Genomic DNA, 144,179 nt, shown 5'->3' on the forward strand with positions numbered 1-144,179 from the left:
GCTCCAGATGATCAAGTGCTGGGATCTCCCATCCTTAGTGTTATGGGGAGTAACAGAATCTCCCACTGTCCATCCTGTCATACAGAGGACCGCCAGTACTCAGGCACTCAGGAATGCTGGTGCTTCTCTCACTGATGCATCCTTTATTGCTTTGGCATACTCAACATACTCAACTGGTGTGTCTTCCAATCCTACACAACAGATTCATTTAACCATGTGCTCTTCTCAGAGCCTGTTGGTCCATTCTTGCTTAGTCTCCCATAGCAGTTCTGCCATCTCTAACTCACTTAATGTGAACTATCTCCTTTTCCAAGTTTCTAAGAGTCATCCAGAAGCATATTAAATCATTTCCAAAGGCCTGTGCCCAGCTGTTAATTCCTGAGGCATGGAATATTTGCACACCAAACAGAAAATTCTCCCATATCCAGGATTATATTCTTGTTCATTATGGTTCAGTTCCTTACATATACATTCATAAGCATACTCTCCAATTTTTTTCTTTTTTGTCCTTTATTGTCTTTTTATGTTTCAGCTTTAGTTGACATACATTATTTTATTAGTTTCAGGTGTACACCCCAGTGATAAGACACTACATAACTTACTATGTGATCATCCAGATAAATCTTGCATCCATCTGACACCATACATAGTTATTATAATATTACTGACTATGTCCCTATTCTGGAACAACCAATTTGTACTTCCTAATCGCTTCATCTTTTTCACCCATTCCCCTAACCCAGTGGTTCTCAACCTTCCTAATGCCACAACCCTTTAATACAGTTCCTCATGTTGTGGTGACCCCCAATTTCATTGTTACAAATTGAACATAATTAAAGCATAGTGATTAATCACAAAAACAATATGTAATTATATATGTGTTTTCCGATGGTCTTAGGCGACCCCTGTGAAAGGGTTGTTCGACCCCCAAAGGAGTCGCGACCCACAGGTTGAGAACCACTGCCCTAACCTCTCTCCCATCTGGAAACCATCAAAATGTTCTTTGTATCTATGAGTCTGTTTCTGTTCTGCTTGTTCATTTGTTTTTTAATTTTTTAATTATTTCTAAAAAAAATGTTTTTATTGATTTGAGAGAGAGAGAAAGGGAGAGGGAGATAGAAACATCAATGTAAGAGAAACACTGATTGGTTGCCTTCTGCACACCTCCTACTGGGGATTGAGCCCACAACCCTGGCATGTGCCCTGACCTCTTGGTGCATGAGATGACAGTCAACCAACTAATCCCCTCAGGCAAGTCTTGTTTTGTTTTAGATTCAATTGCTGATAGATATGTATTTATTGCTATTTTGTTGTTCCTATTTTTCAATCTTTTTTGTTTTCCTCGTCTTCTTCTTAAATAAGACACTTTCACATTTTGTATAATACTGGTTTTGTGGTGATGAACTCCTGTAGCTTTTTCCTGTTGAGGAAGCTCTTTATTCTCCAATTCTTTTTGGCATACATTATACATATTATGTTAGCTGGATCTGACAGTTCCTTTGGTTAAAAAAAAAATCCTTTTTTGTCTTTACATACTGAGCTCTTCCCCATTTGCATCATGTTCAGATTTGACAAAATTATTTATCTGATGGCAAGAAGAGTAGTTCAGGGAAAATACTGAAGCAGTCAAGATTGTCCTTAAGGCACTTACCATATTTGTGTCTTCAAACACTGGGGACCTTTGGTCTCTAACAAGGAAGAGTAAACTAATTCCACAAGCCAAGAGGGCTCAGGGGAATCTTAGAGTTGGTATATTTCAACTGCTTCTACCTACATATATCCATCTTTAGTTTCTTGGACCCACATCTTCCCTATCAAGACCCTGACTTTGGCTACTGATATTATTAATTATTTATATTTTTTATGATTAAATGCTAACATTTGCAAAGTCCTTGAGATGTTTGATATTCCCACTAGACAAATCATGTATAAAACATATTCTAACTCCATATCTCTTTTTTATTTTTCATTTTTTAATTATAGTTGGCATACAATATTATATTAGTTTTAGATGTGCAACATAGTGATTACACCTCATAGAAGACTATTACCCATCTGACACCATAAACAATACAGTATTATTGACAGTATATCCTCTATGCTGTACTTTACATTTCCATGGTTATTACTATAACTGTCAACTTGTACTTCTTAATCCCTTGTACCTTTTTCACTTTTCCCTTTATTCAGTGACAATCCATTTTTTTCTCTGTATCTATGAGTTTGTTTCCGTTTTCCTTGCTCATTTATTTTGTTTTTTAGATCCCACATGTAAGTGAAACATATGACATTTGCCTTTGTCTGACTTATCAACAAAATGAAAGGACAACCTACCAAATAGGACAAGATATTAATCAATGATGCATCCAATAAGGGGTATAAAGAACTCATATAACTTAACACTAAAAAAATCTGATTAAAAAGTGGGTGGTGGACCTGAATAGACATTTCTCCCAAGAAGACATACAGATGGCCAACAGACATATAAAAAGATGCTCAACATCACTAATCATTAAGGAAATGAAACTCCATATCTCTTATTCCCATTTATTATAACAGAAATTAATGAGCACCGATTATTAATTAATGAGCATCTCACTAAACACTCCTTTCTTGCTTATTTTGTGTTAATCAGTGTGTCACAGGGTGACTACAGTGACTCATCTCATGTCCCAGTGTAAAAGACATCTAGCCAGGAAGCATTGTCCTTCCTGACTCTCCCTACTTCCATACCTATAATGAAGGTCTAATTACAAAGTTCTTTGTCCAAATACTAGTAGACTAACAATTATAATGGTTAGTTTAGTATCAAGTAGCCTATTTGTTTTAGATAATAGAAGTAATCATCCTATATAATAAAAGGCTAATGTGCAAATTGACCAAGCAGAGGAAGGACCGGTCGCTATGATGTGCACTGACCACCAGGGGGAAGCTTCTGTGTTGAGCATCTGCCCCCTGGTGGTCAGTGCGCTCCCACAGGGAAGTACCACTCAGCCAGAAAACTGGCTCATGGCTGGCGAGTGTAGCAGTGGTGACGGGAGCCTCTCCCACCTCCATGACAGTTGGACATCCCCCGAGGGTTCCCGGACTGTGAGAGGGTACAAGCTGGGCTGAGGGGCCTCCCCTCCCCCGAGTGCACAAATTTCGTGCACCAGGCCTCTAGTGGAGTAATAAATGGACTATAATTTTGGACAAGAAAACTACAAGGGTATATCATGATAGTGGGAAGATACTGACATGAGCTTAAAGAAAATATCACAAGGGTAGGTGAATGACTGCTGCTTCCTCCTAGAGATCTCCATAAGCTATTTAAACCATGTTTTCAACTCAAATCCTTAGATAATGAGCAGTTGGTGGAAAGTCTGGGAGTGTGGTAGAACAAGGATAAGAGAATATCTACCATGTCCTTTGATGTACTCTGCTCAGTGCTTTATTTGCCTTACCTCATTTCATCCTTAAAACATCCCATGAGTTATATAATGTTTACCCTCATGTACAGATGAGAATACTAAGGCAAACTGAACTTAACTGCATATTGTCACACAAGTAGCAGAGTTCTAAATTAATCTCAAGCCCGACTAACTGCAAAGTCAGCATCCTTAACAACTAGTTTTTGAAGAAGCAGGAACTCTATTTACTATCAGTCATGTATCTGCCAACTTGAATAGGTTTCTGTCCTTTCCTAGTCTCAATTTCTTATCTGTATAATGAAGACATTTACTTCATGATCTCTAATACATTTTTATCTTACAATATTCCATATATTCAATCAATCATATACTTAATGAGGTTGCATCAAGTGTCCAGACATTTTAAAGTATGCCACCTGATTATCTGGATATTTTACATTCAAATTATTATTATTTTTTTCATAGATTCCTCCAGGAAACAAAAATAGTTATCATCTCTGTGTTTTGCTCCTTTCTTTAGATAACTTATAATCCCAATATTACAGACACATACACACATAAGTTTTTCACCAACAGCTGGGTCACATCCTCCTTACTCTTATATTTTCTTTGTTTTCAAGACAGAGTATACTTATTGAAAACCCTCCATATTTATGTCATTGACTGTTTTTCGTGTTTTCCTTTTAGGCTGTTAGTAATGACACAATGAATAAAGGGTCTGGAATATTTTTCTCTGATGGTTAAAATCTATTACTTGGACCATAAATTTGATGTCAGAAAAACAAAAGATTTTTTTATGATCTCACATTTTTATATCCCAAAAGCTATAAATGTTTCCCACAAAAGTATTAAAGCACTTTGCTATTCTGTTCTTTGTGTTTCCACATACTCTACATGTCAGGAATGATTATTCTCACCATGATTCTCCTTTGTCTATAGATTTAATCCACTTTTCTAATTATTCAATATGTTTTCCCATAAACCATGACAGTAATATGAGTATGCATAGATTTAATGGATTTAATGCTTATATAACACCTCCAATTTGAAATAGAATTATTTACTTTCTTGAAATAATAATGATAGAAAAAAATATATACTGAATTAATCTACATGTTGAATTATTATTTGGTGTCCCATAGGTCACAGACTGGCTCCCACAGAAATCAGTCTGCCGGGTGGTTTATAAGGTTGTTACTGGGTATTTGTTACCCTACTAATCCTTTTCTTGCCCTTCCCCCTACTCTGTTCTAGATTACAGGGAACAACATTTTCCTGGAGCTAGCTTCTCCTGCCAACTGGCTTCTGGGCAGGTTTGGGCAAAGGTGAAAATGAGAAGGTGAGAGTAACAGAGAAACCAAAGTATTTCTTTCTCTTTTAGAGTCTGAAATGACATCTTTGGCAGTGGCTGCATCTCCTCATCTCATGTGGAAGAGCCTCTCCCACTGGGATTCAGCCTCTGATAGCCAAGGTTCTAGTTCCCCTTCTAGATCTGGTGTAACTATGTCTTCCCTCTGTCCCTTCTATGGGCTACTTATGCTTCCAGTTGTCGTTAATCTCTGGTTTGCTTCATTTGATTCACTAGCAGCTCCTCTATCACCCATGTAATCAATTCCATGAATTTTTATTCCCTCTGTTTGAAACACCTATAATAGATTCTGTTGTTTTGGACTGGGCTCATAGGTTAACCCACTCTGACTCATTTCACATTCATTCACCAAGAGGGCAAACTTGTGTAAGGCACTGTAAGAATAAAAGCATACCCATGAATAAGATACACATTTTCTCCTATCCTTTATGAAAATTATAGTCCAGTGGAAAAGACAGGTATTATATAATAAATTATGGTTATAATATATTTTAAATGTAAATTATCTGATATTATGGAATTAAAAAAAAACAAGAGAAAGAAAAACACAATAAAAAAGTAAAAAAAAAAGATCTTCCTAAGAATGTGTCCTTTCGAATGGAATATAAAATGTGAGAAGGTGGGCCAAGTACTTAAAAATGAGAAATATGTAAGAAAGAGAACTTATTTAGAAAATACATTTTACTAAAATTAATATTTCAGTTTACAAATGATCTATAGAATCTTCAACAGTGTTTTCCCTGAGTGGATTGAGCTTTGTGACTGGACAACAGGGAAGGAAAGATTTTTTTCTAGTCTGTATATTCTCTAATTTTTGAGCAGTATGCTAACTGCATGTACTGCATGTTAAAAAGCTTCATTTAAAATTACCTATAAATACCTGAAATTTTTCTAAGACAGAATGAGGTATTTTTTCTAATATAAGTAAATATCCAGAGAGGTGGATAATAGCTGAGTATGGTTTTATAGATCCTCTGGCTAGTAGAGTGTTTGTTCCCAATTAGGATGAAGGTGACACAAAATATTTCAAATATTTAAGCAAAAAATTTGTGTGTTAGATAACCCATGACCTCAGATGCTTAAATAGTAAAGGATCATAGATATATTGGCTGTGTAATCCTGTGATGACATGAAATGGTAAAATTCCTATGCAGTGAGGATACTCAGAAAAGCATGCAATTTAAATTTATGAATTGTTATTTCTGAAAATTTCCATTTCATATTTTTAGATTACAGTTGACATCTAGTAACCAAAACCACAGAAAGCAAAAGTGCAGATAAGGGGAAACTATTATTTTTATTTACATTAACCATTATTTTTATGTACATTATTTACAGTACCCTCACCAAAGCCACTCAGGGATAATTGCTGATGAAAGAGATTCTATAAGATGCCAGCCTCAAATACTGTGTGCCTAGAGTTAAGGCATAGAGTATGTTTTACCCTAAGGTCTCCTTATCCTTATGAAAGAATTATAATTGCAGCCATAATTAGTAAATTTGCTCATTATTCTCAATTAAATTAGACATTATAGCTAGACATCAGAAATTATAACACACACCAATGAGTAAGTCATTCATATAATTTGCTGTATACTTAATAAACAATCAAATGTGCCAAATAAAGCAAACAAACAAAACCCTCTTAGGAACTCCATGTCCGCTCAAGCTGCTCACTAGCTTTACTTTTGATGGCTTTTTCTCTGTTAGTTCTGAACTTTATTTTGACACTAAGTAGCTTCTCTGCCCCTGATAAGAGAAAGTCAAGAAAAGGTCAGATAGATTCTGATAAACACTGATCTACCTAATCATGCCCCCCACCGCCCCCCAACACTCGATATGCAGCAAGTCTTCTAATTCATCTCCATCTGCTTCCTAGCACTCTTAGGGTCATGATGGCCAAGGTTCCAAAAACCATATCTCTTTTATTTTCTTTCAGTAAATGACAGTGTATCCTCTTTTTGTCAATGAGGATGAGGTCATTCAACATGGTGTCACCCATCATTCTTAGTTTCCATTTCTCCAATACTAAATTTTTAGCAATGCTAACCTCTCTCAATACAGATAGAGAAATTCAGTTACTCTTTTCAAAGATTAATACTTTCACCTTCTTCACAACCAGTGCTCTTACATTTATCAAATGCTCTTGCTTCACTGTGCTAAACTTTTCTTTCAATATTTATTTTCCTACCCATTTGCTGCCCTGTCTTTATCTGTAAGTGTACTATTGTTCTCACTTTATACAAAGAGCTATTTCTTAATTCCACCTGTGTATGTGTGTCTGCGTGTCTCTGTTTTTGTCGCTCACACACAATATATACACATTCAAAGGAACATTTACACAAATGCTAGACAAACATGGATCAGGGAGTGACTGGCTCAAGAGCTAAGGAAATTTTTTTTTTTTTGTAAATCTTTTTTTTTTAAAATATATTTTATTGATTTTTTACAGAGAGGAAGGGAGAGAGATAGAGAGTCAGAAACATAGATGAGAGAGAAACATCGACCAGCCGCCTCCTGCACATCCCCCATCGGGGATGTGCCCGCAACCCAGGTACATGCCCTTGACCGGAATCGAACCTGGGACCCTTCAGTCCGCAGGCCGACGCTCTATCCACTGGGCCAAACCGGTTTCAGCAGGAAATTTTTTTTTTTTAAAAAAACTGAGGTTCAAGATAGGTGCTAAAAAATATGAGTTTTTTCTAGATCAGTGGTTCTCTAACTTCTTGATCTCATGATCCCTTTATGCTCTGAATGGTAAGTGAGGATCCTAAAGAGCTTTTGTTTATATAGGTTATGGCTATTGATATATTTGTATTATAATCTAAATCAGAAATTAATAAAACATTTTATATTAATCCACAAATAACAAAAAACCATTGTATATTAAGATAAAATATATTTTTACAAAAAGAGCCAGATTTTAAAAATCAGAGTATCGTTGGTTTACAATTTTGCAAATCTCTTTAATGTCTGACTTAAAACCTTACTAGCTTCTCAAATCTGTTCTGCATTAAATCTGTTGCAAAATGTGTTTATAGAAGTATGTAAAGAAAGTCCTGCCTCATACAGATATATAATTGAACAAGTGAAGATGATTTCAATAGCCTTCTCACATAACTGAGAATATTGTATTTTGATATTACACTCAAACTTAACAAGTGGTAAACTTATACAGATTAGTTATAATGCATACTCTGAAACCATATCAGTGAACTATTCTTACCCTGTTTCATTAAAATCAACTGGAATGTGTTGCACTTTGACATTTTACTTATGAGTCATTGTGCAGTGATCATTTGGAAAATATGCATTCATAGAATTATGCAGATCTTTAAACTTTTGACACTTTAATTATACAATTTTTAAAAAACCTCACTAATATCACCACCAATATCGTCAGAAAAGTCTTAAAGCACTGAAAATTAGTCAGGTTCCCAGTGGCAAGTAAAATTTTCCAAAGTTTCGATCTTTCTATCAACTCTCAAATTTTATCACTGCTAACATATACATACTCTCAATTATTTTACTTGAAATGATAAGCATATTTTGTTCATTTTCCAAAGAATGTCCACCAAACACAATTCTGAACCATCAAAATGTTCAGTCATTCTTTCAAACAAAATGGCATTCATTGATAAACGTGCCTAGTTCAGCTCACAACTCAATTACACAATGCTTTTGGGAGCCATTGTATTTGAGTTCAATATGAGATTTTTATGTGTATTTCCCTTTCTCAACATAGAATATTTAAAAGTCAAGTAAGCAAGAATCATAATTTAATAAAATTAATAAAATTAATAATTAAAATGACTTAAAGAATTTATTGACTTTTGAAAGAGAAGAGGAGGAGGAGGAGGAGGAGGAGGAGGAGGAGGAGGAGGAGGAGGAGAGAGATTTGTTGTTCCACTTATTTAGGCATTCATTGGTTAATTCTTGTATGTGCCCCTGACCAGGGATCGAACCTGCAACCTTGGTTTATCAGGATGATGCTCCAACCAACTGAGACATATGCCCAGAGTTTTAACATAATAATTTTAGTGCTTCATCAAAGCTATTCTTAAATAAAAGTATCTCTCTTTTTAAATTGCAAGTGTCTGGCAGTGAAAAATATAGTGATTACTTGCATAGTTTGGTGCCAATGCTTTAATTGATGCTAAGTTTATCCTGCCATTACTTTTGTAAAATTAGTGGAAATGTCAGCAGAGTAGAAAAAGGCAAGTGTATTCTGAAAATAGTTTTGATCTCCTGGAGCGCCAGGAAGGGTCCCATGGACCAAACTTTGGGAATTATTGCTATAGATATAGGAGCTTAAAAGACACTCTGGCAGGAGCAATATCATGTATAAAGACTACAACAACACATATTTATCAATAGTGTTATCCAGTTAATAAGAGCTTATAATTATCTACAGCATATCTACTCTTCGCTTCCTAAATGACTTACTCTTTTAGTTTCTACACAATTTTATCCCTGGAGGAGTAAGGTAGAGAGATAGACACCTGGAAGAAAAAGTGAAGGACGGTGTAAGGTTTATTTGTATCCTATGGTCCAGTTTGGTGGTAGCATCAGCAATATACTACCTCACCCTTAATGGTTTCATCCCATTGTTCTTCCAAATCTGTGGAATTGCAATGTCCAATGTGATAGACATTCGCCTAATGTGGTTATTTAAATTAAGCTTAACTCAAATTAAATTAAATATCATTAAAAATTCAGTTTCTCATATTCAGTTCCTCAAACTATTCATATTTCCAGTGCTCAGTATGACATGTGCCCAGTGGCTATTATATGAATTAATGCAGATATAGAGCATTTCCATTACTGCAGAAAGTTCTATTAAACAGGGCTGGGTGGAATATCATTTCCTTTTTGTCCTCACTACAATTTACTGCACTTACCTTACTCCAGTTCCCATCATAGGAGTAATTTTTGTTTCACCTGCTTTATTCATAGTTCTTTGCACTGTTTCTATCTGTCCTTCTGTTTAACATAAACCCCCATGAGAACATCATACCCTATACACTAGACGCAATCCCTTCATGTCCTATGTTTCCAGTGCCCTTCACCTCCAGGCCACGCCTTACACAATCCAGAGCTGCTCCATCTCAGAAATCTTAAACTTCACTGTCTCATTCTCAGACCACATATCCCTATTCTCTAGCTCACTTTCCCTTCTTTCCATCTTACCTACTATTTGAACTCATTAAAAGCAGAGTGTAGCCATGGATCTATGATCAAGTAACAGTTTTGTATCAACATAGAAAGACTCTTTAGCCCTAGACTCTTGAATATTGTCACTGGAGTGAAAGCTCGGGAATGTACGTAGAATGGCACCCACTAATAGCATTATCCAAGCCAGTGTCACCATCTTTTTCAGTGCCTATGTTTTGTTCCTTTTGCCTATGCTCTCTATGAATTTCTGTTTTAACCTTTTTAAGCTGCATATGCATCATGAGTTTTGAAACATAGCCTTGGGGTTACTCAAACCTGTTGACCCTGGGACTCCGCATTTAAAAAAAAATCTATCATTTGTCTTCTATCAGTGGCCTATATTGGAATCAAAGAAACTTCCCTCATATCCTTGCGATCTTCTCTTACTGATATTTAATTGGTCACTAAGCTCTGCCCTTTCTACCTTCCAAGTGTCTTTTATATCAATTCTTTCCTTTTCCAAATCTCCCAAAATAAATCTGCTGGTGGCATTAGGAAAGGGAATTGTTCGATTAGAATTGGAAGTTGAGCCTGGGAGAGGTGAGACTCCAAAAAGGTAACTTGGGTTTTTAATGAACTTCTGGGCTACTTCTAGAAAAGGGAGAGATGGGGTCTCAGGTCAGTCATTGTCAGCAATTGACGAGGCAACAAGATCAATTTCTCAAAAATTGGAGGCAAGTTTGGAACCTATATCCCAGAGCTTCTTGAAGCTATGCAGAGAGAATAAAATAAGCTCTTTTAGGCTGTGAAAAGAGTGTTTTTCAGGAAGCTATTGCAATGAAAGTCAATGCATGGTGGCAGCCAGCTGTGAATGATGGTGATGGCTTTGTGGGACACAACAGGTGTTTCAGAAGGAGCCGCAGCCTTGCAATGAAACCCCCTAGTTTCTGCCTTTAATGCAATTGTTTTGCCAACTTTCTCTGCACAAATTGCCAGCACAGAACTTCCTGCTCGAGGCAAGGGAAGACAGTGTATGCAGTAGCATCCCTTCCCCATCACCCAAGCCACTGATTTACAGGGAATTAGTGGTTGGAACAGCAGGCTGTGCAGTCTTTCAGCAGCACCTGGCTCTCCGAGATGTGTTGGGGCAATTAGGAATAAGACATGCTGTGGGAGACATCCAAGAAATCATGTTTGCCCCTTAGATTCTCTACCATCCTTATTGAGACAGAAGGAAAAGGTGATGCAGTTTAGGTATTAGAGCTGTTATAGCACTAACCTCATCTTAACACTAATCCTGTGCAAGTGGCCTGTGGATATAAACTTTATATAGCTATTTCTGTAGTTGTTCAATTTTTTCTACTATAATACAAACTCCTCGAGGAGGGGGCATTAGTATATTATCTATACTAATAATAGCCTAGGTGGCATCATGCCCTCACGTCGTCACAAGATGGCCACACGCACAGTGAAGGTGGGGTCCGGCGGCCACTCTGCGTGGTGAGGCCTGGGGGTCCTGTGGCTCTGCGCAGCATGGAGTGGGCCGGTCCTGACATCTCACTGCCTTACAAAGAGGAGGCGGGTCGTGGCAGGGGAGGGCAGTTGTGGATGATCAGGCCGGCAGGGGAGGGCAGTTGGGGGCAATCAGGCCAGCAGGGGAGGGGAGTTAGGAGTCAATCAGGCTGGCAGAGGAGCGGTTAGGGGCAATCCAGCAGGCAGGCAGGTAAGCAGTTAGGACCCAGAAGTTCCAGATTGGGAGAGGGATGTCCGACTGCCGGTTTAGGCCCTACCCACAGGGATATGGCCTAAAACGGCAGTTGGACATCCCCCGAGGTGTCCCAGATTGGAGAGGGTGCAGGCTGGGCTGAGGGACACCGCTGCCCCATGCACAAATTTCATGCACTGGGCCTCTAGTGTCTTAATAATAATGGCATGCCCTCTGGTGGTTACTTAATAGAATCTCTGTGCTTATGATTTAGGGTGAAGAGTCAGGGAAATATTCTGTCTTCTGAGAGAATACTAATGCATAGAAACCAATTTGGTAATTAGTTCTCTTAAGTAATTTATGTTACATTTTATATTTCCTCACTTTCCTTTTTAAAGTTATTATCAAGATTACAGATTCTGACATCTACAATATCTTTAAGTCCAGTAGTCATTTATAAGATTTATAAGATCTTCAGTCTAATCTTTCTCCCCCACTCTCCATGAATTCCCATTCATACCTATAGCACATCTTTACATCATAGAAGTACAGAATTAGAAGTGACAGAAAGAGTCTATCAGCCTGTCCCCACCACTTGTAGGCAGCCTTGAACTTACAAGAATAGAAGCAATGTCTAAAGGTCAGTACATTTAAGCATTGCTATGGAAGTTTAGCCTCTGTCACAGCAGAAATGTATATGTTCATACTTTGCAGGTCCAAAAGTGGGAATCAGCAGTTGATAAAGGATTTTTGCTCTGCTTCTGAGGACAAAAGGCATTTAAATGCCATAGTTTGTAAATTTTAGACAAGCTTGACATTTTAATGGACAAAGTAAAATACTTGGAATCTGCATATCTCTGGTACTCCTCATCACTTTGTAGGCAGTTCACCTGCTTTGTTTTTCTTTATTGTGCTTAGCACTTCCTGACAGGGTTTTATATATTTATTTGTTTATTGTCTATTTCCTCCATTAGACTATAAACTCTAATGGAGGCATCTCCTTTGATTTTCTCAGAATACAGAACATATAATCACTTTTGATTAATGGCCATAATAATTCCTCTTTATAAAAATGTGTTTCATATGAAAAATATGATGTTAAACATTTTATATGCATACATTATTTAATAGTAACAAAAACCTGGTCTCATAATTTTAATTTTAAAGGAAATGTGAGTGAATCTAAGACAAGTTGAATTGCGGTATAAAATCAAAACTGGTCAGAGAGTCACTTCTGATATAATAGCCTGAGGACCTACTCCTCAGTGAAACTGGTAAAAATTATTTAAACCAACCAACCAAACCATTTAGCCCTGGCCAGGAGGAGCTCAGTTGTTTAGAATGTCTCCTAATATGACAATGTTGCATGGTCAATTCTCGGTCAGGGCACATACAAGAATCAACCAATGAATGCATCAGTAAGTGGATCAACAATTTTTCTATTTCCCTTTCTGTCTCTCAAAATCAATTAAAAAATAACTATTTAAGTCTCTAGAAATGGTTCTAAAAGCATACACCAAAAGAAGAAACTTTTCTTAAAGAAAATATACTAAAACATAATATATTAAATATATGTAAAAACAGTGAGGTATTTAAATGAATAAGACCCACTCCTTTCCTCCTCCCTCCTTGCTCCAGGAGAAGAGAGTAAAACCCCACTCTAGCTGGACTCAGCCAAGAACAGGGCTCTTCTTCCTGCAGTTCCCAGTCAGAGGGCTGCGTTCTCAGGAGAGGAGGCCATCAGCACTGATCTTCCTATCACCAGCCAGGCTAACATGCAGGCAGGTGTATCCAATAGGTGGGCTCCATTCTGCCCAACCCACTGAAGACTCTTCCTTCATCACAGTTGAAAGCCCCCCTTTTATTCTCTTGCTAAAACAACTTTTTTTTCCTAGATGTTAGTTCTCATGAATTGATTTTGAATTCTTAACCATTCTTTCTTATTTTCAGTGCTTTGGTATATATATATATATATATATATATATATATATATATATATATATATATCTCCTACTTTCTAGGATATTTCTTTGATTTTATTTTCTAACTCTTCTATTGATATTTTTCTATTGTATACTAAATTTCCAGAATTTCTAGAATTACCTTCTGGTTTGCTGATTTTAATTTTTCCCTAGAATCTTGTTTTAGTTCTATAAATAAACGTCATGTATGATGCTATGTAGAGGGGGTTACATTTTTCAATTTTTTGATATTTTATTTTGTATACTACATTGTCTCCATATCCCTCATGTTTTCTTTTTTACTTCTAATATCCATCTTGGTCTCTGTCTTTTATATAGGAAGCTTCCTTCAAATAGCTGCCAACTTGTATGTCTCACATATTTAAGACCGAAGCAGTAAAACGGACTGATTACTCTGAGCACATCTGCAGTTTGTTGGCTGGTGCCTTTTCACTCAAAGTGTAGCTCATGAACCAGCACAAATGCAGAAGCGCTGGTGCAAAATCTCAGGCCACTCTCCAGAACCAATGAATCAACTCTGCATTCAGTACGATATCAAGCTCTTCACATGCACATGCAAGTTTGTGAAGCACTGCTTTAGTTGACTTCAGTATAATGATCATAAAATTAGCCAGACTTTTCATTACACTCATCTCATTTATGAATATCTGCAGGAATATTTTCCCATAGAGTCAGACCCTTTAGTTTTCTCTTGAAAATAATCCTTTTATTTTGGGTAGAGTGGCAGTGCATATGATTGCTGAAGGTAAGAATAGTAATGAACTCTATTGGTTTACAGAACTCTGTTTTTGACCAACCCCTCTGTTTTTAGCTCCACTGAATCCCTGAATTTAGTAGGTTGGAAACCTCTAGGTTTTGAGCTTTTGGTAGGTTCTTCAGGGTAAACTGCCTTACTTGACTCTGGCATATCTCTCAGAGGACACTGGTTTTAACTTCCTCTGTTTGGCTAAGTCAATTATGATTCTCCTCTCTGTAGTCTCTGCTCCAGTTCTTTCTCTTTTCATGTGATAAAGCCATTGGAAAACTCACTTACTGTCATTTCGATGAGAATTTGAAGAGAGAGCACATTAACACCAGGGGCTGAGCAGTGGGGAAGTGGTGTGTTGCAGTAGAAAGGCTCTGAATAAGAGAGAAGGTTGCTTGGGGGTTCCAGAGAGCATGGCTGGCTGGGATATCAGAGAGGAGAAAGAACACTGAAAAAGAGGCTGCTAACAATGACCACTTTGCTATTTTGCTTTGGTATGGTCCTAATGCAGGGTGTCAATTCTCCTGTTAAGCAGAATCGTGGTGAGCTCAGTGAGAGGAGATTGGGTTAATGCAGGTCATCTAGCCCCATTGCTTCCACTGCTCAAAGCAGGAGACCTTCTCAGTGTCACTCTGTATCCTAAATTGAACTTTGGCCCTTGTATATTCTAAGGAGGTGGCTGGGTCCTTCTTTATTCACAAAACCTGAGGCAGCCACATCAGACTCATAGTTATTCAAGGAGAACTGTTAGTGCCAGAAGGTTCCAGGAAGGAAAAGTATTATACTATCTTTAGATAAGCAAAATATGGCAAGCGGAATTTAGAACAGCAATTTCCTAAATATGTTCCTTGCAACATTACCCCAATAGATGCTTCTTGAAAAAAAAAAGTTCTGGATCAATTCCATTGAAGGCCTTAAGCATTAAAAAAAATAAGTTTATACCCACAATGCATACTAAAATAAGCACAATACTGTGGAATAAATGCAACAAGTCCAACAAAATTCTGTATTTCTCTGGTATTAATTTCCTTGATGCTTTAAACAAATATTAAATATTGATATAATTTTTTTCTTCCCAAATGTGGTAGTGTCCCAAACACGTATTTTATCTTCCTAATGGTTTGTTTATTCTGACACTGGTTCTATAGTTAAGTAATTTTGGGAAGTGATGCATTTTCTCTAGAAGATCCATAACACATGTGAGCATATTAAAGTCTGACAGTTCATTGGAGAGAAATATGTGCAACTTTAACACAGTGTTTCAACATCTCACCTGACCATAAAAACCATTTCTGACAGGATGCCCATTAGTATTCTGTTGAACTAGTGGTCTGCAGAAGGCATTTGGAGACCACTGTGGGGAAGAATAAAGTTGGACAGGGCAGGCATCTGGTCCACAAAATCCCCATCGTGTCCAACATTCTGCACAAATAGACAACATGGCACCAAAGATTAATCTTTCAAGGCGTCTGTTCTTTTAACATGGAACATAAATCCCAACCATCTAAATATACTTCTTGCTTTTTGCAGATAAAATATTTTCCGTACCTAACTGTAGTGTAACATTATTGGTGCTATTTTAATTGTCACTTGATATCATCTCAGAAGCAGCTGGCTATGTTGTGACTGTGATAAAAATGACAGAAGTTGTGTACGTATATGAGTAATTTAATTTGTAATTCTCTGAAGTTTTGATTTGTGTTTAAAATAAGACCCATGTGCTTCAATAAATGATAAATTACACAGGAGATGTGAGATTCTAACAATCTGGTATTGACTGAAGAGAAAGTAAATTTAAATTATGTGTAAATTGAAAGGTAAAAAAGTCAGAAATTTTTCCTTTGTTTAGTAATAGTCCATGTAGCACTGCCTTTGTAAATTATTAGTTTTAGATTTTGCCCACCATAACCCATTGTACATACTCGATGCACTGATAAGTGTATCTCTGATACACACAATAAATATTCAATACCATTTTGGAGGATGGACTTGGCTGCCTTGTGCCATAATTATTTGTATTAACAGGAAATTCAGAAGTGGCAGAACAGAATAAATCAGCTGAAAATATATTTTGAGATCTTTCTCTGGTATAATTTATGGATTTGTGCTGACTCATCACTCTGGTTCCATTTCTATTTGTTACTGGTAGTATGAATTAAAAGAAAGCTAAATGAGATCCAGGATGCAATCTATAACCATCAATAAAAACATAGCTAACTTGCCTAAGTGAGGTTATAATATTATTAATTAGTATAATGCTTTGCACAAATGAATTAATGAACTACAATATATGGTTTCACAGTGCACATGATAGAGATTTTACTATTTCTTATGCTGTCTTTAGCATTAGAGCTAAATGGACATTAGGAAATCTAAATTCACTATGTGTCTTATAATCAATGAAAAGCTGATTAGTGATTCTAAACACAGTGCTAATATGAATAATAGTTTACTGTTAAGTGTTTACTATTTACAATAACCTGAGGTAAACTTATATTTTTAAAAAAGACTGACTTGGTTTTTTACAGCAGTTTTTGAATCACAGCAAAATTGAGCAAATGGTACAGAAATTTTCCATATACTCCCTGCTCCCACACATCATAGTGTCTCCATTATTAACATGCCCACCAGAGTACAATTGATGAATCTACATTGACACACCATATTCACCAAGAGTCCATAGTTTAAATTATGCTTCATTCTTATTTTTGTATATCCTTTAGTATTGAAAAAAAATGTACAAAGACATGTATCTACTACTATAGGATCATACATAGTTATTTCACTACCTTCTTCACAACCCTTAGATACACTGATCTTTTTATTGTTTGAATAAAATTTATTTTAATTAAATATATCAGGGTGGCATTGTTTAATAACATTATATAAGTTTCAAGTGTACAAATCTATACTTCATCATCCATATATTGCATTGTGTGCTCACCACCCTAAGTTTAATCTCCCTTCATCACCATATATTTGACCCCCACCCTCTTCTGATCTCCCTTCCTCCTCTCTGGTAACCACCACACTGTTGTCTGGTGTGCAGTGCCAGCACAGCCAAGGGTTCAGTGAGCCTGAGGGGGGAGGGGGGAGGCAGAGAAGGATGTAGAAATGACAAAGAAAATAAGCTGGGTCTAGGTAGATCTTCCTGTGCCTGGCTGAGGCCACAGAGAGAGATCCAGACAATAAGCTGAGCCGTTATTTTACAGCCACAGGCAAACAAGGTAGTGGTCACTATAGTTACAATGTTCTTGTGAGTTTCCCTTGTTTTGGCAGCACTTGCTGCATCTCCCACAGCCCATTAGCTTCCCAGATAAGACCTAGGGAGCTCACAAGGTCAAGCCTAATTATGCTAAGGGGGCTGTGCCCTCTAAGCTGGGACTTGTTCATAGCTTTGCCAACAGATTAGTCCAAGACGTAACCCTATAGCCACTCCCTACATTTTGGGTCTATGAGTTTGTTTGTTTTATTTGTTCATTTGTTGTTTTCAGTTTTATATGTCACATATGAGTGAAATCTTATGGTTCTTGACTTTTTCTGTCTGACTTATTTTGCTTAGCATGACACTCTCAAGATCCATCCATGTTGTTGCAAATGGAAGTATTTCATCCTCTCTTATGGTTGAGTAGTATACTATTGTATATATGTACCACATCTTTACCCAATCATCTATCAAAGGATACATAGGTTGTTTCCATGTTTTGACTACTGTGAACAATTCTGCAATGAAGACAGGGCTACATATATCTTTACAAATAAATGTTTTCAAAATTTTCAGGTAGATACTCAGAAGAAAGATTACTGGGTTATATGTAGCTCTATTCTTAATTTTAAAAATTTTGCCTTTTCCAGAATATCATACAGTTGGAAATGTACAGCAGGTAGCCTTTCAGATTGGTTCCTTTCATTTAGTGATATACATTTAATTTTCTTCCATGTGTTTTCATGGCTTTATAGCTCATTTCTTTTTAATGCTGAATAATATCCCATTGTCTAGATGGACCACTATTTATCCATTCACCTACTGAAGGACAAAACTTCAAAGCAACCAAGTTTGGCAATCTGTACTAATAAAAGGGTAATATGCTAATTAGACTGGGTTGATCAGACATCTTCCGGATGTCTGACTTCCTTCCGGACAAAGCCACAGTGGCGGGGTCCGAGGCAGAGGCGGTCAGGGGCGATCAGCCGTCAGGGGAGCAAGCACTTAGGGGCAATCAGGCTGGCAGGGGAACAAGCAGTTAGGGGCGTGATCAGGCCGGTGCAGGGGAGCAAGCAGTTAGGGGGGAGGGCAGTTGGGAGTAATCAGGCTGGCAAGGGAGGGCAGTTGGGGGCGATCAGGCCAGCACAGGAGCAGTTAGGTGGTGATCAGGCCAGAAGGGGAGCGGTTAGGGGTGACCAGGCAGGCAGGCAGAGGCATTTAGGGGCAATGAGGCAGGCAGGCTGGTGAGCGGTTAGGAGCCAGCAGTCCTGGATTGTGAGAGGGATGTCCAACTGCCAGTCGGACATCCCCCATGGTGTCCTGGATTGGAGAGGGCAGGCTGGGCTGAGGGACCCCCCCTCCCTGCACAAATTTCATGCACTGGGCCTCTAGTTATTAATAAAGCTGCTGTAAATATTCAGGTTTTTAAATAGAAATCAACTTTCAACTCCTTTGAGCAAATACCAAGGAGCACAATTTCTGGATACTATGATAAGAGTATATTTAATTTTGTAAAAGAGTGCCAAACTGTCTTACAAAGTGGCTGTAACATTTTGCATTCCCCCAGCAATGAATGAGAGTCCTATCGCTCCATAGCCTCACAGCGTTTGATGCTATTACTCGTCTGTTTGGCCTCGGGAGATGGGTGTAGTGGTATCTCACTGCTGTTTTAATTTTATCTGGTGACATACGATGTGGAGCATCTTTTCGTGTGCTTATTTGTCATCTTTATATCTTCTTTGATAAGGTGTCTATTAATGTTGAGGCCCACTTTAGTAAGGTTGTAGGCGAACTCTATATGCCCAGAGTTTTAGGAATAAAAACTACCCAAACAATGCTATTGCTATATGATTCACCTTCTATTTTGGAAAAGAGAAAAGGCCTTTCCTTATTTTTTATTAATTTTACAAAAGAACAAAACACAACTCATGTCTTAAAATATTGCCTAGAAAATTTCTTCCTTTAAGCACACACTACTCAGCCCTCTGAGGCTGGTGGAATTAAGAAAGTTCATTAGGATGGTCTAAAAATAGAAAAATATTTTGTCTAAATCAACATTTCTTTTACTCAGGTCTAGCATAAATAAATAGGATCCCTATATTGGGATAGGTAGGAAATAAATCAGAACTTTTCTATAAAGAATATTAAAAGTTATAAAACAGATTTCATTAAACCTATTAAGTATTAATTAAACCAGTGACATTTTTAAAATAAAAAGCATAAAGTTTTATCCCTTATCACAGAGAAAAATATTGACTGAATATAACATACAGAAAAAATTCAGGACTTATATTATGTAATCTATTTCACTGAAAGTATTTTTCTGGAAATGATTTACACATTAAAATAGTATTCATGCTTTTAAAAATATTAATTTTTATACACACTAGACATCTAAGATAATGTATGATACAGACTATACACTATAAATATTTGTCAATAACATTTTTCAGAAAAGCATAATTTTCCTTTATTTTAAATATACTATCTTACTAAAGGTGATTATTATTATACCAGAGGCCTAATGCATGAAATTTGCATAAGGGGCGCGGCCCTCACAGCCCTGGCAGCTTGCCTCAGCCTCGGTGGCTTCCTCGGCCCTTGCAGTCCCGGCTTTGTCCAGAAGGTCATCCAGAAGGATGTCCGGTCTAATTAGCATATTATGGTTTTATTATTATAGATTCTCAATCCAAATCTCCACTGAAATGCCACACCTAGTAAGCCAGTCATCCCCTGAGGTCAGTGATAAACCCCGTGACAACCCCCGACATAGACTCTTGCCCATCCCCACCCCCAAGAAACTACTCTCTGCTTTGCTCTTACTTCACTTGTTAGAGAAGCTGAACCCTTCACCTGGGAAAAGCCTTGTGTGCTTTACTGGGTGAATAATAAATTTTATTTCCCATCCATTGGTACCTATATGTCATTTGTCCTTGCATCTATTATAAATTCCTGAAGGGGGGGAAGAATTTATAGAAAGAGATGCTACTTGTCCACATAAAACATTTCTCATACATTTATTTATGTCAATAAATCTCATCCTTGTCATTCATACTTCTCATTCAAAATGTTTAAAATATGCCTGATTTTCACTGTGCCCAATGTGGATATTTATGTAATATGTAATTATATAGCTTATATATTTTTATATATTCATAATATATAATTAAATATGCAAATATATAACTAATGTCTCCATCTATATTAATGTTCTCTTTCTTGATGTGAAAAAACAGCAAAGATTATCTTCTTTGTCTATGATTAGCATATTTAAATAGTTATTTAAATAAGCCTTTTAAAATTTGCTGATAAAATAAATTTAATTAAAATAGAAATAAAGAGCATGTATTTCTCTACAGTGTAAATATTAATATTGTGTGTCACATTTGATTGTCCAATATTATATCTTGGTAATATAATATTTATTTTTGTTCAGTTTGTTTTACATCATGTACACACATATGCTTTATGATCTAATCTCTTATTTAGGTTACTCTTTTCAAGCTACTTTCCCTTCCTTTGGTCTCCTGATGTGCTAATAATTTTGATGGGCATAGTTGTGTGGATTAGAAAACCCATTCTTTAAGTTCACAACAAAGTTTTTTAAATCTTCTCTCTTACTACTATGAGTTACTGTGACTTACTATTTCCTGTAAAAAAAAATTATACTTTTAGTGCTAGAATTTATGTCAGTCACAAATTACTGCAAACATATTGAATAGAGGAGAAAACACTTGGATTCTTTGTCAAAAACATCTAAAAGACCAACAACAGGGTTGTATAGCCAAATGAACAATGTAAGAATACAATAGAGAAAGGCATAAGAACACTGAGCTCATTTAAAGAGATGGGAGTAAAAAAAATTATGTGATGAATGTACCCATTATTTAGTCTATCTTCATTTAAGGCTCACAAATTAATTTTTCCTTTTATAGCAATGTGTGTGTGTGTGTGTGTGTGTGTGTGTGTGTTGTTTTTTTGTGGTTTTTTGTTTTGTTTTTATTTTTACATATACAGAATCCTAACAAGGGTTTTGCATAAATGCAATGCTCAACTCAAATGATGATCAAACAATGACAATGGCATGAATAAAAGTGATCCAGAGCCACAAGGCAAGAGTTAAAAGTGGTGTCAATGCCCTGTTTTGCAGTCCTTACCACTCTTGAATCTTATTTAACACCTTTAACATTTTTGTCTAGCAATTTCCTTTTTATCTGACCTTAGGGAAACTCTTTCCAAAATAAATCCAATAACCATAAGAATAATTATTTAAGAAGCCTAAATGCTATTTTGTTTGATTTTCAGCACACTTATCATAAATTTTAAAAATGCAAATAAAAGTTAGCTGCAGGCAAGTGAAACAGAATTTTAACATATGAAAATATACACTTCATTGAATTTACATGGGTTTAAAAATTTTACAATTTCTAAATTAGCCAAAATAAGTAGTCTAAACTTGTAAGGGAAAAACTTTTATAATGACTATTGAATCATGATTTTAGTAGATGTGCTAAATTAGTAAATTCTTTAGAAAAGAGTAGAGTTTCAATGCATTTACTAGACAAAAATGACAATTTTATATAATCACTAACTTTGGGGATAAAGTAGAGAGAAAATGTATTAATGATAGACAAGAATGAGTCTTATAAATGTTGAGGATGACTTGTGCATTTTAGTGTTTTCTATCCTACTGCGGTGGCCTAAGAGAAGAGTATAGCACTCTCTGATGACTTCCTCACTTCAGTGCTTCCCTTTCTCTGTAAAAGGGTCTCAAACTGAGTCAATCCGAGAAGTTACTCAAGGAATTTGAAAACTAGTAATGTAAACATAAAGGCATTTGTTGGAGAAGCATTACTTTGGCGGACACTTCCTAAAGAGAAAACCGTTCTGTTGGGGTCCTCTCTCAATCTTTCCATTAATCTCACTTTTCCAGTAATTCCTTTGATTCCTATTTTCTACCCCAGTTATTTTTCAAATAAATTGTTTCCTTGTTATTTTTCTTAATTTGTGCAGAGTTGGTTTCTGTTTCCTGTCATTAAAATGGAACCTTCGGTTATACAAATATTGGCACCAGAGAATAAACTGTAGGCAGCAGATCTTCAAGGATATGTAAAATATTTAGAATTAAATGCCAGGCCAAGGAAGATTAACATCTATTGAGCTCTTTCCTTATTTTAGAATGGTAAGTAGCCTGTGGCACATGGGGTCTAAACAAGTTAATTGGGTTATCTCCTATGACCCACTGACCATGTGTTCACTTAGGTTGAAACTCTGAAGAATTAGACAAGATAATATTGTAGAAAATTTAAAGCAAATGTAACAAATCCAGAGAAAGAGAATATACATTTCTTTTTTGTAGCATTATATAATCTAAAATAGAAGATTCAAAATAAGATTTAAAATTCTAGAGTGAAGTCATAGGATAAAATTCAAAATTCTGAGGGTTTCTAAAATAGTTCTGCATCTAGAAATAGAAGCTGTGGTACTACATCTTCTATCCTTGTGTCCTGGAAGTGTGATGGCAGAACTTTGAGTAGTGCATTTTTTTAATATACTTTAACCAGAAGAAGGGATGGACTGGCCAGTGTTTAACAGTGTAGTCAAATGGTCTGGGTTAATGGCAATGTGATAGGAGAAAGAGTATGTGAATAAACCTTTCTGGATGGTCCCTGAACTTGAGTGTACCTCCGTGGATGCTCACCAAAATAGTCCCTCAAAAAGAAAGTTCTAACAAGTGAAAGAGGTAAGATGGCATGCTTTGTGGCTATCACTTATCCTTCTTTGCCATCCATGACACTGCTTGTTCACTTATCCTGAAAAAGTTGGCATCAGACAGGGAAGTAGACTATGCACGGGAACAATGACACACACAGACTTCCTTCCACAAGGTCAACCTACCATCACTACTGATTCTATCATTCCTGCTGGAACCCTGTTTGGAGGCTTGAATGTACATATTTTTAGAAATTCAAACTGGCCTTGAGACTCTTTTACAGTATATGCATCAAGGTAGGCTGCACGGTACCTAGTGGCAGATTGAGTCTATTAGATGCCTTCCATCACTAAGTGAGCAGTAAATTTTTCCTTGACTGTTTAGATACTTATTCTGAATTTACCTCTGACAGGCACTAATTTTGTGGACTTACCAAATTACCTATATACCATAATAACAGTCTGCATAGTAGTACATGTGCATAACAAGTGTACCTAATGGGGAAATAAGTAAATGGGTATGTTTGAGATTCAGTGGTATTTTCATGCATTCCAATATCGTGAGAATTCTTTATTGAAGTCTCAGCAGTGGATTTATGTTGAAGATGAATATTTATGAATTTGGGTGTTAATTTTCAGGGTGTTGTATATGTTTTCTATTCTGGGCTATGGTAGACTAAATGTTTAATTATTCAAAGAAGGAATATTTTTTTACCAAGTGTCTTGTATATTGTAATGAGTTACTCAATACCCATTCCAAACCACTTTTCATGTGCACAAGATAGAATAATAAAAACTCCCTTTTTTAGAGTCCCTTGCAACTAAGGCTCAGTAGGTAATTACTGTTCTGCCAATCAGAAACACACACACACACCCCTTTAACTCAGGATTTGGTCTTGCATACTTTGCTGTTAGTATTGTGGCAGCATCAGACTGCTCTTGAAATCAACAGCTTTTGCTATGGCTTGTTGATATGATAGCAGCCTGATAGGACAGAATCAGAAACATCTTTGGAGAGCCTCATTCTTCATTCCTCAAACAAGAGTTGTGGTTTCAACTCTGCCAATATTTGTAAAAGTTGTCTGTTTTCCTTTTAAATATGCCTTTCTACTAAAACTAACCCAAATATTGGAATGCATGAAAATACCAGTGAATCTCAAACACACACTCCCTTTAACTTACTTATTTCCACATTAGCTTCCTTTGTCTTCAACCAAAAAACAGGAATGATAGTAATTCAAAACTAAAATTGCCATTTGACCATTTTGGACCATTAATGTCATTATGGGAACAGGCAGAAAATAAAGTTACATTGTCTGGATTAATACTGCTGGAATATCAAAGAGAAATAGGTTTGGTAGTAAATATTTTTAGGAAAACTACTACAACTCTGACCAGGTAGAACTGTAATTTGCTTATATACCTCAAAAATAAAAGTGTAAGCTACTCTATTTGGCAAAGTGTCCAAAATTTCTGGCTAAAGAGTTAAGAGGAAAGGAAATAGATAGCGGTATAATAATAGAACAGGGACCAGCTATCGCATTGGTGAACAAGTGATGGTTGCATAAATGAGAGCTGCATTTTTTTTTTATATTTCCTTCCTTGATAGATGATGATTTTATCTTTATGCTATTACTGTGTTGGTTTTTCTCAAACATGTATGCGTGTGCTAAACATGCTAATTAGGTTTTTACTTATAGGATTAGACTTCTGCATTATTAAACTAGTTAAACAGAAAAGTCTACAACGCCAAGTGATAAGAAGCAGTTGTTACTAATTACACATTAATCTATACATTTCTAACAATGAGGAAGTTGGGCTTGGGATAAGGGAAGAGACCAGGAAGATGGAGGTGTTTCAATTTCTATCCATCTCTTTTTCAAGGTCACTATTAGCTAGTAGAAAGTTCTGGTTGTGAGGAAGATTATACTGGCTTCTACCACATCTTTAATAAATGAATGAAATCTTCTTTAATTTAAAGAGAATAAACTACCCTATTTCCTCTACCCAGGTAAATCCTCTTGAACTTTGACAACTTCTTACCAGGAAGGAGCAAGAATAAATAAATTCCATACCAATACCATTCCTGAGTATTCCCTTTACTAGATGCTATTCTTTATTTTCTCCTGCCAGTTACACTCACCAGGGACAATAAAATGCTATGTATTTTGTATTTTATTGTCTCAGTTCACTTTTTAACTCATATTATTACATAGTAACATCAAAATGAGAGAAAATGAAAGAATGGAGGCTAACATTAAAAACTGGAAAACTGGATCTTATAAAAATTATCTTATTCCCTACTGTACTTTAAAATATACCATTTATTATCTATAATCAGCTGGCCTTACTGGTGAATTACTAACTTTTAAGAACAAAATAACAGTGATAATATGCAAACTTTTATGCAGATATTTTGAGAAAGAAAATTATAGCTCAAAATTCATCATGAAGAATAATGCAAAACTCCTTAACAAAATATTAGCAATTTTAACTCAGTAACATATAAAATTTATAATATATCACAAGCAAATGTAGCTTACCTCAAGAATTAATGACTAGGTTAATCTTTAAAATTAATCAATTTTATTCACTCCTTTCAAGAATGAAATCAGAAAAATTATATATTTATAATCAACTCCCATTTATAATTGATGAAAGAAACTCTCAACATATTAGCAACAGGGAGAACTTCCTAAATCTGATCAAATGTGCCTATGGAAAATTTACAATTATCAACATAGTTACTGGTCAGTACCATGAGGCAAGAAAAATAAATAAAAGGAGTAATAATTGAAGAGGGAGAAATAAAATTACCTTTATGCAAAGACAATATGATTATATATATTGAAAACCCAAGAAACTGCCAAAATCTACTAAAACTAAGAAGTAACTACAGGAGAAACCAAGATGGCGGCATAGGTAAACATCTGAAATTGCTGCCTCGCACAAACACTTCAAAAATACAACTAAAAGACAAAACAGACATCATCCAGAACCACAGGAAGGCTGGCTGAGTGGAAATTCTACAACTAGAAGGAAAGAGAAAAGCACACTGAGACTCAGAGGAGGTGCGGAAGTAAAGTGCAGAGGTACGGAGGCTCGAGCATGCATGGAAAGGGGCTAGCAGTGGAGGATGCCGGTGTCTTTTGCAATCAGGAGGGAGGCACAAGCTCCCGACGGCCCTGACTCCAGTTATGGGTGAGCCTCTGGGGACCCAGACTCATACGGGGAGAAACTGGACTGTGTGGCAGCGGGTGGAACTCGAGGGCGGCTTTCTCTCAGAGGTGCTTGCAGTGATTACCAGGACACTGAGACCCGGGGCCCCTTAGGGCAGGACTGAGGATCAGCCATAGCTGTTTGCTCCGCCCTTTTGATTCCCTGAGACCCTGCCTCACCCAAGCTGCGCAGAGGCTTTTGCATATGAATGCCCTGGCCCTTTGAGATCTAAAATTACCTAACAAACAGCAGCTGGGTCAGAAAGACCCAGAACATCCAAAAGAAGGCCCAAGGCCCTACAGCAGCTTGCATTGCTTCACAGCTGGGCCTCATCTGGGCTCTTCCAAAACCCAAACAAGGAAGAGGAACCTGCAGATTTCTCTGTAGCTCCTGCTGGGTAGCCTCAGGAAGAGACTAAATTAGCACCTCCTTAGAGATCCAAGAGCCTGTGTACCCAGTGGTCAGATTAGGACCATCCAGATTACAACTCCTCAGATCCATAAGGGACACACTCAGGGGGCAGACTCAGTGAGCACCAAAGCCCCACTGAAGCAAGTCTTGCCCCATAAGGGTGTCTTCAGCACAGAAGTTTTCCCACTGTAGACACAGCTGATTCTCACAGCCAATTGGCCTGGAGGTCAATTCCTCCCAGTGATACCTACAACAATCAAGGCTTAACTACAACAAGACTGTCCACATAGCCCACAAAGGAATGCAGCAAGAGTGTCTACCCCAGGTAATTGGGGAGACTGAGCCACTGGGCCCTATAGGACACCTAGCACAGAAAGACACTCTATCAACACAGGGAAGCATAAAAAATGCGGAGACAAAGAAACAGATCACAAATGACAGAAATGGAGGAAAGCAAACTACTGGATATAGAGTTCAAAACCACGGTTATAGGGTTTTTCAAGAATTTTCTAGAAACGGCCAATAAATTTAGTGAGACCCTTGAGGATATGAAAAAGGACCAACTCGAAATTAAGCATACACTGACTGAAACAAAGAATAATATACAGAGATCCAATAGCAGACAAGAGGATCCCAAGAATCAATCAAAGATTTGAAATATGAAGAAGTAAAAAACACCCAACTGGAAAAGCAAAAAGAAAAAAGAATCCAAAAATATCAAGATAGTGTAAGGAGCCTTTGGGACAACTTCAAGCGTACCAACATTCAAATTATAGTGGTGCCAGAAGAAGAGAGAGAACAAGATATTGAAAACCTATTTGAAGAAATAATGACAGAAAACTTCCCCTATCGGGTGAAAGAAATAGACTTACAAGTCTAGGAAGCACAGAGAACCCCAAACAAAAGGAATCCAAAGAGGACCACACCAAGACACATCATAATTAAAATGCCAAGGGCAAAAGACAAAGAGAAAATCTTAAAAGCAGCAAGAGAAAAAAAGTCAGTTACCTACAAGGGAATACCCATATGACTGTCAGCTGATTTCTCAACAGAAACTATGCAGGCCAGAAGGGAGTGGCAAGAAATATTCAAAGTGATGAATATCAACAACCTACAACCAAGATTACTTTACCCAGCAAAGATATCATTCAGAATTGAAGGTCAGATAAAGAGCTTCACTGATAAGAAAAAGCTAAAGGAGTTCATCATTACCAAACCAGTATTATATGAAATGCTGAAAGATATTCTTTAAGAAGAGGTAGAAGAAAAGGTAAAGATAAAAATTATGAACAACAAATACATATCTATCAACAAGTGAATCTGAAAATCAAGTGAATAAAAAATCCGATGAACAGAGTAAACTGGTGAATATAATAGAATCAGGGACATAGAAAGGGAGTAGACTGACAATTCTCGGGGGGGAAATGGGTGTGGAGGGTGTGGGAAGAGTCTGGACAAAAATCGTACACCTATGGATGAGGACAGTGGCGGGGGGGGGGGGGGGAGTAAGGGCAGAGGGTGTGGTGGGAACTGGGTGGAGGGGAGTTATGGAGGGAAAATAGAGGAACAACTGTAATAATCTGAACAATAAAGATTTATTGTTTTAAAAAAGAAGTAACTACAAGTTACTGAATCCAAAGTTAATAATAAAAAATGTAATTGTATTTTTATAAATAAACCAGGAAAAATTGGAAAGGGAAATATAAGAAACATTTACAACAGCATCAAAAGTAAAATACTTATGAAGTAGTTTAAATTAATTAAATAACACTAAATAAGTGAATGTGATCTTATCCATGGATTGAAAGGCAAGAACATGCTAAGATCTCAATGATCCTCAAATTAGTATGGATTTAATATACTCTTAATCAAAATTTTAAAACGTTCTATTTTCAAGAAACTGACAAACTTGAGTGAAAAAATAGGGTCTTGAATAAACAAAATATTCTTGAAGTAAAATGAGGTCAGAAGAGTTACACAATCATATTTTAAGAATTATGAAAAATCCACAATAATCAAGATGGTGTGGTAATAGTGTAAAGATACACCGATAGCCTGGCCAGCATGGCTCAATGCTTGAGTGTCAGTCTATGAACCAGGAAGTCATGGTTCAATTCCTGGTCAGGACACATACCAGGGTTGCGGGCTCCATCCCCACTGGGAGGAGTACAAGAGGCAGCTGGTCAATGATTCTTTCCCTCCCTTTCCCTTCCTCTCTGAAATCAATATATATATATATATATATATTTGGTCTATCTATCTATATATATATGTATATATATTTATAGATAGACCAATAGATCAATAGAGCAGAAGAGAAAATCATAAAATAGCCCTAAACATATATAAAAACAATTCAATACAGAAAGAACTCTTCAACAAATGGTGCTGGACTTACAGATAAAAATATATCAATTACTTACGAAAGCTGTTATTTAAAATTAAATCTTAATTCAGTTCTGGTAATTTTACTTTAAACTAAAATAGGGGTTAGCAAAACCTCAGGAAACATTTACTCATCTACTTTTTAAAAAATATAATGGCCAAATATCACTTGATCCCTAGCCATGTGCTGGATTGCTCTCAGCATGGATTATCTGATATCTGTCTGCATATTTATTCATTTAATTTAACTATGTTTATTTTTAATACATTATAAATTTATTATAAAAAATAATATATCATGTGTGAGGCCTTGAGTGAGTACTGAGTATGCAGTGGTGAACAAAACAAAATGACATTGTCCTGAAAGGTTTTTAGTATGTAATGTTTAAATGTGGAAGGCATACATCAGTCAAATAAAAACACAAGTAGATGATCACTGACTTTTATAATTGCGAAACAATTTGTATCATTTTTAAGATATTCACTTTGGAATGAAGCTCCTCCCAATAAGTCAATATAACTCCTTCCATCAACTTATTCCTTACATGCAGTCTATCTTTGCTAGGAAAGAACACATAATAGTGTTTGGAAAATATAATGGATTAGGGCATGATAACAGTCTTTTCCAAAAACATCCGGAAGTCACAGTTGGACTGAGACCTGAAGATGGGCAGAAATTAGTCAAGACCTGACTAGAGGAGAGTGCTTTGGGTTTTAGGAACAAGTGAAAATATCCTGATGTGGCCAAGAGCTTTGCATGTGTGAGGAACTACCAGACGTGTTGGGAAAAGTAGACAGCTTGTCTGATGGGGCATCATAAGTGAGAGAAGGCACTGGCCGTATCATGCAGAGCCCTGGGGCCAAGTTACAGAATTTGGAGTTTATACCACGTGCAACACTAGGTGTTTGAAGACTTTTAAGGGAGAGTGGTGCCACTTGATCTACTTTACATAAAAGAAATTACTCTGTCCCTCTGAACAAAAGATTGAACAAAGAATAATCCACAGATTTTACATTCCAGGTGCTCAGGAAACAGAGTTGTCACGTGCAGTTAAATGCTGTGGGCAGATGAGTATTCTGGCCCCTTAGAAGATCATCCTACTTCTCAAATGCACACAGGCATAGGTTGTCTGTGTACTGCTTCATTTCTTCATTTTAAAAGTTCCTATAAATTTTACTTAAACATTTAGGTAACTGATTTATCTTGACACTTGGCTCTATAGCTTAAGATAGGGAAAAACTCATTTTGACTTGAAACATTTGAACTCAGATGCAAATCACTTCGACTACAGAGTCACTTCAGCGTAACTCCTGTTGAGCATTTGACTGAGAGTGGTACAGCGCCGTCAGGGGCCTGTCAAGGGCTGGCTTGTTGCAAATACACACTGTTAGGTGGCTGAAATGAAGTTTCAGAGGGGGGTATGTAAAACTGTCTATTTCTATTGTTGAAGCTTGTCTTCCAAGACAACAGTGTTAGTATTTATAGAGTTGATGCCTAGTTACTATTTCTGAGAGTAATTAGAAGGTAGGCTAGAAAAGAAGCCTATTTAACACCTTTTTAAGGCTGGAATTTAATTTATCCTATTACTGTTCCTAATCATTTAAGGCACTTCATGATACAGACTTTGAAGAAGTGATAAAAACCTATAATGTATTATAAGTTAATGTCTCCACTGTATTATAAACTAATTCAGTTTAATTGTAAAAATAAACTTTTCAAGGATGAAAAGGTTGTATACACACTACAAAAAGGCATGCATTGTTTACTAACTTTATTTCTTAATGATAAACAGTGTATTGCAAGAGCACATTATTGTATAGTTTTCCTAAAACCGATATTCCCACTCAGCCACATTTTAGATAGCAGGACTTAATCATGCAATTTGAGAAGACGATCAAAAAGCTGTAAAAGGCTAACATACTAATAGATTTACCTTGGGGGTTCTAATTCAAAAGTCTGCAGCCTTAAACTTAAATTATCTCACCTCTGATTTCATCCATAATTTTTTGAGTATATAATGTAACTTCTTTAGATTCTAATATACTTCTGCTTTGGCGGTGAGCGTAATATTTTAGAATTATAAGACTTATGTTCTCACTTCCTTGCATAAGTTGCAAGGAAGTTGGTATCTAACACCTTCAGGAGAGTATCTAGATTCTTAATGTGGGAACAACAAGGACACACATTCTGGTTCCTGCCTCAGATTTCTTTCTTTTTTCTTTTTTGCCATGTAGGAAGAGTTCCAGATTGTAAACTGCCTGACTGAATATACTGCTGTGGCCTGTCTAAAAACAATTTTATTTTGCCCTCCTGACTTCCTTCCAACCTAATCTGACACAAAATGTAGCACACTCTACTTTAACTGACTCATTGTTGGTCTTTCCTATTAGGCTGTAAGCTGCATAAACCCCATTCAAACAGAATCCTTAACACATACCACTCAATTCATATTTGTTGAATGGATAAATTAAAGGATGAATAAAGTACAGATTTATTCAGTTATCCTCTATATTTTAGCATTAGATGTTTTAGTTAAATGAAAATATAATATGAATTAGTAATGATGTGGCTCTCTAATGAGTGGGTAATATTTAAGATAAGGATTGTATCAATAGCCTGGTTGGTGTGGCTCAGTGGTTGAGCATTGACCCCTGAACCAGGAGGTTATGGTTCAGTTCCCAGTCAGGACACATGCCCAGGTTGCAGGCTCTACCCTTAGTGGGGGTGTGCAGGAGGCAGCTGATCAATGATGTTTTTCTCTCATTGATGTTTCCATCTTTCTATCCCTCTCCCTTTCTCTCTCTCTAAAAGTCAATAAAAATATATATGTAAAAAAAGAATGTGTCGCCAAAACCGGTTTGGCTCAGTGGATAGAGCGTCGGCCTGCGGACCGAAACGTCCCGGGTTCGATTCCGGTCAAGGGCATGTACCTGGGTTGCGGGCACATCCCCAGTGGGGGGCGTGCAGGAGGCAGCTGATCGATGTTTCTCTCTCATCGATGTTTCTAACTCTCTATCTCTCTCCCTTCCTCTCTGTAAAAAATCAACAAAACATATTTTAAAAAAAGAATGTGTCAATAGAAGAACATACAGCAACCAAATTTAGGAAATAATATCCATTCTGATCTGTGGAGTCATATAAAAACTTATATTTATTAACTCCAGGTTGAAATAGCATAACTAACAAGGAATGTGAAGAAAGTGATAGTAAAACACCAAATTAGTCCTCAGTAAATTCCTTTGTATAAACATCTAAAAATTTTTATCATATATAAGTAAACGACATTTAAATGACAGTTCTGCAGATTTTCTTCCTTTTCTTATACTACTTATTTCTTTTTATTATTTTCCTGAATTAATTAGAACCTATGGAATATTTTTGAGGAGGCATTGGTGAATATCCTTATCTTATTTCTGATTTCAAAGGGAATTACTCTAGCATTTCACCAAATTATTTCATGAAGATTTTCAGAAGCTAGCATATATGCAGTTAACAAAATTCCCTTCTATTGCTGGTTTGGCTCTCTATTGTAAATGTGTGGTAATTGTGTGTGTGTGTGTGTGTGTGTGTGTGTGTGTGTGTGTGTGTGGTGAATTTTTATTGAAAAGATTTCTAATCTGTTAAGCTGATCAGATGGTTTGGTTTTTTTCTTATGATCACTTTATGTTGAACAATCCTTACATCTCTATGAAACCATACTAGTTATAAAATATTTTTTACTTTTTATACGTACATTGGTGGATTCAGTTTGCAGGTATTTTTCTTTTCTTTCTTTTTTGTTTAGTTTCATAAGTAAGACCAACATATAATATCCCTTTGTTTTCTGAATTTGTATGGAATTTGTATCAATAATATATTAGCTTTATAAAATTAGTTGAGGAATGCATTGGTTTTCTATTGCTGCTATAATATTTTAATTTAATGGCTGAAAACATACAAACTTATTACCTTATAGTGTTATAGGTTAAAAGTCTGACATGAGTCTTACGAGGCTATTATGAAGTTGCCAGCACGACTGCATTCTTTTGGAGGCTCTGGGAGAGAATTTATTTCCTTGCGTTTTTCAGAATCTAGAGGGCATACTCATTTGTTGGCTCATAGACCCTTTCCCATCTTCAAAGCCAGCAATGCAGCAGCTTTTTGAAGCTTAATTCCATTGTCATATCTCTTTGACACTCTTTTTCTGCCTTTCCCTCCCACTTTTAAGGACCTTTGTAATCACATTGGGTCACCCTACAAAATCCAGAGTATTCAGGTCCTTGATACATCTGCAAAGACCCACTTGCTGTGGATTCACCAGTACTGAGGATTAAGATGCAAACAAGTTTGGGAGATGGCTATTGTGCTAACCACAAGGTATTCCTGCTTTTGCTTCTGTGTGTGTGTGTGTGTGTGTGTGTGTGTGTAAAAAGCTGTAAGGGTTTCAATGATAATTCCTTGTATGTTTAATAAAATCTATGTGAAATATCAAGTGGATCTTTTGGCTTTGGTGTGAAAAAGATTTTAAAATAATGAGTCAATTTCTTCAATTGTAACAAGAATATTCATATTTCTAATTCTTCTTGAGTAAATTTTGATAAATTCAAGGATATATGAAGTTAATCTATACTTACAAAGAGTATTGCATAAACATAATGTTTCTCAAGTGTTGTCTTACTCCCTTTTGAAAATGTATACTTTTTTTCAAATTAATCCTTTTTTTTTTAATGTGAGCTTTATTCACACTTGGTAATTTTTTTCTACTTTATTAGCTTTTTCAAAAAACTGTTTATAGGATTTTTGAAGACATTTATTTTAATCTCATTGTTATTTTCTTCTCTTTTTCTTAGAATTATGTTATTGCTCTGATTTGTCTTTTGAAATTCTTCAGTTATATGTTTAGCACATTAATTTAAAGCATTTACAACATATTCCAGATAACAAAATTCACTCTAAGTACTACTTTAGCTACATCTTCAAATGTGACATATGGAAATTTCTTTAACATTCAATTAAAAGTAGTTTCTTTTTACATTAACTTTTCTTCTCTAAGTGAAATAAGCCAGTCAGAGAAAGATAAATATCGCAAGATCTCACTCATCTGTGGAATATAATGAATGACATAAACTGATGAACAAAAACAGATCCAGAGACAGAGAACCATCGATCGAACCCTCAAACCTCAGAGGGAAGGTAGGGGAGGGTGGAGGGTAAGGGGGAGAGATCAACCAAAGGACTTGTATGTAATGGACACAGACACCAGGGGGGTAAGGGCATGAGTTGGGGGGGGGGAGTAATGGGGAAATAAGGACACATATGTAATACCTTAATCAATACAGAAAAAATAATATAAAAATCCAATTCAATAAATAAAAAAATGATTAGCTACTTAAAGTGTGCTTCTAAAATTCAAACATTTGATATTTTTAAAAGATTTTAAAATTGATTTTAGAGAAAGAGGAGGAGTGAGAGAGAAAAACACCGATGTGAGAGAGAAACATCAATTGGTTGACTCTCGCAAACGTCTTGACCAGGGACCAAACCTGGAACCTGTGTGTGCCATGACTGGGAATAGAACTAGCAACATTTCGGTGCATGTGGCAATACTCAACCAACTGAGTTAAACCATCCAGGGCTAAATATATGATTTTTAATCAATATTTTTATTATTGAATTCAGTGTAATTACAATGTGATCAGACATGAATTATGATACTAAAATTTAAAAGGTGACTGTAATCTTAAAACTAGAAAATGGTTAATTAGGTAAAATATAATGTGTAGATTTGAACACACATGTCAAATCTATATATGTGATGAATGTAAACACAAGTTTTACATTATTTGCATTTGTTATACAGAAACAGAAACATACACTTTTATTATTCATAACTTCTATTATTTCACATACTGTTATATCTGCTAGATAATTCCCTTTGATCGTGGATTTTTAAATTTCCAATTGTAGCTGTGTGTGTTTATGTGCATGTGTGAGGTGACATGATTTTTATCTGTTGTTCTATTAATGTGGTAAATCATGTTTGTTTTTGCATATGTCAAACCATCCTTGCATGCCAGGAATAAATCCCACTTGATTGTGGTGCATGAGCATTTCAATGTGTTGTTGAATTTGGTATACTAATAATTTGTTGAAAATGTTGGCATCCAATTCATCAGGGATTTTGGTCAATAGTCTTCTTTTCTTGTAATGTTCTTATTTGTTTTTTACATCAGGGTAATAATAGCCTCCTAAAATGAGCTTGGAAGTATCCCCTCTCAATTTTTTTGGAACATTTTGAGAAGGATTCACATTAATTTTTCTTTAAATGTTCACTAGAAATCATCAGTGAATCCTATTGTCCCTGGGACTTTCTTTGTTGGGAGTTTTAGTTTACAATATCCTTCCTCATTCTTGTTTTTTTGTTTTGTTTTGTTTTTTCAGATTTCCTATTTCTTCATTATTAAGTCTTGGTAAATAGTATGTTTCTAGGAATTTATTATTTGTTTCTAGAATATGTGATTTGTTGTCAAATAATTGTTCATAGTAGTTTCTTACAATCCTATATATTTGTGGTCAGTTATTAATATATCTTCTTTCATTTCTAACTTTATTTCAGTCTTCTATTTAAATTTACTCCGGTGACCTATGAACTTCATAAACTTGATATCCAAATCTCTCCCCATATTTGAAAAAATTTCAGGTATTATTTATTTAAATAAATGTTCTGGCCCCCACCCCCTTCCTTCCTTCTCCTTCTGGAACTCCCAATAATTTATAAATTGGCCCTTTTAATGGAAACCAATAGATTATGTAAGCCTTCTTCACTGTTTTTTACCTTTATTTCCTTGTTATCCTCTGACTTGATTATTTCAAAGTTTCTATATGTAACCTCACAGAGTCTTATTTCTGCTTGAAGTATTCTGCTGTTGATGCTTGCTATTTCACTTTTCATTTATTTAATTATACTTTTTAGCTTTAAATTTCTATTTGGTTCTTTTAAAATTATAGTCTACATTCAATTTATTTTGTATTAGTTTCATGTACAGCATAGAGATTAGACAATCCTATAGTTTACAAAACGGTCCCTCAATATTCCAAGTAACCCCTGGCACCATACATAGTTATTATACTATTATTGACTATATTACCTTAATTGTTTTTGTGTTTTTTTTTTTAGGTTTCTATCTGTTAAACTTTTCATTTTGTTCATGTATTGTTTCCCCAACTCCATTTTAATTGTCTATGTGTTTTTTTTTGTACCTCATTGAGTTTTCTTCAAAAACTATTTTAAGAGTGCTTTATCTGGTGAACCACAGATTGTATTCAGTTACCAAAAGATTATTGTGATCCTTTGGTTGTGTCATTTTATCTTGATTTTTAAAAAATTATTTATATTCCTTGAAGTTTTGTGTTGCTGTCTTCACATTTGGAGTAACAATCATCTCCTCTAGTCTTCACTAACTGCGTTGTGGAGAGAAATACCTTCTTTCTGTCCTGCTAGAGATTTTGATGCTATAGATTTTTAGAGATTCTATAGGTATATTTGCCTCATGCCTCTTGCTCCCTCTTGTGGCTGAATTATTAATCTTGTATGTATGTCTTCTCTGAATGCTGCAAAGCATCAGGCCAACCATTGATAGCCTCTTGTTTTCTCAAACATGGTGCTAAAGCTTATGTTTGTTGTCCCTCCCTGGTCCACAGACTTGACTGACCTTCTGTTCATGTTCACTAGCCATTTGCCACAGCCCACACTTGTTACTGTAGGGATCACACCTAAGGAGCTTGCCGTAGCATGGGGCTGTGTGTGTGGGTGAGGCATGCAGAGTGCTGGGGTGACCATGGCCAATTGGAGGAGCTGTGGGTGAGGTGTTCACAGAGGCTCATAGGCAGGCTTCTGGATGGAATCTGTGAAGCAATTGGAAGTTGCATACCTTTAATGTCCTCCAGGAGTTCTATCTACCACTCTCCCTGCCTCTTCTCAACCCTCACTCATGTAGCTTGTGATTCAGTGCTCTGGATAGTTTGAGAGATTAGCCACTTTGGCAGTGTCTCACACAGCTGGGGAAGCCAGGTGCTCACTCACACACTTTCCCTCTTCCTCTGTTAGAGAAATCACAGGCCAAGGAACATCTTCCTTGGCCCTAAGCTGTGATGCAGGCAACATAAAACGGTTGCTTTTAAACCCATTCCAATGAATCCAAATGTGTATTTTCTTGCTCCAAAAACATGATGGAACTTCTTCTCTGAGGTCTGGACTCTATTTCCTTCACATGTATTGTATTTACAGATATGTATGAATTGATTTCTCTATTCTTATTTTGTGCTTTTTTGGTCCTTTTTTCTCTCTATCATTTGTTTTTCCTTATTTTACTTTTCTTTAAATTGACTTTTTAACATTCCATTTCCCCCTTTTATGTTTTGGAAGTTACATATATTTAAATTATTTTAGTGGTTGCCATTCTACTTTTACCATACATACATAATAATTCAATGGTTAATCAAAATACTTTTCTATCCTAAATAACTAGGATCTTAGAACACATCATCTACTTTCACCCTTCTCTCTTTGGCTTATATATCAATATTATATATGTTATTAATAGTATTTTTAACTTTATGAATTAAATAATAATATTGATGATTCATATATGCCTAGACATTCACCACTTTCTTTTTTATTTAATTTATTGGGGTGACATTGACTAATAAAATTATATAGGAATTATATAGGTTTCAGCTGTATATTTCTATAATACTAGTGCATCATCTGTATATTGTATTCTGTGTTCACCACCCCAAATCAAGTCTCCTTCCATCATCACTTATCTTTGCTCATTATTGCTTATTGATCTCAGACTTTACTTATTGAATATTTTTTCTCATTTGTTAAGTACACCATTTGCATTTTAAGCAATAAGGTCTGTGGTTGATAACCTATCTCAGTTCCTACTTGCCTGAAACTTCTAAATTGTAGCACTTATCTGCAGGAAACAAAGTGCTCTTAGTTGCCCTTACAGCCATACTCTACGGTATAAACAGCTGTGTCATTTGACCATTTTGGTTAAGCACACTGAATGGTATTTGAAATGTCTTTGAATGATAGGCAAACTGCACTATACACATCACAGTAGAATCCTTTTCATCTCTCAGTTTACTCATGGATCATGGTTGACACTAACTACTTTGTCATGGAACAACACCAGGTGTCCATTCAACCGCACCTGCCCATCAGGAACTGGGTGTCTTCTGATCCAGCAAGCCATAATTCTGACATGTCCAGAATCATTCCATATAATCTGAAGTGATTGATGGGGTATTGCCATGAATGAAGAAGTTCTGAAGCAAGTGGTTAACATTCTCAGTGAGCTCACTCCTGTTGTATTGCCCACCCTATCTCAGATCACAACGTTAGCCTCATATGGAGTTTCCTAGTTTAGTGTGAAGGAAAAAAAGTTTAGCTTGCAAATGGCTTTATATGGCATGACTGCACTTGCTAGATGTGGACTACTGGGATGTTACAGCCCCACTTGGGCTTGGCCCAGAACTTCAATGAAGTAGAGAAAACTTTCTTGCAGCTGAAAATATTTTTTTTCCTGGAAGAAAATATATTTTAAAGTATAACTGATACTTAAATGTAATAGAATAAGCTAAAGAAAGGTTTGTCAAGATGGTCAGAGACATGGAAGGGGTAAGAATGGAAAATGGACAACTGGTAAAAAATTGGAAAGTTTTCCCCTTGGAATGAGTCCAAAGACTAGGAGTAATTTTGTCCTACATGAGTACTCATTCAGTTGCTGAAGGTGCACTGAATAATTAATTTGACAAAATAAATTACTATATGGATATCAGCCAGCCTTTTCCCCATCTACTCCCAGAATCTATTTAATGAATTCATTAACATTGTGGCTATGGTAGAAGAAATGGAGGTAATGAATAGATGCAAAACCACAGGCTGGCAATCATCAAAGCTGACCAATTTTGCCTGATTTAATTATAGCAATGATGAATAACCCCAAGCCTTCTATATGGTTATACAATTTAGTATCAAATCTCCTGATGGTGGATAAAGTACATCCTAATAGAGGGGAATTTGTTCTTATCTATATAATAAAAGCCTAAGCAACTGTTACAGCGGAATGACCAGAACGACCGGTCGCTATGATATGCACTGACCACCAGGGGGCAGCTGCTCAATGCAGGAGCTGCCCCCTGGTGGTCAGTGCGCTCTGCTAGAAGCCGGGCTCACAGCTGGCAAGTGCAGTGGCAATGGTGGGAGCCTCTCCCGCCTCCGTGGCAATGCTAAGGAGCAGTGAGCAGGCGGGCGGTAAGGAGCGAGGGGTCCTGGACTGCGAGAGGGATGTCTGACTGCCAGCAGGCAGACATCCCCCAAGGGGTCCCAGACTGTGAGAGGGCGCAGGCTGGGCTGAGGGAACCCCCCAAGTGCACAAATTTCATGCACCTGGCATCTAGTTTGTAATAAACTTGTAATTTGTATATAGTTTTATTTTCCCTGGCTACCACAGTCCTACAAGTAACAATATCTGTATTCTTATGAAATACTTTATTTTTTCACAATGTTATCTTATCTAATACTAGGGGCCCGTTGCACGAAATTCGTGCACTGGGTGTGTGTGGGGAGGGGAGTGTCCCTCAGCCCAGCCTGCCCCCTCTCACATACTGGGAGCCCTCAGGCATTGACCCCCATCACCCTCCAATCGCAGGATCGGCCCCTTGCCCAGGCCTGACGCCTCCGCCAGAGGTGTCAGGCTTGGACAGGGGACCCCCATCTCCCCCTGATCACTGGCTCTGGCCCCCGCCCAGGCCTGAGGCCTCTGGCCCAGGAATCATGCCTGGGCAGGGGACCCCCATCTCCCTCTGATTGCTTGCTCCACCCCCCACCCAAGCCTGACGCCTCTGACCCAGGCTTCAGGCCTGGGCAAGGGGACCATCATATCCCTCCAATCCCCGGCTCCGCCCCCCACCCAGGCCTGATGCCTCGGCCAGAGGAGTTGACCCTCATCACCCTCCGATCACCAATCACCGGATCGGCCCCTTGCCCAGGCCTGAGGCCCCTGGCAGAGGTGTCAGGCCTGGGCAGGGGACCCCCAGCTCCCCGCGGTTGCAGGCTCCGCCCCTGCCCAGGCCTAACACCTCTGGCCTAGGCGTCCGGCCCGGGCAGCAGGGACCCGCAGCTGCAGCGGCCCCGCGATCGTGGGCTTCGCTTTAGGCCAAGGCAAGGGACCCCTAGCTCCCGGGTCTGCCAGCTTCGACCGTGCCCAGCTCCCATTGCTGGCTCCACCCCTACTTCCTGCTCTCACTGGCCAGGGCGGCAAAGGTGCCTGATTCTCCGATCATGGCTGGGGGGCAGGGCAAAGGTGGCCCCAGGGCCGCCTTTGCCCTGCCCCCCAGCTCTTAGCTCCCCCCTGGGTTTCTGATCACTGTCAGTGGCAGGGGGCTTCTTCCTGCTTTCCCTTTTGCCTCCCTGCATTGTGCCTACATATGCAAATTTACCGCCATCTTGTTGGCAGTTAACTGCCAATCATAGTTGGCAGTTAATTTGCATATAGCCCTGATTAGCCAATGAAAAGGGTATCGTCGTATGCCAATTACCATTTTTCTCTTTTATTAGATAGGATATCTTCTGATCAAGACACTCATAGTCTCAAGAAGTAAGTCTATGGTGCTTGCGTCCATAGGATTTCTTTATCATGTAGGAACCACCTGAATTATAGAACAGCAGAAAAAATACTGAAGACAAAGTACCTGCTCCTGCTGGGAGACACCCCTTAAAACATTTTGGAAACATTGAATCAGATATAGTCTGAATGGATTGACTTCCTTCTTTCCCAAAACCAGAATATGTGGGTCCAGAAACCTTAAGGCATCAAAATAAGACCGGCCCCTCTCACTATCACAACAAAAAACCACTTACAATTTTGATTACCCTGTTATACATTTCTTTCCGCTCAAACTTGTTATATTGCATTCTGTTTCATGTAAATAAGAATCCTCATAGATTCAGGGGTTCATGCTACCTATACAAAGTATACTAATTCAAGTTTTTTTTGGAATCTGTCAATGGAATTCTATAAAATATAAATAAAATAATGTATGCAAACTGCTTTATAGTTGATGTGACTTATTGGTCAAATAAAAAATATGTTATTAGAAACTGTTAGTGTAAATTTGGGCACTATATACATAACTCAACATGATCTTCTTGAACTAATTATTTCCTTCTTTGTCTTAGTTTACTTACAGAGTTGGAAGAATTTTAATTCAGATCATGTTTGTGAAGGGACTGGATTGTGAATTTCTTAAGTGCAAAGACTGTAGCTTCTTTCCATATTTGGACATACCCAGCATCTACTGTGAACTCTGTCTGACACATTGTGCCAGTAAATGGTTGTCCAATTAAATTGTAAAATTTATGTACCATGTACATGTTAATTTTTCATATTAACAAATTCAATATTTCAAAATACCTTAATAGTATTTCGTTATTTAATTATAAGAATCTAGATCTACAGAAATTGTTGCTTGTTTACAGGCAACAAAATACCAACAGTTCTGAGTGAAAGACATAATAAACTTGGAAGCTGTATATCCAGGGCTATGTGTCAGCTTGCACTTAAGATGAGTAAATCTGTGACATCACCAATAAATTCTGCACAAGCAACAAGGTAGGATTTGGACAAGAGAGAAAAAATTGAGATAAGTGAGTGACGGCTGCCTGGCTGGTGTGGCTCAGTGGTTGAGTGTCGATCCAAGGAACAGGAAGGCACGGTCTGATCCCTGGTGAGAGCACATGCCCAGGTTGTGGACTCAGTCTCTAGTAGGGGACATTCAGGAGGCAGGGGATCAATGATTCTCTCTCATCACTGGTGTTTCTATCTCTTTCCCTCTCCCTTCCTCGCTGAAATCAATAGAAATATATTTAAAAAAATAAATGAGTGATGGCTGAAGAAAGAATTCATGAAATGATTGAAATGTCAAATGGTATATTTGTTAAGATTTTCCATGTGAAATTTAGCATAAACTTTTCCTTCTCTTTCTGTGATCTGACTCAAATATTTTGGTAAAATCTACATAGCTCCCTAATAATTTGGCAGTGGATTTCATTTAGAGGGCCATGATAAAAAGTCAAATCCTATTTCAAGGCTGGGAAAACATAAGCTATTTAAGGAATGATACTGACATACAGGTTATACATCCCAACTGTTTTTATGTGGCCTCCAGAAAAGCTGCTGAATGAATGGATGCAGATTTCTAATTAATACAACAATTGGGAGAGTTTGCATTTTATATCCACTGACATGTAGCAAACCTTATTGTATTTATTTGTTTTAAAATATCTTAAATGTATAACATTGTTTTTACTATTAATCTACTTATTCATTCAATCATTTTAAGCATCTTTACTGAGATAATTTACATACTATAAAATTCACCTGTTTAAATAGTACAGTTCAATGTTTTGTAGTGTATTTATGAGTTTTGCAACAAACTAACTTTAGAACACTTTTGTCTCCTCTAAGAGAAACCTTCCATTCATTATCTTCCCACAACACCCCTATTCCTCTAATCTAATTCCTGTGTTTATAGATTTGCCTATTTTGGACATTTCATCCTATCTAATAAAAGAGAAACATGGTAATTAGCGTACGACCACTACCCTTCCCATTGGCTAATCAGAGCAATATGCAAATTAACTGCCAGCCAAGATGGCAGCAGGCAGCCAGGCAGCTTGAAACTAACATGAGGCTTGCTTGCTTCAGTGACGGAGGACTCCAACGTTCCCTGCCTGCCCCTGCAAGCCTCTGAGCTGCAACTCTAAGCAACTATGTAACAAATATAGAAGCTAAACAAAACCCCAGAAACCTGCTTTAGGCTGCCAGGCTTCAGCCAGCAGGATCGCAACATTGTAAGCAAAGGCCAGAAACCTACTTTCAGCAGTGGAGGCCCAGGAGCTGGAGCCAAGCCTCAAAGATAAAGCTGGCCCAGAATAAAAAAAAAAAAAAAAAGAAGAAGAAGAAGAAGAAAAGGAGCGGTTGGGAGCTTCAGTCACCTCCAGCCTGAAAACAGCCCTCAGCCCCTCACCCAGACTGGCCAGGCACCTCAGTGGGGACCCCCACCCTGAAGGGTGTGTGACCAGCTACAAACAGCATCATCCCCTCACCCAGGATAGCCAGGCACCCCAGTGGGGACCCCCACCCTGAAGGGTGTGTGACCAGCTGCAAACAGCCATCAGCCCCTCACCCAGGCTGGCCAGGCACCCCAGTGGGGACCCTCACCCTGATCCAGGACACCCTTCAGGGCAAACCAGCCAGCACCCACCCATGCACCAGGCCTCTACCCTATATAGTAAAAGGGTCATATGCCTCCCAGCACCGGGATCAGCGGAGCCACGAGACCTCCCGGCACCAGGATCAGCGTGACAGGGGGCAGCACCCAAACCCCTTGATCGGCCTGCGGCTCTGTGTGTGACAGGGGGCGGGGCCACAACCTCCCTATCCACCCTGCTCTGTTCATGACAGGGGAAGGCGCCCCAACCCCCTGATCAGCCCTGCTCTGTGCCTGATAGGGGGGAGCTCCCCAACCCCCTGATCACGCTGCGGCTCTGTGTGTTACAGGGTGTGGCGCCCCAACCCCCTGATCGGCCCTGCTCTGTGTGTGACAGGGTGCGGCACCCCAACCCCTCCCCCCCACAGGCCCTGCTCTGTGTGTGATGGGGTAGATCCATAACCTCCCCATCGGCCCTGCCCTGAGTGTGAGAGTGGTGGTGCCCCAACCCCCTGGTCTGCCCTGCTCTGTGGGTGACAGGGGGCAGTGCCCCAACCCCGATTTGCCCTGCTCTGTGCGTGACAGGGGGTGGTGCCGCAATCTCCCCATCCACCCTGCCTTAAGTGTGACAGGGGACAGTGCCCCAACACCCCAATCGGCCCTACCCTGAGGGTGGCATCGCAACCTCCCAATTGCCCTGCTCTGTGCATGACAGGGGACGGAGCCCCAACTCCCCAATCGGCCCTGCTCTGCGCCCGACCAGGGGCTGCACCTAGGGATTGGGCCTGCCCTCTGCCACCCGGGAGCAGGCCTAAGTCAGCAGGTCGTTATCTCCCGAGGGGTCCCAGACTGCAAGAGGGCACAGGCCGGGCTGAGGGGCCCCCCTCCCCCCCGAGTGCACAAATTTTTGTGCACCGGGCCTCTAGTATAAAAATAATCAGACAATATATAGTTATTTGTCATTGGCTTCATTCACTTAGCAAAATATTTTGAAGGCTTATCCAGGGGCAGCACATATCAGCACTCCGTATCTTTTTATTTACAAATGACATTCCGTTGTACGGATGTGCAACATGTTAACTATATTTCAGTTGATAGACATTTGGGTGGTTCCCACTTTTAACTATTATGAATAATGCTTTTATGAATCCCTTCAAGTTTTTGTGTGGGTAAATGTTTTCACTCTCTTGATTGAAACTCTTGAGTCATATGATTACTCTGTATTTACATTTTTGAGGAATTGCCTTATTTTTTTTTTTTTTTTACCAAAGTAGCTGCATCATTTTATATTACTACCAGCAATGTTAGCTGATTCCAATTTCTCCACATTCTCAATAACACTTGTATTCTCTGTCTTTTTTTAATTACAGCTATGGTTGTGGGAGTGAAATGGCATCTCATTGTGGTTTTGATATGCATTTCACTAATGACTAATGCTGTTAAGAATTTTTTCATATGCTTTTTTGGCCATTTGCATATTTTCTTTGTAAAATTCTATTCAATAATTTTTCATTTGGTTATTCATATTTTTATTATTGAGTTGTAAGAGTTATTTATACATTATTGGCATAAATCTTTTATCAGATAAGTAATTTAGAAATGTTTTCTACCTTTCTGTAGGTAATATTTGTACTCTGTTGATAGTAGCCTTTTAAGTACAAAACGTTTTTTATTTTGAACTAATTCAATTTATCTTTTTTTCTTATATTTTTAGTGTCATATCTAAGAAACTATTGCCTAACCCAAAGTTAATAAGATTTACCCTATATTTTCTTTTAAGGATTTTATAGTTTTGACTCTTTTATTTAAGTCTATGGTCCAATTTGAGTTAATTTTTGCATATGGTGTGAGGTAGGGATTCAAATTTTTTTCTTTTGGAATGGGTATCCAGTTGTCTTAGCACCATCTACTAAAAATACTATTATTACTCTTTTAATTATCTTGGTACCCTTGTCATTGACCATAAGTATAAGGGATTATGTCTGGACCCTCACTTCTATTTCACTGATATATTTATGCTTATGTTAATACTACACTCTCTTGATTACTGTAACAGTGTAGTACATTTTAAAATAAGAATGGGTGAGTTTTCCAACTTTGTTCTTTCTCAAGGTTGTTTTGGCTCTTCTGGATCCCTTGCATTTTTATATAAATTTTAATTTTAGACTGTCAATTACTGCAAAGAAAACAACCTAGGATTTTGATAGGCATTATCTTTCTTTGATCTTTAGATCAATTTAGGAAGTATTGCCAATCTTAACAATATTAAGTTTTCTGATCCATGACATGGGATATCTTCCCATTCATTTAGATTCCCTTTAATTTCTTTTAACAACATTTCGTAGTTATCAGTGTACAGTTTTGAATTCTATTTGCTACATTTGTATCTAAGTATTTTGTTCTTTTTTAAATGGTATTTTAAATGGAATCATTTTCTTAAATTTATTATTTGAATATATATTACTAGTACATTACACATATAAATATTATTGCTATTATAAATACTAGTAGCCTGGTGCACAAAATTCATGCACATTAAAAGGGAATGAATTAGTGGAGATATTATAATATTGCTATTTGCCCTTTCTCTATAATAGAAGTGTGAGAGATGAAAGGAAATTAGTAAAATGTATATGAAAATAATATATAAATTTATTAATAAATAAACAGTAACAAAAGTATATAACAACAGATGCATGATATAAAAACAATAAAAACATGATATGAAAACAACAAAAACATGATATGAAAACAACAGTGATGCAAAAAATGACTGATAAAGTGATTAAACTTATTATAATATCTCCCTGTATACCACATTAAGAGTGAAAACACTTTCAGAGTGCTTGACTAATTTCCCTTGTGATGAAGTATTTAGAACTTTAACTGTTATGTCACATGCTCTTCAAACACAAGAGAAAGCAACATATAACTGACCATGTGTGAAAATGGGTTCAGGTAGGAATATGCCTACTCTGTCTAGAGTTTGTCTTTGTGATTTATTAATAGTCATCATAAATGCTGGCATCATGGGAAACCATCATCGAATCAATTTAAATGGGAGGCCAGTGTCAGATGGGGACAAATTAATTCTTGGAATCAGAACAACCTCTCCCTCTGCAGATCACGTTAATACTTCAGCTTCGATAATGTTAGGTCGTAATCTTTTGATAATAAATCTGGTACCATTACAAAGACCCCATTTACTATTGAGATTTCTCAATAGCATGATGATTGCACCCACTTTCAATTTTAATTTATGACACGGCATTACCGAAGGAGTAATACTATTAAGAAATTCGATGGGAAAATTTTCCTTTTCAGCATCAACTGTGGAATCAATGGAATCATCACTCAAATATGTGTGAAAATCTCCATCGAGTATATCCAAAATTTCTTCATTTAATTTTTGAACATGCTCATTTTTTGGACAAAGAATTGCATGTTTAGATATATTTTTAATATTATCTATAGATATAGTATTTCCAAAGGTAGCTTCAATAATAGATCCATTACAAATCATTTCACAGGGGATTTCAATAATATCCATTCCTAAATGAAAACTGCTATCAAGTTTGCCATCTCCAAGTTTTACTAATCATCCACTATAAGCAGAATCCTCTGATCTCATATTTGTTGTAAGAGACAACTTTCTGAAACATCCCCAAACATTGCAGTACTTTACACTCGTTTGTACTATGGCCGATCCCATAGCATGTGGTACAATACTGAGACATTGTCGAAAATCCCCTCCAAGAAGAACTTTCCCACCAAATACAACATTCAGACTCATAATTTCTCTTAGTAATCTGTCTATGGAGTTTATAGCATGACTGGATGCCGTGGTGCATTCATCAATAATGAAAAGTTGGGCCTTTTTAACAGTTTTAGCAACTTCACTCTTTATATTGAGTCTAGAAATTGAAGTTTCATTTAATGGAATTGGTAATTTATATTGGGAATGAAAGGTGCTTCCACCGAGAAGTAAATTTGCAGCAATTCCCGTAGTTGCTGTGGGTAAAACAGTACCATCACGACCTCTAATATAATGTATTAAAACTTTATACAGATATGCAGGTAAATAGGATTCCTAGCTGGCAGGCCCCTGACAGCAAGCTGGCCACCTGTCAATTCCGTGAGGAATGGGGCTCCCTCCTCCCTCCTGTCAGGGTCCGGGGTGCAGGTGAATGGGGTTCCTGGCTGGCTGGCCACTGACAGCAAGCTATCCAACAGCAGATTCTGTGAGGAATGGGGCTGTCTCCTCCCTACTGTCAGGGTCTGGTTTGAAGGCCAGCCATGCCCCCTATTGGGCCAGACCCAGAGTTCTACCATGCTATGGTCTCTGCCTCAGCAACCCAGGACTGACTGCTGCTGGGCGTTCCTGGCGCTCCGAGGGTGGGTTCTTCCCTCAGGCCTTGTGGGAAATAGCTCGGGGAGGGGGCAGCCCTTGGCAAGGACTCAGTACTTTCAGCTCAGAGGGCGGGTTCCTGCCTGAAACTTTGCCCTCCAGGAAATAGCTGGGGGAGGGCGCAGCCGTTTCCAAGACGACCCCTGCAGGTCTGTCTTCCTTCTGGTTGGTCAAGCTTCCGGATGTGATGTTATACCCAGGGTTTTTATATAAGTAGATTATTTGGATATTCATTAGAAAAATATGTACAGAAATAGATATTTTAATTGATCTTTTATCCTGAAATCCTATTAAACTCATTTATTAGTTCTAATCCTTTTTAAATGCATTACTTAGCATGTCCATATACAATTTCACTACATGAAAATAGTTATAATTTTACTTCATCCTTTCCAACCTGGATGCTTATTGTTTATTTCTCTCTTTTTAAAAAAATTTTAAATGAGAGTGGCAAGGGTCGGTAGTCTTGACTTGCTCTTGATTTTAAATGAAAACATTGTTTTTCACCACTTTGTGACTGTTTTATGTAGATGCTTTTTATCACACTGAAGAAATTATCTTCCACTCTTAGTTTGTTGAGAATTTCCATCATGAAAGAGAATTAGATTTTACCAAGTGCTTTTTCTAAATCATTTGCAGTAACCATTGGTTTTTTGTACCTCATTATATAAATATTGTATATTACATTGTTGATTTTTAGCTGTTAAACCCACTTTGCATTCCTGCAATAAATCCCACTTAGTCAGAACATGGAATCAATTTTATGCATTGCTGGATTCTCTTTGTTAGTAATTTTTTTAAGTCATTCAATTTATATTCTGCTAGATGTAAAGGATGAACTTGTGATCAAAATAATACATAATACCTTCCTTCATGAGCGCTTAATAAGTTGGAAAAAGAGATTTTATTCAAGTAGTCACACAAATTATTACGAGTTTCTAATTAAAACAAACATTATAATGGGAAGGAGCATGGCTCTGTGTGAGACTATAACAATGGAAAAGACCTAAAAGAAATATGGTGTGATTTGTTCTCTAATATGAAGGATATTTTGTTACTAATTAGAAAATTGTGGAGCAGGGAAGCATTCTAGAAAGAAAGAAGAAACATATTTAAGAAACATATTTGAGAAACTAAGAAAAAAAGAGATGCCACAAAAATAGTAATGTTTAGAGAGGTCTGGGGAAAGACTTGAGATCTAGACAAAATCTACATTAACCAGGTCCTTCTAGGCCCATTTTGTTCCAAGAGCAAATCAGAAGCCATTGAAAAATTTTAAGCTATTGCAATGACATTATCAGACATCCTATTTTAGAAGATACTTCAGGCTGCCTTGTGGGAAATGGCCTAAAGGAGGACTTAATGATTGTCAGGAAATTATTCAGGAAACCAATGGAAGTAGTCTAGGTGAAGGATGCTGCCTGATATCTTGGCATAGTCTGATGGCAAAGGAGCTCCAGATTAAAGGAACTGTGAAATAAAGATGCAATCATACCTCTGACTTTTAAAAAATGACTACAAATTATTAAATGGTATAATTCAAATTCTTCAAATTTTATTCTTTATGCTATTGCGAAATTCATAATTTGCACAAAATACTTGCCACCCACATTATTCAGATTTTAGAGCATTGTGTCATTTGGAGAGAACATAAATGATAAACAAGAACTTTATATAGCAACATTTAAAAGTTCATATAAATAATTTTATAGCCCCAAAACAACTAAACCACACTTAAATCTCAAATGTTCAAACTATGTGACAAGGTGAATGCAGAATAAGAAATATCTTTCACCTTTATTTGGTGAAAAATTACATATTTTCTAAAGTACATATATGCTATTTTTCCAGAAATTTTATACTTCTGCTTTTATAATATTAGGTTTTACTTTTTTAATATTTAAAAATTGGTTAATATTTTGGAAGCAAATTTCTTAGTCTTATTGTTCTTTCATTTTTTTGTATAGCATGTATATCAAATTCAAATAAGCAAGAAATTTACAGGGGTGTGTAAAAGTAGGTTAGTAATAATAATAAACAATACAATAATAAATAAGTAAATAAATAAAACAAGAATAAACTGTTTCACATACTACAACTGTAAGCCTACTTTTGTCCACCCCTGTGTTTTCTTGTCACAAATTCTGGTTTTTAATATTCTCATTGTAATGATAAAAACTAATTTGCACAAAAGAGCAATGGAAAATTCATTTAAAAAACACATTTGGTTGCACATATGTTTGGAATAAAATTGTTGTTTTAAATGGCTTAATTACAACAGTTTATCATACTTACTGGGAACTGGTGTAATGCCATTATTTTAACTACTAAGTTCTGGCACAAATCTCAAGAGTGGGAGAGACACTCTTCTGAAGCTTTGTTCTTCCATGTCTTTCAGAAGAGTTCTACCTGTCTCATTATCTTGAAGGTACTTGCCACTATAACACTGAGGTATTCAGAAAGATATACTAGAACTTAGAGATAACATTTCTCAGTTGAGAAAAATAACATCTATTCAATGTTTGGTATTGAAGTATGGTGGCAATCATCTCAGGTAGAAACTGTAGTTTAACTTTAACCCTGCTGTTTGGCTTCTGTACTTATTTGCTTTGTTTAACAATAGAAAAGTTATTTTGATTTTCTGAATTATATAAATCATCCCAATCGATTGAATACCTATTGATTGTAATGTGAACACCTCATTGGTTGTGGTCATACTGGTTATGGAAGCACATTCTTCTGTACCTGGGAACCAGGACAGCACAATTATCCTAAATTGCCTCAGTGGCCACAGATAATGCGTTCCGGTTGACACAGTGGTCCCAAGAGCAGGACAGCACAATTACTCTAAATTGCCTCAATGGCTCTAGATAATGTGTTCCTGTTAACTCAGTGGTCTCAAGACCGGATGGCTCCAGATAATGTGTTTCCGTTGATTCAGTGATCCGGAGACCCAAAACTATAATTAACATGCTTAAGTCTGCTTCTGTAAACTGCTTTTTTTGCGAACTAGGTTCCTCATTCCAAACCTTGGGATGTAATCGATACCTTTGTGATCTTTGCCTATATAAATCTCGTGGTGGGCCTGGGGAGGGCACTGCGAGATTTGGAGTGCATGGCCCCCTCGTAGTCCCAGATTGCAATAAATGTGACTCTTTAATTTGACTTCTTGAGGCATCCTTCTGTGATTTGTGGGGTACATTACAACAGTACCTGCAGTCCCTTTTGATCTTTGAACGGGTGAAATTAGCCTGAAGAGAATTTGATTTCTAAGAATGCATTTCTTATTCAAAGCTAAATTAATGAATTAAATGCTCATAGATGGCCAGAAGAGTAGGCACTTTGCGCAATATGAAAAGAAACACACAGATTAGTTCTAAGCTGGAGTACATTTTTCATCGTTCCTAGAGAGATTTAACAAGGGCACTTGATCTGCACCAAGAAACTATTTACACACTACCCTTCTACCTGTGTTATTCTCCACACACTAAATATTCTGAGCAATGCACAAGGGTTCCTTTTTCTCTGCATCCTCGCCAGCACTTGCCCTTTGTTGATTTGTTGATGATAGCCATTCTGGCAGATGTGAGATGGTCCGCACTGTCATTTTGATTTGCATCTCTCAGATGCTTAGTGACTTTGAGCATGTTTCCATATGTCTCTTGGCCTTCCTTATGTCCTCTTTCAAAAAGTATCTATTTAGATTTGTTGCCCATTTTTTTTATTGGGTTGTTTATCTTCCTTTTGTTAAGTTGTATGAGTTCCCTGTAAATGTTGGAGTTTAAACCCTTATCGGTGATAACATTTGCAAATATGTTCTCCCATGCAGTGGGCTTTCTTCTTGTTTTGTTGATGGTTTCTTTTGCTGTACAGAAGCTTTTTACTTTGATGTAGTCTCATTTGTTTATTTTCTCTTTAGTTTCCATTGCCCTAGGAGCTGTATCAGTGAAGATACTGCTTCTGCATATGTCTGAGATTTTGCTGCCTGTGGATTCCTCTATTTTTATGGTTTCCCATCTTATGTTTAAGTCCTTTATCCATTTTGAGTTTATTTTTGTGTATGGTGTAAGTTGGTGGTTTAGTTTCATTTTTTGTAAGTATCTGTCCAATTTTCTCAACACCATTTATTGAAGAGACTGTCTTGACTCCATTGTATGTTCTTACCTCCTTTGTCAAATATTAATTGAGCATAGTGGTTTGGGTTGATTTCTGGGTTCTCTATTCTATTCCATTGGTCTATATGTCTGTTCTTATGCCAGTACCAGGCAGTTGTGCAAACAGTGGCTTTGTAATACAGCTTGATCTCTGGTATTGAGATCCCACTACTTTGTTCTTCTTTGAACCCTCGTGCACTGCTGGTGGGAATGCAGACTGGTGCAGCCACTGTGGAGAACAGTATTGAGTTTCCTCAAAAACTAAAAATGGAACTCCCATTTGACCCAGGGATCCCACATCTGAGAATATATCCCAAGAAACTAGGAACACCAATCAGAAAGGATATACGCACCCCTATGTTCATAGCAGCACAATTTACCATAGCTAAGATTTGGGAACAGCCTAAGTACCCATCAGCAGATGAGTGGATTAAAAAACTGGTACATCTACACAATGGAATACTACGCTGCGATAAAAAAAGAAGGAATTCTTACCATTTGCAACAGCATGGATAAAAATGGAGAGCATTATGCTAAGTGAAATACGCCAGTCAGAGAAAGATAAATATCACATGATCTCACTCATTTGTGGAATATAATGAACAACATAAAATGATGAACAAAAATAGATCCAGAGACAGAGAAGCATCAATCAGATCATCAAACCTCAGAGGGGAAGGTAGGGGAGGGTGGGGGTAAGGGGTAGAGATCAACCAAAGGACTTGTATGCATGCATATAAGCCTAACCAATGGACACAGACACCAGAGGGGTGAGGTCATAAGTGGGGGTGGAAGGGTGGGGGGGGGCGATGGGAGAATAAGGACACATATGTAATACCTTAATCAACAAAGAAAAAATAAGAATAAATAAATATTATGAGCAAACTAGACTTTTTAATCTTTCTGAAGCACAACCTATATTTTCCTTTTTTGGTTTCACTGGAAGACACCACTGCCACATCCCAACAACTCTACTTGCCCAAATTAAATCCAATCTCAAGTCGTGGCTTTTCAAATGCACTAAACTTTCCCTGAATGGAACCCTAATGGTGGTAATTTTGCTCTCTCCATATTTCCATAGTAATTATCTTCTTCCTCACTTATGACCTCGTACTATAGTCATTTATATATGTACTTGACTAGTATATATACTCTATGAAATTTTAAACTCCCTTGAGGTCAAGTCCTTCTTATCATCATGTTTTACCTCTTTCTTTGTCTCAAATAGTTTTTGGTGCTTAGTGTAGTATGTGTCAAAATGAATTGCCTTCACAGAGTTATGGGAAGACTCAGGCTCATGACTCATATACTGAGTGAGTGACTGAGATTGAGCTGAGGGTGAAGAGCCTGCTGTTCTCAGCTTTTAATAGTGCCCTAGGGATACATTTGGAGAAAGACTTCCTCTTAGAGCAAAGTTTCTTATATGTCAAAAGGAAGAAAGGAAGTAAAAAAAAAAACACAAAAAAATGAAGGTAAGAAGTTTGACCCAAAATTGAGGTCAGACCAAAGAGACAGTGTGCCTTCTCAATTAAAGCTCAGACTTTCCACCAAACACCCCTTTTACCCTTTCTGATGAAAATCTTTGATGCACAGCTTATTTCAGGAAAATAGTCCAACAAAGTAATTTAAAATTGCGGATTTAAAATATTAACTAGATATCATGAATATTTGTTATTCTTTGCTGAGAATCCGGATATAAGAAAATCAGCATGTTGAGAAAGAGTTTTGAAGTCCAAGGGGGGTGATCTTGGCATGGACTTTCATGCAGTGACAGATCTGTCTCCCAGAAAAAATACTCTCTCCAAAAGGTTAAAAGGGCATGAAGGGTGAGAAATACTTCATTGGGCAACTCTTCTAGAAAAAAAGGGCAAGTATATAGAGAAAGTGTGATGCTTATAAGTGTTGATAAACTATGAGATTAAGAACTATGCATCTGCTACTAGCTAGAATAATTTTAAACTACAATCCTCTGTTTCTAAAATTAGAATCTAAAGATTATTATATATTTTAATAGTTTTAAAGGATATGATTTCCAGTTTATTTTTGTTGTTGTTATTGTTGTTAATCTTCATTCAAGGATATTTTCCATTGATATTTTTAGAGAAAGTAGAAGGGAGTGAGTGTAGGGGAGGGAGAGAAAGAAAGAGAGAGACATTGATTGGTTGCCTCCCCCCAATGCCCACACCTGGGCCTGAGCTAGAATTGAACCTGGAAACCAGGTACATGCTCTTGATTGGGAATGGAACCCATATTCCTTCAGTACGCAGGCCAACACTCTAACCACGGAGCAGCAACACTGGCCAGGGCTATAATTCCCATTTTAAATACAACTGTTATATCACTTTTTAAAATGTATTCAAAAGGATTGTAAATATAAGCTTCAAATGATGCAATTAGCCCACAATTCAGTTAAAATTATATGAACATAGTTTAATATTCAAAAATTGCTCTTTTTCAATGAAATCAGATTTTCATCCCATTTTTCCTATAGATTTTTGTCCTAATATATTTTTATGCTTGTTTTTTTAAAATATATTTTGACTGATTTCAGAGAGGAAGGGAGAGGGAGAGAGATATAGAAACATCAATGATGAGAGAGAATCATTGATAGGCTGCCTCCTGCATGCCCTGCACTGTGGATTGAGCCTGCAACCCGGGCATATGCCCTGATCAGATTCGAACCATGACCCCCTGGTTCATAGGTCCATGCTCAATCACCGAGTCACACCAGCTAGGCTGCTTCAGTGTTTTTATTGGACGCTAACAGGTTTCTTCACAATAAAATATATAATTAAATATAAATGTACATTAACATTTCATATAACATTGGTTTTAAGTGTCTACAGTTTTTTATGGAATTAGCTATGACAATAATTACTAACCAACTGTTCTAGGCAGCATTATAAATCGTTACATAAAAATTTAAAAACATACAAAAATAAAAATTTTATTGGAAATGAATCTATGGACAAGATGGATGGGAGGAAGGCTTCTGGTGCCTTGATTAAAGGGTGCTTTTCTTTAGCACCTGAGGCTTCTGTATCTCTGGGAATACAGCATGGAAGGCTTGGGGTGCAGAGAAGTATTACAGAAAAAGGTGATTGTCAAAGGGAGGTGGGAAAGCAGAATGGACATGATCCTTCATAGCAAGAATTTTCCCAGCAAAGAGGACATGTAGAAGTTGAGGATCGGGAAATCCATTTTCTTAATCGATCTTGTTTCACACACACTTATGTTCTCTCTTTATGTGCACTCAGGGCACTCCATTTAATGAGTATTTCAAATTAACCAGAGCTTTAAAGATCTCTAACAAGAGAGCTTTCTTTCCCAAGTTGCCCAGCCCTGTTTAGGAAAAAAAAAAAAGTCTGTGTTTTGTGCAATAGACTCCTTGGCACAGAATGTACATGTAATCTGTTGTTTTAAAAGGGCCATTAAGGGCTGTTTTTAATTTAAGGAAATAATTAGAGGTGGGACTCCATTCCTCCTTTTTATAATTTTTGTATTCTTTCTCTTACTCACGTGACAACATGACTTTATTAAAAGGATTCTGTTGAAAAATCCAATCAGGTTCTGTGCAAAAGACTTGAGCACACCGAGCAAACGGGGCTGGTGTTTACCACGAGAATACTGTTACAGCAGCACAGTACGGGTCTGTTCAAAAGCAGGGAGAGGAGTGAAGGCAGGAAGAAGGGGTGGGGTTGGGATGTGAGTAGAGTCAGGGATCAGAAAGGTTTTAGTATAACATAAACAAGTTCTGAAGGAAGGCCCACAGGATTATATACTTAAGTGTCAAACCACTAGCTGTGAAAATGGTTAAGGAGAAACATTACTTCTTTTAAAGCAAAAAAAAATGTAGAATAATAAAGAATTTTAGATTACAGGTAGCCATCGAAAGCTAAAAATGTTATTAAGTATAGAAGGCAAAGGATCTCAGGTTTTAGGAATAACATTCAGGGTGAGGCAATATTGTCAAAACCTATACTAAATTGATTTAACAAAAATTTTAATTTTTGCATGGTTATGTTAAATCCTGTTTTAGTAACATGGCGAAGAAAACATATTATCTGGTGTTCTTCCAGACAGAAGAGCAGCACAATAAATGTAAGAGGCTGCTGTTGACATTAGAACTAATGCATTCCACACTAGCAAAAGGGGGAGGGGGGGGGAAAGAAGCAAAAACAGAAAGTATTGAGCAAGGTATGAATCACATCCTGTTCTCATAGATTTTGTGGTTGTATGTGATTTACAAATCTGGTTATGGGAATCAGCCACCAGAAGTTTGTATAAATGTTTTCTGACTGAACTGTGCAGAACCAGAAAGGACAAACAGTTTCAAGTACAGGAAATTGCTACATCTTCAGAGGAAAACTCTGGCATTTACTTAAATTCGTGTTCTAAATGTCAAATTTAACACCAGACAAAGTTTAGCTGTATTTAGACACTGTCAGCACAGGGCCTACTCCCTGGAGGAACACCTAACACTCATCTTTTTTAATAAATAAATGAACTAATGAATGAATGTATGAATGGTTAATGACCTGTCTTCTCCTCCCAAAATTCCTATAAACTGCCTATAGGAACAATGACATAATACTTCGAGATCTGTGAAACCCTGCTTCTATAATATTAACTTTAGGACAGACTTATTACACCCTTAAAAGTAGTGATTTTAACTTTTTACTTTAATTCATTTTTGTAGTTCTTTCACTTTGTCATCACACATATTCCTCATCTAATATAGTTATTCTTTAACCCTTCCCCAAACACTGATTCTAAGTTAAAACCACAAAATTTTATTTTGAAAGGACAAGTTAAACTAAAGAACTGAGTTTTTAATTTATTTGAAAATACCTATGAGTAACAGAGTTGAAAATAATTGGCAGTAAATGGAATTTCATCTCTTTGAATTGACTTATTTCAGACTACATAAATTCGGCTTCTCTGAAAAAGCAGATGCCAAGATGGGATCAGATATTGAAGATTTATTGGGGAAAACACTTGATCAGGATAAAGGTGAGAGAACTGGCGAGTTCCGAGAGAACCTTCAGATCAAGATGCTGAGGTCTGCAGCTGTTAAGAAGAGGGAGGAGGAAGAAGGATTGGGTAGGAAGAGTTACACTGCCGAGTACTTCCCAGACAGATATGGACAAGAGGGGGTGAGGAGGTGTGGGGGGGGGTTCTGAACAGTAATACCTTCATCACCTTCACTGATTGGTTGTGAACAGCCCTGTGATCCAGTGAGGAAGCTCTACTCTTTCCATGGCTGTAGCAAATCTGGGATAGAGATATTTCTCAGCTTTTAATGTTTCTCATTTCAATTTCTATTGGTCTAGGGTATCTCTACTCCTCTATTCATTTAGGTGGCTAACACAGCACAGTAAATCTCAGAAATAAGAGGACTCCCATTCTTTTTATCAGCCCCTCCGTCAAAAGCAATGGATAGAAAATGAGCATATGTGGGGCATCACAAAGTGTACTCACCAAATTAAAGTTTAAATCAAACAAAAAATTAATTTATGAAGGAAGCAAGGAATGTACATGTTCTCAGATACTAAGAACTTATCATTTAGCATCTGGTTAGCACCTGACCTACATGCTTGCTTGTGTCCATCCTTTCTTCATCTTCCCATTTATTGTCTATTTGCTAATTGTCTCTCTTCTAGTCATCAAAAGGGGTCTGGGTTATATTTAGTGTTTTATGACCGGGCCTATTACAATGTTTAGCACACCATGTGTTTTTCATATTTGCTTATACTAAAAATGAGGAGTCAATTAAGGGTGCTATATCCTATGTGGTTTAAAAAACAGTAAACCCAGGAGGGCTTGCTCAATCACTTGCTTATTCAAATCATGCAGAGGGGTGAAAAGCAATTTTAATATCAATCCAAATAAAACTGTCATTTCTCTCAAATAGAAAATAATGTCATATTTTCAGTACTAAACCTACCTTAAAGATTTGGACAGCCTGAGTGCCTATCAGTAGATGAGTGGATTAAAAAACTATGGTACATCTACACATTGGACTACTACACTGCGGTAAAAAAGAAGGACCTCTTACCATTTGCAACAGCATGGATGGAACTGGAGAGCATTATGCTAAGTGAAATAAGTCTGTCAGAGAAAGGCAAATATCACATGATCTCACTTATTTGTGGAATATAATGAACAACATAAACTGATGAACAAAAACAGATCCAGAGACAGAGAAACATTGATCAGACCGTCAAACCTCAGAGGAAAGGTAGGGGAGTGTGGGGGTAAAGGGGAGAGATCAACCAAAGGACTTATATGCATGCATATAAGCCTAACCAATGGACACAGACAATAGGGATGGTGAGGGCATGAGTGGGGCGTTGGGGAGGTAATGTGGGGATAAGGACACATGTGTAATAACTTAATCAATAAAGAAAGTTAAAAATAAAGAATCTTAGGATTGTTCAATATTTAGGACATCTGAACCAATGTTTGTAATTTATGACAGCAGAATATGCAGAATAGAGCACAATGGTAATTACTGCAAAAATAAATATAATAGCTTAATGTATAGTTTATGAGGTATACTTTTAAGCACATATAACATATGCTAACATGCATATATGTGGCACACAGATGAACTCTAGTAATCTAGAGATAAACACTATAAAGTCCTGATCACATGGTTCAAGATTTGAAATACCGAGGAGAAACTGCTGAACACTGTGGAAAGAAACAAACACAACTGAGAAAAGTTGAGAACAGAGTTGATGTCCAGTGGGCTATAGAGGTTAGTTTCTGTGCAGAAAGAATGTCAAGCTTTAAACCTCCATGGGCAATTATTCAGAAACAGGCATGGTTTTTCCCAAATGAGTTGTGTGTGTTTTTTTCTCTAAGCTAATACCATCTATAGTTCTCCTTTGTCATTGTTCACATTTCTTGCTTTCTTTTTCTTTTTGTACGTCGATTCTAGAGATGGAAGCACATGAAAATATTTTAAAGTCTTAAGTATTGATGAATATCAAATAGTATGGTGCATTAATAACAGGTAAATAGTCTGATACTTGGTCAGAATAGATAGCTATATGTTAAAAACAAACAAACAGAAAGTCCAGAAACAGATATAAATATTTATAGCAATATAAAAAAGAACAAAGGTGGTATTTTAACTTGGTATACAAAGAACGGATTCTTTAGAAAGACCAACCACTCATGAAAATTTTTGTACCTTAACTTTATACTAAAATGAACTTCTACTGGCTTAAGTTTTAATTTTAAAAACTTTACTGAAGTAGTACATGCACATGATGAAAAAGAAGTAATGAGATTACAATGGGAATAAACAGTTTTAGCCATATTTTTCATTAATTCCCATGAAGACTCATTTTTAAATTGTCCTGTTTTTAAAACTTCTGCGGGTTAACTATTATAACTTCAATTCATATACTCCCCTATTCTTGACTTATCGGCTTTGTCATAATCTGTAAACATACACTATGAAATATGAAGATCACATTCTAGGTCAAATTCATTTTTACTTTAGTAGCTATTATCCACTTTGCATTCAACATAAATTTGTTGACATTGATAAAAGTAGCATGCTCAAAGTGAATTTTGAGAGCTGTGGGCAAAATGTGTGTGTTTAGTGTTTTGACCTAAGCTGAGAACCTAGAGTTAAAAATTCAAATTAAAAATTAAGTATTGTCTGGCCTGTGTTGCTCAGTAATTGAGTGTCAACCCATGAACCAGGAGGTCACAGTTCGATTCCTGGTCAGGGCACATGCCAGAGTTGCAGGCTTGATCTCCAATAGGGGGAGTGCAGGGGACAGCTGATCAGTGATTCTCTCTCATAACTGATGTTTCTGTTTCTCTCTCCCTCTCCCGTGCTTTCTGAAATCAATAAAAAAATAAGAAATAAAAGAATAATATTACATATGAATATAATTTGGAAAGAGTATCTTTCTAAAACAAGAAACCAAAGGGAAAAATTATATAGATAGCCCTAGCTGGTTTGGGTAAACAAGAAATCAAAGGTACCCAGGTATGATTCGGTCAAGGGTATGTACTTTGGTTGCAGGCTCCTCCCTGGCTCTGGGCCCTGGTCAGGGCTGTGCAGGAGGCAACCAATCAATGAGTTTCTCTCACATTGATGTTTCTCTCTGTCTTTCCCTCTCTCTAATCTACTCTCCCTAAAAATCAATGCACAGCCTAAGTGCCCATAAGTAGATGAATGGATTAGAAAACTGTGGTACATCTACACGATGGAATACATGCTGCTATAAAAAAGAAGGAACTCTTACCATTTGCAAAGGCATGGATGGAACTGGAGAGCATTATGCTAAGTGAAATAAGCCAGTCAATGAAGGAAAAATACCACATGATCTCACTCATTCATGGATAATAAAGACCATTATAAACTTATGAACAATAATAGATACAGAGACAGAGCTGCCTCAAACTGATTGTCAAACTGCAGCGGGAAGTCCAGGGAGGGTTGGGGGGCAGGAGGGAGGGGGGTAAGAGATCAATCGAAGGACTTGAATGCATGCATATAAGCATAACCAATGGACATAAGACACTGGGGGTAGGGGAGGCCAGGGGATTGTCAAGGGTGGGGAAAAGAAAAGGACACATATGTAATACCCTTTGTAATACTTTAAGCAATAAAACAATAAAAAAAGAATTAAAAAAATCAATGGAAAAATATCCTCAAGTGAAGATTAACAAAAATATTTAAAAAATTATAGATAGATATGTCATAGATGATAGATAGGACTCAAGAATAGTTAAATATGTTACTATTTTTTTTAAAGGATCAGAAACATCAAAAGAAAAACAGTTAACTGGGAAAAAATTATGTGCCACATACATAACAAGGATTAATGTCCTTCTTGTATAAAGAAGTATTAATCCTATATATAAAAGCCTAATATGCAAATTGACTGAATGGCAGAACAACCAGCAGAATGACTGGTCGCTATGATGCACACAGACCACCAGGGGGCAGACGCTCCACGCAGGAGCTGCCACTGGTCTAGGCATCATAGCGACCACTTGTTCTGCAGTTTGGTCAATTTGCATATTACCATTTTATTATATAGGATAAGAACAATAAAGTATAAGCCATAAGAAAAAAACAAATATATGTTACAATAAGGTATAGTTTGATTAAATCTGTTCACCAACATTTAAACAAAAGAGAACAGATTTTTAATGTAGGCTCTCTAAATGTTCCTAAATATTTTCTAGCTGTTGAAGGCAGATACTATAGATATTTTACAATACTCTACAAATTACTATATAACCAGTTTTTAAAAAAATGTCAATGACTGCTTTGCTGTTTTGTGTGTTTTTTAAAAATCCTCATCCTAGGATATGTGTTTATTGAATTGTTTTAGGGAGAGAGGAACCAGGGAGGGAGCCCACAACCTTTTGGTGAAGTGGATGACACTCCAGTCCACTGAGCCACCCAGCCAGGCAGCTTTGCTGGTTCTGTAAATACTATTTCTTGGATCCCAGGCTAAATGATTGATCTTGAATATGATCAAAAGAATCCTAGGTGCTCCCTACTAGAAACAGGTTTTTATATTTAGATATAACAGGGTGTTTAAAGAGTCACCTCAACTTAAGTAAGCCACACTTCCAAAAAGAAATCCTCTACTTAGATCAATCACTAAATCTCCCTTTTATTTATTTTTGTTTCTTAATTTATTTGGCAAAAAATGTCCAAATACAAGTAGGTAAAAAATAATTTTCTTTGAGCAAATATCAAAGAACATGTCATGCTTTAGTAAGATACTTCTTTTTCATACTATATGTAATTTTTCTATATCATCCTGGTATGGTTGAAATTATATCTGCTGCTTAAGAGGATAAATCATATGAAGGACAATATGCTCAATATCTTAAATCTTGTGTCTGATATGTTTTTGTTCCTTTTTTAATTTATGCGTCCATTTGGCTTATTTTGTTTTTGCTCATTCTTCTTGCTTAATTTATCCCACAAACAGATAATTACCGAGGGCCAACCCAGATAAGATGTAGTTCTTCTTTAGTTTCTGAGGTTTGCAAAATCTCCTCAATATTCTTTTATTATTGTCAGAGAAAATATTTTCTAAAGAGTCAGAGAATTGAATGATTTGTACTTTGGTTTATAAAGAGTTGTGCTTGTGAATAAAGATTTAACTGCCTGTCTCAGAGACATGGCCATAATTAATTGTGACTATTTCTCATATAAAGCTAACACATGTTGCTCACTGTACATATTTCAAATATGATCTAAAATAAAACCATATATTTTTAAAAAGGGGGGAATTAATGCTATTGATAATTTTGGGGGGATGAGGAAAACAAGCCTAAAGTCAGTGACTGAAATAGGTTATATAATGTTAAACAATGATCTACTTCAAACCAACCCACTTCGGAGTGACAGTTTTCTTTCATTGCTTTAATGTGATGTTTATTTCCTTTGCTTCTTAGGGTGGAGTGGAGCAATCAAAGAAGTTTATTACCCTATGTTGCATCCACTGCAAAGATATAATGATCCAGAGATGTGCAAATGGGCTCTTAAATGTGAATTTTGTTTTCTTCCTGAGCTAAAAAAGAAATGAAAACTGAAGCTAAGTAGATCTGTCAGCCTATACATCTATACATTTTATGCACATTTTACAGTTATGATTAAAATCTATCAAGAAAACAGAGCAAAAACATTCATTTTTTATTTGAAAAAAAAGATGAAATATTAATTATGGAAATTAATATAACTTATGTTGATTGTGTCAGGAGTAATTTTAGTGGGAAAGTATGCCATCAATCTGAGTATAGGTGATTTTTTTCTACTGAATTGGGTGAGAAATTGAACCTGACATATTCATCATGACTCTACTGTGTTTAACATGTGGTTCACAGACTACTGTTTTCATGGTATTACACAACCTCAGAGAGGTCGGGTCCACTCCCATTATGGTTTCACAGACACTGACATGGACGTAGAAAAGATGAATGTTAAGTGCTTTAAAAAATTAAGCGTTCTTTGCAAAATGTAGTTTCATGGTAAAATTCGTCACAATTTGGTTCCAAAACAATATCCTACTTCTACCAAGTTCATGTTAGTGCTATCTATTCAGCTACCAAATTTTAAATTTGCTAATATATTGCTGCAATGAATTACACAATATTCTCTTTCTGTATCTGCAAAACTCCCACTGTGAGTAAAATCATTGTATATGTACAACAGTGTGAAATCATTTAAGTAGATTTTGGAAGATAGTAAAAGCTCTGTATGTGCTACTTCCTCTCCAATCCTGGCATCACTTGTTCACTCATCTAATAACCAGATGTTGCCAGCTCACTTGGAAATAGCACTGTGCGGTTCTGGCTGATTGCTAGTCTGTGCCCATGGTTGGGAAGGCTCCCTACTGCCCCCTCCTTCCTCCACTGTATCACCCCAATCGGCTGTAAGTAAACATGCTGCTCACCTGACACCTCTCTAAACCTCTCTCGAAACCTGCACACACCATACATTTGTCTCTTGTTGCCAATAATTTCCATTCTATGAATGAATTCATATTAATACATTTATTTTCATAAGAATTCTTGCTCTATGGCCTTCTACATGCAAATTATATTGTTATATTACTTCTTGATATCTTCTTAAAGAAATTAAATTGTTGGCCAGACACTAACACCCCCCATCTTACAAATAACTAGAAACTTCCAAAATATTTCTTCAAAATCTGTTATTTTGACAAATGGCATTTCACAATGTATTTCAAGTAGGCATCTAAATATTAGTTTTCAATAGTATATGTTGTTGAACCTAATAATTCATAGACAAAATCAACAGGCAGATTTCTGGTAAATAGATGTAAATAGATGGCCAAATTGTTACTAAATTTTCTGACTGAAAATTGAATTTGACTTTGAAACTTTTATTTCTCTGTATGTGTGTATGTGTGTGCATATACTAATATATTATGCCATTTTACTTAAATATCCCATTGACCTAATAGGTAAAATATTTTACGACTAAAACAAACAAACAAACGAACAAACAAACAAAAAAAAACCCCACAAAAACACAACACACCAGATGGCTCATATGTTGATATTTTACTACTTACATGGTAAATTATAATTCAGAATTTGAATTTTACTTGGTCTTCAAAATTGTCTATAAGTATTAGATTTTATAGTCACTCTATAATTCAGGCTTGAAAACAATAGCCATTTAAAAGAGGACAAAACATCTGCTTCCTGTTAATATAAAATGCCCCCTATGTCATCTGAGTTATATGGAACACTGGATATGCTTCAGTTGGTAATGAACAGCTTCAAGAAAATTTCCCAGTGGTTGCCTTGACCTTTCTAAATGTAATATTCTTGGGTTTAACATTTTCCTAGGTCCAAAACCTGCCTACAAAATAAAATATATCCGCTGCACAACACAGATTGAAGTACAATGTGCATTTTTATACATACAAATTTTACTTGGGATTTCGGATGTGACAAAATAGTATTAATGCTTGGGATGGGTTAAGTGATATTAAGATGAACTTGGTATGGGAAGTAGAAATAAAGGGGTTTCTAAGTGGAAGGTGGAATCAAATTCAATGGCAGCTACTTAATTTACTAAAAAGATTTATATTTTTTATATTAAATTGTACATAAACTTCTTCCTCTCAATTTAAAATAAAATCAAAACACTCATCAACATGTGGTCAAATACAATCTCTACTGATGGTGTAATAAGAATGAGGCTGACCTGTCTTCTATGCTAAAGGAAATAAGCCAGTCTCTGATTGAATAGATAAGCACAGTACTCCAGGAAACACAGCAGCTGAGTTATAACATCCCTGAAACTTTCCTTTCATCTCTAAAATAGACCAGGCACGGAATTTCACAACATGTCTAACACATCTTCCGGGAAGCAACTCCTCAGTCTTCTGGGTAGCTTTTTATATATTTTTTTTCATCATTTCTGTTCATCGAATCAGCCCTTGTGATTTATTATACTGCTAAGAGAGAGGAACAGAATCCTTTGCTTTTTATGAAAAATTCCCTCAATCCAACATTTATTTGACTCATTACATCAGTTAAAACAAAACAAACTCAACAAACTAATAAGTTAAACTCAAATCTTATTGTATTTATTCTGAGAACACAGATATTTCCTTACTTTTCCTTGCAACTAATATAATCTATATAATAAAAGGCTAATATTCAAGTTGTCCCCTCTAGCAGGAGTTCACCTGCGAGGTCAACTGGGAGTTTGAGCAGGGATGGGACCGGCCAGCCAACCACCCGTGGCCTCTCCCCTCGGCCGGACACCGCCTGTGCACGAATTTGTGCACCGGGCCTCTAGTAGCTATATATTTACATTGTCTATATGCCATTTAGTGTGTCTAACACTTGTTCTGCCATTGTTCTTCCCTATTAGTCGTCTTTATTTCTTGTTCACCTCTTTGGTTTAAAAGAATGGAGTCTACCAGTAGCTCTCCACCATTAGTCTCGATATAGAAAAAAATGTAATCTTATGAACTTAAATGTCTATATATAAAAATATTTAACATTTCTACTGTTATGTTATTTTAGAAATACTCAACTGAGAATTTTTCTATCTATTCAAGAAAAGTTTTTCTAAAGAATTTTTAAAAGAAATAAAATGCAAAAAAATTTACATTTACCTCTTGTTTGCTTTGCAATGGCAATTGATGAAACTAATAAACTCAATCTAAAGTTTTGGGGTTAAAAGTCATTGTTTAAAGTTATTGCTATCTTTACTTTCTGAAATCAGTGAATAAAAAACAATGAGAAAAATAACTTTTTATTTTTAATGAAACTATAGGAGAAACACTGACAACTATAATGAAATATGGGCCAAATTGAGGGGAGATATTAAAATTTTAAATGATTTCAGATCTCAAACAGGACACAGAATACTCCCAGATTAGGTGGCATGCCCTAAGGGTGGAGGACAAACAAGTGATACCTTCTTTGAAAAAATAAAGGCCAATTAGCACAGCAAGGCTGCAAGGGTGTCCCAGTGCCAATGTGACATCACAGGGTGACAAGGGAAGTGGGGTAGGGTGAAGAACATCTTCATACATTATCTTTGCCTGAGGTTCTTGTCATTGTGCCAGGGTGGAGGAGTGTATTAGTGGAAATCATTTCTAAAACTTTTAATCTCTGGCAACTGAAGAGAAGTAAAAAACCAGCATAGGCATGTGAAACACCGGGTTCTGATATGAGTCAAAAATACCGTCTGCTACCGCTGAGCTGAAATATACCCAAGGGCAGAGTGTTAGTGAGTTTGTGTAACTGACCCAAATTATATATGCATGTTTTTCCAGCCCAATATACTGGCTCAAACTCAAGTACTATTGTAACGCAGAGAGCTAGCTGGCCCAGAAATACTATCTCTCATTCCAATTTAGCAATAATTAAAAATGACATAGTGTGTGACATATGCAAAGAAATTACAAGAAAATATGAGTACAAGGAATACAGTTAACATACAAACAAATTTAAAAATACCACAAAGAATAACAAACCAAATAAATTATTGAGAAACATTTTCTCTTTAAAATCGATTGCAGGCACAGGACCTATCTAATGAAAAGAAGTTCATATAATAGTAAATTGAAGTTCAAAGAAGGTGCAATGAGACAACAGAAAGATGAAGCTGACATAGCTCAGGAATGAAAGAAAAAGTAAAATTATTTAGAAAATTAAAGAATTGTCACAGTATAAAAGAGAATAAATACTACAGAAAAAGTCAGTTACTTAGAGAACAGATTTGATAATGCTCAAACAACATAAAATGGTAATGATACTTGTGGGGAGGCTAAATAATTTGGGGGTTTGAGGACAAGATGGATAATTACTTTTAGTTACATATTATAATTTATCTTATTTTTACCATTACATTTAAAAAAATATAAATTAGCATACTCCTCTACATATACTACAGGGTCGGGCAAAAGTAAGTTTACAGTTGTCGGGAAAATACAAAAATAAGTAATAATTCAAGAATAAACTCTGTTTCACATACAACTATAAACACTTTTGCCCCACCATGTATATTCAACTACTCTACAGACACTTTAAATTATCCTACAGACATTTTTGGCAAATTAATTTTGTACTTTATTGATAGATCTTTGTTTTATATAGAATATTTCATTGCATCCACACTGTAAAATAATCAATTATATGATTAACATTCAATGTAGATAGAAAAAGTACGAGGTTAAAAGAGAGATCATAGAACATAAGACAAAAGTTAAAATAAAATAAAAACATTTTGATTGATCAACTACCAGGATCAGTTGATAAATATCTTTCTATTCCTCAAGAACGGTGGGCTGGCTAAAAAGTTTCCATGAGATTATTTTTTGTAATAAACTACATTTCTGGGCCTGAGTACAGCTTACTCCAGTAATTTGAGTCACAGTCCCAGTTTTTTTCACAAAAGGCCTTTCTTACCCTCTACTCCACTGCTTTCATTATACCTTTCTTTATTAGTCCCCTTGGTACAGGACCACGCTTACATGATAAAACAAGTCAATTGAAATGAGAATATCACTTTACTTAACAAAAATGTATAAATTACATGTTTAAAAACAACAGTATGTTTGATGCATGTATTCTGTCTTTCAAAAGCACTCTTTTACTCACTGACATCATTGGTCCCCAATACAAGATAGCCTTAGATAAGTGATTTTTAAGATGGTTATATAACCTACAATTTTAATCTAAATTTTTAACATAGTCACAAGCAAGTTCTTTTTTAATATACATATTTTTTTATTGTTGATAGTATTATTGATTTCTCCCATTTCCCCCCACAAGCAAGTTCCTAAAGATTGTGATACTGACATGTGTACGCATTGTAAGAAACTAAGCAAATTAGAAAATGTAAATGTTAATATAATAAAAAAGTAAAATAATTAATCATGCAAACTGACTTGAAAAAATACACCAAGAACAAAAACAACTGCATAATTGTATTTCTTTAAGTCAGATATATCTTTCCTCTTCCACAAGAATGTAGTGCAGTGGTAAACTTAACCTTAGAAATAAAAATGTGGAAATAATCTACTTAGTGCTTGTAAAACATAATAATTAATGGCATAAATTTAATAAATCTAAGATAAAGGATGAGGAACAATAAATCATCAAATGGGACAATGATATAAATGGAGCAAACCTGATTTATATTATTTCAGCAAAAAGGCAATTTTCCCATTTAATCATGGTAATTAATTCTTCTAAAATTAGGCTTAATAACAGAATATTCACAGATGATTGATGTGGTTGACTTATGACTGCAAAAAAGAAAGCGCTGTTTTATTTTTAAAATTGTTGAAAAGAGAGGAAGAGAGAAGACATAACCTTTCACTCAAGCTTTTATGCTAAAATAATAATTATATCAATTTCCAGGGTTTAGAAAACATTTTCTAATTTAAAAAAGTCAAATTCTCTTATATGACATAATAGAGAAAATTAACTTAAAATGCAAAAAAAGAATAAATTCAAAAAACAAGAATAAAACAAACAAACAAATAAAACCAGAAATAAAATACTTTACAAACTTTGACTAGTAACATACAGCATATTGTCAAAACTGACATTAGCCTATTCAGATTGGCTACCTCTTCTTGAGCCACTTTATTTCCTTACATAATTCCAGAACTTTATTTTTCCTATAAAATAACTCATTTCATTCTTTTTTTTAAATATATATTTTATTGATTTTTTTTACAGAGAGGAAGGGAGAGAGATAGAGAGTTAGAAACATCGATGAGAGAGAAACATCGATTAGCTGCCTCCTGCACATCTCCTACTGGGGATGTGCCCGCAACCCAGGTACATGCCCTTGACTGGAATCGAACCTGGGACCCTTCAGTCTGCAGGCCGACGCTCTATCCACTGAGCCAAACCGGTTTCGGCTCCTTTCATTCTTTTTTAAAAAATTGAGTTCGGCCTGCGGACTCAAGGGTCCCAGGTTCGATTCCAGTCAAGGGCATGTACCTTGGTTGCGGGCACATCCCCAGTGGGGGGTGTGCAGGAGGCAGCTGATTGATGTTTCTCTCTCATCGATGTTTCTAACTCTCTATCCCTCTTCCTTCCTCTCTGTAAAAAATCAATAAAATATAAATAAATAAATAATCTGTAATATTTTTTATCTAAAAAAAGGTAAATCTAGCCAAAACAGGTTTTGCTCAGTGGATAGAGCGTCGGCCTGCGGACTGGGGGGTCCCAGGTTCGATTCCGGTCAAGGACATGTGCCTGGGTTGCGGGCACGTCCCCAGTGGGAGATGTGCAGGAGGCGGCTGATCAATGTTTCTCTCTCATCGATGTTTCTGACTCTCTGTCTCTCTCCCTTCCTCTCTGTAAAAAATCAATAAAATATATTTAAAAAAAAGGTAAATCTATTTACAAATATACCCTTAGGCACTATAAACATCTATGAGTTTATATTTCTGAAGATTGGCTCCCACATTGATAAACTCTTTTCATTTAACTGTGTGCTTTGAACCCTTGGATGAAGCTCTCTCAGCAGGATACTTTCTCAGTGCTGTCGGTACACTAGTTTCTGCAATTCCTTTGCAATATAACTCCTTTCTCCAAATAGGCCCTATCCTTTCCCTGGCTAGGTTATACTGTGAGTTACTGTTGATCTGATGATCAGAATGGGAGGCAGGAGTAAATCTTAAATATATATATATATTTCAGAGAGGAAGGAAGATAGAGAGAGAGAGAGAAAGAAACATCAGTGATGAGGGAGAATCATTGATAGGCTGCCTCCTGCACACCCCATGCAGGGGATCCAGCCTGCAACCCCAGCTTGTGTCCTGAGAATCAAACCATGACCTCCTGGTTTATAGGCTGAATCTCAACAATGAGCCATGCTGGTCGGGAGGGGTTAATCTTAAATGTAATCTTCAAAGGCAGTAGCCTCTTTATTGTTTTCAAGCAAGAAGGTAGTGTTACCCTTTAACTGGGAGGAGAGGGCCACTTCCCAAACCCAGAAAATTATGATAATCTGGGGATTCAAACAATTTTCAAAAAGATATATGCATCCCTATGTTCATTGCAGCATTATTTACATTAGCCAAGATATGGAAGCAACCTAAGATGATCAACAGATGATTGGATAAAGAAAAAATGGTACATATATACAATGGAATATTACTCTGCTATAAAAAAGAATGAAATCTTACCATTGGAGACAGCATGATGGACCTAGAGGGTATTATGTTAGGTGAAATAAGTCAGTCAGAGAAAAATCAATACAATTTGATTTCACTTATATGTGGACTCTAACGATGTAAAGGAATAAACAAAACAGAAACAGATTCATAAATACAGAAAACAAACTGATGGTTGCCAGACTGGATGGAGGCTGGGGTTTGAGTGAAAAAGATGAAGGGCATAAAAGTCCAATTGACAGTACAAAATAGTCACAGGGATATTAAGTACAGCATAGAGAATATAGTCAGTAACACTGCCTGTTGCTAAGTGGGCACTAAACACATCAGAGGGCTCACTTCATACATTCTATAAATGTCTAACCATTGTATTATACACTTGAAACTAACACAGAGTAGTATTAAATGCCAACTGTAATTGAAAAAACTCCTTTTAATTAAAAATCTTTTAATGTATAGATAGATACCAATGATCCTATTGCAAGTCACAGTGTACCATTCCTTCTCCGAAGGCCTTGATCTTGGCATAGTAGACTTTCCAGACTTGAGGATTCTCTGGACTCTGCAACCCTTGTCATTAAGTTCTGGGCATGATCCTCCACTTGCCCCTCTAGCTCAGTGATGGCGAGCCTATGACACGCGTGTCAGAGGTGACACGCGAACTCATTTTTTTGGTTGATTTTTCTTTTTTAAATGGCATTTAAATATGTAAATAAATATCAAAAATATACATCTTTGTTTTCCTATGGTTGCAAATATCAAAAAATTTCTATATGTGGCACGGCACCAGAGTTAAGTTAGGGTTTTTCAAAATGCTGACACGCCGAGCTCAAAAGGTTCGCCATCACTGCTCTGGCTTAAGGGAATGAAAGTCTCTTTATATCCTACCAATTAGACCTCTGGTTTCACAGTTGGCCTGAAACAGGTGATTAATCAGCTCTAGCCTCACCTTGTCTTTCTCCAAGGTCTCTATTAGCCAAAATAGACACCCAATTCTCTAATTCTTATATCTATCACTTTTCCAGAATTTCTCAAGTGGATTCGGATTGCACTCACCTTGACATTTCCTCAATCCTGTATCACAACTCTTCCACTTTAACAATTACTTCCCTACAGCATGCACAGTACTTCATCCCGCACCAGTAATGAATCCTTGATGCCAATCAGCCAGTGGGGAACACAGTTTCAAAATGCATTTTAGAGTCTGTGCTTCTGACCACTCAGCCCTGGCATTGGTAGTCATATGTGGGATTTCCCAGGAAGGAGACTTAAAGATGGAAATTGATTTCCCTGTGAGTCACTGGAGAATACTCTCTGGGATCAATACTTAAAAGTGAGTGAGAGAAGCAGGATTGTACAGAGGGTGATTGGAACTGGAGTGGAATTGCACCAGAGGCCCCAGTCACTGTCACAGTAACTCTCAATTGGCAAAGATGACCCAAACTGAGGCTAATGGGTGAACTTTGTAGCCCTTCATACCCACTGCGTTGCCAGTAGAAAAGGGGCCTAAAATTTCATAAGGCAGCTCCCTTTGGCCTAAGGGCATTTGCTGGGGAGGGAATTAATCTGTGAGATGCCAGCAGTAAACATACCCTGAATCTAGGAAGAATAATTGCCTTGAAAGAGGAATCTGTAGTATATACTACATCTACTAATAGTTAAACATCATTCTTTTTATGAAGTATTCTTTATCAACAATGTATTGCTCATACAGTTGTATGGGTACTACTGCTCCTCATTCATTCGATTCATTTATATTATAAATTATCATTTGCATATCTATCTCAACTGTGAAATTTTAAACCCTTTGAGGTTAGGGATCATATATCTAGCCAACACTTTTCACATACAAGGACTGATTAACAGCACCCTGAAGAACTACATCAGAATTCCAAGTAAGCTAGACAATTTTGCAATTTTGACAACTTATTAATATTCATGTGGTACTTATGTGATAAAGAAGGATAAGGAAAAATACTGCACTAAAATTATAAAGAACATAATGAAAAGACAGACAATCATTGTTATTTTCCGCTGATGTAAACATATTTAAAGTAGGGGGGGAAGTGACTAAAGACAGAAATGAGGAAGAAATGCCTATTAACAACAACAAAAAGAAAACTGAAAAATTTGAAATTATTTCATCTAGCCCTGATTTTAAAATACAGATTCAGGTTCAGAAATGAATATGTAATTGTTGCTTTTAATGTTTAATTTCTCTATTTTGTTATTTTAACTTGTGTGGCAATCTAGATTTTTTTTAATAAAAAAAATTAGAACCAAATCCTATTTAGGAGGTCACTTCATCTGACCAGTTTGCTAGAGTGATTAAATTTGTAAAGTACAAATTCACTAACATACTCATTACTATTTGAAATCTCAAAGAAATGCTTTGGGGTATATACAATTATGATAATGTGTTACTATTTGAGACATCTGAATATCTGACTGTGCTACTTCAAACCAATAAATTTAAAAATTGTTTTTAGATATTTTTGCATATAAATTTATCTGTGTCAATATCTCATGTTTATTAAAACTACAATATGGAAAATGATTAAACCAAGAAAAATGTTCCTTTAATTTTAAAGCAATCTCCAAGTACTTATCAATCAGATCTACCAAGAAAAGCACACATTAACATATAATAGTTAAAATTTCATTGATAATGACAGATAAAATTATATACACTTCTAGTAGGTTGGGTTTTTTTGTTTTGTTTTTTAAGAAATTATGTCTCTAAAGCACATTATTCTGGCTGAGGTTCTTCCCTTACAGCAACATTGATTTAAATGATTCATCTTCTTTTTTTGCAGTTAAATGGGAGAGATAATCAAAATCTAGATTGACAGGTTTTTATACAATATTATTTCTACCTTGTGCTGACCCAATTTTTTTTAAATTTAAATTCTTTATTGTTTAAAGTATTACATAAGTCTCCTTTTCCCCCCATTGACCTCTCCCTGGCCGCCCCCACCCCCCAGCACATGCCCCAATTTTTTTTTTCCAGCTAGTTAAAACATCTGAAGTGGCCTTAATAAAACTCATTCAGGATCATTTATTTGTAGGAAAAAGTATGAAGTTTGTCCAAGGAGAAAGCCCATCTCCCAACTTATTATTTTGCTTCCTTCACTTTCATTATATTCATTAGCAAGCATCTAGCTATTACACTCATTCAATATCCTACATAATAAAAGCCTAATATGCTAAGTGTCCGGTTGTCAGGTCATCTGTTCAACCAATCAAAGCGTAATATGCTAACGATATGCTAAGACCACTCAACCGCTCGCTATGACATGCACTGACCAACAGGGGGCAGACGCTCCAACTAGTACGTTAGCTTGCTTCTGGGGTCCGGACAATCTGGACTGAGGGAGATGGACAGGAAATGCCCTGGAGCCCTGCGATCCCTCCCTGGCTGGCTAACCTCCTGCATCCCTCCCCGCCCTGATCATGCATCGGGGTCTCTCAGCCTGGCTTGCACCCTCTCACAATCTGGGACCCCCCAGGGGATGTCGGAGAGCCGGTATTGGCCCGATCTCACAGACCAGGTTGAGGGACCCCACTGGTACACAAATTTGTGCACTGGGCCTCTAGTCTGTTAATAATAAGGCTGGCTTCAAGCTAATATCTTGTGTGACGTTTCAGGCCATACCATAGTCAATTATCATATGAGGCTCTGCAGGCAGGTCTCCTTGAGGGAAGCTCCCCTTTCAGACTACATTTACTGCATAGCCAGTGCATTGAAGTTTTTTTTGGAGAGAGTTACAGTCAAGACTCAGGGACTCAGGTCAGCCATGCTCATGTGTATGCAGTCCTAGTCCATGAGATTCCATTTGGAGGTCCTCTTATCAGGGGTACAGGTAAGGTAATTCCCAGGCGCCTCTACCACAGACTTCTTTATCCTAAGCCTTTCCCATGTTGACTTAGTCACTCCTATCTCTTTCCCCACTGCTTCCCCATACGCCACAGCTCAACAGAGAGGCAGAAGCCTTTTTTGCAAAGGCTCCTGTGCTGCATCTACCTGACCTTCAGCTGGTGCTATTCCAGGGGGAAATAGTGTAATTCTGGGGAGTTGGCACCACTTTTTTACCTCTTTCCTGTTACAGGAAGTGATAAAAGCTTGATTGTTACTTTTAGCTTGGTCCTAATTTTCCATCTTGACACCTGATTGCTTAACAGTTAAGTATTTAGCAAATGTTAGACATTACTTCAGTAATCACACAACTTGTTTTCTTGTTACCAAAGATTCTTTATCTCAGAGATGTGTTCATTGTTAAATGTACTATTCTTTTCAGCCATATCCAGATTTTACTATAGTACTTTAAAAGACAGAAATAATTTTAGGCTTACAGGATAATCAAAGAGGGTGGAATTTGAGGCATTGTGATAACTGGTGTAAGGTTTCAGAGCATGTATTTTGAAAATCTAGTTCTTTTTTTTATTGTGGTAAGAACACAACATAAGATCTACTCTCTTAAAATTTTGTGTGCACAATACAGTATTGTTAACTATAGTCACAATATTTTATGATAGATCTTTAGAGCTTATTCATCATGTGTAGCTGAAATATTATACCCACTGAACAGCACCTTCCCATTTCTCCATGCCTCTACTCCTTGCCAACCACCATTCTACTCTGTTTTTATGACTTTGTCTATGTTAGATACCTCATATACAAGTGGACCCATGCAGTATGTATTCTTCTGTGACTAGCTTATTTCACTTAATATATTGTCCTCCAGGTTCATCTATGTTGTTGCATATGACAGGATTTCCTTTTCCTAAGGCTAAAGAACACTCCAGTATAAATGTATACCATACTTTCTTTATCCGTTCATCTGTTGATGAACATTTAGGTTGTTTCCATACTAAGGCTATTGTGAATAATGCTGTAATAAACATGGGAGGGCAGATATCCCTTTGAGATCCTGATTCCAATTCTTTTAGATAAATTGGCCAGGACTTTGTATTTGCTTTCCCCCTGCCAGGAATGCTCTTTTCCCAAAAGTCTACTACTTGCTCCTTTACTTTTTCTCAAATGTTGACCCTATCCAAAACTAAAACTGCCCCCTTAACACACTCCCTCATGTTCTCTGCTGAATGTCTAATACCTAAAATGATGTTTGAAACATGGAAGGTGTTCAATAAATACTTATTGAATAAATGCAATAGAAAATATGTCTACAATTGGGAAACCCAGAATACTTTTTGATATCTCAAAATCTATTACATATTGTCATTGAAGCTCATCTGATACTTCAATATAGATAAGTAGTCTATTTGCAAAGTCCTTATAATGTTCAGATTGAAATAGATAGCAAATTCCAAAGTGGCTGTAGGTAAGGGTTGTTTAGAATCACAGCCATAGGAAGTAACATGTAGCTCTGGATTTCTGTGCATAGCCAAAGAATCATTTGCAGATCATACCTGGCCCGAATGCAATTCTTCCTGCTTAAAGCTAGAGCTTCGGCAACAGAATTCAGAGAGAGACACAGCTCAGATCAGAGAGCACAGAGAACACAGAGAATGAGAAAGAGCATGTGGATACAGAGGATATTCCTCCTAATGAGTAGCCACAGGCAACATTTGAAAGTAAGCAAGCCTCCTAAAATTCTAGCACTCCACAGATTCATGGGAATGATTAATGAAACCAATTAATTCAAGTCTGCACCCTCAATCATTGCAAATACTCCAGAAATGGTCTGTCGTTAGTGGTGAACCTATTCCAGGGGAAGTAACTATTGAAGTGCAGGTAGCTAGCTAACTTACTGGCTCTATGAAATACCTTAAGCACCATTTTGTTTCTCACTCACAACTTGATACAGATGTGTATTACTTCATAAGAAAGGAAGGTGAAGTGTAAAAAAATAGATATATTGCTCAAAATCATAATCTAGGAAGTAGCGAGTGCAGAATCCTATGCTATATCATATGGACAAGAGCTACCAGGTGGATGAATGGAGAAAACCAGGATCTGAGCTAGTCCTGCCAGGCTAAGCATTTCTACGATCTCCCAGGAAGGAAGAGTTAGCAGGAGGTAACACGACCACAATGCTTATTAACTGTAGTTATGTACATATACAGTTAACTGCAAAATCAGTTTTGGCTGACTTAGGAACCCCAATTATTTGCCAAAAATGTCATGTCACACAAAGGAAATAGACTATGTAAAAATGATAAATTAGTATATTCACTTTATAAAATGTTGAATGAAGATGGTATCAAGCAATCTTATTAGTGTTATTAAAACACCAGTATGTCTGCATAGTTTTTAATTTTATCATAATTAACTTGATGTCAGATAGTGTTTCTGCTAATGACCTCCCATCATCATTTTCCTTGCACGGTCCACTGCTCATATCCTCAGTTCCACACTGTATGAGAACCCCCAGGATTGCTGGTCCATAGGTTAGGATCAAACTCTCTCCTAGGAGAGTAGTGAAATAAGATCATGGCTGTGGGTGAGCAACAGGTGGCATAAAACTATGAGTATGAGCAAGTGAAATTGGAATCCTGAGCCTGAGTATGTATCTATAGTTGCTCAAAGTTCTACTAGGTAGAAACAGCTTAAGAGGGAGGATCTTGAGATACTACTTATTGATATACAGTGACTTCTAAAGAATATAATAAACCTAGTATTGGCATGGCTGCAAGACAGCCACAAGATTGTATTGTATCCCTATTATGATAATGGTAAATAAGAATAAGTTTGTCAAAGCAAGCTCTCTCTATCATCATATAAACCACATAATTCAAGGAGGTGGTTAATATAATAGGATTCTAATACAAATTCAGGGTTGCAAAAGGTATTTTGATTTTTTTAAATAATTATATACACTCATTTTTCCCTATTTTGTCTCCAACTATGCTAATTTGCATTTTCATATAGCAGCAATTTCAACCAGTGTGCCATAAGAATTTTTAAAACATGCAATACCTGACTATTTCTTCAGGGGCACTGACCTCTTTTCCCTTAGGTTGTCAAAAAAAAAAAATAACAGCCAACACAACAATAACCATCTGGTATGAATGAATCAAAATTATACCTATTTTTTTCTGTCAGATTGGCAAAAAATATATATTTTTTGTTGTGCCACGGAATTTTAGTAACTAGTTTATGTGTGCCATGAGATGAGAAAGGTTGAAAATTGCTGTCATAGCACATTAAAAATGTCCTATAATTTATTTTAAAAGAGTATTTGAATGGTGATTAAGGTCTCATTTTAAAAAACAAACTGGTTAGTAGCCCTAACTGGTTTGGCTCAGTGGTCAGAGCATTGGCCTATGGATTGATAGGTCCCAGGTTCAATTCCGGTCAAGGACATGTACCTTGGTTGCGGGCACATCCTCAGTAGGAAGTGTGCAGGAGGCAGCTGATCGATGTTTCTCGCTCATCGATGTTTCTAACTCCCTATCCCTCTCCCTTCCTCTCTCTAAAAAAAAAAAAAATCAATAAAATATATTTAAAAAATAAAAAACACACAGTACTTGTGTTGCTTTAAGAGAAATTTAATAAAGAAAGGAAATAAAATGCTTAAATGAAAAACTGCTAACAATATTACTGAGAGAAAGGGCCCCACAGCAATAAATGGATTTAGATTTGGACATAGGGTAATGCTAAATCATGAATGCATTCTGCAACACTGAAAAGTACTATTTAAGATCTCAAAGCAGTAAAAAGAGCAGATATAAAAGCTCAATTGTATTTTATGGGATCAGCTTAGAAATCACATATTATGTCAACAGGAAAATATTTTCATTTCCAAAATAATGTGCATTTATGACAGGATATTCCATCACCTATGAGCTGAATCAGATAAACCTGAAGTAGAAAATTATTCTAGGCTGTACCCTACTGAAAGACAGGATCTGTTTTATGCTTAAACTAAACAGAATGCTTGGAGCCAACCTGGCTTTGGTTATGAGTAGGTTAGGTGTTCATATAATATATCATGCAAACTAGGATACCTTTGTAGGTGAAAGGGGCACTTTGCTAGGGCAAGAGCAGTAAACCAGGGGGATTATCCCAGGTAACCAGGAAGTTAAAGCCATCGTATTTAATAAGTATAACATGATGTCTTTGGAAGGACTTAAATATAATTCTCACTTATATTTACATTTATTCAATTTTTTTAAAAAAATAGTAACTATTTATTTATGGCATGTAAGGTCAAGAATCCTGAATAGGATAATGCATTAATTATTTATCATAATCGTATAGCAATTTTTAGGCTTTTGTATTTCAAAGGTAGAAGAGACCAGGGTTGCACTAAACCATTGACTGCTTTGAATAAAAGAAAAGGAAAAGAGGTATGCATAGTTGTATTATATTCAACCAGTTTTTATTAATTGCCACATTCACAGATAAAAAAGACAAGTTTCTTCCACCAGAATGACTACAATGAAAAAGAAAGGCAGTGCTAATATGTGGGGAAACCAAACATCACATATCCTCTTTGCATTATCTATTAAAACTAAGTACTTATCTCTGAACCATCAATTTCTAATCTAACAGAAATGTGTACAAATATTCAGCAAATGGCATAGAATTGTTTATAGCAACATCATTTGTAAGAATCCCAAACTAAAACGATTAAATTACCTATCAATAGAAGATTAGAGAATACATTTTGATATATTCACACAATGAAATACTATCCATCAATGAAAATGCTGCAACAACTCTCAACAATATGGATCAATCTCACATACATAAACTTTAGCAGAAGAATTCAGACATAAAAGAGGATATATACTCTTCTATTGATGTAAACTTGAAGAACAGCCAGCCAAGTCTACGGCATTAAATGTCAGGATGGCTTACTAGCCTTGGGGTGTTAACACTGACTGGCAGGAGTCACAGGGGAAAACGCTCCTGTGTCAAGATTTTGTTTCTTCATCTGGGTGCTTGTTACATGTGTGTGATCAGTTTGTGAAATACTAAACTGCAACATACTATTTGTGCAATTTCCTTACATAAATAATATGTTTATAAATATTTTTAGAAGAGACAAGCTTCAGTTGAGCACCAGTGGAAATAATAATAAATTTTGAATTAACAAGATCTGAACTAATGATGTTTTAAAGCGTATAGAAGCATTAGTTCTCTTTTGGTCTTTGGGAAAAGAAGCAGTATGCAAAAAAAAAAAAAAAAAATAGTCCAAGGTTTTGTAAAATAGTTTCAAAGGATCACTTCTAATTTTAAATCTCCTTTAAAAAGAGAGTATAGCCAAAACCGGTTTGGCTCAGTGGATAGAGCGTCGGCCTGCAGACTGAAGGGTCCCAGGTTCAATTCCGGTCAGGGGCATGTGCCTGGGCTTGTGGGCACGTCCCCAGTGGGGGATGTGCAGGAGGCAGCTAATCAATGTTTCTCTCTCATTGATGTTTCTAACTCTCTATCTCTCTCCCTTCCTCTCTGTAAAAAATCAATAAAAATATATTAAAAAAAAAAAAAAAGAAGAGTCTGGCCCTAACTGGTATGGCTCAGCTGGTTGAGTGTCATCCAGTGCAGTAAAAATTCACTAGTTTGATTCCTTATCAGGGCACATGCCCAGGTTGCTAGCACAGTCTCCAAATATATGTATATTATATATATTATGTGTACATATAATACATATGAATTTCTAGTACTGGTGACATTTTCCCCATGTTTTTCTTATTTTACAATTATATTCAATGATTATTTCTACCAAAAAAGGTTATTTTTAGTTTTAAAAATATAATTGGTACAGTTTTAAGGATTGTTTTTAGACAGTAGAAATAAGAATGTGTTGAAAGGACCCTCTACTTTTTAATGGGAAAGAAAAATGTTTAGTGGTATCACCTTTAACTAATAACATTAACAATAATATAGAATGTAAAATATAATTTGTATTTCTGGATAAAGTCACTAGATAGGTTGTACTCAATAATTCAAATATATTTAGAAAGGCTTGCAGAAATGTTATGTTGAAAAAAAAATCTAGAACAGACATATCCCTTCTTCAACTTTGTTTATCAATCTATACTAATAAAAGGGTAATATGCTCATTAGAGCGGACATCTTCTGGATGACCTTCCGCACATCCATCCTGACAAAGCCGAGCCTGGGTGAAGCCGCCCGCCCACAGTCCTGGGCGCCAGCGCCTGCAGTGGCTGTGGCCCAGAGGAGGGAGAAAAGCTGCCTGCCCGCCCCGCGGTCCCGGGCGCCAGCACCTGCTGCCTGGGAGAGGGACAAGCTGCCCGCCCCGCAGTCCCTGGCACCTGCGGCTGCAGCCCAGACAAAGCCACCTGCCCATCATCCTCTTTGGCTGTGGCCAGCCCTGGCGAAGCTGGCCTGGGCCCCAGGTGTCTGCAGCCGGCCAGAGGGAGGGAAGCCCGGGTCCTGGGTGCCTGCCGCCAGCCAGAGGAGGGAATCCTGGGTCTCGGGCGCAGGGCCGAGGCTGAGGCGGTTATGGGCGATCAGGCCTGCAGGGGAGCACTTAGGGGCAATCAGGCAGGCAGGCAGAGGGGTTAGGGGCGATCAGCCAGGCAGGCAGGCAAGCAGTTAGGAGCCAGCATTCCCAGATTGTGAGACCCACAGGGATCGGGCCTAAATAAGCAGTTGGACATCACCTGAGTAGTCCCAGTTTGGAGAGGTACATGCCGGGCTGAGGGATCCTCCCCAACCCCCATGTATGAATTTCATGCACCGGGCCTCTAGAAAATGTATAAAAACCTGTCTTTTGCATTCTAAACTCTTATTATTAAAATGTTTGCTCCAAATGCAAATGTATATAACTTAAAAACTATTATAGTAAATCATCTTATAATTTATAATCCAGTTCTGTAATGACTTTCTTTTTATACTAGTATTTTAATTTATTGCTATTCACATTTGTTACATCTTATTCATATTTTTTTTCAATTTTATTCCTATTGCTGTTAATGCTTATTGCAATGTTGAAGTAAAACATAATTTGTACCTGATTCTGCATGTTATCATTGTACTTAGAACAAACACATATCACTAACAAGCCAGCTAGGTATTGAATAATTATTTATGTTATAAAAACTTTATATTGATGTTTAAGAAAATATTAGTAATACTTGTAGAAATTGGGATTTTGGGTAGGCATGTGATTAATTATGACTTTTCCAAATTTAAATAATGAAATATAAACTAACATTATATTTTAAAATTCTTTAGGCAATGTATTTTAAAAACGGGACTAGATTTGGAGAAAATTGTATGCTTTTAATATGTTAACTTGCCTTTCTTCCTCTAGACTCTTTTATTTTTTTTTCTGAGTTAAGATATAAAAATTTCATCAAATAACCATTTGCTTTTGTGTTTTGTTTCTTTTCCTCAGTAACTTTGAGACAAAACTGTTAAAATGGGAAAAATTATGGACTTTGATTAAGAATTTTGAAATTCATTTGTAAAAGATATAGATATAGATTAGATATAGATATAGATATAAGTTAACTTGTTAACCTCTACCTAGTAAAGTCAGTATTCTGGAGACCATATTGGAGAATATTAGGGTCACCTTTATTAAGAAATTAAAGTTTGGTTGTTTCATATGTTACAAGTCTATATAGAGAGAAAGCATTCAGAATAGCAATGTAGAATTTTTTCCCTAGCTATCACAATTTTTGAATTGTCTCTTGAAAAAATGTTCTGCTTAGAGAATTGATATTAAAGAGTGATATGCTAAACATTTACTCATCTCAATTCTCTAAATTTTATACCCGAACAATTATAGAAAGCTGTATTCCAGGTCTTTATAGAGTTGGCCTTTGGTAACTCTTCCTTAATTAAGACGACTTTTGGTCTTAGGTCTTTACTGAGTTCTGCAAGAAGGGATGTCTCCATGCAACATGTTTGCAGAGGCAGCTTTACCATGAAGGTGATGGAAGTTCAACCGTCAGGGCTCCTCACTTCTATAGGCACCTTCCAAGGCTCTTGGAGGGGCCCTAATACTGGGTTCATAAAGTTGAACATTCTAGTAAAATTTTCAAAAGTAAAGCATTTTTCAACAACCTGTTAAAACCACAGCCTGGGTCCATTCCACCTTCTCCTCTGACACCCCACCCTCATTGTCTGGTGGTATTAGTGAGGCCCCAAGAATGTTAGTTATCTAAGAGGAGTTTGGGCTGGCCAACAAGTTATTTCAGATTTAGTGGATTACATTATGTGATTGTGGTAACTTTACTGGATAATTATGCTCTTTCTAACTATCCTGGCACATACTGTTTTACTCCCCTAGTATCATGAAACAAACCTACAGGGCCTGAGGTTATAACATGACCAGCATTGGAAGAACAAGAGTAGTGGAAAAGAAACAAGGTTTAAAATGTATAGAACCATAACTAGTCTTTGAAAAACACTTCCAACTATGAGACAGCTAAAACTGTTAAGAATTCTGTTCTCTTTGGTACCAAGTGAATATACATGTTTTCACCTACCAAGAATAGACAGAACAGTTGTTTATGCTCAAAGATTCAGCATAAACAATATAAACAACAACCACATGAGATTTTTTCCTTTTTTTCACGGGTCTATAGGGAAATAGATTCATCAGAACTCCTATATTTATAGAATACAAACCTGTAGCAGTACTATAACAAGTAAGTCTGAGTGAAGTTGCATGTTTTTGCATGCCAAAGTTTCAAATTTAATCTGGTGTATCAGCTCAGAATTTCCTGGATGATTCCTTAGCCCAATTTACCCCCTGATGTTTTATAATGTAACTCTCTTTTATCAAGCTTTCATTAAATTACTAGAGGCCCGGTGTACGAAATTCGTGTACAGGAAGGAGGTCCCCCTCAGCCCAGCCTGCACCCTCTCCAATCCGGGACCCCTCGGGGGATGTATGACTGCTGGCAGTCAGACATCCCTCTCAAAATCCGGGACCGCTGGCTTCTAACTGCTCATCTGCCTTCCTGCCTGATCACCCCTAACTGCTGCCCCTGCCAGCCTGATCACCACTAACTGCCTCTGTGTGCCGACCTGATCACCCCTAACTGCCCCCGCCCCCTTGCTGGCCTGGTTGCCCACGCAGCCTGCTATGCAGTCATTTGGTTGCCCCATACTAACCCCCCTGCCGGCCTGGTCGCTCCACACAGCCTGCTGTTCGGTCATCCGTATGGTCATTTAGGTCCTGATGGCCCTGGCCTTTTATATATTAGGATTATATTTTAAAAAATATTTTCTACTGAACACTATCGTAAAGTATTTTTTGAAGTTGGTATTATATAAAGACAATAGTTAAAAGTGAAAAGATTTTAAAATCATCATTAGAATAATAGCTACCATTACTTCAACAGTGACTCTGGCCTATTTTGCTTATGTAAATTATTTAAATTTTTTTTCTTTGTGCCAATAACTTCTCCATCTCATTCTCTTCTACTATCATTCATTTACAGGACACGTTCTAATAATGATCATTTTCTCAGGACAAGAACTGTCAGTTTTACAATCGTGAATCAATTTACTTTCTTTTGTAGAATGAGAGCAAGATATTTTCTCTACACACATATACCTATACATATCCTATGTAATAAAAGGCTAATATGCAAATAGACCAAACAATGGAAAGACCTGTCACTATGATGCGCACTGACCACCAGGGGGCAGGTGCTCAATGCAGAAGCTTTCCCCTGGTGGTCAGTGTGCTCCCAGAGGGGGAGTGCTGCTCAGCCAGAAGCCAGGCTCACAGCTGGTGAGTGCAGCAGCGGTGGCAAGAGGGAAGCCCGGGTCCCGGGTGCCAGAGGGAAGCCAGTGCTGGCAGCCAGGGGAAGGAAGGCCTACTCTTGCACGAATTTCATGCATTAGGCCTCTAGTGTGTATGTAATATCTTACATGTATACTGCTAAGTGTGTTTGTGTACATGTGTGGAGCCTTATTAAGTATTTTAAAAGACACAATTTCTCTATGAAGATGCATCATGCAGTCCTGGCAGTATGATATTGCTTTGACAATTTAGTTCAATTACCTGCATGGCATCTTGACTTTGATAAAGGGTATGTAACTTTCACTGCTGAACCAAAAAACTGCATTCATTTCTGGCCACTGTGTGATGCTCCTATTAGATCTACAGAGCCCTGAAAAATCCTGGCAATCTTAGCAGCACTGCCAATCCAACAGCCTTGGCTGATATTTCCGAATGAGGGTTTTTCTATGTAGGTAGCTATCTGCTCTCCAATTCGACTCCTAAGAAACAGTAGGTGCTCTCTTCAGTGAAACCTATCAACTCCCTTCATAGTGCCCATTCTTTTTTCTTTTCCAGAGGAAGGTCTTAGTTTGGATATACAAGTGATCTCAGTCAGGGAAGTCAAGCCACAAAGGACATCTCTGAATATTGCATTTCCAATTTCACATCTGGGGGATAGTGTAGGCTTTGATGAATACAGGTGTGTGTGTATAGTATAAATGTGTGTGTATTTGTATTGGGTTGTGAGTGGAGAAAAGAGCAAGTCCACGCTCAGAATGTAAACCACACCCTCCAGTCCCTCCTTCACAAACAATAAGGAAACTGAGATTCAAGTGCATTCTAAGATCCTTGCTAGAGTTTGCTGTGACTACTCAGAGGACACAATGAAAGAGAAAACAGACTCTCACTGGATGGGACTTCTCAAACAGTCACATGGCATGCCTGCTCTTTCTTCCCTTCATGCATTCAGAACAATATCATGTACTGATGGACATTTCTTTAGACAAGTAAACTTGTTCTCACTCATGATTTCTATGAAGTCTAAAACAACTGGGAAGAAAACATTGAGAGAGTATTGATATTTCTTCCCCTCTTTTTAGTAGGGTTTGTTCTTTAACACTATAAGTGCATCTGTGATATTTTCATACTGTGTTCATTTAAAAAGGTATCTTTCCTAGGCTTTAATTTTAAGATAGTAAAATGATAAGATAAAAATTCTCTGCCAAACAATGAGTAAAAACAAAAAATGAAAGAAAACAAAACAGCAAAAATATACTAGCACAATCAAGGGAAAAGATTAGAGAATAGAAAAAGAACTTAACAGAAGTTGCAAGCTATTAATGTGTCTTGGTTTAGGACAATCCCAGTAGCTCCAAATTCTGTTCAGTTTGTATTGGGAAGTGGATGGATGTGGATTACATAAGAAAACAATGTTCAAAAAGTATCACCAATAATTCCACTCAGGAGAGTAAGAGAAGTGAGGTTTGAGATGGAAGAGGAGGTAAACATTTCCACAGAAGTAAAGCCCCCCGCCTGCCTTCTTCTGATTCACTATCAGGGACGAGGAAAACCGGCACTTCACCACTTTGGTGATTCCCTAAATGGGCATAAAACTGTAAAGGGAAAGTTAAACACTCCCCCAAACACTCAGAGCTAATTATCTCCAGTAGTAAACAGCAATTGAATCAAACAAATTATGAAAGATGAAATAAATGAGCAGGAATTTGAGAGCAAATGGGAGGCAGGCATTGCTTATGGAGATCCTCAGCTGCTATATCCCCACCTTCTCTCCACCCCGGATTTTTAATGTCAGTTCCAAGAAGCATGTTATGCATATATGTCTCTGTTTTGTTGGTAAGTGGAAATGATTGCAAAGAGGAGAGAGCCACTGAGCTGGTCATAGTGAATGGGTGGTCAGCTTCTCCAAATTGGGTTAGGGGAACGATTTGAAGTTGAGGGCCATTCCCACACTGGACAGGGAAGCCTCCCAGAGACGGGAATGAGAGCACAGGCTCAGGACATTTAACAATGCTGGATGGGAATGCATGCAGAGTCCTGCTAAACCCTCCTCATTTGCGGTTTTCTCCATACCCAGTCCAGGCATTGTGCACATTCAGTCCTCAACATAATCTCAGAGGAAAACAGATTTCTGATGAGGAGGGAATCAGGTAGAACTTATCAGCTTGTTTCAGTGCAAATAAAGAGTCTAGAATAGAGCTGTCAAGTTACCAAGTTATACAAGAACAAGATGAAGAAAACAAAACGGCAGCATTTAGGCATAGTTACTGCAGAAAACACACACACACACACACACACACACACACACACACACACACACACACAAAGTAAATAAAAGGAAAATGACATGTAACAAACAGAGAGTGGCTTTATCCTAAAAGGAATAAAAACCCAAGAACTTAACAAAACTTAAAAACCTTCTCAGTCTATCTGCATTCTCTAGTAAGACACCAGTTCTGAAAATACTGGGTTTGTATCTTTACAGATTGCTGAAATAGCCTTTTGAAACCAGAATTGTTATTGAGGAGATAGAAATCAAATATTTATGGATGAAAAACTACCTAAAAAATTGTTCTGAATGACAGATGTAAAGTAAAAATAAATTCATTAATTAATTTTCTAGATAATTAGACAATTTCCACCAAATAAGGTGTTACTCATATTTAGGCTAGAAATAACAGCTTGTTTCTCATGCTATCTTTGACACAAGAAGGGCAATATAGCTATACAAATACATTTTTTCAAATTTTAAAAAATCACTTTCAAAGATGTACAATATTATTTTTCTCACATTGACTATTTTTTACCAAGTGAGATTTATGAATAGAATGAGTTTATATATGTCAATTTTGTGAATGTACAACTGACATATAAATACTTTCTATTAATTTCTGCTCATTTCTCTTTTTCAGATATAATAATAATACATAGTAATAGAAGTGGGAGGAAGTTAGAGTCATAGCGTCCAGATCAGAATTGTCATTAACTGACTGCCATCTTCAGAAAAGCTCTTGATTTTTTTTTCTCTTCTATAAAAATACACACATTGACTGGTAAGCTCTTTTTAAAGCAAAGGGTAATAATCAATTCCTTTACATTTCTTATTTTTTCTAACTCATGGATATTCTGGAAAAAAAAAAAAGCTAATAATCCAAAATGCTCCAGAGGAGGTTTCCGTTAATGGGAACTGCACTGTACCTAGAGTCATAAAACCAATAATTTAGTCCGACTTCTGATAATGTTGGAAATGTTGTCAACTTCTCTGAGCCCCTCTGTTTCCTCCTGAATAAAATTAGGCAGTTCAATTATTTTTCTCCTCTTCCCTATTTTCTTATTCATCCTTTTAAGCTTTAACAAACTTCTTTGAGGATCTTGTAAACCTATAAAACTTCTTCCCATGAAAATGGATTTATGCTTAATGTCCACATAATTTCAGTGTGAATTAGAGTTAGGGAGAAGTCCATCAACCCCATTTAAAGAATTCCATGAAATGGAAAATCTGTAAGGGAATTGCCAGCACTGACAGGGTAGATCCATCTCACTATTCTTTTTTTTTTTTTAATGTGTTTTTATTGATGAGAGAGAGAGAGAAAGAGAGAGAGAGAGAGAGAGAGAGAGAGAGAGAGAGAGAGAGAGAGAGAGATGAGAAACATTGATCGGTTGCCTCCAGGGACTAAACCCACAACATGGGCATATGCCCTGACTGGTAATTGAACTGGTGACCTTTTTTTTTTAAAAAAAATGTATTTTTAGTGATTTCAGAGAGGAAGGGAGAGGGGAGAGAGAGAGAGAAACATCAATGATGAGAGAGAATTATCAATTGGCTACCTCCGGCATACCCTACACCGGTGATCAAGGCCACAGCCCAGGCATGAGTCCTAATCAGGAATTGAACCTTGACTTCCTGGTTATTAAGTCCACACTCAAGCTATGCTGGCATCGCTGAACTGGTGACCTTTTGGTGCACACACAGGATGATGCTTAACCAACAGAGCCACACTATTCTAAGGCAACTATAGGATTTCATTTTGTGGTGGCAGAAGATTTTTCACAATGTTAATAATTTACCTTTTTCATAAAGTGGGTTAGATATATATCATTTTGACTGATATATATCCAGGGCAGGCGGGAATTGTGTTATGTTCATTTATTTAAAGATTTCAGGATATGAAATGAGAGACAATATTATATAGTGAATAAAATCCTTGGCTTATGAATTCATAGACTTGAGATCTACTTTTTGATCTCAAGTTTTCTCTGTAATTTTGAGTAAGTCACTGTACAGTTCCTTTCATAATAATATTGATAAAACTTGCCTTCTTGATCTCTAAGGTGATTTCCTACAGTGAATTTGTATCATGAGTTAATAATAGAGGACCCATAAAGATTGTTGTTTTTACCTATTTATGTGGATACTAGTGGCCAAATGCATAGATTCGTACATATTAAAAGGAAATTAATTAGAAGAAATATTTTAATATCACTATTCACCCTTTCTCTATACTAGAAGTTTCAGAGATGAAAGAAAATTAGTAAAATGTATATGAAAATAACATGTAAATTGATTAATAAATAATAACAACATATATAACAACAACAAAGACATGCTATAAAAACAACAAAAACATGATATAAAAACATCAAAAAGATGATATAAAAACAACACTGATAAAAACAATGACTGATAAATTGATTAAACTTATTCTAATATCTCCCTGTATACCACATTAAGAGTAAAAACACTTCCAGAATGCTTGACTAATTTGCCTTGCGATGAAGTATTTACAACTTTAACTTTAATGTCACACACTCTTTGAACTCAAGAGAAAGTAATATATAACTGACCACGTCCAAAAATGGGTTCAGGTAGGAATACTCCTACTCTGTCTAGAGTTGGTCCTTGTGTTTTATTAATAGACATCACAAATGCTGGTATCATGGGAAACTGTCTTCGCATTAATTTAAATGGGAGGCCAGTGTCAGATGGGGACAAATCAATTCTTGGAATCAGAACAACCTCTCCTTCCACAGCTCCTGTCAAAACTTCAGCTTGATTACGTTAGGTCGAAATCTTTTGGTAATAAATTTAATACCATTACAAAGACCCCATTTACTATTAAGATTTCTCAGTAGCATGATGATTGCACCTACTTTCAATTTTAATTTATGACATGGCATTCCCAAAGGTGTAATACTATTAAGAAATTCGATGGAAGCATTATATGTATCACACATGCGCAAGTCAACATTTATTTTTAAATTGCCAGTGTTCGTTATATGTACCAGCCAGCTGGTTGGTCAGGTGGTCATGGACTTATGGTGGGTCACTTAGCCTTTTATATGTATAGACTAGAGGCCCAGTGCACAAAAATTTGAGCACTTGGGGGGTCCCTCAGCCCGGTCTGTGCTCTCTTGCAGTCTGGGACCCCTCGGGGGCTGTCCACCTGCTGGCTTAGGCCCGCTTTCTGGGGGGATCGGGCCTAAGCTGGCAGTCAGACAGACATCCCTCTGGCAGCCCAGGAGCTCTCGGCAGATGTCCACTTGCCAGTGGGGAGCAGGCCTAAGCTGCAGTCCAACATCCTTAGCGCTGCTGAGGAGGCAGGCGAGGCTCCCGCCACCACCGCTGTGCTGGCAGCTGTCAGCCTGGCTTATGGCTGAGCAGAGCTTGCCCTATGGGAGCACGCTGACCCCAGGGGGCAGCAACTGCATTGAGTTTCTGCACCCTGGTGGTCAGTGTGTGTCATAGTGACCAGTCATTCCCAGTCTTTCTGCTGTTAGGGTCAGTTTGCATATTACCCTTTTACTATATAGGATAGAGGCCAGCTGGGGGCCAGCTGGTTTGCCCTGAAGGGTGTCCCGGATAAGGATGGGAGTCCCGCTTGGGTGCCTGGCCAGCCTGGATGAGGGGCTGAAGGCTGTTTGCAGGCTGGCCACACCCCCTTCAGGGTAGGGGTCCCTACTGGGGTGCCTGGCCAGCCTGGGTGAGGGGCTGATGGCCATTTTCAGGCTGGCCACATTCCATCCTGTCCTTTTTTTTTTTTTTTTTTTTTTTTAGCAGGTTTCTGGGATTTATTTATCTTCTATAATTGAAACTTTGTAGCCTTGAGCAGAGGCCAGGTCTGGCCAAGGCAGACGGGAAGCTTGGCTTCCTCCATCGCCAGGGGCAACCCAAGCCTCCTATTCACTCCAGTCCCATGGCCACGGCCAGGTGGAAGCAGGTATCTGGGATTTATTTATCTTTTATAATTGAAACTTTGTAGCCTTGAGTGGAGACGAGGGCCAGCCAGGGCAGGCGGGAAGCTTGGCTTCCTTCATCGCCAGGGCAACCCAAGCCTCCTGCTCGCTCCAGCTCCGTGGCCGCCACCATCTTTGTGATGGAGTGACGGAGTGATGATTATTTTGCATATTACTCTTTTATTAGATAGGATGATACCATTTGGAATTTTATCAAGTGGTTTCTAGTGAACCCAATTTGTGCAAATTCCCAGATTTGTGTGGCTGCGCACACCGAGGCCAGGTTGCGCAGTCAGAGTGACGCTCCCCTGAGCTGTTTCAGCCTGTTCTGTGCCTGGATCAGCAGTGTAACCCCCGTTCAGCTCAGTTAGACCAGTGTGGCGTGCCTGTGAATGCAGCCCCAAGTAAGGCTGTTAGCCTTGTTTCCTAACAACTAGCCTCAGCCTCCCCAGAAACGAAGGCCAGCGTTGCACACAGCTTCCACTACAGTGTCACTGGATCTATGGAGATTGTTTTGCACTCACAGTTACCAGATGTAATGAGGCATTGTGCTGTGGGAAGAGGGATCTGGATTTCTCAGTAACTGCTATGTGGGGCTACATTCAATACACTGGAATTGTGGGAAAATGTTGAACAGCAAGAAATAGGAGATGAGAAGAAACAAGATAAATTCCTTGTCCTTCCTCCCATCTGACAGCTTCTCTGGCAACATCGAGAGTGACCAAGATATCAGGTGCATTTTCCTGTGAAGCCATCCTCAGTAGTCACCTTTTATTCACTCTCCCTCCTCCCTGCTCTTAATCATTTTCTTTTCACTGGAGCTGCCCTTGAATTGTACCCCCAATAAAGAGTAGTATATAAGCTTTACCCCAGTCTGTTTTCTCCTCACAACAATAGGTGTTGATCCCAAGATATCCCTGAGTATACACTGTATACAGTAAATTCTGCACACTACTCTTTTCCACATTCTTTATGTGAACTTGTTAGTGTATAAAGGTTCGTCCCTCTAAAATTTAATTTTACATATCTGGCCCCCAAGCAGAAGCGATAAAATATTTTAGAATCTGAAATCTCAGATGCCAATAAAAACAGACACCTCTTAACTACCCTTACTGTGCATTAACCTTTTATTTGCTGCTTGTGTGAAAGTCAGAGGTGGAATAATCAATATGGAAGCATTTAAATATTTTTAGCAGCTGTAATGGCCATCCTGGGTCAGCCTGCCTGAGTATCAGTCCTCCTGAAGATCAGTGGGACCATTAGTGCAGCAGGCTCCAAGTATGGAGCAAGATTTAGGGAAGGAACACAGCACCCTCAGTAATTTCATATTTCTGCCAGAAATAATAAAAAAGGCAAGAAAAGATGATGCAAAATTTCCACAATGGCAAAACTCCCCATTCATATGGCAGCCCTCTAACTGACCTAAAGCCCACAGTATTGTTTATCTTACTGTTGAAAATTACTTGTAGTTTTGCTCTAAAAAGATCCATCGACCAGCTGCTTCAGAAAGTACAGGCAGGAAAGTGCCTTCACACAGAATAGGTTAAAAGGAAGTACCTGACTAAGCAGTGAACATTCTTTTTGAGAGACTGACTTTCAAATGATCTCTCTACTTCTCATGCCTAATTGGAACCTGAATCAACATCAAATTAGGCAGGCAGACAGGCAGGCAAGAAGGAAGGAAAAAAAGAAGGAAGGGAGGGAGGGAGGGAGGAAGGAAGGAGGGGAGAGAAGAAGGGAGAAAGGGAGACTATGAGAGACAGAAAGAGATACAGAAAATCTTTCTTTTTTCCCTTTCTTTTGAACTAAAAGCATTGACCAGAATCCCACATGCTCTTTGACAGAGGAACCTCATTCATTGATAGTAGGCAATTTTGATATCCCTTTCTAAACTATGAGTCTGCACAGTAAAATCCACTAGATTGAGGATAGCATTCTGAAGTTAGAAAGCGAGAGACCTTTCCAAGGACTTTGAGCAAATGTGCCTCTGTGAACTAGATTTACTTCAAGAAATGAGATAAAACAAACAAACAAAAATCTTGATTCATATTCTCAATAATATTTGGGAACAGATAGTTTTGATAAAAATATTTAGATAAAATTGGAAAAATTAATATAGGTTGATAAACCCAATTGCTGAATGCAAAATTTTTTAGGTGGAAATATTATTGTAACTGAGTAGGAAAATATACTTATTAATAAGAGGTAAATGTTAACATTTTTAGGGTTGAGATGTGATACCTAAGTGATTAAACAAAATGTAAAAGGATGGGTGTTGAGAGAACAAGAATGTGAGGGGACAAAAGCAATTTGATAAAATATTATCAAATATGGATTTATGCTTTCAACTTTTTCTTATGTTTAAAAATATTCAAATTAAAACAGAAAAAGAGAAATCATCAACTAAATCCCAAAGGGAGGAGAAAAAATTTAAGATGTAATCATAATGAATAAATCAACTGTTGAACTGCATTTTCATGAGAATATCATCTAAATTTTGCTTCTAAAATTGCCATTGTGATCTTAAATGGCTTCACAAAATGATTAAAAAAAAAGAGATGAATTTTGTGACTCACTGTAAAATGAGCAGCTATTTCTACTGTTAAACAAATGGGTTTAGACCTAAAGAGATTCTATTCTCAGCAGACCTCTTCTAAGCCAACCAACTATGGGCCCGCGTGTAGAGTAATAACTTACTTGCTTTGAATGTAAAGTTGATTTTTCTTTGAATTGCAACAATCAAATATCATTATTATTTTTTTGAAATGTGAGCTTGATTGAAATCCTAACTGGAAAAAAAAGTATGCCTTTTGGCTACATTCCTAAAATATTTGAGACCCTATTATTTCCTCCCTTCAGAATACTGGTTACATAATTCCTAGCTACAGTGGAAAACTTCAGATGTGAAACAATTTGTTTAACAGAAACTACAAAAAAAAAAAAATCCTATCCTCCTCTACTAATGCTTGTTATAAACCAAACTTGTAATTTCTCTTGTGAGATGCAAATAATACTGGAAGAAAGAACAAATTATACCTAATTAGTTTTTTTTCAAATATAAAAGTAATCAGATTGTTTCTAAAAGCAGGTTTTTGATAAGAATAACAAAGGAAACATAAGTCAAGCATAATCACAAATTACTCTATCTAATTATTAATTGTACCTATTAAATAGCTTTCCATTACATGAATCTATCTTATATTTTTAATCCATTATCTGTTTATAGGGGGTGAGGTTCTTTTAATATTTTGCTGTTTATGTGAAGAAAGCTTCAGTAAACATCCTGTATGCATCCTCTTATGCATATGTGTTAGCTGTCCTCTCATTTATAGAGAAGAATCTATCTAGAGGTGGAAATTAAGTGTTGTATAATACATGTGTGTGTTTTATCTTTGATCTTACTAAATGTTCCTACTTTTGTATGCAAAGTAGTACCAATTTACACAACTACCAGAAAAATGAGGTGTCCCACATCCTCAAAAACCTTAGAATTGTCACATTATTTTTTCTTTTTTAAAGGAAGCCAGTTTATTAATGATTAATCAGGTGTGTATGGTTTTTTTTTATTGTTGGCAGTATTACAGATGCCTCCTATTTTCTCCCATTTTTCCCCTCTCCATTCAACCCCTGCTGTACTCTAGGCCTTCCCCATACTATTGTTTATGTCCATAGGTTATGCATATATGCATATATGTTCTTTGGTTAATCTCTTCCTACCCCACCCACCCAACTGAACTCTGTTATTCTGTTCCAGGCATCTATACCTCTGCACTTATTTTGTTCTTCAGTTTATTTTGTTCATTAGATTCCGCATATAAGTAAGATCATGTGATATTTGTCTTTCTCTAACTGGCTTTTTTCATTTAGAGAACAGTCTCCAGGTCCATCCATGCTGTTTCAAAGGGTATGAGCTCCTTCCTTTTTACAGCCACATAGTTTTCCATTGTGTAAATGTATCACAGTTTTTGTATCTACTCTTCTACTTGGATACTTGGACTGTTTCCAGATCTTAGCTATGGTAACTATGTTAACTAATTCTGCGTATCATCATTATTTTAGTCATTACCATGTTAATTAAATAATATACCATTTTTGTTTCATGTCCAAGGTTATTAAAGCAGTAAAACAGTCATATAATTTAATATTGAATACTAGAGGCCCAGTGCATGACATTACTGCACTTGGGGGGGAGGGGGGAAGGGGTCCCTCAGCCCGGTCTGTGCCTTTGGACAGTCCAGGAGCCCTCAGGGGATGTCTGACTGATGATTTAGGCGCATATATCTTTTCAAATAAGCCATCAGTGGGACATCCTTAGTGTTGCCACGGAGGTGGGAGAGGCTCCTGCCACTTCTGCTGCGCTCACCAGCCATCAGTCCAGCTTCTGGCTAAGCGGTGGTCCCCCTGTGGGAGCGCACTGACCACCAGGGGGCAGCTCTTGCATTGAGCATCTGCCCCCTGGTGGTCAGTACACTTCATAGTGACCAGTCGTCTTGCAGTTTGGTCAATTTGCATATTACCCTTTTATTATATAGGATATATAGGATTTTGTGACTTGCCCCTTTGAAACCATTACTTTTTCCTTTAACTGGGACATTTGTAATTTTCTTTGTAAGGTATAGAGATTCTTTAAATAACAAAATCATTTTAAATAATATATGAGGACAATAACCTATTATATGTCACATGTGTTAGAATACTTTTTCCCTCCTATTGTGGATTCCTTTTTTTATATATGTATATATATACTTTATTGATTTTTTACAGAGAGGAAGGGAGAGGGAGAGAGAGTCAGAAACATCGATGAGAGAGAAACATCGATCAGCTGCCGCCTGCACACCTCCTACTGGGGATCTGCCTGCAACCAAGGTACATGCCCTTGACTGGAATCGAACCTGGGACCTTTCAGTCCGCAGGCTGATGCTTTATCCACTGAGCCAAACCAGTTAGGGCTGGATTCCTTTTATAACAAGTTTTTATGCTAATAATGTTCTATTTTTGTTTGATTTAATTTGCTAACCATTTTCTATAAATTTATGTCCTTGTCTAATTTTATGATTTGTATTCTGAACACAATTAGATAAATATGTAAGCGTATTCTCTTTTAGTACTTTTATGGTATTATACAATTTTACCTATAAATTTGCATATATGTTCATGTAGAATTTATTTTAGTGTATACTATAATCTGGGAATCTTACTTTGTATCTGTGTCCAGATAGTTAGACTATCATAATAATACCAGAGATTAAATAATTATTCATTTCTTTACCAAGATGAAATGTTAAATTTACAATTTTTTGAACTGCCCATTCTGTTTGATTAATAATATTATAATGACATTATAATTTCTGTTTTAATGTAAACAGAGATAATGAATTTTTCAAACTTATGCTTTTCTTGATAATTTTTTTCTAGTGTTTTTCTTCTAGTACCTTTCTAGGTAATGGGGATTAACAGTGAACCAGATATCTACATTGATATCCACATCGAGGATACATTTAATATGGAAAAAAATTAACCAATTAATCATTTAATTGTAAACTCAACTAGCATCTGAAGCAAAGAGAGCTATCAAAAGGATATAGACAAGGGGAAATAAGCCATGTATATAATAAGTGTATAGAACCACAAAATTAGATAGGAAGTACAAAAGGTTATGATAGAGACAATGTGTCATGAGATTTGGGGAAGCTAAAGATGATCTCCAACTAGAAAATAGGAAGAAGATCAAGGGAGTTTTGCCATCTAAGTGAAGAAGGAGCCCAAGAATATCTGTGAGACAAACAGCATTTTAGGTGGAAAGTTTAACATCAGGAAAGGAATAGAAAAAGAGGACAGGGAGGGAAAAAAGTAGTTCAATATGGCTTAAGAATATCCTATCTTAAAAATAAAATCATTGAGCCCAGATTTAGGGTTCGGAATTAAAGACTAAAAAGTTTGGGGTTAATTTCTTCTTATGGCTGAGTAGTATGCCATTGTATATATGTACCACATCTTTATCCAATGATCTATTGAGCGACACTTCACTTGTTTCCATGTCTTGGCCACCATGAATAATGCTGCAATGAACATAGGGGTGCATATGTCTTTGCAAATAAATGTTTTCAAAAATTTTAGGAAGATACCCAGAAAAGATGTAATACTGCCATTTGCAACATGGATGGATCTTGAGAATATCATGCTAGGTCAGTGGTTGGCAAACTGTGGCCCCTTGAGTGTGACTCTTCCACAAAATACCACATGTGGGCGGGCACGTACAGTGTGATTGAAACTTTGTGGCCACACTCAAGGGGCCAAAGAGCCGCATGTGGCTCATGAGCCGCAGTTTGCCGACCACTGCGCCAGGTGAAATCAGTCAGACAAAAAGCCAAGAACCACATGATTTCACTCATATGTGGTATGTAAAACTGAAAGCAACAAATGAACAAGAAAAACAAATAAACAAAACCTCATGGACACAGGCAATAGTATGTGGCTACCAGAGGGAAGAATGGTGGGAGGTAGTAGAGTAACGGGGTCAAATATACGGTGACAGAAGGTTTGACTTTGGGCGGCATCACAGACTCTACACCTCAAACCTATATAATTTTATTAAAAAATGTCACCACAGTAAATTTAGTTTAAAAAACAAGTTTGGGTTTTACTTAATGAAACTGGGGAGGTTCTGGAAGTTCAGGAGAATGGGAATAACAGCATTCAAATAGCCCCTTAGCAAGCTTGGCTTAAGTTTGTAGAACAGGTTGGAGGAAAGGTTTGATCGTAAGAAATGGAGAACAATTAAGAAGCTATTGGAGAAGTGCAAGTGAAACATGGTGAAGGCAGGGAACAGACAAGTGGTATCATAGGGCTGTGTGAGGAAGTAATAGCCACAGACAATGACTGCATAGATATGTTTGACCATATCAGGAAATGGGAGAGGAAAAGGATGCTTTGATACTCTGTGCCTATGGGATTTCATCTGGATGTTCTTCAATATGAATTAAAAAACAAATGTCTAAGGAACAAATAGAGGAAGAAGAATTCAAAGGAAGCAAAGAAAAGAGGAAAGAAAGAGAAAGAAGGAAAAGAGAAGAGAGAAAAAGAATGAGGAAAAGAAAAGGAGAAAAATGAAGAAAGTAAATTGTTTTTTAAACTTCTCTGTTGCAAGATTTATAGACATTTACCCCTAACAACCAAATGAGGTAAGCACAATATTTTAAATTTTATAGATGAGTCACCTAGATGATGATGATTATGGTGACGATAATGATTGCATCTCATGCCTTTTATAAAGTCACTCCCTTCGGCAGCAAGTTACTGTGTAATTGCTTATGGCAAAGAAATGATTATTGTGAGAACATGGGCTCTTTGGGAAAAGATTTTAAGACAACTTACTCTTCCTTTTAATTCAACTGATACTGCCATAGGGGACTGCACTTTTAGCAGCCATCGTCAGATCCAGTTTCTATGGAAATTTTAGGCTGTTACTATTGGATAAAGTCAATGATGTCATGGGAACAATCTCCTTGATAATGGCAATTTCTCTCTGGAAGTGTGACTTGCCTTTTTTTCTGAAATGTGACACAACACACTGACAACTTAAAAATTCTTCCATAGATATATATATACTAGTACAATAGGAACTATCCATGCTTTGATCCTTTTCAAAATTGCTGTAAAGAAGGAAATTATACACCCAAATAATGATTTTACACTTAAAGGATGGAGAGAAAGGAAAATGACATAATCAATATGAAGTACAGACTGTCTTAACCTAAATTTAACTGTTAAAACCATAATGTATAATGTGTTTCCTATGTGGAATTTCCTCCCTTAAATATATGACATGCCCTAGTTGGGCAGAAAAACCCTCCTTCCCTCTTTATACTTTTTCACTATTTGCCACTCCACCTCACAGTCTGGATTCCACAGTGTTAAGAATCACAGGTGCTTACAGAGATCTCAGCATTTAGTTTGCAATTGGCCACTGATTGGAGGAGTTACCAGAAGACAGAAACAATGTATGATGCAGGGTGGACTTGGGAGAAGTGTTTCCTAATTAAACTGTGTTGTATAACTTCAACGAATCCCTCTCATCTACTAAGCAAATGATATTTTCATTCTGAGCAAATATTTAAAATTATTTCACAATATATTATCTATTTGTATAACCATAGTTAATAAGCAAACTGGGCATGTGAAAGTTGATTCTGGGATAACAGAAGGAATCCTGGGGTATTGAGAGTAACTGTCTTATTGATGTCCTAGTCCCGTGGTCGGCAAACTGCAGCTCGTGAGCCACATGCGGCTCTTTGGCCCCTTGAGTGTGGCTCTTCCACAAAATACCGACTTCTGTGCATGGGCCACGAAGTTTCAATCGCATTGTACGAGTGCCCGCATGTGGTATTTTGTGGAAGAGCCACACTCAAGGGGCCAAAGAGCCGCATGTGGCTCGCGAGCCACAGTTTGCCGACCACTGTCCTAGTCCATAAATGCTCTCAATAAAAGAAAGAGGAAGAAGACAAGGGGATTAGCTGCAATGACCACCAAGGCAAATGGAGGCCTATGTCTTCTTTCACGTCTCCTGTTGTCGCCTGGGATCTCCATTTTTCTTAGTAGAAGAGGCTTTTTGTGGCAATCTAGTATTAACAACAAAAAGGCTAGGACACATGTTTTAGAACATTTCACAGCAAAACACTGCTTTAATGTAGATGATACATTTACTTGTGTGTTTTGGTTTTGGTTTTGGCAAGGGTGGGGAGGAAGGTGTAGATGGATATTACAGAAAAGCTAAAGCCTTTAAGCCATCTCTCACTTCGTATAAACCACTTCTTGATCACCACTTTCCCTTTTTATAAGGTAGATCTCAGCTACATTTTAATCGTTTAAAAATAATGTGTATTATCTAACTTCCTCAGATATGATGCAAATAATGATGTAAATTAAACAAATTAATTTCTCATAAACATAACAAGACTTTTGTTTCACTATTGGGTCCAGTGGTGCTGCAGCATGCTTCAAATTGTATGGTTATTTTGGCACCTGCCTGTCTCAAGAACTCTACTTCTGTTATATGAGAGTTTTTAAAAATCCATTTTCAAATGTGAAGAAGCTCAAGGGGAACCCAGCTGGTATGGCTCAGTGGTTGTGTCGACCTATGAACGAGGAGGTCATAGTTCAATTCCTGGTTAGGGCACATGCCCAGATTGTGGGCTCGATCCCCAGGGCAGGATGTACAGGAGGCCCCCAATCAATCAATGACACTCTTTCATCATTGATGTTTCTATCTCTAGAAGAACAAAAAGAGGAAGAGGAGGAGAGGGAGGAGGAAGAGGATGATGAGGAGGAAGAGAAGGAGGAGGAGGGGGAGGTGGGGGGGGGGGGGGGAGGAATTTCAAGGGGATAGAAGTTTGGGCAGGAGACTGCCACACAACGGTGAATGTGCCACCCTGCCATGGGCCACAGTGAGCAGCTGTGCCACTCCACACAGGGATTAATAGTGAAGACCAGGTTATCACTGTCAAGACAGTTTATAGGACTCAGGTGGACTAAAGAAAGTTATAAACCAATAAGAATATTTAATTCAAACACCGAGAATCAGTAATCTCTAAACTCCTCTATCAAGTGCTTTAGCTGTTGTTGACGGGAAAATTGGTCTTAGCTAACATTTATTTTGCTTATTCTCAGACCCATTTTGTTGGCTCTGTTCTTTTGGAACTTTTCACAACTTGAAGTTTTATTCTAAAAACCTTTCTCAATTATTTGTCAGAAGATAAAGTTATATGTGTTACTTAACAGAGTAGCATATGTGCCCTGGAGTGTTGGTGATGCCAGACTATAAATAAAGTTTCTGTCTCTTCCATCTCCCCTCTTTGTCCCTGCCCTACCATATGCACTGGATTCCTTTATCTCCAGAGCATGTAAACAGTGTGTGGAGTCCAGTTAAAAGCTCCTTTTCAGTTTCTATCTGAGAAAGAGACAAATATGAATGAACAATAAAACGAGGACACAATTTGTCACCAACTGCTGCCCAGAATTTAAACCGTAATATCTTGAGATGCTGCTTCATCAAAGTTGCACTGGCCTTGACATACAAGCCTCCTTGGGCAGTATCTTGGCTGGATAGAAAGGCGAACCATGCTGCACTTTCGGAAAGAAAAATGGGAGCTCTATCTAGTGCCAGTCCATGTATCATCACTATTTTCAGGATGAGTGAAAAGCCAGGGCTAGAATCCCTTCCAGCTACCTATAAAGTAATGTAAGATACGCAGTCATGGCAGGGTTTTGAAATATTATTCAATTGGTTTTCCCCATCAGGAAAAAAACAAAATTATATCTTTTTCTGTTCCACATTTATCAAAAATGTATACTGAATTAAAAAATATGGCAACAGTCTGGTATCCTGTCAAATTTTATCTATGTGCAATAGTCCAATCTATCCCACAAAATCGCATTGAATTAAAATTGGAAGGCTCTTCCAGCAAGTACTTGCTTTTTCTTCCTTAAAGACTATTGTTTTGCTTTGTATATTTGCATTATTGATACAACAACAGAAAGTGTTTAATATGTTTGGCTATTGCTAATGTTGTAAGTTGTTCATAAAATGGAGAGCAACTTCAGATTAAAGATATTTCATTTTTTCTTATTTTAATGAACTTTTAAAAATTTACATTCATGTGTAGTATGTAAAATATGGAAAACAGAAGTCTAGGTATAGATGAAGTAAACTACTTTTTCAAATTAGTTGAATCCGAATGTTAAAGAGTTGTTTTAACAGGTGGTAGAATTATATTTTTTCCTTACCTATGAGCTATGTTTAAAACCATCACATTTACTTTACTTTCATGTAATTTTAATCATAAAAACATATAGCGTTATTGCTATCAACATACATTTTGAACAGTGCTAATACTCTAAATTTGAAAATAATTTTTCAAAAAACATTTAATTAATATGGATATTTTATATCAGCTACTTGTATAGGTTTTAAGAGCACAATGAGAAATAAAATATACTTTCTACCTCTACTCAACTCCTAATCTATTAAGATTAGCATAAGATTTTTTAATTGACTTTTTTAAAAGACTTTTTATAAGGGTCGTACTATAGTTTTTAAACTATATTAGAAATTGGGTGCTCGCTTCGGCAGCACATATACTAAAATTGGAACGATATAGAGAAGATTAGCATGGCCCCTGCTCAAGGATGACACGCAAATTCGTGAAGCGTTCCATATTTTTTTAAATAAAAAGGAAAAAAAAAGAAACTGGCACCAAAGTTAAATACTTTAGCAAATTTCTGAAGAATTAGTCTATATATATATTCACATATGTAAGTGGAAAATACAAAGAAAGAGTTCCATCTTTATACTGATTGTGGGGGAAATTTTTGAAAAGATGTTCACAACACATCAATGATACTCATATAACTTCTACATTTACCAATCTAGAATTAAAAGGACAAAACTCTGTCAACCTAGATGACTCGTTACTTCCACTTTCAAAGACACCATGTTAATAAGGTTCAGTTAGTAGGTCAACCATTCAATTCCAAGAGTCACAGAAGAGAAGGCAAATGATGGGGTTAGTTTCCTATCCTTCCTTATTTTTCTTCTCACTATAAGATCCCATCCCTCCTCTCTCCCCATTCATCATCTGGTGCTGGTACTCAGGCCCTTGATGTAGAAAATACTAATGAATATTACTACAAAACCAAACAGATCTTATAAAATCGAGGCCTCTGAGAATTATCAACAACTATATTGCTATGTGAAAAAAAAATCTGGACTTGGATGTCAGGAAATAATTATGAAAATTATTAGTTCACATCAGATAAGTTCACAAGGTTCATTTGCTTCTTTCATAATAACCTGGAATTCTTCTCATTCTGGAAGTGATGGGTTCTCCAATTAAAAATAGAAACTGCTCAGTTGGAAGAACCCTTAGAGATAATTTTCCCCAGTGCACATTTGTCTGTGTTGTAATGAGGAAATTGAAATCCAGAGAGATTAATCTCAGAGCTGGCAAAGCTCTCCCGGCTTTGATGCTTTTCCAGTAGATTTCATTCTTGATATCTGACTATCATATGCAAAGGCATATTTACCATAAACATACTGAGACTTAAGCTGCAAGTTCTCTCACTGGAATAGGCCTCCCTCTAAGGATTTGAGAGAGGCCTCACGATTTTAAATTGGTGAATTTGCAAAATTTTATTACAGAGTGCTCCTCCCAAGTTGTATAAGGTTCAGGTTCCACAAAACCTGGATCCTCTACTGCTAATATAGATACAAGATAGAGTTTCATATTGTTGTAACTTACTAACTCATAATTGGAACTGACTAGAGTCAAGTACATTTATTTTGGCAAAAGTCCAGACAAATTAAAAAGTCTAGACTAGATCCTTAGGAACTTCTCTTTATTTTAAATTGTCAATTTCTCATTACTTATCAATCATAGTTTTGTCCTGTTTCTTAGGAATTTATTTTTTACTGCTAGTGTTTTTTAAAAGAATGATCTAATATAAAAATAACTTCAGACTCCACATATTTCCAACTTGATTTAAATACAAATAGTAATTTTAATATGTGGGGTAAAATATGTAGATTATAAGCCTATATTTCAAGACTAAGAGTTTGTCTCATATTTAGTAATTTAAAAAAAAAATCATATTGAAGCACAATTTTGACTTATGTACAAAGAAGAATCGCAAAGCAAGTAGCTCTTCTCATTTATTTCATTTTCTGGAGTTTCTCATTGTTTATTGCTAGAGGCCTTTGTTAGCAAGATAATCATGAAAGACTATTTTATAACCAAAATGAAAATATTTCTCTTCTGAACTGCCTATATTTAACATTTAATTTTAGCTTCATAATTAAAAGTATGAATTAATAATGAAACACTTCAACATTTAGCACATTATGGCATGATTAGAGTATAATAACAAAAATAAAAAAGGGAAAACAATTAGGGTTGGCATGACTTGATGTACATTTTTGAAACCATGAACTGCACATCTTCGAATACAGATGTATTAACCATTTGAGAAAGGAAAATATATATTTTAACTATTTATGACACATTATAAAAGAATATTACTTGAGGAAACCATTGAGCTTTTTTAAAGGAGTTTCTCTAGCCCTTTGAGAGCCCGGGAAAATATGCCATATCTTAAGCAATATAACCATTTGAATCTAATTAGATATTATCAAGTTATCCACCCCCTTCATAGGGTGCTAGAAAAATATACTACTTGTGTGAGAAAATAATATTTTAGGGAAGAAACTGACTGAAGTGAAAAAAATGTACTTTGTTCAAAAATAAACCCAATATTGCCTTTGGGAAAAACTCAAATCCACTGGTCTGCAGTCACCCATTCTATAAGAAGAATAGAGTAGCAGAGATGACTTTTCAGGAACAGCTTTTCACAAGATGCTACGATTCTTTATTATGTTTATAAGAATTCCTGGTGTAAGAGTAAGGTTCCATGGCAATTTATACTTTGTAAATTTTATAAAACGCTGAATCTCTTCTTTGAGAGTTCTATTAAAAACACACACACGAAAACAAAAATGCTGCAGTAAAGAAATCCTTCTTCCATTTACTCTAGGGTTCTCCAAATATTATTACCCTTGGTCTTATTTTCTGACTAGTAGTGGTATTCTAGCATACAAAACTGAAAAAAAAAACACACAAAAAAAACCTACCCCCAAATGGAAGAATCTCAAGAATTCTTCTAAGTGTCACAAAATAGATTCTCAATAAATATTCATTCCCTGAAAAAATTGAAGCCAAATACCCTGTTACAAACCAGCTTAACATTGTGAGATTCTTTATTTCACTTATATTCTGTTTTTCTGTATTTAACCAACAAAGAGTTGATAATATGGATAAATTATATTTTTCTATCATTTAACCAGGAGAGACACTGTTCTTTTATCTTATTTGTAATAAATATGCATAGTCAATAGTAATTATGTATTCTGAATGTATATTAGCTAAGAGAATACTAAATCTATCTAATACCATGAATATTTTAATTATAATGTTCACAAGCTCTTCTGCCAATTCTAAGGTGATGGACTGTCTAATCCTGCCTTCACATATTTGAAATTCCTCCAAACAATTAATTCAGAATTCTTGTGGGTATTATTCTCATTTTGGAATCAAATTTAAAGTTCTTATGAACATTTATCTCAGATTCTGGACGTGTCTTGCTACTTCGAAAAAGTGTCTTAATTCATTTTGTAAAAATTAAATTCTACTTATATTGGATTCTCGTAAATATGAACAACATATTTCTTTCAGGTTCTTGCTCTTGATTATGATCTACTTAAAATAAAAAACCAGAAGGAGAGACTGAAATAAATTGGCAATGTCATGATTTCTGCCTTTGACATTAAACAGCTTGCTTAAACGCTTCAGAATGGATAGTTCTGTATTGGAATTACAATGTGCTAATGATAATGTAGTGCTATAACATTTATTTCTAAGCAGCTCAGATCACAGGCTTTTCATTTCTTCTTAAATGGACTATCTTAACCGTCTGCAAATCAGGATTTTTAAAAAAAAGAGATTAAGAGACTGAAGCATAAGTAGGCTGTTTTAGATACTGGGTAAAGAAAACCACCACCTCCATAATAAGTTAAAGAGTGGCAATGAAAGTACCAACTCTATGAATTAAAATAGAAGCTTTAGAATGATCTGTTTAACTTATAATACAATATGATATCTAGTTTATGTTTGGTTAATATATAATCTTTGAAATAAGAAATCAAAATTAAGTCACCCTTCTAAAGAAAAATTATTGAAATTATTTCCATATGAAGTATTGATGTTTGATTTCCCAAAGTTCAGTTGAGCATGAATTTAACTTTCCCCGAAGTACAGCACAATATGGACTATTCAAGGATATTCCTGCCAATGAATAGACACATATTCTGTGAAGACTAGTCCCTTTGAACTTTAGAGAAATATTAAATTATTTTATACATCCAAAAGATGATAACAGCTACTAATTAAGGAGAGCTAACTATAGACTAGTTACCGTGGTAAGATAAAACCTTGTAAATAAGTGCTGTTTTATCATCATCACTGTTTTACAGTTGAGAGAGATAGACAGTTGATTAAGTAACTTGAATTTTTAATAGTAAATGCCATAAAACCACGTTTTCTAATTCTGGCGCTCAAATCACTTAATTTACAACAGTTTGGTGCACACTGCGAAAAAGCCCAGCAGGGCAAAAAAAGGGACTGGTTTGGCTACCATGGCTATTGGGTTGATGGTCTGTCATCCTTGTGTAGCACTCTGTAAATATACGAAGCTGATGGGATTTGATGAGGCTAGGGGTTACTGACACCAAGGTCATTCAAAGCCCAGTCAAGGGCCAAGTCAGGGAAGTTCTCCTCTCATTCCTGAAATCCACCTGTGGATAATTCTTGGTGGGAATGAGGACAAAGAGTCTCCCCTCAGCCAGCCAGTCAGTGGCTCTTTGGGCAGTAAAATGGAGGCTACCCCTGAACCCATCTCTAGCCTAGCTACACTAGAGACAACTCTCAAATAGAAGATCTGCATTTCCATTAGGCTGAAGAGGAGGTGGGGCAAATAAAACCTGTACCGGATGAACATCTGGCCACCTCAGAAACTCAGGCATATCATTTGCCCCTGGAAAGGTGGCCTGAAGTGAGCACATTTCTGAAAAATGGTCTAACAAACACATGCCAGGTAAAGTTCCCAGGACTTCTACAAATATTATCTCATAGGTTTTAATCTTCATAAGCATCCTATCAAGAGAAAACTATTATTATCCACACTAATTAACATCTCCAGAGTTTCTGAGTTTTTAAGTGGCAGAGCCAGAATTCTAATCCTGGGAGTGTGGTTCCAACCTGTGTTCTTAAGCACCACGCACTACCAGCTCTCATTGCCTGAGCAACATGAACCCCTTGATAGCCCTGGCAGATTACTTGGTCTGGAAATTACATTAACCAGTCTTTACAACCCAGACCAGACTCACCACAGTAACGGCCTGAGCAGATGAATTATTTTGGGTTCTGACTGTTTCACACTGATTAAGCTGTTATTTTGAGTATGTATTTTGAACAAGTGCATTAGCAGAAGCTGAAAATAAAAGCCCTGATATAAGCAACTCCTGATGAGGGTGAAAATAAAACCACAGGGATGATCAGAGAAGCAATAACCATGGTGGTTAGGAGCATGAGCTTGAAGCCTTATAGCCTGGGTTCAGGTTTCTGTTCCACCACTCACTAGCTCTGTGGCTTCACAAGTTACTTTAGTTTTCTTTTATTGATTCCTCTTCTTTAAAAGGTGGGTAATAATACTACCTATTTGGGTTGTTATAGGGATTACATGTAAACCAGTTACAACAGAATATGCCACTTACTAAGGGTTAAATAAGGGTTGGCTATTGAACCTATTTCCATAAAAGAGGATGAACCGGCTCTGGACAGGACAAGAAGAGAAATACAAACCTCCTCATCACAAATTTGTTTCCTTTAGTTACATTAGGTCAAGTGCTTTAGTGAGAGGCAGCTGGAAATCAATACCTGTACTCAAGAGAATAAAGGCCTTCGCTGGCAGCAGGCACACCTGCCAGACATATGAGTGGTGCCACTTACTCTCTAATTCGGCCCACCCCTCAGCCACATCAACTGCAGGGATGGCCCAGGGGGAAAAAAAACAGCACAAGAACCAGTAAGAATTTTGAGATATAATAAATCATGGATTCAAGACTTTAAGTTGTGGGGGTGGATTAAGCATAGCAGTAAATAATTAAACCAGAATCTTCATGAAAGTCCTGAATCAAAGAATGTTTTTAGAAATTTCTACATAATTTTTAAAACTGGATGGACTCCATGTATTAATACAATCAATGTTTTGGCATCTGGATGAGGCAGGGCAGGCAGACACTTTTGAGGAATATTTCCAAGTAGAGCATTGACTAGAGCACAATCCTGGGAGTTAAATGTTCTAAAATCAACTTCTGACTTACTAGCAAGTGACCTAAGAAAGTGTTAGCAACTGTAAGTATTGTATTGGTACATATGTGTGCATATTTACAATAAATTAATCACAGAACATAATCAGTAAACAACTTAATTTTTATCTACCACTGTTTCTTTAAAATTGTCTTTTGAAGAAAGTTCATTCCATGTCCATGGATAAAAACTAATTATAAAACCCTTATCTTATTCTTCCTGGGTACAAACCTAAGTCATAAAACTGCCAAAGTGTTAGAAAAGAAAATGTAGACTTATGTAACTAATTGAAGACAGAAAGCAACTTTTTTTTAATCCTTACCAATGATATTTTTCCACTGATTTTTAGAGAGAGTAGAAGAGAGAGAGAAAGACAGAGAGAAATATCGATGTGGAAGAAACACATCAATTGGTTGCCTCCTGCAGGCATCCTGACCAGGACCCAGGCCAGGGAGGAGCCTGCAACCTAAGTATGTGCCCGTGACCAGAATCGAAACCGGGGACCCTTCATTCCACAGGTCAGTGTGCTATAAAAGCAACTTATTAAATATTAAAAAAGGGAAAAAAGCAAGTATTAAAAACAGAATTAGATGATAGAAAGAAGACCAGAACACATATGTAAAAAAATTAATAATGGGTTTTATTCCTTCATTTGAAAGAAGACTTGTCAGATTGAAGTAGCAAAAAAGTAATACTAGACTATATATTTCAATGAAATACTCACTAGTGCCAGATGCTAACAGAAAGTTTTTGTTTTTTTTTTTAAAAATAAGTATTAGCCATGATATGTCAGATAGATAATGGTCAATATATTTAATATCAAAAATGTCTGTATATTTGGCAAAAAACAAACAAACAAACAAAAAAACACCAACTATTGAATGGCATATAGGGTTTTTTTTAAAAGAAAGAGGCAGTACAAAATAAGACTTTTACACCTTTATATGTAGATTGCAGAGCATGAAATGTAAAGAGCAGACTTTTAGACAAGAAAAAAAAAAGACCCCTTGGTCTTATCTGCTCAAAATAGGAGTCAAAGTACTATAAATAGAAAGCATTGCATCCATATCTGTTGCTATTATTGCACTGTTTTTGGCAATAGAGAGCTAGAGAAGAAATAAGTCATAGAGTCTAACTGTCTGAGGGTTCACTGTCTTGTATGAGGACACAGCTCACATATTCATAATTTGTTAAGTAACTAAATATGAGGGATAGGTTGTGCAGAATTCTGCACTTTATCTCTACTTTCCTCCTCTGCTTTTTGTAAGTTGGGATGGAGGGAGGAGTGAGCAAGTGTCTAATTCAACTGGCTGCTGCTGTAGTTCCTGACCTGGTTAAAATGAGTGGCTTCCGATGCCATTTGTGAGACCAGCATCCAAAAATTGACCGTCTATTTGGGTGCCTATGCAATTCATTTAAGGGCCCTGCTTGGGTGCTCCCCATCCTACAGATCTTTGATGTAGGAGACCTGCAAGCTCTTCAACATCCCATTTTTAGCATTTGTTCCTGGGGATAAGCCTTGCAGACTCATATTCTTTGGATCCCCTTGTGGTTGGTGTGCATGGTGTTCTCCTGGCTCCTGCTCAACACCTCTAAAACCCTTCAGCTCCTAAACTAGCTGGTATAGTCCCCAACCTTTTGCTGCTGTGATGTCCCTCTTTAAAATAACACCCACTTAGGTATGACACATTCCTGGCTCCCTCTAGTCATGACCATATGAACCAGAGGAAACTCATATGTTATGTCACATTCAGTGTGGGAATGCAGGCTGCTTGACTGATTATTGTTCTCTGTCCTGCCCTCTCAGACTCTTTCCTCTCTTTTCTGACAGGCACGGAGAACTGCTCAACAATTCCACACATAAGCAAATGTATAAATACAGACAGGAAGCCAACATCATGCCTAAACCAAGTGTCCAATTCTCCTGGAGTGAGTGATCACCCATCCTTCCTTGGAGAAAATGAAAGCACAAAGCCATAGCAGACCAACCTCCAAATCCAACTCTCATAACTCTACTGGCTGATAACCCATACCTCCTTCTCCTACACCTTAGTCTTCTGTGACATAGACAGTGGCCATAGGATGCAAAGAGTGATGCTGGGGGCAGCAGGGCCAGTCAGCCTACAAGAGTAATTTTTCTCTATAAGTGAGCTACTTAATACTTTGTCCTCAATTTTGGGTACTAGCCATAAATTCTAGCAAAAAGGAAAAAAACAACTTCTTCAACATACTCTTACATTGTGCTATGCAAGCCTTAAACGACACTGTCATTTTGTTTTGTTCTTCTACTAAAGTACCATAATCAATGCAATTTTTCTTAATGTCAGACTTCTTTCACAGTCATTTCCAGGTGTTTACTTCATGTGCTTTGGTTCAGTTCTTAAAATCATTTTTAAAAAACTTATTTTTAAACTGTGCTTTTCAACCTTTATACACTTCTGCTTAAATGGCATTGCACTTGCTAAAGTATTGGTTTTATACGTGGTTTCATAAAAAGAAGTAAAACTTGCCTGGCCAGCATGGCTCAGTGGTTGAGCGTTTATTCCTGGTCAGGGTACATGTCTGGGTGGCAGCTCCATCCCGGTGTGGGGCATGTAGGAGGCAGCTGATCAATGAGTCTCTCATATTCTCTCTCTCTCTCTCTCTCCCCCTCCCTCCCTCCCTCCCTCCCTCTCTCCCTCTCTCCCTTCCCCTCTGAAATCAATAAAAACATTTTTTAAAGTAAAACTTATTCTTATCATGTTAGTAGTATCTAGCTGGTTCAAATGAAAATTGTGGTCAAAACTGAGATAGTAAGTACTGATACACTTTGAATATAATTAATATATAATAATTCAAGTTTTTATCTTTTTTTACATCAGGAAAAAAAGCATAAAAAGAAAAAAATACATGAGGCCTGATTTAGAACAGCCTATGTGATGGCTTAGTTTCCTACAGAAACTATGTTTGTTTGTATAAATAGTCCTTAGGAACATAATGACAGCAAAGGCCATCCTACACAGATTCAGCCATAATTCATCAATTGTTTTTACAAGTAGTAGAATAGAGGGAAACTGAACATCATTCATTTTTATCATATTACTCTGTAGTATCTAGTTGATTCAAATGTAAATTTTAGTCCAAATGTTCTGTTGTTCCAGAGAGAAAAATATTAAAACACTAAAACAACTTGGGTAATTTATTTGGCAGCTTAAATATTTTAGTTTACTCATTGATCCCATGTTTGATTCTTTAACATGACTATTTAACAAAACCACTTCTAGGATACCAGAAAACATGCTCAAAATATTTCCTATGCTAATGCCAGGGCCTATCTTGATTGAATGAATCGATCAATCTTGGAAGAATTAATTATCCCTTTCAATTATGTCCAGTCACTAACTCTTGGTTAGTGAACAATCAAAAGGAATGCTTATATGGATCAGATTTATTTATCATTCATTCATAATATTTTTTCATGTCAGAATGTTTTGGCTGAGATACAGTGGCAAATATAAAGGCATAGTCTGTGGCTTCATAATTTTTGTCTTCATATGATTGCACCTAACGCAGTTTTGACCACAGAAACAGACTACCAACAGTCAGACATATGTGTTAAATACTAATGAAAATAAAGCAGAGTGAGAGAGATAGAGTTTCCTGGGGTTGGGCCAGAATATTGGGGGTTTTTTTGCCATCTTAATGATCACCAAATAATTGATGCCACAATTTTGAGCCCATCATTTCATTTAATTCAGCAAATATTCATTGAGAGCCTAGCCTGCACCAGGCACTAGAGATGAAAGAGCAAGGTCAGGCTTGTTCTGTGCTCTCATGAAGGTTTATAAATGAATGTGGAAGATAAATTATAATACAACAATAGCTTGGATATGGGCAAAAATTGATAACTGCAAAATTTTTTTTAGCCCTTATACATACCAATCCATTTTCATGGTGACTCACCCATACACTGTATCCTTGAGATGGATAATAGTGCTTACTGCTCTAACTCTTTAATCAATCACCTAGAATACCTCAGACATTCTAAGGACACAGAAAATAAACCTAATTCCAGTAGCAAAACCTCAACTTAGGTCAATAATCACACTAAATCTACTGTTACCTCAATAACAAGAATCATTTCTTTGACTCTCAACCTGGCTTTAGTGCTTAGAACCTTACTTATTAGAATAAAGTCAAATCAGATATAGTCATTTTTTTAAGATGCAAGAAAAAAAGATATTTATGTATACTATAAAATCTGGTTTAATTTTCCAAAAGGAAAATAGACAAGTTGTTCTCTAAAAAATTAAGACATATTACAACAATCCATGGTGTATACTGAGTGTGGTATAACAACATAAAAATACATGTTGTTTCAAGTAAAATGATGATTTTGGAATATAACAGATTTTAATAATAAAATTATTTTAGTCTTCAAATTTTTCATTCTTGTGATTTGCTAAAATATTTATTAGTGCCTATAGCTGAGATTTCCAGTACTATTCACGTTTTATCAGGCGAGTATGTATGAATTTCAGAAAAGAGAGGGTAAAGAATCAGAGATGGGCCAAATTATTTGACAAAGATGACTGAAACACTTTCAAATTATTGTTACTTATGAAGAATGCAATGGCTTGATTGTGACTTGACAAAATTTATATGTTAGAGCCTTAACCCAGAAGGTGCTGGTATTGAGACATGGGGCTTTGGTGATCAGCTCATGGGGGTGGAGACCTCATGAAGAGGATTAGTGCCTTTATAGAAGAACTGCCAGAAAGAGAGATCCCATTCCTCTGCCAAAGGACACAGCAAAGAGAGAACTATCTAGGAAGCAGGCTCTCACCAGACACCAAACCTGACAGTACCCTTATCTTTGACTTCCCAGTCTCCAGAACTGAGAGAAATATGTGCTTGTTGTGCACAGGCCACTGCTTTAAGGTATTTTTGTTATAGGAGCTTGAACAGAGTAAAGCATAGACAGAACATGCTTTACTTTGCTCTCTTTTGCTACTGATCTGTGGTTAGGTGCTATTCTCAAGAGATTACCATGTTAAATTTCTGAAAATGAAGACATTAACAATTCAATTTCCATCATTTCCAGAAGAAAAACCATGTTCAACTTCAAGGATATTACACCTTAGTTAGGAGAGGTAACTAAACTTGGGAGAAGTAATCAGTTGTTTTGTGATTAATGTACAGGGTGAGGCAAAAGTAGGTTTACAGTTGTGAGTATGCAAAACACTGTATTCTTGTATTATGTATTAATTGTTGTATTATTTTCCATATGAACAACTGTAAACCGACATTTGCTACACATATGATTAATGTTAGTTTTGTTTCATCTAGATCAGCGGTTCTCAATCTGTGGGTCGCGACCCCTTTGGGGGTCAAATGACCCTTTCACAGGGGTCACCTAAGACCATCGGAAAACACATATATAATTACATATTGTTTTTGTGATTAATCACTATGCTTTAATTATGTTCAATTTGTAACAATGAAATTGGGGGTCACCACAACATGAGGAACTGTATTAAAGCGTCGCGGCATTAGGAAGGTTGAGAACCACTGATCTAGATAATAGAAATGCATCATGTCCTAACCAGTTTGGCTCAGCGGATAGAGCATTGGCCTGCGGACTGAAGGATCCCAGGTTTGATTCCGGTCAAGGGCATGTACCTTGGTTGTGGGCACATCCCCAGTAGGGGGTGTGCAGGAAGCAGCTGATCGATGTTTCTCTCTCATTGATGTTTCTAACTCTCTATTCCCTCTCCCTTCTTCTCTGTAAAAAAAATCAATAAAATACCTTTTTTTAAAGAAATGCATCATTTTGCAACTCTTAAAGTAAGTTTTCAGATTTATCCATAATATTCACTCCAGATTGATGGGCAACTGGGTAGTTTATAATTTTTTCACTTTTATGAACAATGCTTCAATAAATATCTTTGCGCATGTTACCTGGTCCCATGATTGAATATTTCCCTTTAGTGAATACCAAGAAGCAGAAATACTAGATCACAGGTGCTATATAACACAGTTCTCTGAAATTGTTTTCCAGCATGGTTATACCACTCTCCATCACCACCACTGATGCAAAAGAGTACTTTTTTAAGTACCTGAGGACATGCTTAGAGAGAGGAAGGGAGAGAGAGAAACATCAGTTGCCTTCCAGATGCACCATGACTGGAGATCAAACCAACAACCCAGGTGTATGACCTAACTGGGAATTGAACAGGTGACCTTTTGATAAACAGGATGACACTCAACCGAGCCACACCAGCCAGGGCAATTATTTTTAACTCTGTTTTGGTTATGTTTGCCACTTAAAAGCTTTAGCTTGTAAGTAGTCACTTTATTCATCATTAACGTTAGGGTATTATCTGTTGATTGTTTTAACAAAATATCTTTATACACCAAAATTGTCTACTTATTTTACCAAAATTTATTTTGAGTCTCTTTTTTCCCCATTAGGCCTGAAATTCATTTGAAATTCATTTTTTGGAACTGTATAGTGAAAAATACATAACGGCAAATGCACAGATATTTATTTTCGCATAGTATATTGAACGGTCCATGGGAGTGTTGTAATGCAGATATATAACCTCACAGGTATACCTAATTATTCCTAAACAGCTTATTGAAGAAACTTTTGCCTTCATTTGAAAAGCTACCTTTTCAATATGTTAAATATACGTATAAGTCTACGTATAGACTAGTCTATTCCATTGATCTATTTGTCTATTACAGTGCCAATTTCCTACTAGTTGTAGTTATATTATTTCCTCTCATGCTGCTCTCAACTTGAATTATTTTAGTTCCACTGTTTTATTATGTACATACACATGCCTTTAAAAAACAAAAAAACAACAACAAGAATGTTATTATAAATGAAGAAGTACCAGTTTTGTAGTTTGCCATTGCTTCTTGGGTTTCACAGATTTTTGTTTGTGTTATTTTGAGCTGGACTATATCCTTCTGTATTTCATTCCAGGTGAGTTCATGGGTAGTAAAATTTCTAAGTTTTCGCAAATGTAAATGAATGGAAATATTTCACTCTTACATATGAGCGTACAGTTCTATGAATAATTCTGAAAATTATTTTCTCAGATCTTTACAAAATTTAACTTTATGGTTTCCTTATATCTCCTTTTACCAAAAAGTAGGATATTAATTGAATTCTCACTTATGTTTATTTATTCTTGTCTAGAATCATTTTGGTTATGTTTTTACTAATTTTAACATTTCACCACATATATCTGGATGTAGTCTTTCATTCTGTTGACCATATTATCCTCTCAGAATGGCAATCAAAATTTAGAGCAGGTATGGGTTTTTTCCTTCTGTAACTATTTTGTGTCATACTTTTCTTTATGTCATATTCTTGACATAATGTCATATTTTTCTATACCTGTCAATCACTTATTTTTTATTTGCAATAACTTAGATGTGAAAATTGAAAAAAATATTTTTATTTTTAACTTTCTTTTTGTCTTTTCAGCTATATTCTGAGAACTTCTCTTAGCTTAATTATTTACTTTATTATCTCTTTATCTGTGATCATTCTATTATTCTGTCAATTCATTGAGTTTTATTTCAAAAATCACCTTTATCTCTATGATTCCTCACTGAGTCCTTATTGTTGCATGCTACAATATTTAAAATCTCCCTGAGAACATACATTATATTTACTTTAATTATGTTTTTTTTCTTACTATATTAAATCTTTCTCCTTATGTTTGAGTTCTTCTGCTTGTTGAATTTGATGCCTCTATATTATGGTGTTAGAATTTCTCAATTGTTAGGTTAATCTTGTCATGTGTATTTGCCTTTATATTTGGGATGACGTGCTACTGACCTGTGAATGGTCCAAATATCTTGTGATTGTGGGAGAGTGTGGAAATGGGGCTACTCTCCTAGGCACAGCTTATTGAAGAAACGTTTGCCTTCATTTGAAAAGCTACCTTTTTAATATGTTAAATATACGTATAAGTCTACATATAGACTAGTCTATTCCATTCATCTATTTGTCTATTACAGTGCCTGATTCTCCTGGGCTTTGCCAATCAGCCAAGGGCTCCTGGCATCTACTAGTACTACGTTCACAGAATGAAACAAACAAAAAGAAGAATGTTTTCTTATAATTTCTAGTGATTTGTCATGAGTTGGTGTCCGATTACAGCTATATTCAGTTTATTATTTTAACCTATCTTCACACATTAGTTTTATATACACTTTCCTAATTCATAATTGGAATACCGAGGTCAAAATTTTCAAATAAATGCTACATTAAAATTGTGTGGAGAATAGTCCCTTGAAATTTTGTATAGAGTTAATATTGTGTAAAACAGTTTGACCCACTGAGTAAGAAATGCATGCCTCCAAATTTCAAATAACATTTTTTATGCTTTTATATTATAAGGACATATGCTGTATTTAAAACTTAAATTTCAGGAAGCAAAAATAAGGTATTTCAAATTAGATAGATAATTTTTTTGCCTTCACTTCAATGATTAAATAAATGACTACCCTTTTATTCTACAAAGTTGTATATTCAGAGATTATGTTTCTAATCCTAAATAAATTTGAGAATATTTTGGAAAAAAAATTAATATTCAGAAGACTATTTTCAAAATACTCTGTCATTATCTCTGTATAGCAAGATCATGAATAATATTTTTATTTTATTTTGTATATTTTCAAAATTTTGTAGAGTAACAATGTATTACTTTAAAGATCAAAAATATTAGTTATTTCCTCATTAAACTCTAAGTTTTTAAAACTCCTTAGCAATTACTATGTTTGTATGTAATATATACTAAACATGGTTATAAAACAGTCACTTCATTTTGCAGGTCAAGTTTGAAATGCCAGCTGCTTTATCAGAATTTTTAGCACGTTAAATTGATATTATAGTGAATGTAGCTTAGTGTGCACAGATTTCATCATTTCTCTTCTCTTAGTTTTTATCCGTTTTATCCGTTGGCCATAGTTACCAGCTGAAAAATTCCCAGTGCTAGCTGGCTTTGTGAATGAGACTGAGTCATTAATCGGTAAAAAAAATGATGAATAACTTTCATCAGTCGCCTTACTCACAAACATTGTAGACCTTCACTGTACTGACAGCACTTCTCTGTGTCTACGGCACTATCCAAGTTTCAGTACCACGACTGGTATTATGTTCAAATAGATGTTTCTTCTACAAAAGTTCCCCCCTTCTTTGATTCCATATGCAAAATACTAAGAGACTGTGAGATTGCTGCTTTTATCATATTCTTTTGTATGTGAATTCCTTACAACATACAAATTAAACGAACTTATTACATCGTTTAGGTCTTATTTGTCTTCTATAACTTTCCCTTCCAAATCCAATATGTCATCAAGTCCAATTGCCTATTCTCCCAAAATATGTAAATTGATTTCAACTTTTTTATTCCTAGTAACACTGCTTTGCTCAGCATTGTATCAATTTTCACTTCCTTAACTGTTTCAACAGTCTCTTCAATAATTTCTCCAAATTTACTATCACTTTCCTTTTACTCTTTTGTATTTTGTAAAACTTTTATCTTTCTAAACCACAATGTGATTATAGTTTGTGATTTTAATGTAACTCCTCATTGTATGTGGATTAAAACTCCAACTACTTGAAAGAGCAGTCAATATTTCCTACAAATTTACATCAATTTAGTTTTTTCTAAACTCAACTCTATCTCTCATTTCCCCCAAACTGGTATGTTCTAAATGGCAACCACAAATCATAATGGGCCTCCCTGCTGGTCCTTAAACATCCTTTTTTCTTACTATCAAAGGGGTAACAAAACCATTTTCAAAGGCAATTTCATTACGGAACCACAATGAAGATATGCTCACATTTTAAAAAGATGCAACCATTTTTTGGCCTATTGTGCAAGAAGATAAGTCCCTCTCTCCCCCAGTCTCAATCATCATTTCTTTTTGTTAAGTAAATTGTCTATCATAGTTGAAACTCAATCCTTACTCTAAAATAGACCACCTAGACTTTTATTTATGGCTATGATTAAACACCCAGTAACAGGAAAACTCTACATCTTAGAAAAACTATAAAATGGACTAAAACAAAACTTTTTTAAATCTACTACTTAAAGGCATCAGAAAATAACTAACCACAAACTAGAGGGGCCACAAAATCCTGGCAAAAGAGGAATGTGTTGAGGTAAGATCAACATTTCTGTTGATTTCACCTCAAGGCATTTGTTGATTTCCTGCGTGACTTGAGCAAGGGATCAAGAAATCAGACTAAAAAAGGAAGCAGAGCTCATGGCAGTCTCACAGTGTTAGGGCCTAAAAATTATAGTATAAGCCTGAGTGGGAAGAGCCTCGAAAATACCTTAGTCTTCAGTTGAGACTCCTGTAAGGATAAGGATAAGGGCAAAATTTAGTTCTCACAAACACTGAAACAGCCGAGGCATAAATCAACTCAGACCTCTGAATGGAACCAGGTCATCTGTCCTACCATAACTTCCTTCCACAAGAAAATTTAAGAATATAGCCCTAACCGGTTTGGCTCAGTGGATAGAGCGTCAGCCTACAGATTCAAGGGTCCCAGGTTGGGTTCCGGTCAAGGGCATGTACCTTGGTTACAGGCACATCCCCAGTACGGAGTGTGCAGGAGGCAGCTGATTGATGTTTCTCTCTCATCGATGTTTCTAACTCTCTATCCTTCTCCCTTCCTCTCTGTAAAAATTCAATAAAATATATTTTTTTAAAAAAGAATATAACATCATCCACAGCCTCTTCAATTTTTTTATACATTATGTCTTCCATGCAATCCAAAACTACCAGGCATGCTACGATATAGGGAAAATTATCAAAATGCAAATATATAATAGAAAGTATTCCTTAGGCAGTTCAAATATTGCTTTAAAATAATTGTAATTAATATGACCAAGAAGATATATGATAAACTGGATAATTTCACCAAAAATAAACCAGTTAAAGCTGCAGAACTATAACATACAGAATTAGATTAATAATTAAGAATCATATGGCCCTAGTTGCTTTGTCTCATTTGACAGAGTGTCAGCCTGTGGATCGAAGGATCCCATGTTTGATTGTGGTCAAGGCCACATGCCTGGGTTTCGGGCTCAAGTAAGAGGTGTACAGTAGGCAACTGATCAATGATTCTCTCTCATCATTGATGTTTCTCTCTCTCTCTCTCTCTCTCTCTCTCTCTCTCTCTCTCTCTGTCTTCCTCTCTGAAATCAATAAAAAATATATTTAAAAACAGAATTATGGATGAGTGATCTAACCCTGTGGTCGGCAAACTGCGGCTCACGAGCCACATGCGGCTCTTTGGCCCCTTGAGTGTGTCTCTTCCTAAGCCTTAGGAGTACCCTAATTAAGTTAATAACAATGTACCTACCTATATAATTTAAGTTTAAAACATTTGGCTCTCAAAGAAATTTCAATTGTTGTACTGTTGAGATTTGGCTCTGTTGGCTAATGAGCTTGCTGACCACTGAGTTAAGCAAACAATAGAAATGATGAAAACTAAAAGATATTCCATTGTCTGTTGGTATGTCATCTTTAATATTCTGAAACAGAATAAATGCCAAAGGCCAAATGCCAAATGCCTCGAGGCCCAGAAATCAGGATTTTAAAGATTCCCAGGTGATTCTAATGTGCTGCCAAGGTTAAGAACCACTGCTCTAGGGTAATGCAAAGAAATTAGTAGAATAATTAATAAGTAACACATTAGTAGATGAAAATGAAGTATAATTTAAAACATGAAGTAATTCAAACAAAGCAATTAGAGAAAATAAAAGAAATGGGAGACCTTAGCTGGATGAATCCAACTCAGGGTCTCTCATGAGGCTGCTCGAGATTGAGCTCAATTGAGACAGCATCTGCTCAGGAGCTCTGCACATGGTCTTCTCCACAGGGGTGCTTTACATGACAACTGGTTTCCTCAGAGCCTGTGATTCTAGAGAGTGCCCACTATTCTTTTTATAACTTAACAGTCAAAATACCATCCTATTAATTTGGCTGCATTCTATTTCTTAAAAGTGAGTTACTAAATCCAGCCTATGACCAACGGGTAGAAATTACTAATTCACAGTAGATTCCAATAAATTAAGTATTCACGTTGAATCTCAAAGGTCACAGTTCTCAGGGGATCTGTTCAGTAACAATTATTTTCATGCAAATGTTAAGTTATTATTTGATTTTTTTTTTACTCTCATTTTCACACATGTATACAGTGAAGTTTTGCAGAGGTAACAGGACATGACATTATCATTGCTCCAGTGACTAAGACGCTTGTGTATTCTTAGTGTTTTAAAATTTTCTCCGTTTTAATTGAAATATGATAAATATCAAATTATGTAGATCACATTATCAAAAGATATTTAGACCCTCAATAATTTAAAATATATATATAAAGAGATGCATTTAAGGCTATGATTTCAGGTTAAATCATCAATGAATATAAAAGAAAGATAATTAAAATAAAAAGAACACTAATTTTTAAAACACTTGATCATTCAACAAGAAGTCAAGCATGAGAAAAAAAGAATTGATAGAAAACATTAAGTTTATTTAAGTCCTAAAATGTCAGTCTTACAATTGCACATGTTATAAATCTCATGAGCATAATGTTAAGAGGAAGAAAATAGAACCTAATGTATGATTACATCTACTAAAAGTTCGAAAACAAGCAGAATTAATCTATTATGCTGAAAGTAAAAATAGTTTCTGCCTAATGGTGGATGATATCAGTATGTTCACTGTGTAAAATTTCATTAAGCTGCAAACTTGGTTGTGTACACTTTTCTGTATCTTTAATAGTCACACATAAAAGAAGTTTATTCACAGAAAACAGAAGGTAAGCTCTACTTGATTAACTGCACCTAAAACTTGCCCACAGCTATACCTCTGTGCAATGCAAAGCTATGTTTTTTCAGCTAAGGTATTGCTTCAGTTGCCAGTTATGAATCTCTATGCATATTAGAGTCAGAAAAACATTTTATAATTAATTCTACTTCCGAAAATTTCCTTTAACTTCAGTTTAATTCCATCAAATTCAAACTGTTAGCCATGCCATTATGTAGTGTAGTACTGAGCTCAAAATAGCCTTACTTAAATTCACAAGGCAAATTTGCAGAGAGATTATCTCTTATTTCAGATTTATACCATCCATTCAAAACCTCGTTTTTGCTTAAAACTCACAGGAATCTTAATGATCTTTACCTAGAAAAACCTGATTTTATGTGAAAAAACTGAGGCCCAAAATTTAAGACAATTATTTAAGGCCACACATTTAATTATTTCCCCCCATGAATCTTTTGATCAGTTTGATCCAGTTCCCCCTCATCTGAAATACACTAGCAAACAGCTCCTGTCCCATTGGAAAGATATCCATATGTACTGGTTTTCTATTTTAAAATGTTTTCTTGTGGATATTTTATCTGCTTCAACTACCTTATGTGTTCTTTGGGTCAGTGACTATGCTCTATTTTTTATAATTTATAATCCTGGGGATCTATCATTGTTCTTTCACTCTAATAATCAGTAAACATTTATTCAACAAATATTTGTTGAGTACCTACTATGTATCAAGTCCCTCCCCTGCCCGGTCCACGTGACTCAGTAGTTGAGCATTGACCTATTAACCAGGAGGTCATGGATTGATTCCCAGTCAAGGCACATGCCCAGGTTATGGGCTCAATCCTCAGTGTGGGGTGTGCAGAAGGCAGGCGATCAATGATTCTCGCTCATCATTGATGTTTCTACCTCTCCTTCCCCCTTCCTCTCTGAAATCAATAAAAATATATATTTTTAAAAAGTCCCTACAGTCATACAACTGAGATGCCACTGTAAATTAATCAGTAAGTAAAAAATAAAATATTTTATATAGGATGTTATATGGTGATAAATGCTCGGAGAAAAAGCAGCCCTTGGATTAACCTTCAAAATACAGTGGTTTTCATGCTGCTTTCAGATCTATGAGCTTACTGTGGAGATCCCTATGGAGCTGCTTGAGTGAAAAGCAGGTTCAACCCACCAACCTCCCCAACCTGGCTTCATTCATACACCACATGCTTTTGTCTCTTTTCTATAAAATACTTCTGTGTAAAATTCAATTGGAACAAAGCACTCCACAGATGAAAATTCAATAGATTATTCAGGTTTGAAAACATTGCAGCTTTCCAAAGGCACACACGGTGTTTCTGGTTATAGACCACTGTAGATTTACTTTTCAGTGAAATTCATGTTGTATTTTATATTTCTACTCTATAATTACAGGTAAGTTTATGGTGTTGAGAAGGACAGTATAATCCTCACTTACTTGACTCCAATGACTGTTGAGTGACCTTTCCAAAGATAATGAAGTGCCCTGTGTGCATCTGTCTATCTATAAGTAATAGAACCATTAGGTGATTAGGAGAATGACCATATTTCAGTGATGATTTACGTTTGTGCAACACTGGTCAGTCATGTGGAAACCGCTTAGCATTCTCATGCTGAACCCAACACTTACTTTCATCAGTAAGTGCTAGCTTGTTTCAATTAACTTCTCTGTCACTAATCTGCAAGTACCAGCATTAGGGGCATGAGAGATGCACAAAAATTACTTGAAGGAGAGCAGATGTTATTTTAAAAAGGGAAGCCATCAGGATTGAACAGCAACCACAGGCATAAGAGAAGATCCTTCTTCAATCTATGTCTAATTGAATCAGGGCTGGGAACAGCGTCAGTGATTGATGATAATGATATCAGTGACGGTGATGTAAAGGTTATTAAGTACCTTAAGCATCTGGAAGTCATGTGGTATGTACTGCATTTAAAGAGACTATCTTTACCATAACAAATTTTTTACCTTCTAAAAATAGATGGGACAATTATGACATATGCATTTATACATTGGTAAAAGAATACAGAACTATGGTTATTTTTTGCAAAGTTAAATGGTTCAAAGTCAGATAATGTAAAAGATTAAGACATATAAAGGAAAAAAAGGGTGTGGTAAATACTTGGTAAACACACTCAGGAATGGGAGGAGATAATTCAAGTAGACATATAAAGATGTCTTAATTTATCTATAAACATAAAAGTGTAATATGCAAATTGACCGAACCAAACAACAGAACGACCATCCGGATGACCTTCTGGACAACCATGCTATGACACACAATGGCACCAGGCCAGCCAAGGCAGGTGCAATGCAATTGGTCAAGGGGGCCCTACCATCGCCTCATGATCGCCCTGCAGAGGGAGGCCCAGGCCACCCTCTGCAGGGCAATTGATGGTGGGGCCCCATGACCCATCACTCCAAAGAGAGTGGCGCAGGCTACACGGCCAGCAGAGCTGTGGCAGGTAGGCGGGGGCATCCCTCTGCATGGCAATCAATTATGGAACCCTGCGATCTATCACCCCAAAGAGGGAGGCCCAGGCCAGCTAAGCGATCACACCCCATGCTTGTCACCCACAGAGGGAGGCGACTGGTGGTGGGGGACGGGGGGGGGGGGTGGGGGGAAGGAAAGCCCCGATAGGTCCTGATCGCCGGCCAGGACTAGGGACCCTACCTGAGGGGTCTCAGATTGCGAGAGGGCACAGGCCGGACTGAGAGACTCCCCCATGCAGGAATTTCATGCACCGGGCCACTAGTATAAATATAAAACACTTTTGTCTACCTTAAATAGTAAGTTCAGCCCATGCATCACCACCTTCAATAAAGCATACATTTGTAAGGGTTTTAAATGAGTATTAGGAGAAACCTCATCATTTTTGATCTATTTTCTCTTTTTTTTTTTAGAGGAGATAAATTGCCCTTTTCTTTCAGAAATGTTAACATAACCTAGTCTAATTAAGTTTTGAAAGAAACTGTATATATGAAACAGGCACAGATACAAAAACAAGGTTTTTAATTTGTAATACATTTTATACATAAGCATGAAATTTCACTAATTTGAGGTATGGAAGTGGTAATTATCTTAAATTTATTGTAAAGATATTACCTTTATTTCTTTTTAAAACTATAATTTCTAATAATATTCCATTTCTGTTGGTGCCAAGAGTACTGAACATAATTATTGAATATTTTTTAACAATTTCAAAGACTTAACAATCTGGGCAAAGGGGGATAGAACATGATAAAAATAAAATAAAAGGAATGATATTTATCTACCATATTATTTAGATTTGTACTCCAAGGAGATACATAAAAAAGCCAGACAGTTGATTTAGAATTCAAGAAATTCTCAGAAAGATTTTCTAAAATGGTATCTAGAAGATGGTACATGACTTTTATATTATTTGGTCAAGTCTGTGGCTGTGCAATGGACTGAACTTGATGTAAAGCAGTTAGGGTTCCTCAAGTGAGGTCCTCACACCAATTGCATTAGCATCACCTGGGGATGTGTCAGAAATGAAAATTCTTAGGCCCCATGCTAAGAACCAAACCTCTGAGACTGAGGCCCAGCAACCAGTGTTTCCACAAGCCCTCAACCTGATTCTAAATGCACGCTTAAGTTTGAGAACTGCTTGCCACAGACTGTGGGGCTGTAGCTCACTCCGTAACACACAAAAATGTCTTGAAGAAAGAACTTCTTCAGAATGTTTTTTTATAGCCATTTTTATTTTTTATTCATATGTTACTCTCTCTATATATATTTCTTCATCTTACAACAGTCCCTTATCATTTCTTGCAATGCTGGGTTGGTGATGAAAAACTCCTTTAGCCTTTTTTTTTTTTTTTTTTTTTGGAGAGGGGGGATCTGGTAACCTTTCTTTATTTCACCTCCAGTTTTGAATTATAGTATTGATGGATACTGTAGCCTTGGTTTCAGATCCTTGCTTTTCATTACTTTTAATACTTCATGCCATTCCTTTCTAGCCTGTAATGTTTATTTTTTGTTCTGTTTTGTTTATTTATTTTATTTTATTTTTTAAAAATCTTTATTGTTCAGATTGTTACAGCTCCTCTTTTTTCCCCCCGTAACTCCCCTCCACCCAGTTCCCACCCCAACCTCCTCCCTCATTCCCCACCCACTGTCCTCATCCATAGGTGTACGATTTTTGTCCAGTCTCTTCCCGCATCCCGCTCACCCCTTTCCCCCCAAGAATAGTCAGTCCACTCCCTTTCTATGCCCCTGATTCTATTATAATCACCAATTCATTCTGTTCGTCAGATTATTCACTTGATTTTCAGATTCACTTGTTGACAGATGTGTATTTATTGTTCAAAATTTGTATCTTTACCTTTTTCTTCTTCTTCCGCTTCTTAAAGGATACCTTTCAGCATTTCATATAATACTGGTTTGGTGGTGATGAACTCCTTTAGCTTGTTCTTATCTGTGAAGCTCTTTATCTGACCTTCAATGCTGAATGATAGCTTTGCTGGATAAAGTAATCTTGGTTGTAGGTTCTTGGCATTCATCACTTTGAATATTTCTTGCCACTCCCTTCTGGCCTGCATGGTTTCTGTTGAGAAATCAGCTGACAGTCCTATGGGTATTCCCTTGTAGGTAACTGACTGTCTTTCTCTTGCTGCTTTTAAGATTCTCTCTTTTCTTTTGTTCTTGGCATTTTAATTATGATGTGTCTTCATGTGGTCCTCTTTGGATTCCTTTTCTTTGGGGTTCTCTGTGCTTCCTGACTTGTAAGTCTATTTCTTTCACCAGGTAGGGGAAGTTTTCTGTCATTATTTCTTCAAATAGGTTTTCAATATCTTGCTCTCTCTCATCTTCTGGCACCCCTATAATTCTGATGTTGGTACGCTTAAAGCTGTCCCAGAGGCTCCTTACACTATCTTCGTATTTTGGGATTCTTTTTCATTTTGCTTTTCCAGTTGGGTGTTTTTTGCTTCTTCGTATTTCAAATTGTTGACTTGATTCTTGCGATCCTCTAGTCTGCTGTTGGGAGTCTGTATAATATTCTTTATTTCAGTCAGTGTATGCTTAATGTCTAGTTGGTCCTTTATCACAACCTCGAGGGTCTCATTAGATCTCTTGTAGGTCTCATTAAGTTTATCGGCAGTTTCTAGAAAATTCTTGAAAAACCTTAAAAGTGTGGTTTTGAACTCTATATCCAGTAGTTTGCTTTCCTCCATTTCTGTCATTTGTGTCCTTTTTCTTTGTCTCCGCATTTTTATGCTTCCCTGTGTTGATAAAGTGGTTTTCTGTGCTAAGTATCCTCTAGGGCCCAGTGGTTCAGCCTCCCCAATTACCTGAAGAGGACACTCTTGGTGCACCCCTTTGTGGTCTTTGTGCACAGTCTTGTTGTAGTTGTAGTTAAGCCTTGATGGTTGTAGGTATCACTGGGAGCAATTGACCTCCAGGCCAATTGGCTGCGAGAATCAGCTTTGTCTGCAGTGGGAGAACTTCTGTGCTGGAGACACCCCTCCAGGGCAAGACTTGCTTCAATGGGGCTTTGGTGCTCACTGAGTCTGCCCCCTGAGTGTGTCCTTTATGGTTCCACGGAGCTGCAAACTGGATGGTCCCACTCTGACCTCTGGGTACACTGGCGCAGAATTCTTTAAATTGATTCAAATCATACTGCAAACCACCTCAGGGATACCCAAACCAATCTTCATGTCTCATTAGTGAATCAACTATATCTTCACTTTGTTATTCAACTACAAACATTTTCTGGAAAATTGGTTAGCTCTTTCTGTTTTCTCTATCTTCCATAATATAATCAAGATTTTACAGGTAGGCTAATCTTCAGCTCTAATATAGAAAAACCTTCTAATTTGTTGGGGAAAGGGATGAGAAGGTACAAAAATTTTAATAATATATTCAGTGATATATTTGGAGTGTATGTGACAGACCTCCTTTTCTGGGTTATGCAAACTAGAATGGCATTTCTGACTCTTGCTTTTGAACTTCTTCCCGTTACATTACAATGAAACCCAGTACTGTATCAGGGCAATGTAATCTTCAAATCAAATAATAATTTATTGGAATTCTCTCACCTTTTATTTTATGAGACTTTGTATTTTTATGGGAAGATTCTGTTAGGTTAACATGAAACCTCTTTCAAATTTCCTAGGGCAATACTGATGGGAAATAATAGCAAGCTGGGAATTTAGCTTTGTTTAGTTTGTAGTGTTATGCATGCAATGTTATGAAGAATATTGAAACTCTGTACTATATTTTTGTTTTCCCCAGCTCTTCTGAAGTCTGGGTCCGAAGAACTGGACCAAAACTATTTTAGCACTTTGATTCATGCAGATTGCTTGAAGTTCTTTACCCTTTTGTTCTGCATAAATAGCCTGAGCCACATATGATGACAGGGCTACCCCTGCACTGACAACACTGGTGACAGAGAACTAAGAAGGCTGATTCCTGTGATTACATAGTCAATGGTTTAGTGAAGGTGTATAAGTATAAGCTGATTTTTAAACATATATTTGTAATTTTCATATAATGATTATATTTAATAGATATTACATTTCGATTATTTTTAAATCTTTTTTTATTTTTCAATTACATATGACATACACTATTATATTAGTTTCAGGAGTACACCCCAGTGATTTGATATTATATAACTTCCTAAGTGATCCTCTCAATAAATCTAGCACCCATCTGACACCATGCATAGTTATTAGTATACTAGGGGCCCGGTGCACGAAATTCGTGCACTGGGTGTGTGTGTGGGGGGGAGTGTCCTTCAGCCCAGCCTGCCCACTCTCACATACTGGGAGCCCTCAGGCGTAGACCCCCATCGCCCTCCAATCGCAGGATCAGCCCCTTGCCCAGGCCTGACGCCTCTGACAGAGGCCCCCAGCCCCTCCGATTGGTTCTGCCCCCAGCCCCTCCGATTGCTGGCTCTGCCCCTTGCCCAGGCCTGATGCCTCGGCCAGAGGCGTAGCCCCCCATCACCCTCCGATCACCTGATCAGCCCCTTGCCCAGGCCTGACGCCTCCGCCAGAGGTGTCAGGCTTGGACAGGGGACCCCCATCTCCCTCCTATCACTGGCTCTGGCCCCCGCCCAGGCCTGAGGCCTCTGGCCCAGGAATCATGCCTGGGCAGGGGACCCCCATCTCCCTCTGATCGCTTGCTCCACCCCCCACCCAAGCCTGACGCCTCTGACCCAGGCTTCAGGCCTGGGCAAGGGGACCATCATATCTCCCCAATCCCCGGCTCCGCCCCCTGCCCAGGCCTGATGCCTCGGCCAGAGGAGTTGACCCTCATCACCCTCCGATCACCAATCACCGGATCGGCCCCTTGACCAGGCCTGAGGCCTCCGGCAGAGGTGTCAGGCCTGGACAGGGGACCCCCAGCTCCCCGCGGTTGCAGGCTCCACCCCTGCCCAGGCCTAACGCCCCTGCCTAGGCGTCTGGCCCGGGCAGCGGGGACCCGCAGCTGCAGCGGCCCCGCGATTGTGGGCTTCGCTTTTGGCCCAGGCAAGGGCCCCTTAGCTCCTGGGACTGCCAGCTTTGACCGTGCCCAGCTCCCATCGCTGGCTCCACCCCTACTTCCTGCTATCACTGGCCAGGGCGGCAAAGGCGCCTGATTCTCCGATCATGGCTGGGGGAGCAGGGCAAAGGCGGCCCCAGGGCCGCCTTTGCCCTGCCCCCCAGCTCTTAGCTCCCCCCTGGGTTTCCGATCACTGTCAGTGGCAGGGGGCTTCTTCCTGCTTTCCCTTTTGCCTACCTGTATTGTGTCTACATATGCAAATTAACCGCCATCTTGTTGGCAGTTAACTGCCAATCTTAGTTGGCAGTTAATTTGCATATAGCCCTGATTAGCCAATGAAAAGGGTAGCGTCGTACGCCAATTACCATTTTTCTCTTTTATTAGTGTAGATTATTGACTAGGGCCGTGGTCGGCAAACTGCGGCTCACGAGCCACATGCGGCTCTTTAGCCCCTTGATTATGGCTCTTGCTAAGCCTCAGGAGTACCCTAATTAAGTTAATGACAATGTACCTACCTATATAGTTTAAGTTTAAAAAATTTGGCTCTCAAAAGAAATTTCAATCATTGTTGATATTTGGCTCTGTTGACTAATGAGTTTGCCGACCACTGGACTGCGATTATTTTAAGTGATTTATTTTAGTTGGATTTTAAATCTCTAATGAATAAAATTAAGTAATTAATTAAATCTCAGAACAACAGTGAAGGATGTGGATGATGATGAGTAGTGCATTCTGACCGTATGTTGTTGTTTTTTAAGCAAAAAAGCCTTTAATGTACCAAAAAGCAAATATCATTCTGGAATTAAGTTCGACAAATCTTGAAAAATTTTAAAAGTTAAAAGTTTTAATATTGAATTTTATACATTGAAAGTAGTCAGTTCAGATTTTAAGCTAAACAATGCAGTGTTACAGAAATGAAAACTAGAAATGGCAGTCTGAAGAGTCCCCTTGAATACAAAAAAGCCTCTTTTCCCATATGTTTTGCTTCATCTTGATTTAACTGTGAATAGGTTAATTAGCAATCAGATACCCAAAGAAGCTTTGTTCTTTCACTAATTACATTTCCCTGATCATGCAACTGTGCTACCATCATAGGGCTCTTGCCTCATTATATGAGGCCTCCTCACTTCCTCATCTCTGGGGCTGGCAGGCATTGTAAATCATTACAACGACATTGGACTAGTTTTTTTGATCATTCTCTATTGATATTTATTAAATGTTCAAATAATGTCAAAAGGTTCTATGGGAATTAAATTGTATTTTTAAAAGGACCTAATGAGTACATTTTAATTTGTATATGAAAATCCTCTACACATGTCTGCTAAATATTTTTTTTCAACTAATGGCACTTCCAAAGATTAATCAATCACACCCTCACTCTCTTGGAAAAATAAAATAACTTGGTTTTTTAAAAAGTGAAAGGCAGCTCTAGCCAGTTTTGCTCAGTGGATAGAACCTGTGGACTGACGGGTCCCAGGTTCAATTCTGGTCAAGGATACATGCCCGGGTTGTGGGCTCAATCCCCAGTGGGGGGCATGCGGGAGACATCTAATCAATGGGTCTCTCTCATCATTGATGTTTCTCTCTCTCTCTCCCTTCCTCTCTGAAATCAATAAAAATATGTGAAATAAATAAATTAAATTAAATAAAAAGTGAAAGGCAGCATAGGGCAATCAAATTACAGAGCATTTTCATTCATAAATTTGGGTTCTAATATCAATGTACTTCAATAATTCCTTTAATACTTAATTGGTATTTAATTAAAAATCATTAAGTATATAAGCAGTTTTATCTTAAGTGATAAAACTATAACAGTCTACCCTTTAGAAGCTTATAATTCAAATAAGAATATGTTATATACATTGATCAGCATCATAAATTAAAAATATGTTATTAAATAATATGAATTGAGGGTACTAAATATATTTTGACCCCCAATAGTTGATGTTTATGAGGTATTGACTAACAAACTTAGAGATAAAATGCTAATATTGATTGAGAGTGACTCAAACCATCATAATAATTACCTGAAAGCAAAGGAAATTTATTATTTATAAAGTCCCTACAATATGCCAGACATTGGATTAAAAGCATTCCCATAGATGTTACTTAATCCCTAAATACTACTTTGTTCATGTAATTGATGTGCCCACATGATTGGGTAAACAGCTCCTCTGACATTGAAAGTTATCCATAATCTTGACCTAAATTAGTTTTCAAACATTTTACCTGTATCATGTGCTGCTGCCTCCTTCCTCATTGTCCCACACCACAGTAATTACCATATTCATGACTCAATCAATACACAATTTTCCCTCCTGCAATCACAGATCTCTCTCCTCCTTGGTACTACTTAACATACTTTCTAGCAATTCAAAGGCCACTACAGTCAAACCTTATCCCAATGAGTTCTTTTATACATATTCATAAGTTATTTCAGTATTTCTATATAGTGCCTGGTGATGGATCATTTTCAAGACTAGATTTCATTATTTAACCCCAGATGGTAAGATGGAACAGGATTATTTTTATTAGATACCTAATGTCCATTTTTAACATTTTAATAGATTTTATTTTCTTAGAGCAGTCTTAGATTTACAGAAAATTGAGAAGATGGTACTGAAAGTTTCCATATGCCACAGTTCACCTCTCACAGTTTCTCTATTATTACAATCTTGCATTACTGCAGTGTATTTGTTGTAACTAATGAACCAATACTGACACAACACTAATATGGATGCGTTTTTGTTTTTTTTTAACTAAAGTCCACAGTTTACATTAGGATTCTCTTTGTGTTGGATTACTATAGATTTTAACAAATATATAATACTAGTGGCCCAGTGCACGAAATTCGTGCACATTGAAAGGGAATTAATTAGAGGAAATATTTTAATGTTGCTATTTTCCCTTTCTCTATAATAAAAGTGTGAGAGATAAAAGGAAATGAGTACAATGTATATGAAAATAATACATAATTTTATTAATAAATAAACAATAATAAAATGATATAACAAAAAACTCATGATGTAAAAACAACACTGATGCAAATAATGACTGATAAAGTGATTAAACTTATTCTAATATCTCCCTGTATACCACATTAAGGGCTGGTTGGGGGCGTGACTGGTGACTGACAGACAGCGGTTGCCCCAGCAGGGCCGGATCTCCCACAGAAGATCTGGGCTGGAGGGGCGACTGCTGCGAGAGATCCAGGCTGGAGGGGGGACTGCTGCGGGAGATCCGGACTGGCGGGGCGACTGCTGGCGGTCGCCCCGCCAGTCCGGATCTCCTGTCGGGAGGCGTGACTGATGGCTGATGGGCCGGTTGGGGGCGTGACCGGCGGGAGGGCCGGTTGGGGGCGTGACAGCTGGTGGACCGCCAGGGTCACGCCAGCCAGCCCTGGGTCGGGTCGCACAGGGGTCGCCCACCATCCAGGTCACAGATATCAGGCCCAGATGGCGGCAGGGCAGGCAGAATGGCGCTGTCCCATCCTGCCTGCAGTATGCAAATTAGGTGCCATCTTTGTTGGCGGTTAACCGCCATCTTGGCTGGCAGTTAATTTGCATATCGCCCTGATTAGCCAATGGGAAGGGTAGCGGAGTGACACTAATTACCATATTTCTCTTTTATTAGATAGGATTATGTATCCACCATTACAGTATCATACAGAATAGCTTCACTGCCCTCAAATCCTCCTTGTTCAGGCTATTCTCCCTCCTCCACCACTGATTTTTCTTTACTGTCTCTATCATTTTGCCTTCTCCAGAAAGACATAAAGTTGGAATCATATAGTATGTAGTCCATTCATACTGCCTTCTTTTATTTCGCAATTTATATTTAAAATTCTTCCATGTCTTGATAACTTTCTTAAAATCCTATCTAATAATAGATAAACATGGTAATTAACCATACCTCTACTACGCTTCCCATTGGCAAATCAGCAGGATATGCAAATTAACTGCCAACAAAGATGGCGGCCAGCAGCCACGCAGCTGAAGCGAACATGAGGCTTGCTTGCTCCAGTGATGGAGGAAGCCAAGGTTCCCCGCCTGCTGCGGCCCAGCTCTGAGCTCTGGATGCAACAATGTTGCAGTTATAGAAGCTAAACAAACCCCAGATACCTGCTTTCAGCCAGCCACGGCCTCAGAGCTGGAGCCAGCTCTCAGCTCCAGTGACAGCTATAGAAGGTAAATAAATCCCAGAATAATATTTTAAAAAAGAATAAAAAAAGAGGCTGGGAGCTTCAGTCACCAGCCAGCCTGAAAATGGCCCTCAGCCCCTCACCCAGACTGACCAGGCACCCCAGTGGGGAACCCCACCCTGAAGGGGGTGTGACCAGCTGAAAACAGCCATCAGCCCCTCACCCAGGTTGACCAGGCACCCAAGCGGGACCCCCACCCTGATCCGGGACACCCTTCAGAGCAAACCAGCTGGCCCCCTCCCATGCACCAGGCCTCTATCCTATATAGTAAAAGGGCAATATGCAAACTGACCTTAACAGCAGAAAGACTGGGAATGACTGGTCACTATGACACACACTGACCACCAGGGGGCAGATGCTTAATGCAGGAGCTGCCCTCTGGTGGTCAGGGTGCTCTCACATGGGAGGAGCTCTGCTCAGCCACAAGCAAGGCTGACGGCTGCCAGCACAGCGTGGTGGTGCAAGCCTCTCCTGCCTCCTCAGCAGCACTAAGGATGTCTGACTGCAGCTTAGGTCTGCTGCCCGCTAGCAAGTGGACATCCCCCGAGGGCTGCTGGGCTGCCAGAGGGATGTCTGATTGCCATCTTAGGCCCAATCCCTCAGGGAGCAGGCCTAAGCCAGCAAGTGGTCACCCCTGAGGGGTCCCAGACTTGGAGAGGGCACAGGCCTGGCTGAGGGACCTCCTACACCCAAGTGCACAAATTTTTGTGCACCAAGCCTCTAGTTTCTGAATAATATTCCTATGTGTGGATAAGCTACGTGTTAAGCTACGGTTAGCTTATCCACTCACCTAATGAAAGACATGTTGGTTTCTTCCAGTTTGGCCAATATGTATTTATAAAAGCCTAAGCAACCATTATGACCGGACAACCAGATGACCAGACGACCAGCCGGTAGCTATGATGCACACTGAACACCAGGGGGCAGACACTCAATGCAGGAGTTGCCCCCTGGTGGTTAGTCGCTCCCACAGCCAACCTCCTGCACCAGCCAATCTCTCACAGTGCCTCCCCTTGCTATAAACATTTATGGGCAAGTTTTTGTGTGGACATAACTTTTAAACGCACTTGCATAAATACCTGGGAGTGCTAGAGCCTATGATAAGGGTATGTTAAGCTTTGTAAGAAACTTCCAAATTGTCTTCCAAAGTGGCTATATGATTTTTTATTCTTTCCAGCAGTAAATGAGAGTTCTTGTTGCTCTCGATCTTCATTATCATTTGATCAGGTTTTGGGTTTAAGTCATTTGAATAGAACAGTGGTATTCCATTGTTTTGCTTTGCAATTCCCTAATAAGCAACTTTCCCAATATTATCTGCCACCTGTTCATTTTCTTGGTGAGGTGTCTGTTTAGATCTTATACCCCATTTTAAAAATTATCTTGTTTTCTTGAGTTTTAAGAGTTTTAAGTGTTCTTTGTATATTTTAAGTACAAGTCCTTTATCAGAATTTTTTGGTTATTATTTTCTACCAATATGTCTTTGTATTCTCTTAAGTGTGTTTCACAGAGCAAACATACTTAATTTTTATGAAGTCCAACTTATGATATTTTTTCATGAATTATACTAATGATGTCATATCTAAAAACTCAACATCATATTCAAGGTCACCTAGATTTAATGCTATGTTACCTTATATTAATCTTGTACTTTTGCATTGACATCTAGGTGTATGATAATTTCAGTTATTTCATGTCAAATATGTGAAATATGTGTTTAGATTGTTGTTTTGCATGTGAATGCTGGATGTCCAGTTGATCCAGCATCCTTTGTTTAAAAGACTATCCTTTCTCCATTGAATTGCTATTGCTCCTTTGTAAAAAATCAATTGGCTATATTTTTTGGTTTTCTCTCTAATAACTAGAGAAATATTCCCATTAACCCATGTGTTTATTCTTTCATAAATACCATGCTTTCCTGACTAAGTAATTTTACTGTTAAGTCTTGAAAACACAGTATCAGTCCTTTGACTTTTGGTTTTCTACATTATTCTTAGAATCAGTTGTCAGTATTTACAAAATAACTTGCTATAATTTTGATTGAAATAGCATTTAATCAGCACACCAAGCTGGAAAGAATGGGCCTCTTAATTTTGTCTTCATAACTATGAAATAAAGTGTTTCCCCATTTATCTAGATCTTTGATTTCTTTCATCAGAGCTTTACAGTTTTTCACAAATAGATCTTGTACATATTTTGTAAGAATAATATCAAAACATTTAATTTTTGGTGCTAATGAAAACAGTATTGTGTCTTTAATTTCGAATTCTAAGTGTTTATTGCTGGTACATAGGAAAGCAATTGTCTTTTTGTCTTTTGTACATTAACGTTTTATTCTATAACCCTGATGTAGTCACTTATTAGTTCCAGGAGTGTTTTGTTTTGGTGTGTGTGTGTGTGTGTGTGTGTGTGTGTGTGTGTGTGGGTGTGTGTGTGTGTGTGTTTAATTCCTTCTACTTTCTACATAGACAATCATGTCATCTGTGGACTCACAGTTCTACTTTTTTCTAACAAAAGCTGTACATCTTTTATTTTCTGACTTTCTTATTGCATTTAGTTAGAACATCCAGTATGACGTTGAATAGAAGTGTTGAGAGGAGACATCCTTGTCTTGTTCCCAATCTTAGGGTTACAGCACTGAAGTATTTTATTTTGTCTTTGTAAATAAAATGTTCTTTATCAAGTTGAAGACATTCCTCTATATTTCCAGTTTGCTGAGAGTTTTTAGTCATGAATATATGTTGGATTTTGTCTATTTTAAAAATATTTATATGATCATAGAACTTTTCTTTTTTGCCTGCTGATGCAATGGATTACATTAATTTTTTAATTTTTGAATGTTGAATTAGCCTTGCATTTCTGATGAAGTCTATCTAACATTTAGAGGGAAATTATACAAACTCTCTTCATGAAAATAGATACAAAGAGAAAACTTCATAATTTCTTTGGAGAACAGAATTACGATCTTCTTAACCTCAGAACTTTAAAAAAGAAAGACTCATGGACACGGACAGCAGTATGGTGATTGTCAGAGGGAAGGGGGATAGGGGGAAAGTAGAAGAGGATAATGAGGGAATAAATGGTGGTAGAAGGAGACTTGACCTGGAGTGGTAAACACACAATACAATATACATCTGATGTATCATAGAACTGTATACCTCAAAACTATATAAATTTATTAACCGATGTCACCCCCAAAATTCAATAAAAATAAATACATCTAAAAGAAAAAAAGTTAAAGCATTCAACTCTCCCATTATTTCCCTGCCAAACTTTAATACTTCATGCACCATATTGAAGAAGTCACTCATCCTTCTTTTTTTATTGCTTAAAATATTACAACGAGTAGTACATTTGCCTCCTTTTTTCCCCCCTTGACCTTCTCCCAGCCTTCCCTACCCCCCAGTGTCAAAGCAGATACTAAGTATTTTACTTCTACCTCCAACGTCACTGCTTCTGTCCGTTCTTTTCATTCTCATTTCACCTGTGATGTTCAGTCCTCTTGAAACTTGCAATAGCCACTTGGAGGTCTCCCGAGTCTCTTGCTTCCTCCAACTCTCCTTTCAATACCAATTTAAAAATGCCTTAATGCACAACTCTGATCATGTCACCTCCTCTCTTAAAAGCTTCCAGAGATATAGGAATAAAAACAACACTCATTTGCCTGATATCCAAGGCTTTTTACAAACTGGGCATAATTAGATGCAATTATCTAATTTCTTAACTTCTTTTATTCTTTTTCCTACTCAAAATTGAAAGCTCCTTAAGCAGAAATATTGCCATGTGTTCCATTCTCTCACACAGCGCCCTGACAAACAGTTGGCAGTCCATAACTATTGAATGAATAACTGAATGAATATCTACCTATCTGTTCTCCATTCTGTGGGAAATAGAAAATAATAAAAATAAATGAGACAGAAGGCAACCTCTAAAATATGGTAAATAAAAATTTGGTCCTGCTGTGTGAGGTACAGGTGTACTGAAGAGTTGAGCTTCCTGAGTCTCTGAGCAAGGCATACTGCATTGCTAACTCTTTTCTAAGAAGCCAATAAGCTCTAGATGTGGCATGCTGTGGCATGGCTACTCTCCATTTTCCTTGCTGATATCATCACTTCCTAGCTTAAGATATAATGTGAGCAGATACTATTAGCAAACAAAATCCAGCTGAGGCAAAATGATGGGAAATGAGTTGGAAAAGATATAGCAATGAGTAGAAATAAGAAAGCCCCAGGTATATAAAGGAAAGTGTGGGTATGAAGGCTGTTTAAATGCCATAAAAATTTTATTATTAAAATAATAAATTGATTCCATTACCAGAATTGCTATTTTGGAAGAAAATAAAAAAACAATTCTAGGCAACATTTATTATCCAACTGAATTTAAACTACTTAGTCTTCTTTCCTTAAACTCCATATTCTAATAAACCATGGTCCTCAAATATTGGTAGCAAACCTAGGGAGATTTTGAAAATTACACTGACATATGTGTTTATATATTTAAACAGTTATATATGGAGTGCATTTAGTTATATAAATATATTTAAAACTAAATAAGTTACATACAGTCAATTCTCATTATTTGCAATAGCCATGTTTTCTCAAATCATCACAAACCCTGAATTAGTGAACAGTAAATTACTGTTCCCAGTAGAAATATAGGGGAAGTTGTAGAAAATGTCTGGTCATATTTTCCTCAACTGATCAATACATCACCTTCTTTTACAGTTGTTTATAATTAAAGACATTATTTTACATTATATATATATTTGATATATATTTATATGTTATATAATTGATTCCTTTACAAACTCATGTCAATAGTATTATAAGTCATTCATGCTTGAATGAAGTTTATCAAACGCATATATTTCCTTCAGGAGACACATCAGAGCTTCCGTGAAGTAGGAACACCGGATGGCATTTCAGCACTATATTGGGAAGTCACTTTAAACAGGGAAATCACCATCAAAAGCACAAAAGTGTGGAAAAAAACCTGTCATTAAATAGACTTTGATTTATGATAAACTGACAAAATACAAGGGCAAAATGTATAAAATTATAATTACTTCCAAAAATTACTCTCCACCTCCAGGAATGCAAGTAAGTAAAAGTGATAATAAAAACAAAAATTTGAATTTCCAGCATTGTCAAGAACAAATTCAATTATTGTCAGTCATTGTCAAATTTTCTTTTCTTCAAATTCTCATGTTATTGCATTTTTTAAATACTTGGATAGACTGTTATAAAACATATTTCTAATTTAAGATGACAATTTTAGAAGCTGGTCCACAGATTTGTGAGTCTAATAAATTCATTAGGCAAGAACTAAAGGGAAAAGCAGGAAAGCAGATGATAATGTAGGAGAAGTTAAAAGGAGTAATGCTTTATTTATGAAATACAAACCACTGGCTTTTCAATTTGAGTGGGTGGTGGAAGTGAATCCTCTTAGCATTATAGTGAGAAAAAATATATGGAATAAGGAGAAAAGATATCATATTCTTCACAACTGCAAATTAACTTCAGGATTATTTCAAAAAATCAAATGATGCCATAAAGTCACCTATTAAAAATTAAAGGACTTTGGAAGACAGTTTGGCAGTTTCTTATAAAACTGAACTATCCCTACCAACCTAGCAATTACCACACAAATATCCACACATGCATGTGTAGAGCAGCTTTATCTATAATTGGCAAAAGTTGGAAGCAATCAAGATGTCCTTCAGTAGGTTAGTGGATAAGTAAACTGTGGTATGCCCAGACAATGGTAATTCAGCACTAAAAATAAAAAAGCTACCAAGTCATGAACAGACATGGAGGAAACTTAAATGCATATAATTAAGTGAAAAAAGGCAGTCTGAGGGTAAGGCTATATGCTGTATGATTCCAACTAAATGACATCTTCAAAAAGGCAAAACTATCAAGACCATAAAAAGATCTGTGCTTGCCAGTGTTGAGTCAGGGAAGGAAAAATTAATAGGCAAAGTATAGAGGATTTTTAGGGTAGTGAAAACATTCTGTATGGCATCATAATGATAGATATATATCATTATAAGTCTGTCCAAACCCATAGAAAGTACTACACCAAGAGTGAACCAAAATGTAAACTATAGACTCTGGGTGATTATGATATGGCAGTGAAGATTTATAAATTATAACAAATGTATCCCTCTGGGGAAGGATATTGGTAATGAAGGTGGCTATGCCATTGTGGAGGCAGAGGGTATATGGGAAACTTCTGGAAACTTAAATGGTTTAAATACCCTAGATCAGTGGTCGAAAAACTGCAGCTGGCGAGCCACATGTGGCTCTGTGGCCCCTTGATTGTGGCTCTTCCACAAAATACCACATACAGGCGTGCATGTACACTGCGACTGAAACTTTGTGGCCCATGCACAGAAGTCGGTATTTTGTGGAAGAGCCACACTCAAGGGGCCAAAGAGCTGCATGTGGCTCGCAAGCCGCAGTTTGCCAACCACTGCTATGGATAATAAGTAGCAGAGCCAAGAGTTGAACCCAATTTACCTAACTCTAAAGTTGTTGTGTTTTTTTTTCATCATCAGTAGGCTGTAGGTTTTCATTAAAATAACATACTGCAAAATTAGCTCTCTAACTAGCTAATTAAAAATACTGGTTTTCCATCTCAGATCATTATTTCAGAACATGGACCCAATCATAGCCAATTCATATCATCTGATTTGTTTTTCAAATGAAATTTCAGAACATTTATTAAATAAGTGTTTTAAAGAATGTTGAAAATCCACACTTAATGTATATATAAAGAGAATTATCGTCTGGATAGTTAGATTCCAAATGACCTGGCAAGGCAGAAAGTCAATGAAGTTCAATAAACAGACCCAGAGGAAACATTTCCTTAAACAGCACAGTCTAAAATAATCATTCTTCTGATAATGCCAAGATGAGGTTAGCCTGGTTAAGAATTGCATTTTCTAAATAAAAATTTGCAGCTGACATGCCACAGTTTTTACCATGCTATTGCCTCCTTGAGAAAAATAACAAGCAGACTGTTCACTCTTTTCTGGATATTTGACATGAAACTAAGCCATTTCCATAGGGGAACTAGATTTCTCTCTGACTCACCAGTACTACATTCCGGGAATAGCAGGTCATCAAAAAGTAATTGATGAATAAAGGATAAAAATTGCTGCAAATAAATCACAACCCTGCATAGGCTTCCATATTGAATATATTTGCTATTTAAACTTTAGAACACCTAATGGAAAGGCCATATGGAAAAACAACTCAATAAACCAAACTAAATAACAGATACTCCCACTCCTCTGCACCATACACATGCACTAAAGCCACTGTTGAGTGCAAATATAAAGACAGTGAATAACGACTTATTATACCTTCAGATCTAGTTAGGTACGGACAGGGGCAGAAATATTGATCTAAAGGCTTTCTGCACCTCAACACTGTACTTCAGAAAGGAAGTAAACAGGATGATATACTTCTGTTTTATGCTGAACTGGCAAATCTTATAAATTATTTGATTCTAGATTATTTCTGAGGGTGTATTTGAAAGAAACGATGATTAGTATTGTGAAATAATCTTTCCAAGGAGAAAAACAACACAATAGCTTTTTAAAAAAAAATAATATTTTTATTGATTTTTAGAGAGAGAAGAAGGGAAAGGGAGAAAGAGATAGAAACATCGATGAGAGAGAAAGTCATCGATTGGCTGCCTTCTGCAAAGCCCCCACTGGGGATCAAGCCTGCAACCTGGGCATGTGCCCTGACTGGGAATTGAACCGGCGACCTACTGGTTGCTGGGTTGATTCTCAACTGTTGAGCCACACCAGCCAGGCCACAGCAGCTTTTTTATAAGACAAAATGACAAATCTGAAATATTTGATACTATTTAAATATAAATTGTACTTATGAAACTACTCTGGGCAAAGCAGCAACAGAAGATGTGTTAGGGACAAGATAATTTCATAATCTAGGCCCTTCTGTCCTCATGCCACATTTAGGCCACATTTAGATTTTCATAGTCCAGTTCCAAAGCTTCCTTTTCCATTAAGCTATCCTTGATCACTTCAATTTGAAATAATCTCTCATTGTATTATGAGCTTTATTAAAATTAAATTTATGGGGGTGACATTGGTTAATAAAACTTTATAGATTTTAAGTGTACAACTCAATGATACACCATCTATATATTGCATTTTATGGTCCCTACCAAAAGTCAACTCTTCCATCACCATATATTTAACTCCCTTTATACTCTACTATACACCCACCCACCTTTCCTCTCATAATCTCCATTCTGTAGTCTGTGTCTATAAGTTTTTATTTGTTTGTTTTTCTTGTTTGTTAATTTGCTGCTTTCAGTTTTATATCCTACATATGAATAAAATCATATGGTTCTTGACTTTTTTTTTCTAGTTGGAAAATGGTGAGGATTTTATTTTTTTAATTAAATCTTTATTGTTCAGATTATTACATTTGTTCCTCTTTTTCCCCCCCATAACTCCCCTCCTCCCAGTTCCCGCCCCACCCTCCGCCCTCACTCCCCACCCACTGTCCTCTTCCATAGGTGCATGATTTTTGTCCAGTCTCTTGCCGCATCTCCCACACCCCTTTCCCCCCACAAGAATAGTCAGTCCATTCCCTTTCTATGTCCCTGATTCTATTATGATCACCAGATTATTTATTCACTTGATTATTAGATTCACTTGTTGATAGATGCATATTTGTTGTTCATAATTTGTATCTTTACCTTTTTCTTCTTCTTCCTCTTCTTAAAGGATACCTTTCAGCATTTCATATAATACTGGTTTGGTGGTGATGAACTCCTTTAGCTTTTCCTTATCTGTGAAGCTCTTTATCTGACCTTCCGTTCTGAATGATAGCTTTGCTGGATAAAGTAATCTTGGTTGTAGGTTCTTGGTATTCATCACTTTGAATATTTCTTGCCATTCCCTTCTGGCCTGCAAAGTTTCTGTTGAGAAGTCAGCTGACAGTCGTATGGGTATTCCCTTGTAGGTAACTGGGTTTCTTTCTCTTGCTGCTCTTAAGATTCTCTCTTTGTCTTTTGCTCTTGGCATTTTAATTATGATGTGTCTTGGTGTGGTCCTCTTTGGATTCCTTTTGTTTGGGGTTCTCTGCGCTTCCTGGACCTGTAAGTCTATTTCTTTCTCCAGGTGGGGGAAGTTTTCTGTCATTATTTCTTCAAATAGGTTTTCAATATCTTGCTCTCTCTCATCTTCTGGCACCCCTATAATTCTGATGTTGGTACGCTTGAAGCTGTCCCAGAGGCTCCTTACACTATCTTCATATTTTGGGATTCTTTTTTCATTTTGCTTTTCCAGTTGGGTGTTTTTTGCTTCTTCGCATTTTGAATATTTGACTTGATTCTTGCGCTCCTCTGGTCTGCTGTTGGGTGTCTGTATAATATTCTTTATTTCAGTCAGTGTATGCTTAATTTCTAGTTGGTTCTTTAAAAACATTGAGGGTCTCATTAGATTTCTTGAGGATCTCACTACATTTATCGTCGGTCTCACCAGTCTTTTTGAGGGCCTTACTAAGTTTATTGGCAGCTTCTAGACAGTTCTTGAGAGACCTTAAAAGTGTGGTTTTGAGCTCTATATCTTCCATTTCTGACATCTGCGTCCTGTTTCTTTGTCTCCGCATTTTTTTTATCTTTTCTTAGTGCACCCCCTAGTGGTCTTTGTGCGCAGTCTTGTAGTTAAGCCTTGATTGTTGTCGGTAATACCAGGGGTGATTTGACCTCCAGGCTAACTGGCTATGAGAGTCAGCTGTGTCTGCAGTGGGAGAGCTTCTGTGCTGGATCTCTAGGGCGGTGCTAATCTAGTGTTTGCCTGAGGCTATCCAGCAAATGGCTCTGCGCAGGGCTTGGGCAGGGCGGGTCCCCGGGGATCTGCAGGGCAGGCGGAGCGAGCAGTTATGGCTACTCTCAGTTCCGTCCCTAGGGGCTCTGCCTCACAGAGTCCCAGCAACCTCTGCAAACCTCGGAGAGAAAGCTTCCTTCGAGTTCCGACCGAAGCCAGACAGTCCCGCTTCTCCCGTTTGAGTCTGGGGTCCCCAGGGACTCGCCTGAATCTGGAGCTCAGAGTCTGAAACTCCCTCCCGATTGAAAACAACAACCTCGCCCTCCGCCGCCAGCCCGCTCCGCATGCACTCCGCACCTTAGTATTTCACTTCAGCACTGCGCCTCCTCTGAGTCTGGGTATGATATTCTCTTTCCTCCTAGTTGTAGAATTTCCACTCAGCCAGCCTTCCTGTGGTTCTGGATGATGTCTGTTCTGTCCTTTAGTTATATCTCTGAAGTGGTTGTTCGAGGCAGCAATCTCCAGCGTTAACCTATGCCGCCATATTGGTTTCCTGGTTCTTGACTTTTTTATCTGACTTATTTCACTTTAAATTCCCACCAGCAGTGAATAAAGGTTCCTTTTTCTTCACAACCTTTCCAACACTTGTTATTACTTGTTTTGTTGGTAATAGCCATTCTAACAAGTGTGAGATGCTATCTCATTATAGTTTTAAATTTCATTTCCCTAACAGCTAGTAAAGTCGAGCATCTTTTCATATACCTATTGGCCATTTGTATGTCTTCTTGGGAGAAATGTCTGTTCAGATCCTCTGTACTTTTTTAAATCAAATTGTTTGTTTGTTTGGTGTTGAGGTATAAGAGTTCTTTATATATTCTGGATATTAACCCCCTATTGGAGCTGTAGTTTGCAAATATCTTCTCTCATTCATTTGGTTGTCTTTGTGTTTTGTTGGTGGGTTCTTCTGTTGTGTAGAAGCCTTTTAATTTGATACAGTTCCATTCATTTATTTTTGTCTTTACATCCCTTGCCTTTGGGTCAAATTCATAAATTCTTTCCTAAGACCAAGGTACATAGTTTAGTACCTATGTTTTCTTCTATGTAATTTATTGTTTCAGGTCTTATATTTAGGTCTTTGATCCATTTTGAGTTAATTTTTTGTACAAGGGGACAAACAGTAGTCTAGTTTCATTCTTTTGCATGTGGCTTTTCAATTTTCCCAGCACCATTTATTGAAGAGGCATTCTTTTCTCCATTGTATGTTTTGGCTCCTTTATCAAAAACTATTTGCTGATATACATGTGGTTTTATTTCTGGGCTCTCAATTCTGTTCCATTGGTCTATGTATCTGCTCTTTTGCCATATCATGTTGTTTTGATTATTATTGCTTTGTAAGATAATTTAAAGTCAGGGTATATGATGCCTTTGGCTTCATTATTTCTTTCTCAGTATTGCTTTGGCTATTCTGGGTATTTTGTGGTTCCATACAATTCTGTGTTCATGGATTGGAAGGATCAACATAGTTAAAATGGCCATATTACCCAAAGCAATTTACAGACTTAATGCAATCCCCATCAAAATCCCAAAGGTATTTTTAAAAGAAATATTATGAGCTTAGTTTAAAGAAATATTCCATACTCTCTCCTCTGCTATATAACCAACTTCTTAAAATCTTGGATAATGCCTAATCCATCTTTATAACCCAGCACTCACTCAAATATGTCATAGTTGCCCATTAATAGAATTTTGTAGAAGCAAACTAAATTACAGGAAAAAAGGAAGTGAAGTTACAATTTGTCATTGTCTTTCAGAGTGTGGTGAAGATCAATGTAATAATGGTCAATAAGGTACTGGTAAGTGCATAAAGCTCTAAAGAATAGAATATGGTAGTGATAATATCACCATCATCACCATTATGCTTACCATTGAGTCAGAACAGTAATTTCAAATATATTGTAAAAAGAATGAAGCTACTCTAAAACGTTTAAAGTATTAATTCTTTTTGTAGTACCATTTAATCACCAAGAGACACTGCTATTTAAGTATTCTTACATGCATCTTTTATCATGAGATGTAGTAAGGAGATTTTCTTGCAGTAACATCAAAGGAAATGATCACAGTCTCAAACTCAGACAATTTTATAGTTCTGGGCTATTTCACAAAGCACAGCAGGCATTTCTCAAGCTAATTAATAGAGAAGACTGTGAACTACAGGTGAATGAGAATTAAACTGAAAGACAGGAATCCAAAGTTCCAGTTCAAGCTTTTAACAAATACCCTATAAAGTCACTTGATTTACCACTAAAACCTTCAGTTCATTCTCCTATTGAATGAGATATTTACATCATTTTAACTATTCAACATATCTAAGGTTCTCTGTTAATGGCTAATTGAAGTAACCTGTGTGTATGAAGCCTGATGTAGAAACACAATTTCTACTTTCAAACAATTTGAAAATACGGGTGGGAGGGGGAACACAGACCTAATATACTCACACATAAACATAAATAAACATACGTATACAACAAACAATTATAAGCAGGAATAAGAGACTTTAAAGATATACTAGTTG

General features: G+C 37.0%; 1 non-coding gene across 1 annotated transcript; it reads left to right on the forward strand.

The window, feature by feature from the left end:
* Positions 1-101,353: 101,353 nt before the first annotated feature.
* On the forward strand, positions 101,354-101,460 carry LOC132234051 (U6 spliceosomal RNA). The gene has a single exon (XR_009452863.1). It is a non-coding gene; the product is annotated as a U6 spliceosomal RNA (small nuclear RNA).
* The last annotated feature ends 42,719 nt before the right edge of the window (positions 101,461-144,179 follow it).

This window comes from Myotis daubentonii, chromosome 4, assembly GCF_963259705.1.
Source record: "Myotis daubentonii chromosome 4, mMyoDau2.1, whole genome shotgun sequence".
Lineage (NCBI taxonomy): Eukaryota > Metazoa > Chordata > Mammalia > Chiroptera > Vespertilionidae > Myotis > Myotis daubentonii.